General features: G+C 41.0%; 7 protein-coding genes and 1 long non-coding RNA gene across 13 annotated transcripts in view; 5 read left to right on the forward strand and 3 right to left on the reverse strand.

The window, feature by feature from the left end:
* The window catches only part of zgc:113307 (uncharacterized protein LOC553753 homolog), a 7418-nt gene extending 6665 nt beyond the window's left edge, over window positions 1–753 (forward strand). Inside the window, exon 5 of the mRNA XM_031323033.2 lies at window positions 1–753. This exon is cut by the window's left edge and continues 246 nt beyond it. The gene's annotated coding sequence lies outside the window, so the exon portion shown is untranslated.
* The window catches only part of LOC116066870, a 19969-nt gene extending 9659 nt beyond the window's left edge, over window positions 1–10310 (forward strand). The window contains exons 2-3 of the long non-coding RNA XR_004109072.2: window positions 435–442; window positions 10300–10310. This is a non-coding gene — a long non-coding RNA (uncharacterized LOC116066870). The remainder of the gene's footprint in view (window positions 1–434; window positions 443–10299) is intronic.
* A 7704-nt stretch (window positions 10311–18014) lies between these two features.
* On the forward strand, window positions 18015–27016 carry LOC116066877 (proline/arginine-rich end leucine-rich repeat protein). Of its 2 annotated transcripts, none has more exons than XM_036002445.1 (7): window positions 18015–18122; window positions 23161–23598; window positions 23693–23878; window positions 24010–24167; window positions 24300–24496; window positions 26000–26075; window positions 26243–27016. In XM_036002445.1, the coding sequence occupies exons 2-7, from the start codon at window positions 23167–23169 to the stop codon at window positions 26331–26333; spliced, it is 1140 nt and encodes a 379-aa protein (XP_035858338.1). In that variant the 5' UTR covers window positions 18015–18122; window positions 23161–23166; the 3' UTR covers window positions 26334–27016. The 2 variants fall into 2 exon arrangements, with proteins under 2 accessions (XP_035858338.1, XP_031178915.1); XM_031323055.2 differs by having other exon boundaries at window positions 18015–18113; window positions 23163–23598; window positions 26243–27013.
* Window positions 27017–30755: 3739 nt separating this feature from the next.
* il19l (interleukin 19 like) lies at window positions 30756–33773 on the forward strand. The gene is made up of 6 exons (XM_031320740.2): window positions 30756–30953; window positions 31338–31526; window positions 31720–31782; window positions 31949–32101; window positions 32191–32253; window positions 33515–33773. The coding sequence occupies exons 2-6, from the start codon at window positions 31362–31364 to the stop codon at window positions 33605–33607; spliced, it is 537 nt and encodes a 178-aa protein (XP_031176600.1). The 5' UTR covers window positions 30756–30953; window positions 31338–31361; the 3' UTR covers window positions 33608–33773.
* A 9206-nt stretch (window positions 33774–42979) lies between these two features.
* Window positions 42980–45220, forward strand: il10 (interleukin 10). The gene is made up of 5 exons (XM_031323076.2): window positions 42980–43412; window positions 43582–43641; window positions 43816–43980; window positions 44583–44645; window positions 44767–45220. The coding sequence occupies exons 1-5, from the start codon at window positions 43245–43247 to the stop codon at window positions 44875–44877; spliced, it is 567 nt and encodes a 188-aa protein (XP_031178936.1). The 5' UTR covers window positions 42980–43244; the 3' UTR covers window positions 44878–45220.
* Window positions 45221–50311: 5091 nt separating this feature from the next.
* mapkapk2a (MAPK activated protein kinase 2a) lies at window positions 50312–91132 on the reverse strand. Its single transcript, XM_031323066.2, has 10 exons — window positions 90378–91132; window positions 66312–66451; window positions 57470–57534; window positions 57087–57166; window positions 56363–56489; window positions 56161–56236; window positions 55948–56072; window positions 53005–53090; window positions 52799–52879; window positions 50312–52130 (listed from the first exon to the last, which is right to left on the reverse strand). The coding sequence occupies exons 1-10, from the start codon at window positions 90615–90617 to the stop codon at window positions 51981–51983; spliced, it is 1170 nt and encodes a 389-aa protein (XP_031178926.1). The 5' UTR covers window positions 90618–91132; the 3' UTR covers window positions 50312–51980.
* A 17454-nt stretch (window positions 91133–108586) lies between these two features.
* Window positions 108587–120436, reverse strand: dyrk3 (dual specificity tyrosine phosphorylation regulated kinase 3). 3 transcript variants are annotated; one of them, XR_004897619.1, is made up of 7 exons: window positions 119519–120436; window positions 117355–117464; window positions 112304–112509; window positions 111860–112163; window positions 111313–111729; window positions 109845–111225; window positions 108587–109630 (listed from the first exon to the last, which is right to left on the reverse strand). XR_004897619.1 is itself a non-coding variant. In XM_036002214.1 (7 exons), exons 2-7 carry the CDS (start codon window positions 119670–119672, stop codon window positions 110494–110496), a joined length of 1923 nt encoding a protein of 640 aa, XP_035858107.1. In that variant the 5' UTR covers window positions 119673–119706; window positions 119902–120436; the 3' UTR covers window positions 108587–110493. The 3 variants fall into 3 exon arrangements, 2 of the variants coding, with proteins under 2 accessions (XP_035858107.1, XP_031178959.1); XM_036002214.1 differs by having other exon boundaries at window positions 108587–111225; window positions 119519–119706; window positions 119902–120436; XM_031323099.2 differs by lacking the exon at window positions 119519–120436 and adding an exon at window positions 119120–119289 and having other exon boundaries at window positions 108587–111225.
* A 2993-nt stretch (window positions 120437–123429) lies between these two features.
* rassf5 (Ras association domain family member 5) overlaps window positions 123430–144179 on the reverse strand; it is a 31394-nt gene continuing 10644 nt past the window's right edge. For 2 of the 3 annotated variants that reach the window (XM_031323181.2, XM_031323189.2), the window contains exons 2-6: window positions 137008–137135; window positions 128390–128503; window positions 125460–125793; window positions 125247–125362; window positions 123430–125006 (exon numbers count right to left, since the gene is read on the reverse strand). In XM_031323181.2, coding sequence (XP_031179041.1) covers window positions 124863–125006; window positions 125247–125362; window positions 125460–125793; window positions 128390–128503; window positions 137008–137135 — 836 coding nt within the window. In that variant the 3' untranslated portion in view covers window positions 123430–124862. Of the gene's footprint in view, window positions 125007–125246; window positions 125363–125459; window positions 125794–128389; window positions 128504–133315; window positions 134451–137007; window positions 137136–144179 lie in introns of those variants that run through there. The other variant, XM_031323197.2, reaches the window with a different exon arrangement.

The raw sequence follows: 144179 nt of genomic DNA on the forward strand, positions 1-144179 counted from the left end.
TATATGCAACTTGCACTTGTGAAGTCAAACAACTTAGCATTATAAACCAGAGTAAAATACTTTAATTCATTATGTCTTCAATACATACCCAGGCAATGAAGGGAAGACCGATCTTCAAAAGATGCCAAAGCTTGAACTTGTACACTAAACATGTGTTATTTTATGCCAAAAGTCCTGATCAAAACATTTATCATACCACCAGTGCATTCCCATGTCTCTCTCTCTCTCTCTCTCTCTCTCTCTCTCTCTCTCTCTCTCTCTCTCTCTCTCTCTCTCGCTCTATCTCTCTCTCTCTCTCCATCTTTTCCAAGTTCTGCCTCAGCCGGGTCGTACATCTGTGTGTTATTACCAAATAGGAACTGTGACAAACCCTTACATCTCTGACTGTACAAAATAATGTGCTCTGGTTAAACGGAGTTGTATTATGGGGAAAGGGAAACATGTATGAATGGCAAAATTCAGTAGCTTTCCCATGAGAGATTCAGACTAAGTTAGCTGGACAGTGTTAAACAGCCCCACCAATGGACACACATGGACTATAAAAATGTTTTGATAAAACTATTGAAAATCTTCAAATTTTGAATGTGAATTTCCAGTTGCAGGATTAATAAAGGCATGTCTTCTTCTTCTAAAACCTCTTTTTGCAAAATATTGTTACATTAAACTTTGATTTGAAAGCTGATGTCCATGATCCTAAAACGTGAAACTTGGTTTGTACAACTAACAGAAAAAATAAAATGGACATTTAGATAATATTGTGTACTTGTCTTTTTTTTACTTTTTCTTTTTTCTTCTTTTAAAGCTGCTGCAATGCTTAACCTATCAATACCAAGACCTGTAAGCAATCTAGAGACAACACTTACACCATAAACTTAACCATATTAATAATTTACCATATTAATCATACAATTAGTAAATATTTATAACCAAAAAAAAGAACATTTTACATTAGTACCAGCCTCAATTAAGGGGAGATAATCTGCTGTATATATCTTCTTCTTTGTTTAGATTTTGTCTGTTTGTGTTTTTATAAATACAAATTAATAATGAATTCAACTTTATTGCCATACAGTAAGTACCAGTGGAATGCGTTCTAGCATCTAACCAGATAGTGCAAACAGTTAAAAAGTGCAGATATATGTCAAATATGAATGAATGGACAGAAAGCACAATAAATCAATGAGGTAGTCTAATAAGAGATGTAATCTCACATCTCTATACAGTATGTTGCTAGAATATGTACAGTATGAACATGCACAGTGTAGAAAGAAGCCATTATGTACAGCTAAATATGCTCAGAGTTAAATTCAGATCATGGAAGAAGCAAATACAGCAGGCACAGAGACCTACTACGTGGCAGCAGCAGAGTAACAGTACTGTCCTGTTGTGTTACCTTGACATTTGTCCTTTAATGGTGCATTAAAAGATTTGTGGTTGACTTCTGTTTGACTTCCATTTGTGTGTAATATTTCTGCACTTTGTTTTTCAAGCCTGCGTTTTGTCACGATGTCTCACAGTGTTTCAGTTTATTCTGTTGGAGGAAGCGTCCAACCGACTGAGGAGCTCTCATACTGTGTTGAGACACATGACACTATGGTATTAATAACAGTTGCCGATGGGAGTCAAAATTAGTAGCTTCACTAACAAAAATTATGTAACTTATTTTGTCCTGCAAACAGAATACTATTCACTTTTGTATCCAAATCTGTCGAACACACCATTCAATGCTGCACGCGTGGGAGTTTGATTGAAACCTTAGTGAGTTGATTTGAAACCTTAAAAAGATAAACAGGAGCAAGACAGCAACTGAATGAATATTACTGTATTATGTGTGCACCAGAGTGTGCTTTTATCTACAAAACACCAGTGAATTATAGAATGCCTGCACAATGCTGACACACTAATCATCTACATTTCCTCTCAATGCCACAAATCAAGAAGGAAGTGACATGGAGTCCTTGTGTTCCTGTTCACTCAACTAGTGAAGACTCTTATAATCTTCAAAAAGTCACTTTTCTCATAATGACAAAACTTCCTAATAATAATGAGGTAGAGATGCATAGATAAAAGCAATACATATAGTACATTTATGAATCAGTGTTAAAGAGTAAAAAGATATGTTTCCTTAAACTGATGTTTCCTGTAAATGCTTACTGTAAGTACAGGCACTCAACTACTACCCAATAACTACTCAAAGTACTCTATTTGTGTGTGTGTGTGTGTGTGTGTGTGTGTGTGTGTGTGTGTGTGTGTGTGTGTGTGTGTGTGTGTGTGTGTGCCATTACTAAAGCCACTATCATATTTTCCAGGTGACACTATGTCTTTTAATGCAGTGTAAAGTGTCTGATCAGACTTGTGCTATGTTTGGACCCACATTTACCAGAGTCACTAACACATAGTTCCTTTGAGTGAAGAGTATTAACCATAAAAGTCTGTGTGAGCTTGTTCCAATGACGACCAGCTGGCAGTCTACTGAAGTCATGATGGAAAGTTCACTGGTTCCATGTTGCTGCTGAGAGGCTGTAAACACAATACAAGCAGCCTATCTGCTACATCACGCTATTTTAAAAGAACAGTTTGACATTTTGGGAAACATGCTTAGTCACTGTTTTGCTGTCCACTCCTTTATAAGAGGTTGGAGCCAGTAGACAGTTAGCTTAGCTAGCTTAGGGGGAAACTGCTAGCCTGACTCTGTCCTGCCATAGATTCTCTATAACTGGAGATAGCTCATTTCACGCTGCCCCAATGGTATGAAACGGGACACACTTCCTGTCTCCTAAGTGGGCGGGGCCACTTTTGAAAGTCAAGTTAACATCATGTGCATGGATTAAAAAATATATTTTTATTTATGTTTCCTTTGGACTGAGCCAGGCTAGTTGTTTCCCCGTTTCCAGTCTTTATACTAAGATAAGCTAACCAGCTGCATGGTGGCTCTAGCTTCATACATAACGGACAGATTTGAGAGTGGTTTCCATCTTCTCATCTAACTCTCCACAAAAAGGCGAATAAGCGTATGTTGAAATATTCTTTGAATCATGTTTAACTTCTCTGTGACCCTTATGGAGGTCAGCGCTATAGAACTATTGAACCAGTTAATGCTCATCCTCAGCTGCTCTGACACTTGTCTTATTGTCACCTGTCTCTTTTATTAATGTGAGATTAGCTACTTTTCACCACAAACTCTATTTTCCTCTATATGTTTCTTTGTTTTACTGCATTCTGTAAGGCCTGTAAATCACTAGTCCTCGCACACTTAAACCAGACCTCTGCTGCATTCCTGCTTTTCAAAGACGTGAAGCACAGTGATCAAATATGAAGCTCCAATTCATCAGCAGTAACAATACTGATATTTAAAATGAAACACACATTTGAAATATGGTACACTACACAATCCGTATTAGTAAATACTCACAGTGTCTCCCAACCAATTGAGAAGACACAGCTGTAGGTTTTTAGGAATTGCCAGATGGCAGGTGTTAACACTGCAGGACAGAGGCACTGAAGAGCCAGATGGCACATGTGAGCACCTGAAAGGCACATCACAGTGGACTGAACCACTCACTGAAGGTGCTTTAGTTGAATTAAATGCAAGGCATTGAGGTGGTCATTGTCATTAATAGCAGATAGCTAATGTATTTTCTTTCCATCACTACCTTCCAGACTCACTGATTTGGTCAGCTAAGAGGATCTAAATAAAGTGGAAAAATGCTATATAGACATGGAAAAAATAACAATGAAGGAATGTTTACTGGTAGACATCAGTTTTATGGAATTCTGTGAGATCAGGTTGCAAAAAAAGTAGCTCCAATGTGTTTATTGAATTGAATCCTTCTATTCTGGTTTCTCAGATGTTATGGGCTATTTTTCATAGAATTTGGATTGATAGTAATTCATGTTAGTTTACAAGTTATTTCTAATAAAGTGTCATAGTCTGGGGGACTATATTTGCAGCCATTTATAAAAAGAAAAGAACTCACTGACTGTTGGAATCATTAAAGCTCTGGCCATTCCTCTCCTCTGAACTAAACTCTGCCTTGGAAACCATCAGTCAAAACAATCTGAAATGAAGCTCCCTGCGGTGTCATAACAGCAATACAGAGAAGCTCAGGACCCTTCACATATCACACCCCTTAGCCCACAGACTCTCCAGTAGTACAACACTATCTACACAGGTTAGATATGAACTGGTCCAACCACCAAAAACTCTTTTGAATCTAGTTCTAATTTTATCCACTGCTGTCTATGGTCTGTTTTAGCACTGTTAATATTTACAGATGATTCTGAGTTGCTTCTTAATTTGTCCACCATTTCTTTTCTGTTTGAAAGACCAAAACAGAGCTAAAAGGAGAGGCTGTCAGGGTACAATGGTGGACTTGAATGCACGACTCAGGAATCAGAGGTAAAAGGTAAGTGGTTTATTGTTCGAAGACAATGCAGGCAACAGTACAAGTCCAACAGGCAGGAAAACGTGGTCGATAACACAGGCAAAGGATCAGGATACACTGGGAAACTAGACAAGGAAACACTGGAAAGTGAGACACGCAAGGAGCTACAACAATCTGGCAAAGGGTAAGTGAACACAGGTGAGTATATATATACGGGGAATGAGAAGACAACTAGACACAGGTGAATAACATTAGGGCGGAGACAGGTAATCAAAAACGGCGGGAAACAAACAAAGGCAGGAAGACAAGTAAATGGAATGACTACAATCAGTACATTTCAAAATAAAACAGGAAGTCCATAATACACACAGAAAACACAATGAGGCAGACGTGACAGTACCCCTCCCTCTAGGGCCGAACACTGGACGGCCCAGGCTCGGCAGGATGCAGTCTGTAAAAGTCCTGAATAAGACTAGGGTCCACAATATTACTGGCTGACACCCATGATCTCTCTTCCGGGCCGTACCCCTCCCAGTCCACCAGAAACTGACGGCCGCGACCCCTCTTCCTGACCACCAACTTGCGGACGGTATAAACAGGACCCCCGTCAACAAAACGAGGAGGAGGAGGAGGAGGAGGAGGTGATGTGACCGGAACCAGAGCGCTCTCCTTGACCGGTTTAACTTTGCTCACATGGAAAGTGGGGTGAACTCTCATAGACCTGGGCAGTTTCAACTGGGCAGCCACAGGATTGATCACTTTGGACACAGGAAAAGGTCCCACGAACCGAGGAGCCAACTTCCGGCTCTCGGTGCGCAGAGGAAGATCCTTAGTGGCCAGCCACACCTTCTGGCCCACCTGTTAATGGGGCGCCGCAGACCTCCGACGATCAGCTTGCCTCTTGTAGCAGTCTCTGTTGCTCAGTAGAACCTGCCGAGCCCTCGTCCAGGTCCGCCGACAACGCCTGACTAAGGCCACTGCCGAGGGCACCCCCACCTCTCTCTCGTGAGCGGAGAACAGTGGCGGCTGATAACCGTAAGTGCACTGAAATGGTGACAAGCCGGTGGATGAGCAGGGCAGGGTGTTGTGAGCGTATTCCACCCACAGAAGCAGTTTAGACCAGGAAGCGGGACTCCTCGAAACCAGGCAACGAAGACCTGTCTCCATCTCCTGGTTAAGTCTCTCAGTCTGTCCATTGGATTGTGGATGATAACCTGAAGACAAGCTGACCGTGGCCCCGATCAATGTGCAGAAAGCCTTCCAGAACTGGGAGATGAATTGAGGACCACGGTCAGAAACCACATCGGTGGGCAGCCCATGGATCCTGAACACATGGGCGAGCAGAACCTCCGCTGTCTCTTTTGCAGAAGGTAACTTGGGCAGGGGAATAAAATGTACCATCTTGGAAAATCTATCCACCACTGAAAGTGGTGTATAAGTAGTATTACCGTCAGAAGGGGGTAATCCGGTAACAAAGAAATGTAGAAATTTGGAAATGTCTGACCATGGGCGCTTGGGAACAGGCAGAGGCTGTAAGAGACCAACAGAAGCTTGACGTGAAGTCTTGTTTTGGACACAGACTGGACACGCAGCCACATACTCTCCAACCCCTTTCTCCGTAGACAGCCACCAGAAACGTTGCTGTACCACAAAAATGGTCCATCTTGAGCCCTCTTTACCGTTTCCTCCACCTCCCAGGTAATGGCCCCAATAACATAAGACTCAGGCAGAATGTTCGCAGGTTCCTCGGGAGAGGGATCAGGATTCAAACAGACGGAAAAGGGCATCAGGCTTCACATTTTTGGACCCATGACGGTACAACAGGGTAAAGTTAAATCTATTGAAAAACAGGGCCCACCTGGCTTGGTGAGAATTCAGTCTTTTGGCAGAACGCAGGTATTCTTTTGATCTGTCCAGACGAGGAATGGCTGCTCCGCTCCTTCAAGCCAACGCCGCCACTCCTCCAAGACCACCTAACCGCTAGGAACTCTCTGTTGCGAACATCATAGTTCCTCTAAGCTCCAGACAGCTTACGGGACAGGAAAGCACAAGGATGGAGTCTCTCATCTTGCGTTGGGACAGAACGGCTCCAACCCCCACATCAGACGCATCCACCTCCACCACGAACTAGCGTTAGACTGCCGGTAGAACCAACACAGGAGCAGTGGAGAAGCTTCGTTTCAGGCGGGAGAATGACCGCTCGGCTGCTGGAGACCACTGGAATGGCGTCTTGATAGATGTGAGGTCGTGAAGAGGAGCTGCCACAGTACTGAAATTCCTGATGAATTTGCGGTAGAAATTAGCAAAGCCCAGAAACCTCTGGACTTCTTTGCGGTTAGTGGGTGTAGGCCATTCAGCAACCGCTCTCACTTTCTCTGGATCCATCTGGATCTCCCCTTCCGACGCTACGAAGCCCAGCAAGGACACAGTGGACACATGGAACTCACATTTCTCCGCCTTAACATAAAGCTTATTGTCCATGAGTCTCTGGAGCACCAGGTGAACATGTTGAACATGAGAGTCTTGGTCGGATGAGAAGATTAGGATATCGTCCAAGTAAACAAACACAAAGATATTTAACATGTCCCTGAGAATGTCATTAACTAACACGTGAAACACTGCTGGAGCGTTAGTAAGTCCAAATGGCATTACGAGATACTCGTAATGGCCTGTAGGGGTGTTGAAGGCCGTTTTCCACTCGTCCCCACTCCTTATTCTGACCAAGTGGTAGGCGTTACAAAGATCCAGCTTGGTGAAGATCTCAGCCCCCTGAAGCAGTTCAAAGGCAGTGGAAATCAGAGGCAAAGGATAACAGTTTTTTACCGTAATGTCATTGAGTCCCTGTAATCAATACAGGGCCGTAAAGACTTGTCTTTCTTCCCCACGAAGAAGAAACCGGCCCCCGCTGGAGACGAGGAAGGACGAATAATCCCTGCAGCTAACGATGCCTCCACGTACTACTCCTTCATCACTGCCATCTCGGGAGGTGACAGGGAAAACAGATGTCCCTTAGGAGGTGACGTACCAGGCAACAAGGTCTGTGAGGTGGCAACGAAGTAGCCTTAGTCTTGTTGAAAACTTCCTTTAAGTCCAGGTAACATTCAGGAACACCAGAAAGATCAGGAAAGTCGGCAGATTTACTCTCCTGCTGGACAATAGAGGTAACAATGTCACTTCCACCAACCTCAATCTGGGCCGTCTTTTCCCCAGTTGAGTATTTTGCCCGAAAACTAGTCAATGTGAGGGTTTTGTAACGTGCGCCACGGAAACCCAAGAACAACCGGGTGCACAGGGGAATTGAAAAAATGGAAAGTCAGCATTTCCGTGTGACCATCTGGAAAAGTCACCGACACAGGGGGGTACGGTGAGTAATTCGCCAGAGAAGTTTACCATTCAATCCTGCAGCTTCCAAAGGCTTGGAAAGGCAAACAGAGTCCAGCAACAGATCTTTGGCGAGATCCGCATCTATGAGACTGGTGTCCACACCATAATCCACCAGAACAGTTTGAATCCGTGAAAACGATTCGTTGACCAAAATTACTTCCACCTTGGGTCGAGAGGGGCAAACAGGAACATGAGTACGGCTCACCAGCGCCCTCTCTCCTACTGGTGAGCCTCTTCTTTTGCTGGACAGGAAGCAATGAAATGTCCCAGCTGAGCACAAGCACAGATGCAGCGGCCCTCTCTCCTGCAGCGGTGACGCTCCTCCGGCGACAGATGAGTCCGTCCCAGTTGCATCGGCTCCTCTGAAGATCCACTGGTCTGCGAAGATGTGATGCTATAGTTTGAGCGCGATGAAACTCTCTCAACGACTCAGATGTCCTCAGCTGCCCAGTAGAGGAACTGCTCCGCTGCTCTGACATCACAGGTTTAGTACGCTGGAAAACTCTTGATGACCCAAAGAAACTAGTTGATCCTTCATTACGGGTGACAGTCCATGTAAAAAAGCATCAGACAGAGCGGAAGAGTTCCAGCCGCTCTCAGCTGCTAGAATCCGGAACTCAATTGCATAGTCCGAAACCCTTCTCTTCCCTTGTTGCAATCCCACCAAGGCTCAAGCAGCCTCCCTTCCAGGAGAAACATTTTGAAAAATCTGAGTGAAATTCTGAGTGAAACATGAATATGAATCACGTACCACAGATCTTCGGCTCCATTCCGCAGCTCTCCCAGAGAGATGGGAGATAATAAAAGCCACCTTGGCTCAGTCCGTGGGGTATGCAGCTGCTTGTAGTTCAAAATGCAATTCGCATTGCGTCAGGAATGCCCAGCAATCTCCCGACTCTCCCGAAAACCTCTCAGGTCTGGCGAGGTGTGGGAACGGTGAAGAAGGGACTCTCTCCCTGACAGAATCACCTCCCGAAACTGTGGGGCTGGAGACGGCTGTGGAACAGCTCTCAGTGCTGGATATAGCAGATGAATCTCTCACTGTCAACTGCTGAACATGGGCGACAAGCTGGCTGATCTGCTCACCTACCTCACACCACCTACCTCGGAGTCGGCTGAGTCCATCTTGGCCAGATTGTACTGTCAGGGTACAATGGCGGACTCAAATGCACGACTCAGGAATCAGAGGTAAAGGGTAAGTGGTTTATTGTTCAAAGAACAATGCAGGCAACGGTACAAGTCCAACAGGCAGGAAACGTGGTCGATACACAGGCAATAATGCAGGCAACAGTACAAGTCCAACAGGCAGGAAACGTGGTCGAGACACAGGCAATAATGCAGGCAACAGTACAAGTCCAACAGGCAGGAAAACATGGTCGATAACACAGGCAAAGGATCAGGATACACTGGAAAGTGAGACATGCAAGGAGCTACAACAATCTGGCAAAGGGTAAGTGAACACAGGTGAGTATATATACACGGGGGATGGGAAGACAAGTAGACACAGGTGAATAACATTAGGGCGGAGACAGGTAATCAAAAACGGCAGGAAACAAACAAAAGCAGGAAGACAAGTAAACGGAATGACTACAATCAGTACATTTCAAAATAAAACAGGAAGTCCATAATACACACAGAAAACACAATAAGAGCGGAGGCAGACGTGACAGAGGCAATATTGGACATAAACTCACCAGGGGGCCAGAAACACGACTCAAAATTAATACTAATGTTGTTCCGTGTCTGCTGAACATGTAAACAGGCAACAGTTTGCTAACACATTTGTTATATTACAGTTTTTTCCAACTGCTTACACACGTTTTCAAAACTATGTCTCCTTTTTTCAAAACTCAGCACTACTACTCAACTATACACAATTCCCAGAACTGCACACACAAAATGCAAAATGCCTCACATCTCCTTCAAAATGAAACACTGCATTCAAAATGCCATAAACACATCTCAAAATGAAGCATTTGCATCAAATGGCAAACGCTTTTTTCATAATAGTACATTTTTGGATATACCATGTACACACTGTTCTAAATCTAAAGCTCTTGTCTTTCATAGGCTTATATCTACATTTGTCCCTGATGTCATCAGAGATGGCTCTCCTTCTTTCTCTCCTCCTCCTCCTCTTCCTCCTCCTCCTCCTCCTCCTCCCTGTTGTCGTCCCCTGTCTCTCACTCCTCCTTCTCCCCTTGCTCTCTGTCTATTGTTGGCATCCATTGTTCAAAAAAGGTAATCTGACCTTTGACCTATTTATAGGCCTATACTAAAGCAGTGATTGGTTAGTGTTCAGTTAAGCATAATGTGTTTGCACATGTGAGGAATGTGTGTGCGCCCTGGTAAATAAGTGTAGCATTTTGATTGGTTGCGTTTGGAAAAGGAAAGCAAGTCACTCCGGTTAGATTTTTGTGTCTTAGGTAGAGAATTGTGCGTCTTTTTTTTTGAAAAAAGTGTTTTATGCAATTGAAAACTGAGTGAAAGGCTGAGAAATAGCATATGGTTTTGGAGATTTGGTGTGTAGTTTTACACTTTGAGTTAGAGGTTTCAAAAATCATGTGACATGAAAAGATTTTGTGTGTAAGCAGTTGGAAAAAACTGTAACTATAATATGTCAGTGCTTGTTGTTCATAGATTGTTGCACTGTCTCCAAGTGGCCTAAACAATATCAACTAAGGGCACTTTTCAGATTATTCAGACACCACATGAATGCAGCACAAAAGTGTATCTGCCCCGTGATTTGGATCCGCTCCTAAAGGTGTGGACACACAGAGCCGATAATCGGCCGTTGGACAGTCTGGCGAGGTCAGTGACTCGAGTCTGTTCGGTGTGTTCCGTGCCGTCGTCCGTCCAAGGGGCTGTCGTCCTTCATTTTGGCCGATTTGACATGTATAATCGGCGGGGCGGGCACTGCCAGTCGGACTCAAATGACCAGTCTGATTGGTAGAGTGCTAACCCGGAAACGGGGAGCGGAATGAGCGAGACTAGAGTCTCTCAAAATCTGACGAAAATCTTTTAAACTGACCTTTGTTGATCTGAAATGAAGACAGATTCAGCAACTGTATGGCCTATTTCTCGCTTAAAATGTTTTCAGAAACACGTTGAACTATTTTAGTACAATATGAGATCGTATTCTGAACGATCCGCCATGACAGTCTGTCTTTGAATTTCCGGAGAAACAAGACCCATGTGACGCATTCGTCCAATCAGCTGCCGGTTTTTATTTTTGGGCGACAGTACAGATTAGCGGCACCTGCTGTTATGGAGACGTATTACGTCTCGTCGCTTTTGTGTGTTCCAAGGCACTTTTTTGACCAATTTGGGGAGACTGATCAGCCCGACTGCCTTTTCTGCCGACGTTTGGCCGTCGGCTCTGTGTGTCCACACCTTAAGTTTAATGGGTTCCTCCTTGGCCCATGCTTCACCTTTCCACCAAGTTTTATAAAAAATGGAGCCAGCATCCTGCTGACAGGCAGACAAAACAAAAAGACAAACAAACAAATGGGCAAACTGAAACGAACACATAACCTCCTTGGCTAAAGGTAATTAATGCAGGCTTAAAAGAATACTTCACCCTCAAAATGATTATTTGGATATCAATTTCTCACCAGTGTTGCCTTGAATTCTTGAAGAAAAACTGTGCCCCTATTCCTTCAAATCATCAAAACTTCTCCGTTTTTTGATTCTCCATTACCGTGGAGCATGGCAGTTTCTTCTTCTTCTTCTTCTTCTTCTTCTTCTTCTTCTTCTTCTTCTTCTTCTTCTTCTTCTTCTTCTTATTCTTCCCTCTCCTCATGAATTCAAGGCAATTACTTGTTGAGTAATTGATATACAAATGATAAGCATGCAAGCTTGATGATGATGCAAGCATTGGCCGGTTTGTGTGTTTTCTGTTGCTGTACAGTCATGACTGACTTCAGGTCTGGCTGGCAGGTCAAAAGAGTTCCAGTTGTTGCAGGTCACTAAATTGAGGAAACAGTGAGATGGTTTTTAGACTAGCATTGAGGATTCAAATGCAAGATACATCAATACCCTGATTGTTCCATAAAATCAGCATCTTTTAAATCTATGTTCCAAAAATAAGCCTCAAACTAAACATATTGAACAGGCTGATCTGAAAGGGGAATAATGTATGGAGAGGTTCAGACCTCCCAGCTGTGTGAAGAGGCTGCTTGTTGCTGGGCGGAGAAATCATTTCTAAATCCAACACAGACTTGTATGGTACATGTGGTTTTGGCTAGATGACTGAGGAAGCCTTTAGTTTCATTTAAAGGGCTGTTTACAAGTCTGAGACCGCCAGCCCTCTCACTTGACACCGACACATAAACACATGCACAGATGCTGATTCTGCTGTCTTGTATTGCATTTACTTCTATTTTACAAAGTCATCAACATACAGTGCAGTTAACACTTTGTTGCTTAAACACAACTTCAGTAATAGTAATGGGCACAAGCTAATGAGCCTCGGACGTACAGCGGTGAACACATAATCTTCACAAAATCTTCTGTTCAAATCTCAAGAACAGAAGATTTTGTGAAGATTATGTGAGATTTGTAATCCTCCTTAAAATCGTAAGAGTCTGCAGAGTTTGTCATATGCTGAAAAGTTTATGGCACCATTTCCTGAGGTTTTCCCACAGTCCTTGCACTGTGCACTGTGCACTGGATGATTTTTCTAAGCTGATAATGCAATATAACTCAGAGTAGAGTAAGTAGTAGTGGTTTTCCTCCTTACCCAGATAACACTTTAATTAAATCGCTGACAACACATTAAGAGGGGTGTAGGTGGTCTCGTCAGAGTGGTTAAAGGTGAGAGATGTGGAGTTCAGGGTCCAGACGGAATGTTGTGTGTCTGAACGATGCACAGTGTGTGTGAGAGGAGAGTTTGACTGCTTGTCTGTATCACAAATTCCATATTTAACTAGTACACATCACTTCCATATTTACTGGGAATCCATTGCCTGTGCAAAACTACTGTGTATTACTGTAATTAAAAAAGCACTAATTAATTTCAGATATAAAAATCTAAATAATGTGGGGAGGAAGCAATAACAACAACAACAAACAATACAAGATCCCTGAAACACATGAAAACCAGTTCTGATAAGTGTTGGGTGTTTTTTATTAAAAGGCATTGAAAACCGACATATTTCAGAATCAGAATCAGATTTATTGCCAAACTAGTTTGCACTTTGCACAATAAATTTTCCTTGTGTATAAGGTGCATACAGTAAACAATAAACACGTTAAGAAGGGACTAAAAAATAAAGTATTGCTACAGTCAAGAACATAAGTACAGAATAGATATATTACAATGGAAAAATACACTATAACAAAAACGTGCAATATAACTGTTTTAGAATGGAAAAGAAGGAATGTTACTGTAATCATAAAAAAGAAAGGAAAAGAAGGCTGTATGGTTTCTGCAGGGTGTGGAAAAATGTTAATCAGTGATGTGCAAAAGTTTACAGTATATATAAATATAATGAGTAGTGAAGCGCATCCATTTGGTATGTAAACCATCAGCAAGTGAGCTGAAGCCTGTCTCGGCTGGATAATGTTTGGTTTTAAATGCATGACAGATGAGCTTTGATTTGGAAATGTCCACTATTGAGGTGTCTTCCTTCTAGCGGACTCACTTACTAATATGCTTACTTGTTGGAAAAGTAATTTTTAGTTGATGTCATGCATGATGTAATGCTTCTCAGTATCATCAGCTGTCTTTGGGATCCACAGTCACTGATTGTGTTCAGAACATTTTCATTTCATTAATGTGACGACCCCGCACAAAAGACACGTGGTATTAAAAGTATGGTAAGTGATGTTAATCCAATACACTTTTTTGTCAAATTCAGCGAATCTCTCCTCACAGTCACCTAGCTCTTTATTTTCTGTGTGTCGAAAAACAATCTGGTGTTAATACATAGCCCTGGCTGTGTAAAATGGAAAACAAACAGAAAGGAGTGCACGAGCCACAAAACACTATTCCAGCAAATCGGCAACAGGCAGCAACAGTAAACATTTTCATAATGAGTTTATGGTCTCAATTGCTAGTTTTAAGTCTTCTGCAATACAGAATAATGGTAATTTTTTGAATTATGGTCTCGTTGATTTTAAAATCGACGATAAAGCAGGGGGTGTTTTAGGGCGTGGCTATGAGGTGATTGACAGTTCGCGGCCTGTCTTATACATAATATAACTATGGGACAAAGATATATTTAAAACCTAGCAAAGCTAAATCTTACCTCGAATTATGTAGGCTAGCTTTCAGCAGCAGTTGCATCCAGATTGCCGGTGAAAGTGTGTAAAAAAAAACGCGTAACGTAGAGTGTAAGCAGTGTTGCCAACTCTCAGCTAACGTCACAGTCAGATACTGCCCAACAGTCTATTGCTCCTCCCTCACTCCTCCCTCTCGTCTAAAATCGTCACATCCGCAACCGAGATGGCTGCACCCGTAACAGCAAACTTGACGACTCATAGCAGATATCCACAAACCAATGGATGACGTCACACATGCTCTGTCCAGTAATATTTACAGTCAATGATGTGAACGTGCCGGCTGGCCAGTAGTTATCTGTCCCTGAATCTGGGGGGCGGAGCTTCTGAAGGGGGGGTTGTATTTGTTTGGCAGTTGAGTTCAAATACCAACAAGCTTTGCGCAGCATCGTTTACTGCACCTTTAAGAAGTGAGATTTTATAATTCACAGGTATTTATTTGATAGACAAAACAAATTTTAACAATGTTATAATTATAGAAATATTTCCATATCCAGCTACCTTTCTCCCTTTGATGAAGAGTGGTATGCACAGTATCTTATTCTTAGGCAGGTTCTGGGTGGTGTAGCCAACAGTAAAAGCATGACAGTTAAACTCTGTGCACTTTATCTGTGGTAGATAAAATAAGCAGTGAAGGTGTTTGCTGTTTTCTTCTAATGAACATTTATACTCTAAATCCCTTTGTCCTATAAACACCATGCATTGTTTGAATATTAAAAGTTTATTCAGGAATAATGCAATAATATTGTAATTTGTGATTTATAAGATATAGGCTACATTTGTATTTGCATGAAACATTTGCCAGGATGAGCATTACTTTGGGTGTGGCCTGCAGAATTTAGGTATGTATACACAATGTGTACAGGATGCTGTATCATTTTGTTGCGGTAGTACAACACATTAGAAAGTTGTCTGGAAATGTTGGGGAGAATATAAGTATTTCTCTGAAAACATTTCTGGCTGAAGCTCATGCCTTTAAACCAAACAGTTTAATCATGGAAATTGCTCTGTAGATGACAGAACAGGCCGTTCTTGGAACGTTCTAAGAGTATTATACACACCAAGTCATTTTGGGCTGGAGCCTAGGCCTGCCTCGCTCTCTACATCAGTTTGGAAAACATCTGCTGCAGTATGTAATAGCAATGAGGACTGCTGTGCTGCTTAAAGATTTCCTGCAGTACAAGCAGGTTCTCTGCCCTATAAATATGTCTCTTCTTGAATCTATAGGTTGAATTCAGCTCTGAAAAACAGGGCACTAGCATCCATTCATCTCTAGTCTCGCATTGCCAGACCTTCCTCCACAGCGCTGCGGAGGAGGGTCTGGCTAATCCACACAGCATTCCGGGATGGGAGAAAAACGTGCTCTGGTTTATTGGCATTTCTTTAAACCAATCACAATCGTCTTGGGCGGTGCTAAGCGCCAAGCGGAGACCCGAGCCTCGGGAAGGAACTTGTTTTGGTGGAACATGTGTACGTTCAAAATTTGTTTAACAGAAAACTCAGATTGGACAGATAGTCTAGCTAGCTGTCTGGATTTACCCTGCAGAGCTCTGAGGAGCAGTTAACCATAGTGCTCATAAATCGACCAGAGTTTAAAATTCCAACACAAAGAAAGCGGAAGGTACGTACATCCAGCCGGTTACTCAGATTATACAGAAATGTATATGTGTTGCATTACAGTCATTTACAAATCTGAAACAAACTAAAACTTTGGCTACTGTCTCTTCTCTCTACGAGCAGCTAGGTGGAGATGTGAGAGCTGAAGGAGACAAGCTTGTCCACACTTAGGTTTTTCACTATAAATTTAAAAAGAAACATGCATGACTGACTTTACTGAGTTTATTAGCTCAGACACTAAAATTAACTTGCAGTTTATTAAGGCATAACCTGCCATCCTCTGTTGGACATCCAGTCCAATGGAGTAAATTGTCATTATCATGACATGTTCTGATGATACTGTTCTTCCATTAAAATAGTGGAACCGGTAATACTACACTGTATTGCTTCCTTTGTTTGGGATCCTGGTTCGCAGCTCATTGCGCTTGCAATAAGTGGCGTGTCCCATTTAATTGTTGGCCACCTCTGTAGAGAGAGCACTGCAGGCCTGTCACATTTTGTGTCAGTACAATGCCAGACAGTAGCTGGATACCAACAATTTGTGACAGACCACCTCATTCAGAGAATCACCGTTGCTTTAATTTCCAGTTCAATTCCATTCAAACTTTTTATATGTACTGTACTGTTCTAAATTCATTTCTGTAATGTAAAGGTTCAATATGCGGTGGTTGTATCACTCTGAATAAGAAGAAACAGCTGGAAGGAGATGGATAACTTTGTTGAGCAGCACGTTACTGTTCTTCAGATTTCATCAGCTCCACAACAATAACACTTCCCCGTTTTCTCCATCGCAGGTAGCTGAATTAACCAATCTAGCTAGCAGAACTTAGACTGAGGTAATTGTGAGGAAAACCACAGAGGTATATTCATAACTGCTAATGTAAATAATTAAACATGTAAATGTGCAAATACTGACTGTGTAAACACAAAGATGTAAATAGTTAACTGCATAAACATTGTAAATAATTTTTTTGTAAATTAACTCAAATATATGAATTAACTTGTAAACTTTACAATAGTATATTATGGAAATGATACATGAAAAATTAAACACATCATGAGACGTTGCTGTTAATGAGCAACTTTTTCCAATAATGTCATCGCTGCAGGCAGCACAAAATAAAATCTTTTACAGCAAAATAAATAGTTTATGATCAGAGGAGCTGAGTCATTCAATAGAATTCTTGCACCATCTCTCAAATGGTAGCAGAGAAGATAAGAAAGCAGCAAACCAGAAAGTGACGTATTTGTCACATATACCCATTTCTCTTTATGTCCTATTTGTTGATGTAACCTTCCTTTCCTTGTTGGGACCAGATGTTTGCTCCCAGCTGAGCTCAATAACCCAAACCTGGTGACTGAGTGAAGAGGAGACAGGAGTGCAGTGGAGAGAATTGATGAAAAGAAAAAACTAGATGAGGGAAAGTGGGAGAAGGAGGCACACATGTGTACAGTACATGTGTGTTTGAAACTGTTCCCCACATATGTTTGCCTCATTATCCTTCTGCTGCAGCTCACTCTTCAGGAATGCAGGACAGCACACATCTCCTAACCCCCAGTGGCATATAAACACACACACACACACACACACACACACACACACACACACACACACACACGCATACACGCACACACGCACACACACTAACACACATACAGTAAAGGCTCACACTTTGTTAAACACAGTGCTACACAGCCCCACTTCCTGAAAAGACCCTACACAACACCATATGCCTCAGCTGGACCTCAGTAATCAGACTGTTTGAGTTGATACTGGGAGAAAAGAAAACTGACACAGAAAAGATGACGTGGAGTCAGTAGATGGATGCTGCTAATGAAAAGCACATGACTGGGTATGAGTGCAGTCATCTCAACAATAGCAGGGTGGGTGGGAGACAGCGAGATGCAAGTACAGTTGGGCTTTCCCTAACAGAGTTTCAGTGTTCACAGCATTTTCCCAAGACTTCTGTAATAGAAACACATGCTTATGCATACACACAAATATGTGCATATACACAAATATGCAAACTAGCCCATGCACACTATCTATTTGAGAGACACACTCTCATGCTATGCTGCAACAGAACAAAAATAATAACATACTGTGACACAGTGCAGAAACATGAAAGAGCCCGCAAAGAATTAAGATTAAACCTCACTGGCCCTGAGCCGAGCAGAGGGGGAGAAAGAACCACTGTGACCTTCAGAGGGAAAAACGCAGGGAACAAACCCAACAGGCAGCTTGTCCACCCAAGGAGAGAGAGAGAGAGAGAGAGAGAGAGAGAGAGAGGGGAGGGGAGGGGTGGAGTGGGGGGGGGGGAGGGAGGAGAGGTTTGGGACAGAGAGAAACAGAGGAAGAGGGAGAGAGAGGGAGGGGAAGGAAAAGAGTGAGAGAGGCAGAGAGAAGAAAAGACACAAAACTTGTGATTTGACAAAAGAGGGCAGGTAAGAAACTTCATTTGTTGTTTCCGGGGGGGGCTGTTTTAGATGGGACATTATCAATAAGATAAGAATTCAGACAGGAGTGTGTTTGTGTGTGAAACAGAGAGAGGCAGAAAGATCAGTGTACATGTGTGTTTGTGGACTAAGGGGGGAATCCTGGCACAGGCACAGCTTAGCCATGCTGTTGTGTTTCTATAGAAACGCTGTGCCATACAAAGTGGTACTCTGTCGTCCAGGGAGCCGCCGCACACTTCAACTCTACTAGTGCTTTTCTCCACTTCTGCGCACTCACCTTCATTTCATATAAAACTGAAAAGGAATATTCGGGAAATGTGAAAGAAAATTCTCAGGCACGCAGCTTCTTTTCCAAAATCACTGCCTGTGGTGAAACAGTGTACTGTATAGGGTTGAACTTTTAAAAATCCCTCTGTGAAGAATGTAAAAGGAAAACAATTGATCTTGGTGAGCTGGCTGATGTTGAGGACAAAGAAGAAGTGATAACAGCAACATTTTTACTCTCAATTTACTTTAAAATAGCGTAATTTTATCTGTATTAGTTCATCAGTTGTTTTTGTCAGTGCACCTTCCAACACCTTCACAGCACATCTATATTGCCGTACCATAGATGTAGATCCAACCTTTGCACAGCCACTGCAGGACTGCCCCACCCACAATACTAATGCAGAGTATCTGCTGCTGATGAGGGTTTCAAAAGGAGAGCAGATACTTCTGAAACTATAATATTTCTGGTGCATGTATACCAATACATTTTAATATTAAGTCCATCTTTACAGTTTTTTTTCGATTGCTAAACGACAGTGGGAACAACTGGAGCTACATGTGCAAAACTACAGTCAGCACAGCATCAGTTCATGTGGACCAAACTCTAGTTCGTTTTTCATTGCTTGAACACAGTTTTAAAAAAAATCTACACATTGTGAATTTACAGCACTTTGTTCTAATGCTAACACACTGCTTTCAAAACTGTTAACCACACATTCAAAACAGAATGGATTTCAGTCTGGTGCATTTCAAACACTGTTGATTGCAATTTCAACTGAAATATGTGTTAGTGAACACATACTGTATATAAATTACATAGGGAAAGCTCAGAAAGACTTTTTTTGGAAATAAAGAAACACCAAATAAGAATGAATCAGTTATACACTATACTGTTTGAGAGAAACAGTAAACAGGTAAAAGAGCAAAGATACCAACATGTCCAGGTTATTTAAGTAAAACTGCGACTTACTGTTTTTCAGAAAGTAATGGATGTAGAAGCAATGGAAACACCACATTCATTTGTATTTAGCGATGATGCAGGTGCATGGCAAGAGAGGACATCTAATGTTCTTTGTTACTATATTATGCACCTTTAGTTTTTAACTGTTTTATTCATTCATTACATAAACTACTACAGGCAAAATAAAATGATCTATCTATTGAAGCAAACTGTTGATTTTCATTCCTTTAGTTTCCTAAAAAACTGGTATATTATAAAATAAAAATGTTCATGTGAAAATCTTTTCTTTAAACTTACTGTAAATTATTCAAACTGTAAAGATTAAAAGTTTGTATAATCTGTATTGGTGTTGGATGCTAGTGTTTTTACTCTCAGTGTGTTCTGAGTGACAGTGTGTGTTATCTCAATGACAGTGTTTGGCTGCACTGAGCCTGTTCTGAGACATGTGCGAAGAGTTGTGTTGTTTGGAATGAGTTTTGCAGGTGATGTGAACTGTTCAGGTGACTGTTGGTAATGCAGACTGTAGTTAGAGTTTTGCACATGTGGCTTCAGTTGTGACCACTGTCGTTTAGCAATCCAAAAAAACTGTATGTTCAAATGGACTTAACTGCCCATAATAAGTTTCAGATACATAGAAATGAGTTGTCAGAAGATTGTTATACTGGCACATACTATACACTATATGTTATTTGCATTTTTATATTTTCAGATATCTGATTTAGATCGCTGAATTCAGCTGTGCGTGACACGGCTCTTATTCAAGGCTTCATTTAGTGGTCTATCAAAACAATAGTGATATTTACACTTACATAAAGCAATGACAGTGCCTGGTCTGCCAACAAAAGAAAAAAAATCAATAGGAAAGAGCACATCATCAAGAACTTTGTGGTAACAAAGAGCTTTGTTGGACAGCTGAGAATTATGTTTTTTTTTAAATCTCCTGATACACATGGACATCTCAAGAGGACTTTCGCCTAGTACGAGTACTCATAGCATTAAAATATAAAGCGTACAAAAATAGCTGCAGTTCAAAATATCTTCAATTGTACTGTGACTGATATAAATAATATGTTGGTCATAGATGTTAAAAAGCACAATTAAAACATCTTCAATCGTGAGAAAATAAATATTTTAATGATATATTTATATTGAGTTGTGGCTAGTCTCAATGTTAGTGGACATATTTGGAATTTGCATATTTTAGATACGGAAAACTGATATGTAGACAAGGTTCAAAATGCATTGTTGACCCTGGAAACAGCAATTGAGAATACATTCCCACCAATAGGCCCATTTAGTAGTTCTTCTGGCAGCAGATGGAGATTGCCAATGTGTCATGGAATTGTGATTCTACAAGTCCTTTTCAACTTTTTTGTACAAATGCAAATGTAAAATTGTGATTTTGCATTTCCATGACAACTGGACAAACTACATCTGCGATACAGCTGTGATATAATCAAAAGCTTCCGGACACTAAGTGGACCTTGCATGTGTTACCTGGTGTCTTTAAAAGGAGGATGCACTCCTTATATATCTTATAGATATCACAATATTGTTGGGGTTTTAAAGTCAGATTAACTAGTTAATCATGGTTAGTGATGAATGAATTACAGTCATATGTAATGTGAATCTGATCAATGTATAATGATCTCTGACCCACTGTGTAGTTCTTGTACTGATCTGATTTGCTCATTGAGGTGACAAATATTAAATCAATGAGTCAGCCATCTCTGACTTTGAGTCTTTAGTTGTTTGCCAGACTACTAATCCTGACGACAGCAGCAAGTGGGGGAGGAGAGCTGGTTCTGGTTTTGAACGAGGGGCTGGGAGGTTCTGGGTGGCTGAGAGGGAAAAGAAAGGGCAGTGCCAGGGAAAGTGAAAAGTGAAAAGTTCGGTTTTGTTTTTCCAGGCAGGACAGATTATGGCTCTGAGCCTCATTCCTGCCCCTTGATTCATATGTGATGTTTATCAAATTGGCCAGAAGACTGCTCAACTGGAGCAAAGTGATTGGAAACTAAGGGTGCATTTTGGCTGAAGCATTATGTATTTTGACAGCTGTGTGGTGATTATTTACAGCAGGCTTAGCATAATGAGGTACAATGCACAGTGTTAAGAAACAAATGCACACAAACAGACATTTTGAATAATGTAAAACTTCACTCATTCCAAATCAAGAGGACATCGATCCAGTTTGAAAAGTGAATTTATCTGAAGGGTAAATACTTGAGATGCTAAGTTAGACGTGTGTATATATGTGTGTATGTGTGTGTGTGTGTGTGTGTGTGTGTGTGTGTGTGTGAGGACATGAAGTCATTACATTGTACACACACAAGACCTAAGCTGATTTAAGTTGCACACATCTGTCGGACATATTTTTAAAAAGTGATCAATTACAGTACACAAATTAATCCTGATGAAAGTTCAAACTCTTAGGTGTGGCTGGGATGAGTCTGTATACTATCAATGTGCTAAAAGATGCAAAGTAGAAACTCTTAAATTTAAACAACTAGATTTTAGACTAAAGCCATTTTAAAAAGACTAAAGCATAATAAAAACATGAATTGTTCTCTAAAAAGATGTGTCAGCTTTAAACCTAACCTATCGTGGATTTACGTCAGCTTGCAACACTTTTGTATTTGCAATAAGATACAGATTGTCTCCACTGGGATTTAGCCCAGTTTCCTTTGGCCTCTCCTGGGTCAAAGAGCCTTAACCTACCAGACCTGCAGTTTTCCCCTCCACAACACTCCCTCTGGACCAGTGCTGACAATAGAGCCTTTATCCCAAAATGTTTCCTTTCCTCTCCCTCATAAGTACTAATTTCCTGTACCAGTATCTGCCCCTCCTTCTCTTGGATTAGATCAAATTAAACAAATCACTGTCTACTTTCTTGCTCACTCTCTTTCACTTGTGTCATCAAACCACAAACCCCCATCTTAACATTTATTTTAACTGGAATAATATATCAATTTATGTCACTTTGACATTGACTATCCTGTACAATAACTAATCCATTCACAGCACTGATGCACATACTTATTAACAATATTAAACTCTGAAGGAAACTGGAAAGGTTGTATGAAAGCTAGGGTTAACCAGCCTACTCTCTTAGTGTACATATCTTAATTATTTTCAGCTCAACAACACTGAAGTCATGAATAGCAACATTTCCACTTATGTAAGCGCAGCATCAGGTATATATACATTTGTTGAGTAAAAGTCAAAGCAGCAGATTGCTTAACATATTGCTTTACAGCACTACAGTCTGTGTTTTCATGACTAAGATCCAAAAGAAACATGCTTTATGTTTGTCGAAGTACTACTTGGTCAGTTCAACTCTGAAAACTCTTTCTCTCAACACAGGTTGAACAAAAATCAATAGGGCTTGGAAATATTTTTGCCGCATGTCATAAAGCATACTCCCAAGGCCCTTTCAAAATACGAGCAATCAAAAGGCAAATACAAACAGTTGCTTGCTGAAGTTTTCAGTGTAATCAGAGATGCCTTCGTCTGGACTGAGCCTGTAAATGACTGCTAATCAAGGAAGCAGGGTTTGTACCCACTTGAGAGGGAGCACTGCCCCAGAGCTCCCACACAGAGCAAGAAATACAAAAAAAGACCAATGTACATGATGTTAAACTTTCTGTGTGGGTAGGATGAGCTGACCGTATTTGGCTAACCAGCATAACCAAAATGACAGGTTGTGTGTTGTGGGAATGCAGCTTTCTCTCTCTTAACTCTCAACCCATGTAACTGTAAATACAGTAGAGTCTACAAATCAACTACCTCTGTTTCGTGCTCTGTCATAGGACGATGAAGGCCGGCGCGGAACTCTTCTCTGCATTGGCTCTGTTCCTCCTGATGGGGGCAGTGTTTACCCAGAAACCTCGGCCAAGGAAGCCCACCAAGCGCCCAACCACCACCAGGAAGCCATCTGTCCCCCAGCCTGCTGTACCGGCACAACCAGAGCCCCAGGAGCCAACAGACTTCCCACCTCCCATCCTGGGCCCACCCTCCATGTTTCCTGACTGCCCCCGAGAGTGTTTATGCTCCCCGAGCTATCCCAATGCTCTCAACTGTGAGAACCGGAACATCCGTGTGATCCCTGTCATCCCATCTAGAGCCCACTACTTGTATCTGCAGAACAACTACATCTCAGAAGTGACAGCAGAGCCGTTCCGCAACGCCAGTGAGCTCCGCTGGGTCAACTTGGCTAACAACCGTATTCACCGAATAGACAAAAACGTCAGAAGGTTTCCTCGATTCATATTCATGATTTGAAAATCACACAAAACCATTTATACTGTAAATGTGTTTTCTGTATCTATCTCTTGTGCAGGTGTTTGAAAAGATCCCAGCACTGCTGTACCTCTATGTACAGCGTAACCACCTGAAAGAGGTACCTTCCGGTCTTCCAGCAAACCTAGAACAGCTCCGCCTCGGTAGGAATCGTATTTCTAAGATCCCTGCTGGTGCCTTCAGCAAGATGGGGAACCTGACGCTGCTCGACCTGTACCACAACCAGGTTAACTTCTATTTAAAAGTACCTTTGTGAGCATCTTACTACAATGGGCTGTTTAGGTATGAGCAGGGTCAACCATCTGTACTGCATGCATTTCTGGAGCAAACATAAGTGTCTGATGACTTCTCTCTCAGCTGAGTGACAATGACCTGGGAAAGAACACATTTAAGGACCTGAAGAGCCTCATGCAGCTCAATCTGGCTCACAACATCCTGAAAAAGATGCCTGCTGGCGTACCTAGTACCCTAATACAGCTTTTCCTGGACAGGAACCACATAGATGACATCCCAAAGCAAGTATACAGTGCACATGTTGTCAAATAGCTGATAAATACACACGCATACACACACTGCATGCATTATTAAACAAAGGTTGGATGTCAAATTTTACAGTTGTTCTTCTCATCCATTGTTCTCTTGTTCAGAGACTACTTCGAAGGCTTAACCCACCTGGCGTTTGTAAGGCTGAACTACAACCTGCTGAGTGATAAAGGTCTTCCCAAGTCTGTGTTCAACATATCCACCCTGTTGGACCTGCAACTGGCCCACAACCAGCTCGCCTCTGTTCCTTTCTTCAACAGTCACCTGGAGCACCTGCACCTCAACCACAACAGCATCGAGAGTAAGTTATCTCAGCAGCAATCTGCACCATCTTAAGGATTTGTGAGAGGTAGCAGATGTTGGGAATTTGGGGGACACAGATTCAGTAATTAGCAAGCATCAAAGGTATTTTATCAATATTAATAAAGTTATGAATATTGATATATTATTAACTTTATCAAATTGAAGAAATACTATTCAGGGATCAATAACTGAACTATGGATACAGTCTTAAAATGGGTGTTCTCTTAAAAAAGCAGATATTATTTATCTTAAATAATTAATCTCATATTTATAAAGTGAACAGTGAAGGAGTGAATCCGAGCACTGACAACCAGCTGTTATTACAACATATACACAAATAATCACTGACCATTGCTCCTTAAAGTGTAATAGAATGTATTTAATTTAAGCAGATTCATAATCAATAATTATTTAATCAATAAACTTCTATTATCCTGTTACACTATAGCAAAGGAAAAACAAGCAAGCATGTGGTGTGTGTGTGTGTGTGTGTGTGTGTGTGTGTGTGTGTGTGTGTGTGTGTGTGTGTGTGTGTGTGTGTGTGTGTCTATGTGTGTGTGTGTGTGTGTGTGTGTGTGTGTGTGTGTGTGTGTGTGTGTGTGTGTCTATGTGTGTGTGTGTGTGTGTGTGTGTGTGTGTGTGTGTGTGTGTGTGTCTGTGTGTGTGTGTGTGTCTGTGTGTGTGTGTGTGTGTGTGTGTGTGTGCGTGTGCGTGTGCGCATGCGTGCATGCGTGTAATATGTGCAGCGCAGTGTACAGCCACTTCCATGTTTTCCAGGTGACACCATGTCTTTTATACGGTACTTATGTTGTGGCGCAAATTGTTTTCCCCTCCAGTGCGCGTGGCTTTCAGAGTGTGACGCGTTGCGCTCTAACTCTACAAGCACACATTTTTACATCTGGAATTTTATTTAATGAGTCAGTTGACTTGAACTGCCTCACTTTATATGGCCTAATCTAATTTAAACCTACTCACTCACTGGAATAAACCCACAGAGAATTATCATCCGACTTTGCAGCTCTCAGAAGCTTTGTTTTCTTTTCTAACTCTAACTTTACCTGGAGCTGAGTCAGTTGATCTGTTAAAACATAATGAATTTATGATACTTATGAGCTGCTACACTGTTGTATACTCTGATTGACTTAGAATGAAGACAACTGAAATAAATGTAATTCTATAAAATCTACAACATAGTGACAAAATTTCATTCCAAAGTTATTTCAAGACGTTGAAGTAAAATGAACACCAGCACCAACATAATTTTACTTCATAAAAATGTATCTGATTCTGCTATTTTAAAAAAAATCTTCTTACTTTTTACTCTTTAGGTGTCTCTTGTTTTAAAGCACTTTGGACTCTGTTTTAAAAAGTGCTAAATAAATTGACAAGATTTAATTATTAGTATGATAAGCAAGTAAAATAATCCTATTCAATTGGCAGATTTTTCTTATTATTGCTTGTTTGAGGACTGGCCATTCATGACTGTGGGTTTTCCCGGCAGGCATCAATGGCACCCTGCTCTGCCCTTATAGCCCGGAGGCCGTCATGAACGATCTCAATCTGGTGCCCAGACTAAGGTACGTCACATTATGTCACAACTTGGCACTCATCAATACAAACTGGTACAGTGGCACCCTTTGGCAATAAGTAAATAGGAACAACAATAATGATGCCAGGAACAAATGAGTTTTAAAAAGCAGTTGTCATTGTAATGGCATGTTACGCACCTGTTCTGTTTTGTCAGGTACCTGCGTTTGGATGGAAATCATCTGAGCCCCCCGATCCCTCTGGATGTCATCATGTGCTTCAGACACCTCCACTCTATTGTCATTTAGGAGAAACGTGCCTAAAGGCCTGGGGTTATGCACACATGCACACAAACCACACACATACATTACACACACAAGTACACACAGAGTCACTTTGTGCCAACTCAATTAAAGGCAAAGCATGCTCAGTGAAAAACAAGGTATATCAACCGTACATACTGTTGAACGTGCGTTATTGAAAGACAAATAGATGAAAAAACTGTACAGCAATGATAGTTTAGTAGATTCATTGTTGCCAAATTCAAAGGAATTTAAACCTTGAACTACAAATCTACAAAAAGAGTAGATATACTGAACTTTAGGGTTAGGTTTTTGTTATATTTTATCAGTATTTGTTTTTGTTTGTAGAAATACAATGCAAAAAAACTAAAATAAGTACAACGCCTGAAAATACAGGTACATTGACAGACATGCTACAAATATGGAGGGTAGTTATGTTCACTAGCAGATGTGACCAGAGTAGAGTTGCCACCATGGACAACAAACAGACCTGCAGTGGATTTCAGAAGAACCAGTTTAAAACATAACTACCATGTAGTGGAAACTGTCCTAAATGTGCCTGTTATTTTCAAGGTACTTCATGTAAAAATGGCATTTTATTCTTTTTATTCTTAGTCTTCTGTATATTATTCTTCTGTATAAAGAAGCTTTGTACAAATAATGGAAAATAAAACTTTTTTCTTTGATCATTTGATAGTGTTTGATTTTAGAGATTTTATTACCACCTTCTCATAAGCTCCGTCAGTGGTGGAATGTAAGTTCATTTATTCAAGTACTACTTAAGTACATTTTTTAGGTACTTGTACTATATTTCCATTTCATGGAACTTTCTACTTCTACTCCACTACTTTATATGACAGCTTTAGTTACCAGTTACTTTGCAGATGTACGTTTAGTAATAGAAAATATAAAACAACTAATCAATTATGATATCATAGCTTAAGCTACCAAGCACTATATAACGTCATTTAAATTAGCCCCACCTTTACCAATTATATACATGTTATTACATCAATAATTATAACCCAGTGATGATGGAGACAATATATGAATCTGAAATGTGTGATTCTGCACATTTGTTTTACGTGTGATGCTAATAGTGTCAAGTCAAGTCAAGTCAAGTGGGTTTTATTGTCATTTCAACCATATACACCGTATATAGTGAAACGAAACAACGTTTCACCATGGATCAAGTGGTGTTACACATTTAAAATATATGAAAATGACATTCGAGACAGGCTACATTTTGTGCACACACATTATAGACTATACATAAAGTGCAATTACTACTTAAAGTAGAGCATTTAAGACAGACAAGGGACAGGACAGACAACAGACAACAGGCAGGGCATAAGTAGACTTGTAACATAGCACTGATTGTTATAAGTTAGGTTCACAGTGTGGTATGAAGGTAGAATATATAGAATTTTAGCAGCAGAAAAAAAAGTGCAGGAGCGCATTTCAGTTCAGTGTGAAAAATTGGCATCATGTTTTATTGTTCAACAATCTGACTGCTTGAGGGAAGAAGCTCTTCACCAGTTATACTGTAGTACCTTCTACCTGATGGCAGTAAGGAGAAGAGTGCATGGGACAGGTGTGTTGTGTCCTTAACAATGCTTATGGCTTTGCACAGATAGTGGGTGTTGTAGATGTCAGAAAGAGAGGGAAGAGAGGCACAAGTGATCTTTTCAGCCGTCCTCACAATCCACTGCAGGGCCTTTCGTTCTGCAGCAGTGCAGTTACCAAACCTCGCTGTGATGGTACTGCCGAGGATACTCTCAATAGTCCCTCTGTAGAAGGTACTTAAGGTCCCCGGTGTGGCCGCTGCGTCTTACCGCGCCGCCATCTTTTGTGAGTGTGTATTTTGACTTAAGTATGTAAGATTTTGAATGCAGGACTTTTACTTCTAACAGAGTATTTTTACACTGCAGTCTTGCTACTTTTACTGAAGTAAAATATTTGAATACTTCTTCCACCACTGTGCTCTGCTGATAACTCTGCAGCAGCGGACACCAACACAACTTATGTCACAGTCATTTTTGACAAAATTGGGATTGCAAAACTAAGGAAAGGCGAATTCTGTTTTAGAGTGGGATTTTTCTTACCCTGTGGAGTTTTTGACCACTATGCCTCTGCTGTATGTTTTTTACTATCTTGGCTTGTACCCCCATTGTGGTAAATGGTTCCTCCTAGGTATGTGAAATTATCAGTGTTGTCTAAGACCTTTTGTTATTTCTGTTGGTGTATTGATGTTGATGGGCGTGAATTTGGTTTTACTGCTGTTGATCACCAGTCTGTTGTCCATAGAACTGGAGTCTGTTTGTACTTTCTTGCACATGTTGTGTACAAGCCAAGATATTTAAAACCGGATCAATAAAGCACGCACAACCATCAAAAAACTTAAACTAAACTGAAAATCCAACCAATACAGCACCGAAACCAAAATTTCAGATCTACCAAAGCTTTGCACTATCAACGCTACTCTACAGTGCAGAATGTTGGAAAACAACAGGACACTTACAAACTATCCACCTTCCAAATGTCATGCTTACGTAGGATATGAAGCTCAGCGCAAATTCTTTCAGGAATACTTCTAAATAACTTCAATCACCACTATCTCTCCCTAAAACTATTCAGCTGTTAAGAGGCATTCACTTTTCAGTAAACCAACCAGAATTGGCCACGAAATTCATGATCCAAACACAGCATGACTTCCTGCTTTAAATGACTTCTCTCCTTGCTATCAGCTGTCTTTTCAGGCAGATGTGCAACACTCCTCCTCCCATTCCACCTCCGGGCATCGTCAACTACTGCAACCTGAATCCCTTTCCGGCAGACAGGTCCTTCGCTCGGTCTCCGGGTTCCCTCTCCACCATCACCAGTGTCTAGGCTCCATCGGGGGGAATATGTCTGGCTTCTCTACCCCTTTAAAATATTTTTAATGATGGAGTCTAATCCCCAAAGACTCTTTACATTTCTTATTATGCACATGTACAATAAATCTTTGTATATCTGCAACAAAGTCTCTCCTGATTGAAATATATCTATATTCCAGCCAAAGACCATCTCGAATAATAACATTCTTAAAATCATCCAACTAAAAGACACACCATCATCAATTAGACAAGAGACGCAGGTGGACCTGGATTGGCCGTGTGCTCAAAAAGGACATCAAACCAATCCCAATGGTCGCATTACACTGGAAACCAGAAGGCAAAAGAAGGAAAGGGTGGCCAAAAATGAAATAGCGCAGAACGATTCCAGTCCACCACCACCAACAGAGCTGGGGGACCATTGAGAAATTGGCCAAAGACAGAAGGTGGAGGGACTTTGTTGCTGCACTATGCACCAGCTCGCACAATGGGGATGAGTGAATGAGAGTTTTTGTTTTTACCTATAGTACTAGACAGTAAACATGAATGTAAACACAATTGATCATCACAATTTGAAAATTTAAAAAACAAATCGGCTCAGTTTCAAAGGAGGTTAATGCGTTCAAGAAAACACTCAATGTGTTTTGGTGAGAAACACTAAATGTAAACTTTTGTTTGTTCACAAGACCACTCCATGTGTTTAAAAAAGTGACCTATGATGATTTGTGTTAAATTAATATGTTCATATATGCGTAAAGTAACTTTTGAGACAGTAAAATATCTTAGACCAGTAGATGATATATTCACCAGCAGCTGAAGCAGTGCCACAGATTCAGAGACTTTTTTCATATTCATGAAGCTTTGTGATGACCTCTAGCGGTTAGAAACAAGCACTAAGCATTCCTGAGCTGGGAAGTGCCGGCAGCTATTTTTACTACGTACACTGACGGATGCACAGCAGTATTGAATCTGGAATTTTTCACTTCCTTATTTATATTGCTAGTATGTATATTATTTCCATGAACATAGGATATTCCTGTTTTGCATTGGACTTCCCATGTTCATGATTCTTTCCACTGCATTGCATTTTCAGCAGCTATTAAAAGTTAAACCGGCAGGTAAGCAGGTGAGCAGGAACGGTAGGTGATTCCGATCAGGACTAGTCTGACAGGAGTGATGTCAATGCCTGGTGAGATTGCTCCTCGAGGGGATATGTCTGTTCTAAAGGAGGTTTTAGTTCCAGTAAATAGCTGAACGTATCATAAAAACAAATTGATATTGGTGCAAAACACACCCATCTTTCATCCTAAAAGAATAGAGCAACACATTTTAAAAGATCATTAGCCCAATAATGAAATGAGTACTATATAACGAGGAACACACGGGTGAATAAATTATTCACTGCAGAGGTATGACGACACTGAGAATTTAATAAATGGCTCATTAAATAATTACATCACTGACAGCGAAGGTGTTTCTCATCCCATCAAGGAGGAGGAAATCTTTAATCATTATTTATTTTCCTTTCTTTCAATCAGGTATTGAGACATCAGTTCCTTTAATTGCAACATACTTCCTCCTCCTGTAAACCAATTTGTGTGCGTGTACATGTGGAGGTGCATGAGTGTGTGTGTGTCTGTGCAAGCTGTGCAATGCACGGTAAAAATCCCCCTAACGCCACTATAAGAGGAGACAGCATGGAGACACAGAGGCACATCACTACCAGGACTCTTCCTCTGAGTAATACACACAGGTGAGTCTAAACACAGGTGTGAGTGTGGTCTAGACCTACTCTATCTAAAAAGTGTCCTGAGATAAATTCTGTTGTGATTTGACACTATAAATAAATTGAATTGAGGTGGTGCTAGCATATGGCGTTGTGTGATAGTACCCTTAGATTAACTTAGATTTTGAAACAAGAAAAGAAAGTACGATTAGAAATGATATGCAAATGTCATGTCACTTTTGAAGGATATTATATGCTTTAAATGCTATACTGTGAAATATTAGTTTATTAACAGAAAAAAAACAGTTCTATCCATCGATTAAGTCATTTTTATAAGCAAACCCCCAAGCATTTGCTGGATCCAGCTTCTGAATGTTGTTCTCTATTTAACAAACAAAATGTTTCTGTTAGCTCTTCCACCCGACAACCACAACGATGCTGATGATGAAGATGCTGCTTGGCTGCTCTCTCTGCCTGCTCCTCCTGATAAGCTGTCTGAGTGAACATGTGGAGAGCCGAACCCTGAACTTGGACAGCTGCTCTGTCAATGTTCACACACATGAACTGCGCAAATATTACACTGACATACGATCAAATGTGGTGAGTTTATTGCACACACACTCTTCCAACCATTGTCTCAATCAAAATCAACAGCACTCAACAAATGCAGCATCCACCATAACATGCAGACACAGTCAATCACTTTACCACACAAACATCAGAAACTGTTCACAGCAACCACCTTTAAGCAGAGAGAGATTCTCACTTGTTCTCTGTGGTCTTTACGTTATAGATAGAAGGAGACAGTGAGATCGGAGTGAAACTTCTGGACAAATCACTGATGAAGCATGTTCAGGTGAGTCTTTTACCATGTAGTGCTGGAATTCTTTCTACCCTAATTTCCTGTTCAGATTCTGAATATTTCTCTGCTCTAAATGATAAAGGCTTTATAAACAGTGTATGAGTACGTAACATGAATGTGTGAGAGCTGCTGTAATCTGACCTTTATGTGTCTCTATCAGGACGGTCAAAAGTGCTGTTTCCTGCGTCTTGTGCTGCGTTTCTACGTTGAGAGAGTGTTCGGCAACTACGCCTCTTCTCAGCCACAGCAGCAACGCTGCTCCAGCGCTCTGGCCAACGCTTTTGTCAGCCTCAGAAGAGATATACATACATGTGTAAGTTAGCTGTTCAATAACTTAGTTGTTAGTTATTTAATTATAAATGCCAATAACTTGTATTAATAATTGTGCTTTGTTCTGTGCAGCATTGCCACTGTGGAGAGGGCACACAGAGAACAGTTGACTCCCTGCATGCTGAGTTTATCAAGGTATGTAGACGTTCACACAGTCGACTGATGAGGGGGCAATTTAACTTTTTCAAATGATATTTTAGTTGGTTTTCAGTAGCTTTATGGGATACAGTTGGTGTCCAATTCACACATATTCTATTTAGAATAGTTGAATATGTGTCAGATTTGACCCATTTTCTGATACAGTGCTCAGCATAAGTGAATACACCCATGCTAAAGTTGACTAAAAAGAGGAATAAAAAATAATCTTTTGGAAATTGATCTTAATGCCTTAATTAAAAGAAATTGGAAAAATCCAACCTTTAAGGACACCAATTTTCTGTGTGAATAAATAAATGTTCTTCCTTAAAATACAGGGGGCATAAGTCAGTACACCCCTATGTTAAATTCCTATAGAGGCAGGCAGATTTTTATTTGTAAAGGCCAGTTATTTCATGGATCCAGGATACTATGCATCCTGATAAAATTCCGTTGGCCTTTGGAATAAAAATAGCCCCACATCATCACATCCCCTTCACCATACCTAGAGATTGGCATGGTTTTATTTCAGTTAGCCTAATAACTGGTTTGATTTGCATTGAGAGATGATCTTATGGAAAGTAGCCCATGCCAATCTCTAGATATGGTGAAGGGTATGTGATGATGTGGGGCTATTTTAATTCCAAAGGCCAAGGGAACTTTATCAGGATGCATAGTATCCTGGATCCATGAAATAACTGGCCTTTAAAAATAAAAATCTGCCTACCTCTATGGGAATTTAACATAGGGGGGTACTTACTTATGCCCCCTGTATTTTAAGGAAGAACATTTATTTATTTACGATACATTATTCATTCACAAAGAAAATTTGTGTCCTTTTTTTATTCCTCTTTTTAGACAACTTTAGCATGGGTGTATTTACTTGAATTGGATGATAATAATTGTTTTTTTTAGTATTTTGGGCCGAGGTTAATAACAGGTCAATTTTGACCCACTAACACAGAAGATGTGTGCAGCTTTCTAACACATTACAGAGGTTAAAGGTCCTATGACATGCTGCTTTTTGGATGCTTTTATATAGGCCTTAGTGGTCCCCTAATACTGTATCTCTTTCCCGAAATTGAGCCTTGGTGCAGAATTACAGCCACTAGAGCCAGTCCCACAATGAGCTTTCCTTAGGATGTGCCATTTCCCTGACCAACTGCCATGCTTCGCTCGTTTGCAAGTTCTATACAGAAATGCCCATCATTAAATCTACTGTTCTCTCTGTTGTTTTTTTTCATTTCTTTCCATTGAGCAGTTAGAAACAAACCAGGCGGCACAGAAGGCCATGGGAGAACTGGACACTGTGCTGGAGTGGCTGGAGGAACTCGGCCAGAAAACACACACTTGATCAGTCAGAAACTCAGCAAAATCAACTCTGCAATCCCAAAGTGCCTGCAGTCTCCAAGCTAACATCAAATATGTAACTTCTGACTTGACATTACTTGTAAGCAGAAGCTAATGTACATTTCTCTATTTTGTACTTGAATTAATTTAATAATTATTTCATCCACTAACATGTGAACTGTTTTTATACAATATTTATGATATATATATATTATATATATATTGACATAAGTGTATATGTATTCATATTTATCATTAAGTATGTGTGCTTCAACTGTACTGTTAGCAGAGTAAACATTTTAACTTTAACAATGGTTTAATTTAAATTTCAATAAAAAAAATACTTTTACCTACTGACTTTGAGTGTTTCCTTTCAACACAAAGACTTGATGTCTGCTATGCTCTGTAAAATTACATAAGTATTATCAGCAAAATGTACTTACAAGTATTAAAGATCAAATTACTCATTCTGTAGAAAAAATGCCCCCTGTGACTGGTATCTTATTATACGCAACGGCAACGAGACAGCATGCTGCTGCTTGCTCACCTTGTTTTTGTTGCCCTTAACTCTGCCTCTGAGACTGCACACAAATCCTGAGGACCAAGGACCTTTGCCTATTAAGCCTACTGTAGTTGTTAGTCTCAAAACCTGTGCTTATCATAATCAAATGATAGTTGGTAGCCCATGTGGTAACATCAGTTTTCAATCCTGCAAAAAAAACGTTTCACATCAAAAACTCAGGTAAGTGTCAGGGACCTTGAAACTGTGTTCAAGCCCACCACATCTTAAAGAATAATGTAAAATTACAGGGGGAAAGTTTCACAGTTCGGCTCAACTATATAGTGTGCCCACCTAGACATTATGCTTGTACTAGTCTATATCCACAATGTTCCACTTCTGGGATTGCTCCGAAGCCGCCGGAAATTCCGCCGGATGTCACTCTTTTCGGCCGGATGTCCGTTACCTTACGCTTTCTTTGTGTTGGATTTTTAAACTCTGTTCGATTTATGAGGACTACGGTTAACTGCTCCTCAGATCTCTGCAGGGTAAATCCAGACAGCTAGCTAGACTATCTGTCCAATCTGAGTTTTCTGTTGCACAACTAAAACAACTTTTGAACGTTTTCCACCAAAACAATTTCCTTTCCAAGGCTATTTGGCAGCGGCACCGTGGCTCTGTCCGGCACTTAGCGCCTTCCATTACTATTGTGATTGGTTTAAAGATCATAAAGCTTCTAACAGCTCATTTAATAAACAGTATGGTGTGTTCAAGCTGCTGTACGTGTAATCTGACCTGTATTTGTCTCTATCAGGATGGTCAGACATGCTTTTTCCTGCCTCTTGTGCTTTATTTCTACGTTGAGACAGTGTTCAGCAACTTCGCCTCGTCTCAGCAGAGAAGAATGGGCAGCAGCCCTGGAGCCCCAAAAATTGAGTGTCACAAAAGTCCCCCAGGGTCATTGCATGGAGGGCGGTAGGTGGGGGCTGCCCTGAGGCCCCCTAACAGGTTACTCCAGCAATAATGTACATAAATGTGTACATTTGTTATTTAACAATTTAATGTGCTTTAATTCAAAACAGACGTGTTGTTTTAATAAATATGCTCTACTCTGTGCTGCACTGTCACTATGGAGAGGAGACACAGAACGATCATGGTGTATAGTTATAATAGAAAGAATATAAAGAATAACCACTCACAAACATTCTCACAGTGGACTGGAGAGGGTGCTAAGGAGTGGGGTAAGGAAACCCCAGAAGCAATTTCATTTCACTTCTGTAAAGATAATTTAGTTGATTTTAAGCTAAGATATTGACTTTTGATGTCTAATTTATGACATTTCTTGTGCAAAATGTGTGTATTTTAGGTATCACTTAATAATAGCTCAAATAACCTGCACACACAGCCACCACATCTTTCAGAATTTTATTTAGGGCTCACAGTGTCCTACAACTTATTCTACTTCTTGTAGATTATATGAATATGTAGTAAGAAAACAGTTGTCTGGAGGTCATTAATACTTTGAGAAGAAGCCGTATTTTTATCCAATAATATGCTGCCAATTTCATAATGAATTTAATAATAGTGATCAATAACATTGGATAGACAAACGATTATGGCTTTTCACATTAAGCGGTTCTGCTAACACAGTGAGAAACGTGAAAAGTTGTATTAAAAATAAATACAAACAAACACTCCACAGATCACTCAACTGGTCCAAACAACAGAACAGATCACAGAGGAGGTGGTCAGGACCAGTAATTTTAGTGCCCTTTTAGTCCAGGCAAAGTAACTCATTTTGGAGCCAAAAATAGAACTAATTGTAAAATAATTTTTTTCAGCATAGATCATTTCTATAAGGTGTCCAGAACAACATACTAAAGGTCCTAAGAAATCCTAGTTGAGGAAATATGTTTAATTCTCATCAATCCGAGATGTGTGCCAGTAAGGCCAGACAACAATACACCCCAATGGGGCTATTTTTTTCCTTTACTCCTATCAAAATTAAACTTTACACAATGAAAGTATCCATGAAAAGTAAAAAAAAATAGTATTACAAGTTTCTTTGAAAATTAATTTGAATATGCAAATGAGCTATACACTAATCGAATATAGGCTACCCAAAATATACCCGTATAGGCTTAGTTTTTTCCTTTACTCCTACCACAATAAAACTTTACACAATTAAAGGACAATTCCGGCGCAAAACGAACCTAGGGGTTATTAACTGTTGTGTACCTACTCTGTCGCTCTCTGGGACATGTTTTCATGCTAATCGAATGAGTTTGGAGCTTTAATGAAGCTACCGCGGACCACTGGTTATCTTAAAATGCTAGTATGTAGGGCATGGGGACACTCAAATTAAAACGCTATTTAATACCACTAAAAAGGCTCGAAACATCACCAAACTTTAACGTTAGCATAATTAGGGTCCCTAAATGTGAACCGAAGCATTGTCAACGTTGTAAGTGTGCAGATAGTTTATTAAAAAGATAGATTATAAAGACAGTCGCGTTCATGTTTACTAGTCTAGTCGAACGTCATGACTGGTTTTCAAGATGTCTACCGCAAGTAAACATGAGTGCAGCACAAGTGATGATAGCTCTTCATTATTGCCTTCTAGTGGCGATCAGTGAAAATACAGTGTTTTATCCACTACAGGTGAGCAGGTGTAACATAGCCAACATCGTCGTCACCATCAGCAACAGCAGCAGCATGATGGTGATTGACCACAAGGGTTATATCTCCTCTTTTCACTTCTTTATACCCACCCCGGTCTATCTTGCTTGACATCTGAGTATTGGTAGCCCATAACCAAATTAACGTAAATAAGAGTCAATGAAACTGTGATTCATCATTCAAATTGCATTTAGAAACTGTTATTTTTACTTTCACTAATTCAGCACTCAGATGTTTGAACGCCATGGGAAAATATGAGCCATCACAATGAGCAGTGCTTACATAAGTGCGGTTAACACCCTCACAGGTACATATGCGAATGGCCATACGCATGCATGTGCTTACGCACTTCCACCCTAATACAGTATGGAGAATTAGGTGTCATACTTTTGGAAGCATCACACTGGAGTATATCAATCACTGATTGAACCGGAAAAACTGCTTGCGCTACTTTAATCTTACATTACTGACAATGTCCAGGTGAAACTGAACTTTGCGTTCAGTGGGAAAGTTTCATCTCCCAAATAGATGCTTGCTCAGCAGAAGGACAGGGCTACTTAAGGTTTCAGGTTACAGCAATATTTTCATCTCATGTTGCTTGCTCAGCTCTGTGGAAATGATAAGGTTTCAGAGGAAGTTTGCATCTTTTTTTAGTATTTATTCAAGTTCACATTTGAATGATTTATATGTGCCCGCTTATTAGCACAGTTCCATTGAAAGATCTACCACAGACACACGGTTGTTCAGATCCACAGGGTGAAGTGGGTGACATGCCAACTACACGACAGCTCACATTCACCATGACGGGTGAACTGAGAGGAAGTCTCAATGACTAAAGAATTCATCTGAAATCCAGAGGGGTCTCTGTAGGTCATACATGAGACTTCAAGTATTTTCCGTTCTGCACAATCCTTAATAATGGGCCTCTGCCCTCCTACATATTAGCTGTCAAAACAACACCCATTAATGAATGTGAATGTGTGAGTGGTTGGACAAGATGCTGTCACCCTGTTGTTACCTCATATATATTTCTCATAGTATCCCTTTTCTTTGTAGGCGTATTGAGACAACTCTAAAACACTAGCACACACTCTTACTACTATTATTTATGTCCGCATTTCAACAACCACTTGACATAAACAATAACAGAAACAGACGTCTGAAGGATTCAATGCTCCACACACACACACACACACACAAACACACATCCGCAGTCAAATAGACGACAGATGTGAAAGTGAAAGAGAAATGTGGTGAATCTATTTGTAAAGACAGATAGATTTCCTCTAAAGGTGCAAGTAGACTATGCAGACAATCAATATGCACACACAAATAAAGAAAATGTGGTGCATATATAAGGTGTAAAAATGCAAAAGCATAATCAACTAAGCTGAATCAACTGGATATGATATCAGCAGTCAGGTTTCAGGTAATGTGCCGCAGTATTGCTGACTGCAGATCCTGAGCAGCAGTTAGTGACAACATCAGAAACTGACAAGACTAGAGAGAACAAAGAGACACACTGACACATCTCCAGAGCAGACATCGTTCTGCTGACACTCAGTGATCGACAAAGTGAAACATGAAAGATAAGATTTAACTGATTCAGCTTTGGCCCAATGCTGAGGAGGCAGAGTGAACAGGACATGGAGCTGACTGAAGAAAACTGTTTGATCAGAATAAGCAGTGCAAGAAATATCACTAGCTTCTTATTGTACCTCTGGTTTGAGTGAACATTAACTTGCTGATATGAAGCCTCCAAAGGTTTAACACATTTTCTAACTCACAGGATTATAAATTAGTTTCAATATTACCACATCAAAAAAGCAAACACAGAGAGAGCAAAAATAGAAAAATCGCACACCCACTTGACTCATAGTCTTTGATTCCTATGCTTTGCAAAGCTGTGGTGCCATTCAGTGAATCTCACTCATTTATTTTTCAGTTTATTCTTTTTTGTCACCTTGGTGATAATGGTAAAACAAGAAAGAAATGCAAATAGAGCTTAAGAGACATAGCTAAATTAATGTGGCTTTCTTTGGTGCTACAGACTTTTCTGAAACCAGGGAAACAACTTGTGACTGATGAATATCTCATGATACGATTGGTAATACTTCACACATTGCTACGCACGTCATGAAATATACTTTCATGACACCCCAATTCTGTTAACAGCTGTCTAAAGATCTTGATGGGTCAGGGTACTAAAGTATAATCAGTTTTTCGTTTAAAACAAAAAACGAAAGAAGGAAAAAACGGGTCGATGTTTCGTTTGAAAACATGACACATTTAACCCGAAGACAACACAGTGTTAGATGCCTTTTTACTGGCTGGTGTAAGATTAGAGTAACTAGTCAATAACTGCCATTACACATAGGCTAATATTAGATGAATGTAGATTTGATGTGATTTTAAAATTATTATTAAATAATTAAATACTTTATATAACCCTAAATAGCTAACTTTAGCCTAATCTGACAAGCTACAGGCAAACAATGTTTTCATAAAGTTCCTCGTTCTTCTGGCAGTTATTACAGCTCTCATACTTTTATTTTGACATGTTATGTTAATGTTACTTCCTGTCCAGAGCGCATTGGTTTTAGTCAACTTTTGACTTAACACGTAAGACCAAAATAACATTATAAACGAGACCTGTGTTCCATCAGATTTTCAATGATTATGCACATTATAAAAATGAGCCCGTATTCTCGCTCTTGGGTTAAAACAGAAACATGAATAACAAAAAAACAACAGTCGAAAAACGAGCAGTTTTCCAGTTCATTTTTAATTTGTATGGACATTGGAAAAATGACAAAACGGAGCTCATAGTTTTGTTTTTCCGTTTTTGGTTTGAAACAAAAACGAAACATCAACCCGTTTTTTCCTTTTTTCGTTTCTGGTTTAAAACGAAAAAAGGGTTATACTTTAGTACCCTGACCTTGATGATCGTGCATGACATTGGTTTTATCAGCAGTTGCTCTTGTCACATCTGGTAATTGGGTTTGATTATGAGTTGTGTGCAGGAAAGAAGAGCTCTGACTAACTGCTAAAATTGAGTTACTTTATGAACAAAAACTATATGACTTAATAGCGGATTCAAAATCTCTCTCACATGCACATAAACAATGCCACAACTGAAATCCCAGCAGACCTGGCAGAAGCATCTCAAATGCAATTGCAACCACACAGTCATAAAATCACACAGCTAAATGCAGACATGCATGCACGCACGCACACAAACACACACACACACACACACACACACACACACACACACACACACACACAGTTAGTGCCAAAGTCAGAGGGGTTTCCCATAAACTGAGTACTGCTGACTCAACCTAATTTCACATATGTATAGTATATACAATATGTACATATATAGCATCTTTAAATGTATGAGGTAGGCCTATATTTGCTGCTTGACATTCTTTGCATTCCATATGTTTTGGCTGCTTTAGGAATTATATATTAGCAAAACTACTTCAAAACACTTGAAATATTGGTTCAACATCCACTACGCTTTTACAACTTTTGAAATTCAGAGTTGGCAAAAGACTATTTCACATTCATGTTGACTAACATCTTTGAATGATATGTGTTACTGTAGGTAACACATGCACAGAACTATATACTATTTATAATGCCTAATTAAAAACAAATCAAACAAAGAAATAATGCTCATTATTTCATAAATTCCCCTTTTTTTAATTGTGTGTGTGTGTGTGGATATAGTATTTTTATCATGTTTTTAATATGACAGATTTAAAATAAATTATTGCCAATTTTAAATAGTTAAAACAGTCACAAAATATGTTCAAAAATATTTAATACTAAATGTATTCTTGGGGGAAGACCTTTTCTCTGCTTTTATTTGAAGGGCAAGTGTATCTTTATTAAATCTGTGGGATTTATTTGGTTTCTGGTTTCAGACTAATCTTCATGAAGTGGCGTATGTATGACACGCCAATTTGTATGCCATTATTGGCGTGTTATTAAGACACATACTCGCTTTTTAGCGTGTTTATCAACGCCGTTTGGCCTCCACGACTTACATTACCCTGCGATTGCGTGTGAATTTACGCCGTAGCGAGTAGTATGAAAGGGCAAAAATCCGCGTAGGGAGGTTGGTTGGGGTGGCGGATTGGTCAAACACAGGACTTTCACTCAGGAGACCGGGGATCGTGTCCCGCGTGTCAAGTTTCCTTCATGTCCCGCATGTCACGTTTCCTAAACTCAACCGTCGCTTTCTTCTATTACTAAAGCCAACCCTGTTTTTCTTTTCCTAAACCCAACCCATCTGCTGTATACGGTGCTCAAAATGCGTGCAGATAACACGCCACTTGGCTTAAGAAAGTGGGCGTGTATGTTTACGCGAAGTCATGATATCACGTTGCTAGTTGGTTTCTTTTTAATGCGAAGTGAAAGGGTCATTGCAATTCAAAGTTCCTAGCTAAATTAGGCCTTGTTATGGCCCGGCCACATAATCAAATTAAATGTTTTGTAAAAAGGATAATATATATAGATTATTGTCTTTAGTAATTGAATTAATCGTTTTTCCATTGTTACTTGAAAATCAAATCACACAGAAAACAAAGAGAAGAGGTTCATGTTGTCCAGCAGAGTGCAGCACAGAGGGAGCATTTTCATTTTTGAAATGGAAACACTATGGACATGCAAAACTGAAAAAAACTGTCTATAATGCTTTCTTCTGGACAACACTGGAATGCAATACACCTCTGCACTATGGCTTGCCGTGGAAGTCAGTGTAACAAGGTGTTCAGGCATTCACAGATTACATTTCTTGGCTACCCTACTCTACTCTTTGTTTTCTGTGTCGTGATTTTATTATATTGTGACATGGAAAATTCAATAAAAACAATAATTCTGTTATCAAAGACAAAAAGCTAAACAATTGCTCTTTTAACATATCTTTTTTATTTGATTATGACACTGTAAATGCATGAATGTATATTACAATGAATGTTATATATGTATTTATTTGTTTTAATTTAGGCATTTAAAATCTTCCATACTTTAGGGCCTTTTAAGAACAAACTGAAAAACATTTTTTATCAAACTTCTAATTCTTGTATTGGTGCACGGTTTATCCACATTTGTCTGTGTTGTACCAGGCATTTGTTTTTATTTATTTTACTTTTTGGAAAAGCACACTGTGTTATCTTCAGCATGACAGACACTTTATGCGGTAAATGAACTTTAACTTGAACTGACAAATCATCCTGAATTTTATTTGCACAGATTGTGAAGCCTTCACTATGCACAGATACACACTAGTAATGATTTAGCTGACAACACTTTTCAAAATACCAGTGTTGCCCAACAAACAAAGTGTAAATTGGACCAAAGAGAGACGTTAATTGTGGATAAATGGGCATTCCATACAAGACAAAAAGTACTGATGGGAAAACACCCCTTACGCTGCCACAACTAAGAGTCCCGAAACACTTCTCTATGTAGTTTCTCCTTTTATAAAGACACTATACATATTTGCCTATGAATATGTAAACCTCCCCAAAGAGAAAGAATGCCATGACCTCAATCACATAAGCAAAAAGCAAAGATGATGATGTCACGTGTCTTCAGTCTTATTACACGTCTGACATATAGAGGGAATCCACAGCGTCATCAAATACAAACCACAGCTTATCATTTCCACCTGAATGGCACTATTTCCTCTGTTCTTGTGAGTGCATGGAATAATATAATGTGATTTACATTTGATGCCATTTTAAACACTATTTTTTGCACCTATAACAATGATTTATGATTTCTGTGCTAATTTAGCAGACAAAGGCAATGTTACTGTATTGTATATGGGATTGATATTGTCATACTACACTACACTGATAATAAGAGTAACATCAAAAACACATAATAATAATAATAATAATAATAATAATAATAATAATAATAATAATAATAATAATAATAATTATTATTATTATTATTATTATTAGTAGTAGTAGTAGTAGTATTATAATTATAATAAATAGTATATATAATAATATTAAAAACATAATGATAAAAGAGAAAAATATGTCATGTCAAAATTCCAAAACGTGCTATGTCACATTTTTTTTCCTTGAGAGTTCAAGATCTTGAGATCTATCACCAGCCTATCTCATGGGAGGAGTAACCCATATGTAATGTAAGATTCTGAAAAAGAAAATTTCCCCTCATGTATGAAGCATGTTTAACCGTTTGTCTTCCAGTCAGTCTCCTCCCTATCTGTCCCAATTTTGGCTATAAATACAGACAAGAGATGAGCCAAAATATATATGCACCTTTCTCTTCTGAGCTCTTCATCAAGATACTACTAAGAAGATTTTGTCTCTCAGAAGTCAAAAACGTCTTACGTCCACTGAGCCAGCAGCATCTTTCCTCCTGAGGGCTCACTCTTCTCTTCTCTGCCTCTAGAAGATCCATCAGCGTGTCCAGCATGACTCCTCGGTCTCTCCTCCTGTCCGTCCTGGTTCTCTTGGCTTTCTTCAGCACTGCCTGCTGTTCTCCCATCACTTGCAATAACCAATGCTGTCGTTTCGTGGAGGCCTTCCCTGGCAGGCTAAAGAAGCTCAGAGAGGACTATTCACAAATCAGAGATTTCTATGTGAGTAAAAGCACAACATTACAGCACCTTGACAGTTAATGCAGCATCATTCGGATACATGTGGCCATGTAGTCCTGTCAGTCTCCAGGTGATGCTGCACTTGCTCACCTCTGTCTGTCTGCCTCTGCTGGCACTGGCACTGAGATCAAGCTTTTTCTTCTGTCTGCAGGAAGCAAACGATGACTTGGACACAGCGCTGCTAGACCAGAGCGTCGAGGACTCTTTTAAAGTAAGTTCCTCTTTTAACTCTACACGAAGTTCATTCCTAGTCATAACAAATTCACTGTGTTTAAAGTATAATCAGAAAAAGCCTAAAATTATTCGACAAGACGAACATGGTGCACGCCAGTAAAGAGTTAAACGACGTCGCATAACCAGATTGGTGCTTTCCTTCCCTCTTTAGAGCCCGTTTGCCTGCCACGCCATGAACAGCATACTGGAGTTTTATCTGAGCACGGTTCTGCCGACAGCCATGGCCGGAGTGACGGAGGAGACCAATGACTTAAAGCCTTACATGGAGTCCATACATCAGATCTTTAACGACCTCAAGACAGATGTCACCAAATGTGTGAGTAGCTGACACACGTGTTTAGTACTACAGGAGAATAGAGATGTAAATACGCACCGGGTGAGCGCTGCCGAAAGCTCCGATGTAGTGTAGTGTTTATAGCATTCAGTGCCCATTTCGCAGCAGAATGTAGGAGGAGTGAGGAACAGAATTAAAATGGACCTCCAAGTTTAAAGTAGATCTTCCAACATAAGTTTCAGGGATAGCCTATGTCTACATGCGATTAGTCTAGTCTAGCCCATGTCTGACAGCAAAACCATCGAAACCGCCTTCTGGGTTTGGACTTCATCCCAAAACCTTCCAAATATTCCTCACACTATTGAGGCAAATGGGTAACCATGACAGAAAGGGGAAGAGGGGCTCACACAGGACAGGGCATACATAATATTGCATTAGTCAGTGATTCCTCAACTGCAGCAGCGTGCATAACTGTGCATCATCCAATTCTTGCAAAAGGGGAAGAGGATGAATGGTTTGCTGCTACTCATCAAAGTTGCTTCTTCTGTGTGCTGGGTGGTGTTGGTTGAATTCAGGGCTTGACTGTCAAATGAAAGTTGGGAGCCCCTGTGGTAACATCATCTTTTTCATTGTTCCTCCTATAGAGAAATTACTTTTCCTGCAAGAAACAGTTTGACATTGAAAACCTCAACTCTACTTACACTCAGGTGAGTGTCGACATTTCATCTTTAATTGTGAAAATATGTTTTTTCAAATACAGTTTGCATGTGTTCATGCCTGTATTTCAACAGATCATTTTAATAAACAGAACCATGTGTTTGTCCACAGATGGAGAGTAAAGGTCCATATAAGGCCATGAGCGAGCTTGATCTGCTGTTTAACTACATCGAGACCTATCTGGCTTCTAAACGGCAAAGACACAGAATGGCCGCTGTTTAAAGACCTGCTGACCCTAACCATTCATCTCAGGAAAAAGAAAACACAGCCTTGACCCTTGCACTCTTTTGCAATGAATCCGTTATTTTCAGTGGTAGTGTTGCCACATGTTGTAGCCTGCTGAACTGATGTCTTAGTAATTCTGAGACTTCTGGTTTTGTCCTGAGGACAAGTTTCTGTTTTAAGACCATATTGAGTCCTACATATGAAGTTACAACTAAAACTGTCACTTATGAAGCTGTGATATTTATTATATATTTTATATCATATATAATATGTATGTTTTTTTTTAATTTATGAAGACCAATATTGAATTGTTGTAGATGAATAAATGACTTGTTGATAATGAATGACTCATTTGATTTTATTTGACAAGATGATAGAGCTGCTATTGTGCAATCTATTAAGAATGTGTAATGGGTAGAGTGCTGAAAACATAACATCCTGCAGTTCTGCTGTCTATATGTGGGGAACCACTTAGAGTGTAAACTCAACATGCTGATGCACTAACCTCAAACGTGACCCATATACATCACTTACCAGCAGCAGCCCTGTTTGTAACTTACCGTAACTGTAACTAGCCAGCCTCACCCTCATGGCATATGCACAGTTGCACAGTTGATGCACACACAAAAAACACACACACAAAAGCAATCTCACTCACACAGACATATCATAAAACAGAAGTAGCACATAGGGTGAAATAGAGCTCCCCTGCATAAAAATCTTTTGCATTTTTATTATGTCAACTTCATCACAGTTACAGAGCCAGAGGGGGTAACTGCAGGGTTTAATTCATCAGCTGTACTATAATGCATTTCTACCTGAGCAATAAAATATTAACAGTAAGGGTGCTAAAAGATGCCCCTGTAATAACATTTGAATGTACGTACGGGCATTGACTGCGAAGTGACATGAGATTCCTGACTTGACTCAGGCCCCTGAACTGAAACTACTCTATGACATTTTATGTCACTTGCTTAGTCAACATAGGATGATCTGGATAGTATCATTCCAGCGATGACAGTACCTTATGCAAAGATATCATTCATAACAATTGTCTGATAAAGCATGACCAGTTTTATTTTTACACTATTAATAGGGGTTTCCTTAAAATCATTGTAATCAGTGTTGTGTTCATTCTTTTAAAAGTTCTTAAAGTGTAGGTTCAGACTTCTGTCTCCCTAAAATCAGTGTTTACATTTTGAATTGCATGGCTGTTAACCTGCTGGTTTAGATCATGTCTGGCTGTTATGTAATGACTGGATGTGTCTGTACAGAGAGCAATGTATAAAAAGTGTAAAAATGGAGACCATCAGTTATGGGCTCTTACACACTGTAGGGACTTTGATGCAAAACTGCAGAATCACTGTTTTGAATGATCATAATTAAAGGTTAAAATTGTTTTACTTTTAATATCTATAATATAGATCTACCATGGCACACCACTTTCACCTCAACAGTTAAGATATCCCAAAACCCCACAAGAAAGTCCTGGGTTCAAACCCCACTGCCTTACATTATTAAACTTAGTTAGGCCTACTTCGAAAGACTCCAAATGCTCAGCAAATCATTATTAGGGACTATATAAAAATACTGGGATGAGGTGCTAAATCTTATAATTTAATTTATAAAAAAAAGAAAGGCCATCCACATCATTACAAATATTTTGGACGCTCCGCCGACTCAATATTCTTCCAATACCCAAAATAATAAAAGGCAAAATAGAGACAAAACAGCCAACTTTATATTTCTAACAAAGAGCTGATGAATGGTTCAACCCAAAATGAATAGAGAAACCTAATTTTGGAAAGAGAAAAAGCGGAAACAGCCTCATCTGCTCTCCCACCACGTATAATTTCCTTCCCCTTGAGCCATCTGTCATTGAGAGGGGGGAGACGCTATAACGTTTCAATGAAAGGAAATGGCAGCACATTTTTATACAGTCTCTCCTAGAAGGCATTCATAATGTTGAACTCGGTTGTTCACATGAAAAGGGACAGAAATGGTTATGTCAAGAAAGAAAAAATAGAGCTATAGAGAGAAGTTCAAACCCTGGTTCCTGTCTCACCACTGCACAGGTGACCAACCACGTCATGAAGAGGGTGTGAATGTTGGTCAGTTTTAAGAGTTACAGAAGTGTTCGTACGCAGCCTCCCCCTAGCCTGGTCCTACCAGACTCCTACTACAATTGAACGGAAGTACGTAGGAGGGCGGAGCCAGGCTAGCCTCCTCCCTCCTCCCTCTCTAATCCAACTTTGGAAAGGTGTAAGGGTGAGGTTTCCAAAGCTATTCGGTCCTCCAAGTTCATAATGGCAGCTTAACTCTCCCTCTCCTCTGAGCCTTAGTATAATGTGTATGATGTGTATGTTTATAAGATTTCTTTAAAAGAGTGAACATGAAAAAAAGTTTCTGTCTCCATAGATGTGTCTCCTTAGAGTTGGTGACCTAAAATGTTTGTTTATTCCAACAGTTGTGAGCACACTTGATTTAGAAAAGTCTATTTGGAAATAGTAAAGATACATGTGCCAATAAAAACATCCACGAGCAGAACAGGAAAACATTGCAAAAGTTGTCAAAGACATCCGTTCTTAATCATTATTTTGAATCATGAAAGCTCATGTTTGAGATTTCTGTTTACACCTGATGTACAAGATTGTTCCAAATATGCTGATGCTGCTTTTTATGCAAAGTGACACGCTTTCTATAGCACAGGACAATACCACAGTCTGTTCTTCTAAGATATCCGTACATTACACTTGAAAAAGACAAAGAAAATCAAGCAACCAGTTACCACATGTACCCTGACAGTAAAAACTGATTTCCAGCACATGTGAACGATTACAACTGTTGTTGTACATGTAAAACTGACAACGAAACCGCTTTCCATTTGATCATGTCTGATGTTCACTGCGAGCTGTGGGTGTCTTGCGGAGAGGCTTCGTGCTGTCTCACTGCTACCTTGTCTGGGGCAGGTCAATCAGCACCCTCATGTCAGAGGATGTGTGAGAATCAGGATGGCATGCCACTTCAAAGAACTCTGAGCAGTGTCTCACCACATCAGCTGAGAACTCTCGATCCTTTATATTTCCCCCACACTGTTAAAAAGGATGTACACAGTTATGGCGTACTGGCACATTTGAGTTTAAACCTAGAAAAAAATATTTTATTTGAAATCATATTTGTGAACAAATGAATATCTTATGATGGAAATCCTCTGATGACGTTAAACTGTTAAGGTGGCTTAGTGATTACTTCAGAAGCTACATAGACAGTATGTACTTCACGTATTGCGTTTCCCACCGGTCAGAAAACAAAATGGTGAAGGGTGCCATCCATCCCTTCTGAAGAGCGTTCTGGGTGGGTTGGTGCCCTGAGGTTTGTAGTGGGTGGGGTAAGGGGGTAGAACCTCCACAGGACTACTATCATGAGAAACTCCCCTGAAGCCCCATTTACCTCCTTTCTCACTTACCTGAGAGAGAGAGATGACTGTAGGTTTCGTCACACTCAAAGCTGGAAGCTGAGTGTCTATGGCTGCCTCACACCTGAAGAGAAATAAGCTTATGCATTAGCGGGAAGCTGCTCTAAACACCCCAGTGTTGGCAAATGTCTGTGTTGACTCAATGCCACCACACTGTTTTGCTACGCAAATGTGTATATTCCAGGAGTCACTCATGCTAGCAAGTATGATACAAGTTTGTCACGAGTTGAGTCTGTGCACTCCGTGTCAAAGCCACAAATCCCAAGCCGACCCGACAACCTGAGTCATAGTCGGAGACGTGATTGAGTAAAAAAAATTCTGTCAATGTTGAGGCAAAGGTCAAATATAGAGAATATTTAAATTTGATAGATTAATGATCATCTGGAATCCAAGAATCCAAAACAAACATGTAACAACTAGACAAGCTGGCTATCATAAGCAAGTGTTTGCATAAAGAATTAAAACTAGAATGTTGTACTACCTTGGTTTTAACTATTCAAATAACTTGACTGCTTTGGAGAAAAAATGTAATCAAGGAGACACTTCCATAGAAAGAGACGTTATGGTTCTTGTCAGAGCCCGTCTACGGAGAGTGTCGGTACACGGTCCGTGCTGCCTGCACGAGCCGTTCTGGGCATGCGCAAGATGTTCGCCCATGCGCAGATGATAATCCTGTTGTACGAGGATTTACGACACCGCACGATCTGTTCCACGCTTCCAGTCGTAGTTGTAGCGGTCTGCCGTTAGCCTCCACCGGAAAGCTAACGTTAGTTTAGCTAACAGCTAATTCGGCTAACCGCTAGCTGAGACAGCACGTAAAAGACCCTCAAACCTGAAAATAACCGTTAAAATATATAACAGCTGTTATGTCAGTTCTACTTTACTTGTGCTCATTTAAAATACAATCACTCAATACTTGTCTTTATTGTTATTACAGTAAAGTCTTAATTTAGCTGTAGCCTGCTTTTCCCAGTGTTTAGTTTGAGTTAACGTTCCCAGTGCAGTGTTTAGTTTGAGTTAACACTATTTTAGACTGAATCAAGCTGTCAGCAAAGCCCATCTAGTGAAAGCCGTTCCACTCCCTATTCAGCCCCATTGTACCGAATTTGGTTGCAGTTCCACCAGAGTTCCACTGGGGGTGATCGCGGTCCAGTGCAAAATGAATGGGGCTCTATGGCGCTAGACGGCTAAATTTGTCTCTTTCGCCCGATTGTCATTGAGAAACCTCAGATTTGATTGTAGTTTTTGCAAGTTCAACATGGATTATAGGTTGAAAGTTGAATGAATGAGTACTTATGCCCTTTTGATTTCTTACAGGTTGAGTCATTGTTGCCCATAACACATTAGCATTCTGCTAATTAATGCTGATTGGTCAGTGAAGGACTGATTATGAACAGAGATCCCGCTTGGTGGCATCCGAAGCGGAACCAGAATGTCAGAGTGAATATTTCGGCGTGGTCTTTAAAACATTAGCAAACCTCTTTCTAGCACGTGTATTAACAGAGAGAGCCTAACCTGTCAGCTGTGTTGTCGATGCCTCGAGAGAACAAAGGAAGTGACTCAGAGCTTGCCGTAAAGCAGCATCTCTGGCCGTACGATGTGTATGACGTCATTGACATTTTAAAAGGCTTTTTAGAACAAAAAAACGACTTTAAAAAAATCTAACACCCAGCAGTGTGTATTTTCTCAGCATCCCCTTTCGAATGCAACATTCAAATTACTAGAAAAAAAAAATGGATTTTGAGGGTATAGCTCCATAGACCACCATTCATTCTGCACTCGCCCGTGAGCACCCTATAGTGGAACCAGAGCGGAACTACAACCAGTTCAGAAGCCAGAAGTATCCAGAGAGTGGAAGTTCTTCCCTTATTAGAAATTCTCTGGTTCTCGTCCATCTTATCCATCCATTTTACACTGACAAAGTTATTTCGTATGCAGAAATGGAGATAAGAGAAGTTTGTGTTTTAGGTTTTTTTTTAATCCAAAGCTGAAGCAGACAAAAGTATGGCAGGGGGAGCATTGAACAGACTTAATGACAGGAGAAAAAAAAAAAAAAGAGACATTTCTGTGTGCTTCCACTACAAAAAAGGTGTTGAGAGGGACGAAAACAAAAACAAAACAAAAACAGGAGGAACACTGATACAAACATTCAATGAACATTTTTACAGTGAGAATTGTAGGTGCAATGTGACAGGTAATGTGATGTGATTTTACAAATTGAAGTGGACCAAACTGACAAAATTAACACAATCATTTCCCATGATCCCAAGTGAGCTGAAGTGTCCGGTTGCGTTAACAAGAACATAGAAGAGAAACCGGGAATCACACCCAGTCTACATGTGATGACAGCTTGCTGGTGGTATTGTCAAAGATTCTGCTCTGGGATGAGGAGCAGCTCTTAAAGTACTTACTACTTCCTATTAATGCTACAGGAAGTTTATGAGGAGAAGTGTTGGAGAACACTGGCATTGCACCAGATTAGTCCCACTGAGCCTCCTGACAGTTGAGCTGGTGCAACCAACAGTCTGTCTGAATTATGTATTCCATAGACACGCACAAACGCTGCCTATTGTTGCTCGACATTTCTCCAACACATTTGCAAACGAAATCAACAATAATGAAAAGGTCCTAGCAGTACTTCAAGCTGACAAACACATCTGCATAGCATTAACCTGAAATATAATCTGGCAATGGAATAAATTGGGAAGCATTACATTAGTAAAAGCCTGAACCAAATGGTAGGTAGCGGTTAAAAGTAATCTGCTCTCAGTAAGGCCTATGCTAATATGTTCATAAAATCCATGAAAAAATACAGTATCAGTTAGCTCCCACTCTCCTATGAGCTACATGTGGGAGAAAGGTTGAGCCAGTTTCTGTTCTTAAACGTGGCGTCCTTCCGTGCCCTATAAACTATGTACCTGAAAAACAAGCGTAGATTAAGGTAGGAGAGAGGGGCCTTTGTGAGGTGCTCTGTCAGAATGGCACACGGCCTTTGTGAGTGCATAGGCCTCTGTTCAACATTCACAAAGACAAACTGAATCTGACAGACACTCCCACTTAAAGTCCCAGAAATGAGTGACTATTTCCAGCTAATTCCAACAGTCAGGGACAGAGTCCTTACATTCCACTTGTCAGTTCAAAATACATGTGCTTACTTTGCATGTACGTAAAAGAAACCTTCCCTTGCTTTTATTTTTGGGATTTAGCCATTTGATTTAACATTCACAGGTTGGGGCCTAGAGCTAGAACAGGGCTGTGGGGTGAAAGAGAACTACTGCTGCTAATTCTAAGGCTTCATGTCCTATTTCAACATCCAAGCCCCTCTGAGTACACAACCTGATATTTGAGAAAGGAGAGGAAAGAGATCTCACCGATTCCCTCTTCTCTCCTTTTCTATAATTCATAATCTCTTCACTGGTGTAAAAACAGAGGTCAACATCCTCTCTGCCAGAGCAGAGTGGTGGGTTTGTTAAAATGGTAGAGTAATAAAAACAAACACTCCTACAAAACATTTGCCATGAAAAATAAAACACTGAAAAAATCCATGCAACGCGACTCACGTGTCGACAAATTATTGCTTCCTTTTTACAACCTGTGTCTGTATGTGCATGCATGCATGCAGCTTTCAGTGGGCAGCAGACTGTGGGTCCTGCATGGGGTTACTGGCTTTCTTCCTCCGTTTCGTTAGCAGTGGATTGGTCGAGTCCTCGATGGTCTTGATCTTGATTTGCTCATAGTCAACCCTCATTGTTGCCAAGGCACTGGTCATTTCCTCCTGAAAAATTACGAAACGAAGCTCATCAGGCCACTTGCTTTACCCAAACAGTCTGTGGTTTTTGTATAGTCATATCAATCTGCTTTCAAGCTAGCGAAGCAGATCATGACTCTGTCCAGTGTGACGCTACTTTTTTACATTATGAACATTTGTTTGTTTTTTTCTGAACTGATGGCATTTACTGTAACTATCTAAACTATTTGATCCGGTTTTATATCTAACATGTTATAACTTAACTTTTATTGCAAAGCACTTTGTAACTTTGCTTTAAAAAGGTGCTACATAAATAAAGTTATTATAAGCAATATCCGCTGATACTTCTTCAGGGAAATGGGTGATGACAAAAAAAAGATAAACACCACCAGCCTTGTCCTTTTAAGACTAAATAACACTAGCAAACAGTAAATGAAGTAACCAAACAGTATGGAGTAAACATTGTAGTTTATTAAGCTAATCATAGGTATTTTCTGATATTATTGAAAGGATTCTTTTATCAATCAAACATCAAACATTTAGAGTGGGTGGCAGGTAAAAAGTCTTGCAGATCAAGACATTTTTCTATTTAATGTAGCATACATTACACATACAGAGAGAGCAGTCTTTTTACATTTTTTCTTTGCAAGCATAACTTGAGCAAAACTTGATGCAAAAAGAAACAGACAACTAACCTTGACATCCTCCCACGCGTCCTTCTCCTCCTTTAGCACCCGGCTGGTGTGAAGTGGGGTCTGGGGAACCTCCATCGATTGCTTTAGGAAGACACACAGAAACACATCCAAATCTTACTTCACTGGAGGGATGTCAGCCAGAGCAATTAAGTTGAAAAGACGGTACGGAGGTGAGCTAAAAAATACACAATAGAGCATGTGCTTACATTGATCCATGGATGATTCATGAACTCTGTGATGGTCATCCTTTGCGTCGGCTCAGTCTTAAGGAGGGTCCTAATCAGTTGTTTAGCTACAAACACAATTATTTACATCATTAAAAAAGGAAGGGAAATAAAAAGGAAAAGCCATATCTAAAGGGTCTAGTAAGTGTAACACATTTAAAACCACAAAACAGTGAGTACAATTACAAGCTGACAGATTAACTAACATTCAGAAAACTCAGATAGAGGCCCTTGGCCCTGTATGAAGGGTGCCAAACAAGACCATTGTTATACACTCTTGTTGAATTTGGACTGACTGGCATATCGTGTATATATATATATATATATATATATATATATATATATATATATATATATATATATATATATATATAGATATATAGATATACAGTATACATTATTTACTCATGCAGGCAGCAGGGTTCATAGTATCCCATTTTCAAATGTAGGTTATGTGACCTGTGGAAAAGAAAAGTGTGGGAGATTTAAGAGGCTGGACTGAAGCACACTATGGTCTGGTGGAGGAAGCCAGATAGTTAATCCTTTTATGGACTGATGCAATCTAAAACGTAACTGAGTAATGCTACTGTGAGAGCATGTGCAAGAGCACACATCGACAGTAAGGATTGCGCTGGTTCTTGAGTAGTGTATTACAGCTCTTTTGTTGTTCCACACCCATTCACCCCTCTGTTAGAGGAAGATATTGGGTCAATATATGCCAAATCATCACAGTAGCTTCTCTTTTCTTTCTAAAAGCTTTGCATTACTCAGGAAATAAGACATCACTTTCAATAGTAGTGAATGTGACTGACGGTTGCAAATAGGAGATGAAACACCTGCATCAGTTTCAATTTCTTGATCAGAAGGGTAAGACCAAAAAGCTAGCTTGTTTGTCACATGTAAGTGAGATGCTTTATCAAGAGTGCCTGCAGGAGCTTGGGAAACATACGCATTGTCATGAAATGGCATTTTTGGCTTTTATGGTTTTTCTAATTTAATACAGGAACATTGCTTCTCTGTTTGTCAACCCAATAACTTCTCTTCACATATTACTTTTAAGGAGGGATACATTTCTTCATGAACAAAATAATCATTTACATAATAAGTGTCAGGAAGTCTGACCAGTTTATTATATTTAAATTAGGGCTGTCAATCGATTAAAAAATGTAATCTAATTAATTACATACTCTGTGATTAATTAATCTAAATTAATCGCATACATAATTTTTGCTGTTAAAGTATTTGAAATGTTTCAATTTAAATTAATCAATGAATAATCAGCATTAGTGACATTAAAGTTAAAAAAAACTCTTTTTATTATTATTTTCACTGTTCAAATAATGGCCACAACAGTCAACAATATGACCTAATATGCTGAGGAACTAAATTCAAAATTGCTTCAGGAATAGGGTTGGGTATCATTTGTTTTTTCCCCCGATACCGGTGCTAAAGCGGTACTTTTAAAACGGTGCCGGTGCCTTATTTCATTAGTAAATTGCTGTTGAACGACAAAAACAACCACCAGATGGGAAAAGGGCATTTCACAATAACTTTGAATGCACCACAAGGCTGTAGGTTACCAGTTTCATTGAACGCACTATCTGCGTTTTTCTGACAACAGCAGCTGCAGATTGTTACATCCCGGTATTGAATCCTCTACAGTGAAATACAGTCAAACTTTACACCGTTTAGCGTTGGCTGTCAGCATTTTAACCGTGTTTAATCCAGCTACTAGCTAGCGGTAGGCTAACGTTAGCTGCTGTCGAGTATAGTGTTAACTAGCGTCACGTGCAGCGATGTTTCTGTTGCCTTTAATGTCCGTTTCAGAGCATCCGAGAGAAGCGCAGACATATCAGTGGCACCGAAATGAGGCGCCGAAATCCGCATTGTTATTCGGTCCAGTAGATATAGGTCATTAAAGTGCCCATATTATGAAAAAAACACCTTTTCTGGGATTTGGGGTGTTATGTTGTGTCTCTGGTGCTTCCACACACATACAAACTTTGAAAAAAATCCATCCATGCTGTTTAGAGTGAGATACAGTTTCTGAATGTGTCCTGCCTTCAGTCTCTGGGTGAGCTGTTCAAAATCGGCACGGCTTGTGAGGTCACAAGCCAAAATGAGCAGGCTAACCGCAACCATTAGCTCGTAGCGTTAGCATGCTAGCACTAGCATGCTACCTCGTTCTCAATAGCAAAGCACTGCTACAACACCACACAAGTTCACCATAATCTACAAAAGAACTACTTACATGTGCGCCCTCATTTAGAAGTCTCCCAGCTAATCCTGCCTTGTAACTGACCGAAGTTGTAGAAACAGCCTTTCTTTTACTGTCTATGGAGCTAGCTAGCTGACATGAGCTACATCTGAGCTACTGGGCATGTGCGAGTGCAATCAAAGATAGTACAGAAGAAGAAGAAAAGAGGTCTCACTCTGTAGCTAAAACAGAGACCAGCTGAAAAGAGGATCTGCAGCAGTGAGAGAGAGCGGTGCAGTACAACACAAATATGGTGTTTTTTGAAAATTAAACCACGTAAACCTATTCTGGTACAACCTTAAAATACAATTATGAACCTGAAAATGAGCATAATATGGCTGCTTTAAGGCACCGGTGCTGTATTAGCACCGGATTTCGGTACCCAACCCTATTCAGGAAGAAGATTTTTATAAATAAATGTTCCAATCAATGATCCAGGCAGCGCATTCTCATCTCCCTCCTTCATTTTACAGTCCAATGGTGGCTAGAACAGCTCCGGGTCAAAGATCAATATGGAATGGATTAATCTGCGTTATTTTTTTAACGCGTTATTTTTTTCTCAGATTAATTAATCAAAATTAACGTATTATTTTGACAGCCTTAATTTAAATCCAACACCTCCAGTGCCCATATATATAAACAGAGTGTAGATATGTTTGTCGCCTGACCTTCCTCTGATACATCAGACCATTCAGGGTTGGGAAACTCATATTGGCCCATCCTGATCCTCTTCTTCATCCCAGGAGAGATGGCTAGACCATGGTTAGAATAAAAAGGAGGGTATCCACACAACCTGTTGATGGTTATTATTATGATTAGTTATAGCACCAAGTAATAATCTAAAGTAATGAAAAGTTCAGAAATGCAAAAAGCAGACTTACAGGATATACATAATGACACCCAACGACCACATGTCACATGACTTGTCATATTTCTCTGGACCCAGAACCTCTGGAGCTGCAGACCGAAAGGAATGAATAAAAAATGGGATAGAAAGGCAGATACATTATGTAATATTAACTGTTTATTAATAAGCAACAAGTGGAGTTGATTATGAGAGTACACACAGAAACAGATCCTTACCAACATAGTAGGGTGTGTAGCAGGGGGTAGCTAAAGAGTTGTGTGAAGTGGTCTCCTTGGCAAAGCCAAAATCTGTGAGTTTGAGCAGGGCATTGGGCCTCTTCGAGGAATACAGTAAATTCTCTGGCTGCAGGGAGAATTCGAGAAGCCAGCCAGAAGACAAACAAGAGGTATGGCGTTGTTACTGCAGCTATGGAAGTCTTCTTTAAAAAACCCTGATATTGCTTTAAAGGACAATTCCGGCGCAAAACGAACCTAGGGGTTATTAACTGCTGTGTACCCACTCTGTCGCTCTCTGGGACATGTTTTCATGCTAATCGCATGAGTTTGGAGCTTTAACGGGGCTACCGCGGACCGCTGGTTAGCTTACAATGCTAGTATGTAGGGCATGGGGACACTCAAATTAAATCGCTATTTAATAACACTAAAAAGGCTCGAAACATCACCATACTTTAACGTTACCATAATTAGGGTCCCTAAATGTGAACCGAAGCATTGACAACGTTGTAAGTGTACAGATAGTTAATTAAAAAGATAGATTACAAAGACAGTCGCGTTCATGTTTACTTGAGGGAGCCATCTTGAAAACCAGTCATGACTAGTCGAACCCCGTGCAACGTATGGGAGTTGCACGTGTTGCGCCGGAATTGTCCTTTAATTCCTCAGTAAAGAGCAAGGAAATTCCTTATCAAGTAGTGTGATAATACAATGTTACGATACAAACCTTGACGTCTCTGTGTGCAATGTTGATGGCATGCAGGAACTGAATGGCCTCTCCTATGCTCTTCATGATGTCAGATGCCTCTAAAGTAAAGAGACCAAAAGCTCTTTTAACAGATTAGAAGTGACTTGAATGTTGCATTATTTAGCAGACGTACTGGTCATATATCTCAACATTGTGCAGCAAATATAAAAGACCAATAGGGGTTGCCTGATGTTGTGCATCGTAAAAATGAACTTTATATATTTAGCAGGTGTCAGAATGTGCCACTTGTATTATGTCTGTGTGGATGCAGTACTTTATCTGAAACAGTGTGCCATGTAATAAAATACAGCAGTATTTTAAGAAATGATGTGATCGTTATTAAGTCAACACAAGCTTATTACCTCTCTCTGTAAAGGCCTGGTCCCCTCTGTCCTGGATTCGACTAAAAAGCTCCCCACCATCCATGCTGCAAAACAAAAAAATTATATATAGAATTACCGTGTTGCAGTTTTATGCCTCCACCAACCACTCAAGTTGCAGTCTACATCCATCTTTGTCCAGACTCATAATATATGTAGTGCAGACTTTGAAGCAATTTAATAAAAGCATTAAGGGTATTTTTTTGTCAAAACGTGGATGCCTTACACACATCTACACAATCACCACAGTTTCAAGGTGGGCACCCAAGGTAAGTGTCACCAATTCAGTATCCGACCAAATGTAAAATACAGTATATTATCACAATCTCTCCTTCTGCTCCTGAGGTATGGTGTTGAATAATGGCCAGACAATTGTTTTTGCACAACATTATGATGTCAGGGTGAAGTTGCCCTTTTGGATATAAAATGTCATCACTTAATTAATTATTGAGTTTTCTACACAAGATGATGCATTGTCAAAATGTTGTTTAAGAAACCCTACTGTATCAAACAAACTTACAAAACTTTATAGAATACTACTGAAAACAGCATGGCTCATTACTATAACACTAGGATTGTTACTCTATATTCTCCAATCCACTAAAAGATCAAGCACATTTGTAAACAGGTATTTTGTAAGGTCAGTTTTAAGACTAAGAATTACAGAAAATGTTACAAAGCTAATGGTTGTTAACGTGGATGTATGAGAATGAGTATGAGAAAATCCAACTCAACGCACTTAAGTTTCATTTAATCTTTTAGTTCAGTATGACTGTGAGAGTTTCAGGTCAACTCATCAATGCCAATTTTGTGTGTGCGTGACTACATGCGCATTACCGAACAGACCGATTCTTCAGGCATGCATGTGTTAACAGCAGCAGACTAAGAGCCATGGGACAGCCCTGCTAAACCACAGCACACTTTTAACTTCTCAAAATCAATCATTCACATTCGCATTTTGCATACTGACAAACAGACAGCAGCTCCATCCATCATATTTTTGATATCAAAATAATTGCAATGTGAGAAACCTCCAGCAGTGAGGCTAACGTTTTTTACACTGGTATGCCAATTTTCTTATGTGGTCAAAGGTAGAGATGAATTTCTCTTGACCCCACCCTGTGTTTCTGAAAATGTCTAGAAGTGAAGTGTGAATTCTCAGCACAACAGATACTTATGTACCAAGTACTAAGAGCGCACATCTTACACCATCACAGCAGGAACCCTGTAACACCCTGACAGTTTCACTCTACATTCTTTCACATCTTGTGTACTGTGTAGAGACACAAGGGGATGGTGAGATGTACTCGCTGGAGATATAACAGTTTAGAAAAAAAAAACTCAATACACATCAGCTGTTTTCCCACCAAAACAGATTTAAAAAAAAAAAAAATCACTTGTTTGAACAATGATGACTCTTAACGATGTAATAAAATGGCTTTTATACATTGAATAAAAGTTTGTTTGCTCTAATGATATGAAATGGCACGATAATAACTCACACATAGCACATAGTTTGCACCTGGTAGCTTGTGGATTCATCAGTGTCATTAGTCATTGCCAGAACTACTTTTCATATGTAATGTTAACTAAAGTTTAATAACTGGGCATATACAGTATAGCCATTTTCTCATATTGCTCTTTCACACAAGTAGCACACAACAGGAGACTGCCTACGTCAGACACGTTATTACTTACTGGAAATACTACATTCGGTTTAGGCAAGGAGTGGTGCCTGGGTAGAGCATGCAGGAGGTAGGACACGACACGCATTACACTGCAGCAGTGTTGTAGTACTCAAGACCGGTCTTGGTCTCCAGACCACTTTTTGAAGGTCTCGGTCTCGTCTCTGAATCAACCACATTTTTACTCGGTCTGGTCTCGGTCTTGGATGAATAGGACTCTGGATTTTATTTCAGGATCGGTCAAGACAACAACTGCAGGGATATCACTAAATTGTATGTGTATCGTCTGATTTATGTGTTAACATTACTGTGATTGGATGCAAAATTTCCTGCTTCAAATGCAACCAATAACTAGTATAAAATGTGTTATTGTTAACCCCCGTTCCCCACCCCCCTTAACACGCACTAGTAAATGTAGGTGACAGGAAAAGAAGCTCTGGCTGCCTGGGAGATGTCAGCCAAATTGTCGGTAATAACATTTTATTTATTATATTATTTTAAATACTTTATTAACAAAACATCTAATCCACTTATCTGCACAAGTAAGGAAGCATAAAGAAAGGTAAGTGTAAGTGACGCTAGCAAAGCTAGCTAGCTAATTGTTTTAATCTGCCTCTGTACCAAAACTCTCCACAAATCTCTTCACCCCTCACCCAAAGGGATTTAGCGAATATTAGCTATACATATTAGCTAGTTGTGTATACTGTAGGTTTCAGTTGTTTGGTCTGGTCTTGGTCTCGCCCTGCCGTGGTCTTGGTTTGATACACTCTGATCTTGGTAATGACTTGGTCTCGGTTTAGGTGGCCTTGACTACAACACTGCACCGCAGTCACATAGCCTGTTCATAATTTGGCCCTAAACAACGGAGTCATTTGCCGTCCCTTGAATTTGTCTGCCGATTTCAGTGCCGGCCCCTTCTGACAGAAGTTTCAGAATCTCTTCATCTCTCGAGTTAGATATTTTCATTGGGGTCTTCTTGTAAATCACCCTTCCTCACCCTTGGATGTTTGTGTTCTTCCGGTTTCACGTCAGCCACATGATAGAAACGTCATGAACACACCCGCTTGCCCGCTGTGAATACTTCGGACAATGACCCGCTCTATTTACACATAGGCTCAATCGGACATTACACAGACTTTGTACTAGGGAGCTGGAAGGGTCTGTTTAATGTCCAGTCCAACTATTTCAGACATTTGCGCTCTCACATACAGCTCCTCTGGGTAATGTGTAGAAAAGTTCAGTGTTGCAGTGCATGTGTGAAAGGGGCTTATGTGCTGACAGGTGAAAAACAAAAGCAGATGGCAACATTAAAAGTCCCAGAGGTAACACATGTAACACAATTCAACAGCAAAACACTATACAGCCTCCAAAATAACAACAGAGTTGAATCAACATCTCTGACCAAAACTGAATATGATAAATGTCATATTGGTAGAATTTATTGCAGGACTGTGTAATGCAGACTCCTTACAGTAGACTACTGTTAAAGGATATGGCTGGAGATGTTCAACATTTTATGTTAGTGTCAACCATTCTAATTAAAAAACAAAAGGGGTGCAGCTGTTAACCGATTTCACTATTAGCCGCGCTTTAAAACATCACGGTTAATTAATCGTAAAGGCTCCGCTACATCAAGTGTTAACTGACTGAAAGTTATGTGTAGCAGTGTGTGCAATTCCTATTAAACCTCAATGAAAACAGAAACATTTGCGTTTGTGCACACACAGCACATCAGACTCCGGGCGGGTCACCGCGGGTATTGACTGTCAGAGTGACAGTGGCTCTCCGTGTTGGGATAACTTACTGCTGCAATTTTTTAGCGTTACATCAAGTTAGCAAACAACAGGAAAACACAGAGCCAGCCCCCGACCTCAGACAGGGTTTCCCGCAGAAAATTTGTTAGTTACAGTGGTAGGGTGGGGTTTGCCGTCAGACTCACTCAGAGTAACATTAATAAAACTGGTTGTGCTTTTCAATAGGGGTGCGCCAGTCAGATACAGCTACTTTTGCCACAACATGAACATATTATAAATAATAAATAAACAAATGACATTGTGTACATGCTAATATTGAACTAACTAAAATGCAAAGGAATGTAAACAACAAAGACTTTTTAGTGCAAACTGCATAATGACACAAACCTTTAACAATAAACTTGGTGAATGCCCTGTTGTCAACATTGAACTAATGAACTAACTTAAGTGCCAAGGAATGTAACTGAATTGCCTTGCTGTTGCTGAAAGGTGCTGTAGAAGTAAAGCCTGCCTTACAACCTCAGCCTGTCAGTCAGTCATCAGGGCTTAGAAACCACTGTTGCGCCTGTTTGTCTCAGAGGAAGTGTAACGTCAACAGCAACCGCTTTCACCTCTCCATTAATATCATATTGCAGCAAACGCTGCCTGCGTGAAGTTTTGAAAAACTGTAACCACACTTGAAACCACTTTATCGGCATTGTCGTGACTCACTGTGACTTCAACAAAACTGCAGAGCCAACAGTTTGTCTGCACGCGCGTGTGTGTCTGTGTCGGAGCTCCACTCTCTGTCAAAATGCAGAGAGGACAGATAAGCTTGCACTTACGCGCTCAGACGCTTTTTGGAACCAAAATTTGGCACCGAAAGATACAATTCTTTCGATTTTGACGCCGTAGTTAAGGCGGCAGGCTGGTGTTGCTAAGGCGGCCGCCTTAGCTGCAAAGTGCTGCGGGAAACCCTGCCTCAGGACAGCTGCAACGTGGAATTCAATTCCAGTTGACAACACTGGGCACAGTTGTCCCCAATGCTCCGCTGAGGCCATGTGCAAAATTTGAAGTACATCGCCGGGGTATCCCGCCAGTACCCCGATGTGCTGGGAGGGGCGGAGGCCCGTTCATCGCTGCTTGCAGCTTTAATTATTTGTTAAAGTGCCCATATTATGAAAAAATCACTTTTTCTGGGATTTGGGGTGTTATGTTGTGTCTCTGGTGCTTCCACACACATACAAACTTTGAAAAAAATCCATCCATGCTGTTTAGAGTGAGATACGGTTTCTGAACGTGTCCTGCCTTCAGTCTCTGGGTGAGCTGTTCAAAATCGGCACGGCTTGTGACGTCACAAGCCGAAACGAGCAGGCTAACCGCAACCATTAGCTCGTAGCGTTAGCATGCTAACGCTATGGCTAACGCTAGCATGCTAACGCTAGCATGCTACCTCGTTCTCAATAGCAAAGCACTGCTACAACACACACAAGTTCACCATAATCTACAAAAGAACTACTTACATGTGCGCCCTCATTTAGAAGTCTCCCAGCTAATCCTGCCTTGTAACTGACCGAAGTTGTAGAAACAGCCTTTCTTTTACTGTCTATGGAGCTAGCTAGCTGACATGATCTACATCTGAGCTACTGGGCATGTGCAGTGCAATCAAAGATAGTACAGAAGAAGAAGAAGAAGAAAAGAGGTCTCACTCTGTAGCTAAAACAGAGACCAGCTGAAAAGAGGATCTGCAGCAGTGAGAGAGAGCACTGCAGTACAACACAAATATGGTGTTTTTTGAAAATTAAACCATGTAAACCTATTCTGGTACAACCTTAAAATACAATTATGAACCTGAAAATGAGCATAATATGGCTGCTTTAATGTTGTTGTTAAGTGTTTGTTAGCTTGTTAACGTTTCCAGTTAGCTAACGTTAGCCTGTTTAATGTTAACGTTACAGGAGACAGCTAACATTAACGAGTCAGAAGCCGAAGTTTGCATTTACAGTGAGCGAGCTGACGATAGCATTACATTTGAGTCGTAAACTCCGCAACAGCTCAAACATGTCTCTGACGTTAACACTAAACATTACTTCCTCCTCTTCATCCCCTGTGGGACATAAGGCTGCAAAGAGATCTCTCCATCGCATTTACTCCTTGGCAACATGCAGCGCATCTCCCCATGGCAGTCTTAAATTACAAAGCAAGCACTTTATTTCAATGGCTACTTTTTAGGTTTATTGTTTTCTTAAAATTATTTAAATGTGTTGACAAAGTACATTTTGTGATGACCTGATTATATCTGTCTTATAATATGTCAGCAAGCAATGCATCATCAAAGCTGTGTTGTAGATGTTGATGAAAGCCTTTTTACCCTTGCATAGTTAACCATATGCAGTGCACCCATCCATATGATGCACATTGCACACATAATTTGGGTGGTATGAATGTAAGATGATTGCAGAAGTGACACTGATCTGTGTTTGTTTATTATTTTTAAAGAAACGGCAGAGCAGATTCCGAAAACAAATCCAGCGTGGCAGGGTTTACATTTTTATGAATTAAATTGAGGCAGCAAAAGCAGTATCGGCTCCAAATATCGGCTCAAGAAAATCGGCAGCCCGTATTGGTCATCGGCTAAGGCTGACGAAAAAAAGAAATCGGTATCGCCACTAAAAACAAAATCCATATCGGTCGATCCCTAATCATTTTCAAAACATTCAAAACGGTTAGGATTTTATTTCTGTTTCAAAATGCAGCAATAAATAACATTAAAATATAGAGTGTTCATGTAATTTCTTACATTAGCAGTGAAATTAATTGCATAATCATTGTGAAACCGTGATTATTTTTCAGACTATAATCGTACCAACAAAATCTATAATCAGTGCATCCCTTAAAAACAACTACGAGTTACTACGTCTCTCAATACTTTGAATTCCAGTGCCTGTCTGTGGCTCTCAGCCCCAAGCCTATTGAAGACATGCATCTTTAAAAACATGTCACAAAAATATAGTCCTTTAAAAAAAAAAAGCCTGAGTAATTTCCTAAAACAGCTGGGCAATGTAGTTTTTAGCAAACATAGCTCACACTAGAGTAAATAGTGTATTTGTTGGGGACTATTTCCTGCTGCAAATTTGGTGTGCTGTTGAGTATTTAAGTCTTCAAGGATGGTGCATATGGGATTAACAATGAAATAAAATGCCCATATTTATCTTAATGAAGGACATCACTGAATTTCTTAAATAATCAAAGTGACTTGACATAGTGACATGGTGACCCTTTACACAACATGAGAGATTACTTAAACAGCAAAATATATGTCATCATACTGGCTAGATTTCTGCATTGTCAGAAGTCAAACAAACTTCTCTTGTGTGTGATATTCAAGGAAATGTTTTAGTTTCATCAGAAGAACTACTTTTCTTTATTGGCATTTTCTCAAGGAAATTAGTCATCAGCTGCAGCATTTTTTCATGTGAGTGTGTAGGCAGACAGGTCCACGACCTCGTGCCGTGGAGTAACCACAGACCTAATGAGTGCACGTGTGACAAGTTGATGGGGTTTGGTGGTTTAAAGTGCTGCGGAAATACAAAGGCAAGGAAAAGATTCTAGGCTCGTTTAGAAGAAATGGGTCATTTTCAACTAAGGTCGTACACTACACATTTACAATAATTTACCTGGCTGAACTGTGCTTAGAAGAACTGAGAAGGCAAGATGCTTTTCACTAAGGCTGAGCAATTTTATCGATTCTGCGATATAAATCGATATTTCTTTTCCCAAGAAAGTATTGATTTTTAAGCCGCGAGTATCAATACATAAGTCCCATTCAAATCCCCCGTGTTTACCCCCCGTTCGCGTTGCAGGAAGAGCGATTTGGTCAGCCAGCCGCTAGTGTCGCTGTAGAGCAAGTTACCCGTACTTTACATTACATGTCATTTAGCTGACGTTTTTATCCAAAGCGACTTACAATTGCTATATATGTCAGAGGTCACACACCTCTGGAGCAACTATGGGTTAAGTGTCTTGCTCAGGGACACATTGGTTGATGTATCGCAGCGGGAATTGAACCCAGATCTCCCACACCAAAGACATGTGTCGAATCCACTGCGCCATCACCACCCATACTAACTTTACACAGACGCCGACGTCTACGGGCGCTGACACACAGAGCCGATTATCAGCCGTCGGACCATCTGGCGAGGTCAGTGACTCGAGTCTGTTCAGTGTGTTCCGTGCCGTCGTCCGTCCGAGGAGCCGTCGGCCTTCATTTTGGCTGATTTGACATGCTCAGTCGGAGACAGGGCAGTCGGGACTCAGCCGGAAATGGGGAGCGGATGAGCCTCTCAAAATCTGACGAAAATCTTTTAAACTAACCTTTGTCGATCTGAAATGAAGACAGATTCAGCAACTGCATGGCCTATTTCTCTCTTAAAATGTTTTCAGAAACACGTTTCGGTGAACTATTTTAGTACAATATGAGATCGTATTCTGAACAAACCGCCATGACCGTCTGGCTGTGAATTTCCGGAGAAAAAAGAACCACGTGACGCATTCGTCCAATCAGCTGCCGGTTCTCATTTTCTGGGAAACAATCAGACTGTTAATGGAAACAATACAGAGCAGCGCCGCCTGCTGCTATGGAGACGTATTACGTGTTTTGCGCACGCGCAGAGCGTACGCTCAAGTCGGCGTTTCTTCGGTGTGTTCTGAGGAGAAGCCATGGTACTATGTTTACTTACCTGGTGGCTAGACTGGCTACCTCATATGTTCAGTGTCAAGCTAAAAAAAAGCTGTCAAAGAAACTGTTGAGAACAGGCCACTTGCTGCACTTTCTAACTCTCCATTGTTAATTGCAATACTGTACTTTATTTACTTTTCAAAGGCTTGTAAGCTTTCAATAAATGGAACTAATTTTCGCAACACATCTTTGATTCATTTTTTCCAGCATTTGCAAGCTGTAGACTCTCTGTCCAGTCAGACATATATTGTGTAATTGATGTTTTTAGTTTTCAGTTCAATTAATTAAATCCAAGTAAATGGAACACTCACAAGATGTCACCAAAATCACTGTCCCCTTTAAATCTTTCAGAAAATGATGTAAGTGTATCGAATTATATCGAATCGTATCGAATCGTATCGCTGGCTGAATATCGTGATATATATCGTATCATGAGCTGAATATCGTGTATCGTATCGTGAGATTAGTGTATCGCTACAGCCCTACTTTTCACTGCACTTTTGCTCAGGGGAATTGACACATTGAACTGACCAACCCAAACATCTGATAAAAATGTGCTTAAAAGTTTTTTGACAGGAGGATAATGAGCTGCATTCATTTATTATAACATTTTATTCACCATTACATAAGGTGTATTTTAGTGTGTGTCACTGTGAACGTGCTCTCACCACTCCATGACAATAAGCAGACACTTCCTGCCCTGATAGAGGTTCTCATAGACATCAATGATGCACACAATGTTGGCACAAGGTGACGCCCTCCAGTGAAGCTCCACCTCCCTACGGGCCTTGGCACAATCCTGCAGCATCTGGACAGAAGGACAGAGACAAGGAGGGTGAGGCTGACTCACATCAAATATAAACATAATAGTTCCAATTATAAAATATACAAGTTACCACTACTGTTTAATTGCCCATTTCCTTCACATAATGATTACTGGGCAATGTGAAAGAACTGGACCCCAGGTAATCTGTCTCATGGTTAGATTAATAACACACTAATGCACTTAACAGAAGTGCAGTGCTGCCATCAGCTGGCAGAATGTTGAAAATATGTTTGTAGAGTTTTTCCAATTTGGTCTTTTGTGAATGTAGCACCCTCTTTGTGTGTCACTAGGTCAATACACCATTCAACAAAAGAACCTGCAATTTAAATGATATTTATCTAATCCATTGCTGCTTAATTATTAATCACTAACAGTAAAATGTTACTCTTACTCGACACCAGGAAGTCAAACTAGAGGGCCAGTTGCAGAGAAATATTTCTGAAACACGCAATTCAGCATGCTGCTCAAGGACACTCCGGAACCCTGGCCTCGTGGTACCTGGCATGACTCAGGCCTTATGGCCAGGTGTAATTAAATTCAGTATTGCACTGCTCACAATTTTTTGTGGGTATATTGGTAAAATAAAGCAGTCGGTAAGTATGAGTTTTTAAAATTGGGTTTAATAAACAGAAGAACTTACTTTGGACAGGGTCATGTATTATGACCTTACCTTGTAAATAACAGCAAATGCCACAGTGATCATTACAGGAAACTAGCTGTCTCCTTTACAGTAATAAAACAGTTAAATATACGCCTGGACTTCTGAACTACGAGCTTCAGCCTGTCTCAAAGAGTAAATATAAGATAACCATCTTGTCAAACAGGAGACCATATTGATTACACAGCTACACCTTAAAAACAGACTGTAATGAGAATTTATTTGAATTTAGAAACAAACATGAAGGTATAGGTAGAGCTGTAACAACTTGTCTCAGTAATAATTGCGATTAACTATATAATTGTCTCTTTCAGTCCAACTTAAAAATATTTATTTATTACTTTTTCAAACAAATTCAAGTTTTGAATGAATTCCAGGATACATCTTTTGGTTATATCACCGTTATGTGACCACGGCCTATAAAGTAAATCAAGCCTCTTTATTATCATAAAAAAGTATTTTTTTCTTAAATGAACATAAAATCAGCGGATTTGTCGGGCAGATTTTGTGCCAGAAACACAAGGGTTCAATATCTCTGGCTTGACTCACTACAGCCCAGGATGTTTAGAGTTGACATGGCAACAAGTGACAGGTGCCTCTAGCTAGCACAGCTCAACGGTCCGACCAATAATCACTTATATAAATACAATTTGGCATATCTAAACAAAATCAACAATTACCATCAACAGTCATACACCCTAGGACCTGAGCAAATGTTAGCAATTAATTGCGGTTAAACAAAGAAACTGATTACTTCAAAAAATTGCTATTAGACAATTAAATAACTGTTACAGGCGTATAGGCCTAATGCATATTCATTTTGTATGCAATTTTCTACGACTGCCATCATCCTTTTTTGGTGTTATTTACTTGGAAAGCAGAGGCCACACTTTAGTTTTCCTTTGCTAAAGAAGATATCAAAAACACAAATAATTCAGTATTTAAGGTATGAAGAAATTGACTCATAGTAGATTTGTACAACTGTTCAGTAGTACAGCCTCTCATAGTATATGTTGTGAAGTACAAGTGACAATTTAATGTTAATTAAGCGCTAGCGTTTGCTCAGATTTATTTATGCCGTACGATATACAATAACACAAGTGAAACCGTAAAATATCCTCGTCAGTCAATGGGAAGAATTCAGCCTTGTAGCTTTGACAATGAGTCATCATCGGTCTATGGTGTGCTGTATTACATTCCAACTCTACCCACGGTCACAACACAACACTGGGCATCGTTCCAGCAGGCAATGAGAGCTGGGAGAGCCAGAGTATTCAAAGTATGCTGTCTGGCCTGGCACACAAAAGTATGTTAACATGCACATAAGAAACCAGATTACTCGGAAAAAACAGGTTACATTGGCCAGACAACGCGTTTACATGCACTGTGGTAACCTGGTTACTGTAAAGCTGCAGATCAGTTATAGACTTCTCCCCTACCTTCTTATTTTTGGAAGCATTACTTCTTTAATATAACTTTTAGTGATAAAACATGCTTTCTGATTTTTAAGGCACAGTGAGAGGACATGAGCGAGCCTGCAACTGCAGCAAGCGTTGTCTGGGTGGAGTTTTCGACCAATTCATCGGCATTGCCCTGACTGCCTATTACCTGAACAAGCTACCGAGGCGACGTCGTCAGCAGAAGTAAAACTATATTTGCCACTATGGTTAAACTTTGCAAATAATCCGCAGTTCACATGCGTGCCAAACCGTAGGGGCTGTCTTGCACGATTTGGAGAAAAAGTCATATTGCGATTTACAATGCTGCAATTACAGTTGCGATATGATGGTATCATGAGTTTACTTGATCATCAAGGAAAATGCAGAAAATGAGCTACTAACATTTTTAAATGTGTATTTTTTAACTTGAACATTTAAAATTAAACAAAGTAATACATAAACTAAAATGTGCAATACTTTTTAAAATAACAATTTAGTTTAAAAATTAAATACAAATTCTTATTAAATTAATACATTTTGTATGCCCTTATAAACGATCACATTCAAGATGGGTGTAATATAATAACTAGTGATTAAGTTACAAAATATATTTAGTACAACCTCAGTCTGCATGCTCTGAACCCCTTTACACTTCTGATAGTCACGTGACCATACGCGACACATGTGCTACTGCCTACACAGACTGACAGGTTACTGGTCATCTTTTGTGGACGTTGTTGCGAGGGGTGCGCTTAATACATCCATGGGGTAGCGTAACACAGAAGCGTAAATCAGGCACAGTGTTTCCTTTAGGATTTTTTTTTTAGCAGTGGGGGCAGATCTGTTGGAACCCACCCCCCCAGTCCCGCGTCCCGCCGCCAAATGTTTTACATATTAAACGGAACTGACACTTCGCTGCAACACAAACAAATATATTTATTCACCTCTATTCACACACGAGGCATATTTTCATTTTGTTTTGATTGAACTGTATTTTTGAGGAACTGTAGGTCTACAAAATGAATTTTACAAGAAATTCTTCATAGGGAAACAAAAACCCAAAGTAGGCTATAGTATGAAACCATTCATAATGAAAATAATTGCATATTTGCCTCAGTGGCAAAGTTGGCAGCCTTGCTGTGTGCATTTGATTTTTCTTGGCTTTTGAAAAAATAACTCCAAGGCTCGGTTATAGGGGAATTCAGAAAGAGGTGGCCCATTGATGCTGAGTAGCATACATGCTGCTAGATGGTCCCCCTGTGGCCTGTTCCTTAACACTAGAACGGCCAGAATGGTCATTTTGACCGTTTTGAAATTTATTTGTGTAATAACTTTGCTAAATAAAAAAATACAATCCTGCTGGTACCTGATTTTTCCTAAAAGAGTCTGTATTTTCATTTAAAATTGTTTTTATATACATACACAAAAGGCAAAGAAAATACAGTCACTTTTACCTATTTCGGCCATACACGGTCATATTGACCGCTCAGATTTTCGCGGCTTTGTTTTTAATCTTTTGTGTGGTTGAAGATGCATCTTGGTTGCTTAGTAATAATCATAGTCTCTGTCAGAGAAACATAACTAGCGGTCTCAAGTAACAAGTGTGGGCATCACCGATGGGCCGAAGGCAAAGCCAGAGTCGGTAACGTAGGCTACTATGGAGTGGATGGACTCTGTTCTGAATCAGAAGAAAAGCACTGGGCGCTCACTCTGTGAAAGGCGCGGTAGACGTAGATGGCCAGTAGCTGTCTACGTGTTCATATAACTTTATCCATGCTTCAACAGGCTGGAATCATTGCGCACATCCTCTCCAAGGAGTGCACCAGCTGTAAAATGTCCCGAAGGAAGTTCATGCAGCTACTGCCAGAGTAGCTGAGAGCGGAGTTTCTCTAACCGTGGCGGACCGCCACTTGCCAATCAACAGAGGAAACACTGAGGCATTAGTGAGAACGGCAGGCGAGTAAGTGACATCAATGCCTGAGTGGTGAAGCAAGGTGAGCGGTGTCGGACTTTAGCGTAGGGGCTGTGTGAGAGAAAAGCGAGAGGAAAAAGAGACAGCAAATACGATGCATTTATTATATACATTGCACATGAAAACTTTTTGGTACTAGAATGATAAAATCAATTGCTTTTTCAGTCCACTAGGTGGTGCAGAGACATTTATCTTTTTGGATAAAACAGATGTTGACAAATTTTCCTTTGGGGACATAATTTGGCATTGGAAAAAAAATTTAATACATTGCAATATATAGCAGAGTATCGCAATATGTTTAAAATCGCAATATTGTATAGTGACACAAGTATGGTGATAAAATTGTATCGTTGGGGCCCCTGGTGATTCCCTTCCCTATTGTGGGGTGAGTGACTGACCAATAAAAAGTGACCGTCTTTGTTACCAAGAAGAGTTGGGATGGCGTAGTGGTGTACTATTCTCTGCTTTATCTCAACAGTCAACACACAGCACAGTTCAACCACCCTTTGGGACAGAACAAACAAGGGTGGGTCTTATTTTCTGCGTCACAGCAGAGTGAAAAAACACCCAAAAAGACAAATGACCCTTTGGATACAAAGGCAATTGACAAAATTGATGCACTGTGATACTTTTACCCTCTATAATGTATTGACATAAGTACCAAAAATGTTGTGTACATTTTAAACAGTAAAAATAGATAATTTACAAAGATTTTGACAATGAAACTGAGCCACAAAATCATGTGGTAAATGTGATAATCCATTTATCCGACAATATTATTTTACTACTGGGAGGTATATCTTCTTCCGCTACAGATATGAATGATATAAATGGATTTATAAAAGTTTAAATTGCAGGAATGAACAGCAGCATTTTCTGCACAATAATATATAAAAAATATTCTCAAATAGTCACACTGCGCTGCAGCGCAAACAGCTTGATGACGTATCTGGTATCTCTCCAGTTAACTGTTGGTGTGGCCACAGCATCTGTGCCATAACAATGTATCTAATAGGGCTGCACAATTAATCGCAATTGTATCGAAATCACAATATGGACTAGTGCAATATCCAAATTGTAGGAGGGCGCAATATTTTCAATGTTAATAATTTTCAATGAAAATGAGAATGATACAAAAACCATCATTCCCTCCAATATCGGGAATCATATTGCAATATCAGTCAAAATCATCGCAATTAGATATTTTCCTCATATCGTGCAGCCCTACTATCTAATATGTAATAATATAACAATGTATGTATGTAAATCTTAAGCACTGTATGACATTGTTTTCCCTAGTTTTATCATTGATGTGCAACTTGATAATGTCACAGAAATTGAACTGTGCAGGGCCCAAAATGGTTTGATTGCCAAAACTGACAGAAAAACGATTGTGCTGCCTTGTGGCTTCTCAAAGCCGTCTAATTATATAATATGCATACATTAGGCGCAAAACTGGCCCCTTAAATTAGTTTTGTTGCAAAAACAGTCCAATTCACAAAGATCAGCCATAATAGCTACATGCAGTTAAAATGAAATTATTAGCGTCTTTAGAGAGTTGGTGGTTATCAGGCTCATTTATAAATAGTGTCCTCCATTTCAAATCATGCCATCTTCGTCTGAAAGATGTGTTTGAAAACACCAACAGCACTGACAGCATAGACATGATGTCATCCATTGGTTTGTGGACTGCTGTTTTGAAGCCAGCAGTTTGCATTTTGGCCGTGACCGTATTTGGACAAGAGGGTGGAGCTAGGGAGGATGACGCAACTAAGAGTGTGTTGTGAACGCTAAAGAGGAAAAGTCGCAGATTTTCAACCAGCTGACGCGAGTCATCCAGCACAGTTTTACCGGCGGGTGAACGGGGACCTCTGGGTACTGGCACTGTTCATCTGCATGTACGCAGTAGGATTCTGGACATAAAAAACTGATGCATCCAAAAAATGTTCAAAAACTCCTCAAAGTGCTGTTTTTATTGTAAAATCCTTTCTCTGTTCAAAGTTCTGTTATCTCCCCTACCTTATAGCTTACCATCACAGGCTCAGCATTTGCTAAGCACTACTAGCCCAAAGATATTGCCTGCCTGACTGCATCTGGAATCACAACTGAGTCAACAGCACCACATCGGGTCCATGTGGGGGCAAGTGGCCAGATAAACTCTCTTAAACATCTGTGTGTGTGGAAGGATGAGTAACACTTGTCAAATGTCTTATTGCACATTGGGTTTCTTTGACTCGTGATTTTAAGGCTACACACAAACACATTTACAATAAGAATCGTCGGATTCAAATTTGCCAAATTGTTGCTAGCTAATAGCCTTTAGGTCTTTGCATCAACTGCAATGCTGTCTCAATTGACATCACTAACTAATAAATAATAGTAAGTAATGTACAAATGTTTAGTTTTATAGATTTATTTTATAGGTTTATAGACGTTTACTCCTTGACCCTTTGCTTCATGTCATTCCCACTCTCTCTTCCCTTTCATGTCTTCATCTGTCCTGTGAAAATAAAGGCCTAAAAATGCCCCAAAAAAAATAATCTTTTTAAAAAAAAAAAAGTTTAGTTTGCTCAGTTATGCACAAGGAAGTTTTGAGATTTTTCAGAATTGTTACCCTGGTGTAACTGTCATTGCCCTGATGAGGAACTAAAAGATAAGATATATGCATGCACTGGAAACAAGAATCATGCGACAAAACTAGTATTACCACATCTAACTATAGCAGACTTCCCTCCGGCAACAAAGACTTCACACCGTCTTCTTAACACATGCGCAATCGTATATGCGCACGAGAACACACCCCCATGATTTCTGCTGGGGCTTGTGTGACTGCATAGACCTACATCTGCTGTTGGAAACTGTGAAGCTTTTGGAGAAAGAGGGAGATGGGGGGGCAGATGGGTACACAATACACTTCCTCTAGCAATTACAAAAGCTCCCGAGCCCGAGGCATGACTGTGGGAGGTGGGAGGGGAGTAAGCTGGAGGGGCACCAATCCTCCACCTGCCACTCATGAGCCAAGAAAAGTCCAGGGTCGATATGGTGATGGGGCAGTGAAATTCTGTGGAGGAAAGATTATTGAGGGGTGACAGGTCAAGCTTGGCTCAATCAGAAAAGCCGCTTAACCTGACAAAAGTGTTTAACAATAACATAAGAGAAGGTGTCTCTTTGTGTATGTGATTTGTTCATTGTGCACTCAGTGAAGAGCAAACATGTTTGTGTGTTAGTAGGACATGATCTGATTAAAGACATCTGCTAGGCCACAAGACCAACAGATACCCGTGTGTATGTGTGTGTACACTGGTATTAATCATGTATTGTGTGTTTTTTGTGTACATTCGCTATTGCAGTGATGCGTTGCTTCTTCACCGCTGTAAGAAAAAAAGCCAGTGTTTCCCACACATGCGCCGCACTATCAACACCAGCCGCCGCACATTGCATTTCGTTATTATTTTTTTAAACGCTATTTATAAACACGTTCTTCTGCATTTCCTTTCCCTGCTCTCCTCCATCTCTCGGTCACTTGTGTCTCGCTCACATACACAGACACACAGCTCCTCCCACCGTAGAGTGTTTGGTGCTTTCAGGCAGCGCGGCAATGGTTATGTCCTTATGTCAAAGAAGTTATGTTTAGTGTTAAGGTGAGGGTTAGTTGCCTGTAAGGCAGCGTTGGAGGCTTAAAACACCATCGAGCCCACCGTGCGCACAGCGTCTGTCTCCGTAAAGGAGAGAAGACGGCTGGCAAAATTCACAAGTTTCACACAAAAGATTGGTATCTATCTCGTGAACACCTTTACACAATCACACATTCACAATCACCAACCCGACTCGTAGCAAAAAAGCGATTGTGCCTGCTTTAGAAAGTTAACTAGTCGCAAGTTTGCGGTGAAATGCAGTTGGGTTGTCGAGGTCAAAACACTATATGTAGCAACTGTGAATCAAACAAACGTATTATAAATAATGCTATGTCATTTTTTACTCTCACACTGAATGTTTGCTGCTTCAATCTAGATGAGTATTGAAAAGTATTTTCCGCGACTGAAAAAGGCACGTGTTGAGGATGAGAACCAGCCTGAACCGGAGGTATCAGTCTGAAACAAAGCTGAACAGTCCGACCAGTGTAATTAGTTATGTTATTAATTTGTTTACAATATTTTCAGGCTTCAACCAGTGAAAGACAGGGTCAGGGAGAGAAAGAGATAGATTTGTTGGGCATTGATGTAGGAGAGGAGGACAGCATCCAACAGCATGTCCTCCTCAGTTTATGGTACTTGATTGTTACGAAAATAAGTTGTATCGTATGAACTGAGCAGTGATGCTAAATAAATAAACTACAGACTAAAGGCATTTGGCATGTTTGACACCCTATACCTCTATCTGTCCCTTTGAGGTGGCTTCACTAACTCCTCCCTTCTGACACCTTATGCATCGTGTTGTAAAATTCCCCACTGATCCTGATGCAACAGATGATACTTGGCTTTACTGCATAATACAAACAGACAGGTGTGTTATCCGATTTCAAATGACAGGAGGTTCACACTGAGCAGGTGATTTGGCCCGATCATAAGTCTTGTGTGACTTGGGCAAATAAACAGTGCAATACAAACCAGTTGCCAGGCAACCAGTGAAGACTTCAGGAAGTTATTGGTCTCAGCCCCAACATTATGGCACATAAACCCCCATAAAACTACAAATTGATTAAACATGTTTGAGATGTTGATTCTGTTACCTTTTCACGGGCTACCCGTTTCCTTCTGCATCCAGTCTTTAAGCTAAGCTGACTAGCTGGCTCAGCTTAACATTTACCATACAGATGTGAGAGCAGGGTTTTCCCTGTCACACGGCTCAGGCCCAGCGCCTAAGTGTTTTTTTTGGAGGGGTTAGCAGCCACGGAGCTAGCAACAACTTTTAGCACAAGCTCACTAACTTAAGGTGGGCTGACTTTTAAGGTGGACCAGCTATTCTGATTTCAGTAACAAGGTGCCCCTCCAAGTTTTGCTTTAGTGATCTCTCCCTCGTTGCAACCAGACTTATTTTTACAGTCTGTGGCTGCAACCGATAACTACTAAGCTTAATGCAAAATAATGGTGCGATGACCTCACTAATATGCAAATGAACACATGACGTCACATGCAGCTAAGCACTTTAAATAGCTGGGGAAAACCCTGGAGAGTGATACTGATCGTCTCATGTAAATCTTGGTAAGAAAACAAGCTTATTTCCCTATTCCTTTAATGTTAAAATGTGTCCCATTGTCTTTTCCACCCTGTTAGAATCTAGAGACACCACTGTTAAAACAAACTAAATCAATTAGGTGATCAACATGCAGTGTTTCCTCTATGTTGATATTACCCGCGGCCCGCCACGGTAAAATTTCTGCCGCCACGGTATCAGAAATAGAGCAGACACACAACAGGGTTTCCGCTATGTACACCGCTCCTTCTGCTGTTGATGATACGTCATAAAGTCATAATTACACGACTCTGCAGAGCCGTCTGCTGTACTGAACTCAAGCGAACGGTCATCCGTTCTCTCTCCCCTTTAGGGTGAGCAACTGGAACAGTGACAGGACGTCATCACTCGCGAAAGTCATGGCAACCAAATAAACAACAGGGCGAGTACACTTGTCACTCAATCTTAGGCAAAGTGACAAACTGCGACGAAAGCTACGACATGAAATCCGCGCTCACGCGGGTCCCGTGAAATATGACAGCTATAGTTGAAAAATAGCAGTGTGGACACTGAATTTGATGAATTTTAGTTTATCGGCCCCCAAATGAGACAAGACGCTAACGTTAGCGAACGCTGCGGTCCCTCTACAGGAGACTGTGTGTATTCCTCCGACACGCTGTATTAACGTTACTGTTTTAAAACCGTTTTCCAGGTTAGTGGGGGTGCATACCGCTCAAAACCAACATGAAAAACGTAGCTAGTAATGTTCACTCGCCGTTTTGTTTTGTTGTTAAACTGTGTGTAAAATGAGCGGTGACGTTAAATCACCCTACGGTACCGTCTATTTGCTGGATGGTTTCAAGGTAACGGTCGGTAGCTAACATTAGCAGATAAGCCCGTACTTTTTGATTATCAAAATTCTAGAGGAAACACTGACTGAAATTAATCAATGACAATTTAACCCTTATTTACTTCGGTTTACTTTGTTGAGAATTGCTCTCTAAACCCTATCTCTTGTAAAGTAAGTAAGTAAAGTTTACTTCTAGAGCACATTTAAACACAGTTTAAGCTGACCAAATTACTGTACAAAAAAGCACTAAGGTGCTGTATTAACCCTTGTTTTGTCCTCCGGCACAAGGGTTAAATTTAAGCTGCAAGCAGCAATGAAGGGGCCATCGCCCCTCCCAGCTTGTCGGGGATACTCGCGGGATGCCGGCTGCCTGTAACAGTTCCTCTGTCCACTATGTGGTGCTAGAGAACAGACACTAATTATATGTTGCTGTATATCATGTGTAGACCACACCATGAAAATTGTATGTAAATCAGATGATGTTTGCCACATAAGGCTGACTTCCTGTTGCCATCAGGTGGCGCTATGACCATGACTGAATGGGCATGTAGATGTCTCCAGGCCGGGACTTTTATCCAGCATGTAAAGTTTCAGGCAGATTGGACAATGTAAAGTCAAGCTACAACAGCTTCCTGTTTCATGGCGAAATATGAAAATTCAACGCCACGCCCACACAGTTGGACATCACAGTAAAAGCTTCGAAATTTAGCTTTGGCAAGGTCTTTAGATTGTGCTGACCAATTTTAAAGTCAATCATCTTAAATCTGTAGGAGGAGTTTGTTAAAGTACAACACCTGCCGATGGTTAAAAATGCATGTTCAATTAAAAATGGCAGACTTCCGGTTGGGTTTAGGGTATGGCTCCAATAGGCGTTTTGTAAGTCTTGCCATGATACCTATGCCTACCAAATTTCATACATCTAGGTGACACACACTGCCGAGGCTGTATGGAAAGGGGGCGCTCTTGAGCATTACAGGACTCATAAAATATAACAATTTTCACCGGTTCGGATGCGTGTGCACGTCTAAGGCGCTGACACACCAAACCGACAACCAGGGACTAGTGGCGACGACGACCGACTGTGGTGACTTTGACTAGCTATGGCGCCTCACGTCGGCCCTTGTCTTGGCCAACAATTAGCACTGGAACACACCGCAGGAACTACAGCCGACGGCCAAGTACCACGTACATTCTGCGCCTGCGTGAGAGGAAATAACTCCATACCAGCAGGCGGTGGTAATCTATCCGTCATTCAACAAGGAAAACCGGATAACGTTGCTATGATACCCACAACAAACAGCATTTGCTCAACAGCAGAACCATAAAGGACGCTTAAGCAGAGGATTAATAATAATAAAAGGGCCTTCGCCAACTGACGTTGTCGGTGCTCGGGCCCTAATAATCAATTTATTAAAATTTTGATTGATAAAAGTAAAACTAGAGCTGGGCAATATATCAATATTATATCGATATCGTGATATGAGACTAGATATCGTCTTTGATTTTGAATATCGTAATACCGTAAATGGCTTAAGTGTTGTCTTTTCCTGGTTTTAGAGGCTGCATTACAGTAAAGTGATGTCATTTTCTGAACCTACCAGACTGTTGTAGCTCTTCTATTATTTTTACCTTTACCCACTTTTTTTTGACATTATATCCACATTACTGATGATTATTTATCTTAAATGTCATTGTGAAGATATTTTGTTAAAGCACCAATTGTCAACCCTATAATATCGCCACAATGTCGACATCGAGGTATTAGGACAAGAATATCGCGATATCTGATTTGATCCATATTGCCCACCCCTAAGTAAAACATCAACATTCTGCTGGTTATAGCTTCTGAAAAGTGAGGACTTGCTTGCTCTTCTATGCACCAAAACCAAATTTGGATTCAAATTAGTGTTTTTACATCTTTTGGCTAATATTCATACAAGAGCAACAGAGAACATGTGTAGCACATTGAATGAATGAACTCTGGAAAAGAGAAAAACATTTCACTTCCCTTTACCGTTAACACCATTCAGCACTATTCAGCCACTTTACTTCCTTTTTAGGACATGAGATCAGTCACAAAAAGAATACAAAAAAAAAATGAATGTATGTGAAGTGACATCATTGACACACTGGTACATGACTTTACTGACAACGTGCTACTGATCATAAGACCGAAGCAGAACAAAATATACACAAAGAAAAGTTGGTGGAGAATGAGTCCAGCATCCATAACAATATGAAAAGAAAGTTAAGTCTCTTGAGAGCCCACTAAGGAAGTATCCACAACCATTCATAAATAAGTGCTGTTTCAGTATGACAGAGTGCTGCATCAGCTGGGAAATTACTCTGTATCACAGATACAATTGGTTAACGAGTTCTGAGTCCATCTATCACAACTACAATACCACATCCTTTCAAATACACTTCCCCCAACAGAAAATGAGGCAACAGAGAAAGACAAGGTCAATGCGTGGGGGTTGCCGGATACTGCAGTCAATCTCTGACGATATAAATCCTTTAAATCATATTATGTCAAAGGAGCTTACAACACCAAGATACATGTTTACCAAAGGAGCTTTTACTTCAGCTTAATCTGTTTGGGACAAATGTCAAACAAATATTTTCACAAACAAATCTGATGGGAGAAATAAGATCTTATGGCATTAAGTGATCTGTCATAGCTTTGCCATAACGTCAAACAATGCAGATCCTTCACTGATCACCGACTTATAGCCAGTCGAGTATGTACTACCGATAAGCGCTCTACTGGACAAGGGAAAAAAGACATGGCTTTTAAGTTATAGTCAATAAACAGGCTTGTTTGGCTTAGCCTCTTAGTCTGTAGGGTTGTAACTACTTACCACATAAATAGTCCGCTCCCCCTAAAAATAAAATACACATTCCTCTATAATTCACACACACAAAAACACAACACCACGCACGCACAATTTCCTTAATAGTGAAACGTAAGGACAGCATTTGTAAGATATAAACTGCCACTATTATTGCCAATATTGTCAATTTTTATACCTTGGCAAGCTGAAAAAAATATCACCCCCACCAGCTTTTACATCTGATGGCACAACACATGAAATGAGTTAAGGGCATTATATAATAAAATACTGATTTAAGAACATTTTCTCACTGAACATCTGAGTGTAATTACGAGAACAGCGTTGATGACCAGTAAAGTCAAAAAGACCACATTACTGAGGCAAAATATAATTTTCCACAACAGGGAAAAAATTATTATAAATTAATTAAGCAGTATCAGTGGTATAGTGAAATAATGAGTAGGTACTCTTCCAATTAGCAACAAAAGACATCTTAGAGATGCCACTCTTATTAGTGTACAGTTAGAGAAATAACAAAAAAGGCCACCAGAGAACCTCTTCCTTCCTCTCTCCCTCCCTCCCTTTCCTTCCTTTTTCTCACCATCTCATGATTGAAGCATGGGCCTGGCTCTTCCTCTCTGTGTTAATCTTTAATTAAACATGCTGATAGTGTCCACGTTAGATTCAGAAGGATTTATGATGTGTGGACGGTGGGTGTCAATAGAAAGACAAAGTCGGGATTTTTCTGTTCTACAGTAGTCCAAGAGGAAATTTTAGAAATCCAAACCCTATAAAACAAGAACAAGCTTCCATTTGACCAGGCCAATGTTACCAGTTCCTATTTTCTTAGCCAACCCTTGACAGGTGTTTTTACCTCACCACAGTGACTTCCACACCTCTCCAAATTTCAGGAAGAGCAACTTCAACGACTCACAAAATGTAGCAAAAACCTTTAGTCATTGTGTTAAGGATTCCATCACCTTAACGACACACATTTGACTGCTTTAACCCAGCAGTTGGTCCTTTTATTTAAAAGAAAATATGTTGCTTTTAAAGCTAGCTTACGGTTATTTTCTTACAAGCAAAGTAGTAGGGGTGTACGATTCAGAAAATCTCACGATTTGATTCCGATTTTTATGCTCACAATTCGATTCAATATCGATTTTCGATTCAAAAACGATTCTCGATTCAAAACACGATTCACAGTATGTAAACGTAGTTACTTTTCCCATGTGATTGCAGTAAACATACAATTTAAAAGAAAAGAAACAACAAATGAAATGTAGTTTGATATTACTTTATATGTCTTCATACAAAAATAAAAACTGTTGCAACTAAAAACTGCAAAAGTGCCAAGCTTTGGCCAGCTTTCAAATACATTTAATTCAAGTATAAAACTGTTAAATAAAAAGAGCTTTCACATTTAGCTTTAAAGTGCTGTACTCAGATCAAACAAAAAATACTGCGAAATGTGGTTTAAGGAGTACTTCAGCTACCCGAGGCCTGTACTACAAATCAAGATCAACATGCCCTGGATTTATTTCAGTTACCCGGCTTCACCAACCCTAACAACCGCGGTCCCGCATAAGCTGTGTCACGACGGTGGTTAACAACTAGTTCAATCATCCCAGGGTTTCCCAATCCAGCGGCGTGCGCACATAAGAGGCGGTGTTTGCACAGCACGACCAATCGCAAACATCTACCAGAGCCGCATATTGTATAAAAGTAGAGCAAATTGTAATTATACATAAATATGAAGAACACAGACAAGGTTTTGCAGGCAAAACGCAATACAGTCGCTGCTTCCTAAAACAAGAGGAAAGCTGGCAAAAAAATAGCCGACACTGTAAATGCGTAAATCACAAAGCTTATCAATATCTTCCCCATCAGTCAGGCACTAGATCTGACCATAATTACGCTTGTGCTTTCCATAAACGTCGTTGCTTTAGCCTATTATTTCAGTTGCAACCCTGGCAGTGGAAGCGATCGTGAGAACAAATAAAATATATAAAAAAACATAATTCAAACCGATGTGCGCATTGGCAACACACGGCTCAAGATGCCGATAGCCTATATGTAATTCCCTCCCATTAAAATCTATATATTTCATAAAAATACCCATCAGGGAATGTTAACGGGGTTGTCGGTCTCTAAATGTTTTAACTTTCATGAGCGCATACCTCTCTCCCCCCCTCTCTCTCTCTCTCTCCCTCCCTCTCAGCGCACCGAGCTCCACCTGATCTTCAAAGAACGGTGACGCCGTTATCTATCGAGTATTGATTGGTCAGTAGGCGGTGCTTTTACACAGTTGATCTCTAATCTCCAACTTAACCTGCTCCCGACCAGGTTAGGTGTTCAGCATAAGTTACCACGGCGATTGAACCCAGTAACAAGTGATCCACCGTCGTGGTACAGAAAACCCTGGGTTGAACCTGAAGCTACCTCGTTAACGCCAAATCTTGCTTCGTAGTACAGGCCTCAGGTTGACTGTTGAAATGTGAACTTGACTGGGCACATTGAACTTCTTAAAATTAGGGCCTGTCTTTTTAGAACTGTGGCAACTACAGTCCATTCAACAGAACTTTTGTGATGTGTCAGAATCACATAATGGATACACATTTAGGTGTATAGTGTGTGCGTGTGTGCGTGCGTGCGTGCGTGCGTGCGTGCGTGCGTGCGTGCGTGCGTGCGTGCGTAACCAGTTCATAGTCCACCACTGGCTGAAATCTGTACATTCTTTTGCAGAAACAGAAGCTGGTCTACGTGTTTTGGAGTGAGCATGCTCCGCTGTGCAGTTACGATGTCTCCGGCAGTTGAGAACACTCTCTCTGACGCAACGGTGGGAGTTTAGAGCATTGAAAGAGAGTGCGTTGGTTGACTGGTACTTTAGGTTGTTGTTCATTCACATCTTTATTGTTAGTCTCCGGGTGATGCTGTACCATGTGAGTTCTCAAGTTAGTGGCGTTTCCAAAATACTTAACTTTCGCTTTGCAAAGCCTGCATATAGCATGATTCCTATCAAGTTCCGTCTTCCCCTCGAGGTTATAAAAGCCGAAATGTGTCCAAACTCTCGCCTTCAATGAGGACGGAGCAGGTTGAATAATTCTTTCTGTGAGGTTTGCCATTGTTTGCGTCAACTGAACTACTTCCGCTGCACTCGTTCTTCTTCTGATTATGACAAGATTGCCCAGGCGTCAGTGTGAATTCGACGCAGCGGAATCTATGGGAATAGTGAGGTAATGACATTTCAGGACAATAGTGTAAAAAAATAAATAAATAAATAAATAAATAAGAATCGATTTTTGGAATTCTAGGAATCGATTTTGAATCGGTAGAGCTTGAATCTTGATTCAAATTTGAATCAATTTTTTTGCACACCCCTACAAAGTAGCATTTAAAAGGCTATTCTTTTTAAACGGAGTCCAGCGCAGTGCTTACTCCACATAAAACGCTACATTACATCACTCCCAGCTAACTTCAAAGAGTACAATGAGAGCAAAACAGCATCTCTGATCTGTATTAACCAGATATTCTCAGGTCTAGCTCAGCTAAAAACACAAAACCAGCATATGCAACCTTTTCGTTTATACATGAGACCCCTGGTTTCTTGTGTGCATATAAATGTAGTCACTGTAAGGCGATACCTGCAGATGCCTTACACCCTTTGAGAGTGTGCCTCTGCCAGGACGCAGACCAATCAACACAGAAGGGCACATAGCTTTGTCTCTGACAAAAGCAATAAAGTCAAAAGGCATTGATTCTCTGCGACAGGTTATAATATGCATAATACAAGGATCTGCATTTCTCTGTGAGTATCTGTGGGAGAGAGACTGTGGCTGAGTTACAAATTATTCAGCTGCACTATCAGCACAAAACTTAGTTCAAGAGACAGGTAAGTTTTACGAGGCGATGTCACCTTGGGCCAGGCTGGCAGGTTCCTGGTCCTGCCATCTACTGCAAACCTAATGAATACAGTAGATAAGATGGGGCTGACTCAGCTGACGTCAGTGAGGGGACCAACAAGGACATTATGTCATTAAGTGGAGGCATCAATCTTTTTTTACAGTCTACAGTTTTGTTACAGCTGTCTTACACCAACATGAGAAGATGTCAATGAAGCTATAGCGTATTACATGTCACCATTGAAGTGCAACAAGTTTTAAGAGCTATAAGAGTAATTGGAGGGTGTTCAAGGAATAATAGTATTTTACAATCACATCACTAGTGGCCTTTAGAGTGAGTGAGTGAGTTTGTGTGAAAACCGCGATAAAAATGTTGACGATAACAATTACCGCGCCGGCGCACTGCGTAGCCTATAACGTGCGTTTCTTGAAGTTGGAATCATGGCGGAAGGAGGAGATGACAGCGCTTAGGACATTTATCAGCCTTCTAAAAAGGACTAAGTCTGAAGCGTGGGCTTCAACGTTAAAAGGTTTTGCAATATAATCAATACTGTTAGACTTTTTGAAACTATTTCAGCTTGTGTAGGCCTATCCGTGCTTTCTGAACATATTGAACACACTTTAAAAAAACGCCGCGATAATACCGAAAACCGTGATAATTTTTACTATAACCGTGAGCTTAAATTTTCATACTGTTACATCCCTAGGGGGGGTGTGTGTGTGTGTGTGTGTGTGTGTGTGTGTGTGTGTGTGTGTGTTTTACATATAAAGTTATCTGACATATAGAGACTATTTCCAGTTTTGACATGATTAAGGAAGGTCACTGATGCCATCTGTCCAGAAGAACACTGAAATATTTACTCCACATTCTTATGCATTTTTTCCCCCCAATATCCTCCTGTAGCTATGAGACATCATGACATTTTCCCACATTGAGTCACCTTTTTCTACTCTGTGAGGCAGTAGCGATGGCTGGCAACAAAACATGATGGTAAGCAGTCTCGCTAGTCAACTAGAGCTCAAAGCAATTCTGGCATTTACAAAAATGAGAGAATGCAGATCAAGTATTAAAACCACTCAAAAATACAAGTTAAACTAGAAAAAGCATTTCCTGCAGAAAATGCGTGGGAATGCTGAATAGCTGAATTGCTAAAGCTAAACTGGTTGAATAGTTTAAATCAGTAAGAAGAAGTTGAAGTAGTGAGAATAGTTGAAAAAGTGGAAATCGTTTTAATACGTATGAATTTCATTAAAAAGTTAAGAGCTTATGCTAAACTGAACTGTTGGCTTCAAAAGTTGAATAATGACAAAAGACGTAGAACATTGTGAGGTCTGAGTATATTTTCTAACTGATAATCACTCACAAATGCAGAAATATGAAACAAATAGTACGAAAAATCTTAAAGCTCAAATGCACTACACTGCTAAAAAAAAAAATCAGGAAAATTGTTAGAGTTGGAAGCTAAACTGCATTACCCAAGTGAAGAGCTAAAATACATTGTTAGAAAAGCTGGAAGCTGAACTGTAATACTGTCAAAGATGAAAGTTGAAATGAATTACCTAAAACGGCTGAAAGAAGAAATACTTTGTATTATTATCAGACACTGCATAGAACGAAAAAGCATCAATCTAGCTGATATGAGATGTGAAATATATTAGGTAAAAAGAATGGGGCTGAACAAAAGGAAAAAGAGTACAGAGAGAAGGAGAGAAGGAGAGAAGAGAGGAGAGGAGAGGAAAAAGAGAGCCAAAATAAAACATGAATAGCTGAATTGTTAAAGCTAAACTGGTTGAATAGCTTAAATCCGTAAGAATAAGTTGAAGTAGTGAGAATAGTTGAAAACGTGAAATGACATCTTGATCAGGGACACATTGGCTGATGTACCCCAGTGGGATTCGAACCAGGATCTCCCACACAAAAGGCTTGTGCCCTATCCACTACACTATCATCTGTAGAGATCATGGATGTTCCTTTAGCACTTATAAAGCCTGTCTTTGATCATTAATCACCACACCTGCTAATGAGTGCGAAACAGTGTGAGAGAACCGTAGGTTCTTTATTTAGAACTGTAGGTGAAAGTATGGAGGGGCTGAAAATTTTGGGAGCGGAAGAAAATTTGAAGGATTTGAAGCATGATCTCATTGACTTCAATGTTAGAAAAAAGTGTTAAAAAGCTTAATATTTAAAAAAGTATAAATAGTAGGAAAAAAGTTGAAGTCCCGTAATTAGCTGAAAGAGCTGAACATTTTAAAAGTTGAATGGTTTTAATAGCTCAACGTATGCAGAAGTTACGGAGAGCCAAAAAACGTACGGAAGAGGGAATAAAAACAAGAAACAGAAACAGGCAAACAGACACAGACAGACAGACCGAGACAGACAGAAACAAACAGAGAGACATGGACAGACAAGGAGAGACAGAGACAGGGAGAAACAGAAACAGACAGAGACAGACAGACAGAGAGAAACGGAAACAGAGACAGAGAGACAGAGACAGACAGAGAAAGACAGAGAGAGAGAGAGAGAGAGAGAGAGACAGACAGACAAAGAGAGAGAGAGACAGAGAGAGACAGACCGACAGAGAGAGACAGACAGACCGAGAGAAATAAACAGACAGAGAGACAGAGAGAGACAGACAGGGAGAAACAGAAACAGACAGAGAGAAACAGAGAGAGAGAAACAGAGACAGACAGAGAGACCAGTGAAAACACCCTTTGAAGTCTGTGATGAGATCTCTTTGATCTTTAATCAGGTTAACGACCGTGTCACCTGCTGAAACTGTCAGCTGGCCACACTGGAGCTATTCAAAGACACAGAGCACGCTCTCAAATAAAGCCTCAGACTGCTAAAACGATAAGGGCTATCGGTGAAATTATGTAATCGTGACCACCACAAGGCCTTTGTGAACGTATTCATGTAAAATTTATGTTGATAAACTTAAAAATGTGGGCATATCAGCGATTTAAAAAAGTGGTTCGCTCTGCGTTTCGCTGGGAAATGTGGAGGACATTTAATATGGCAGTGGATGGAGGGAGATGTGGAACTCTTGTCATTTGGAAGCTCGTCGAGCCAAAAGTATAAGGCATATCGCAAAACTGAGCACATTGGCTGAAACTAGACAAATACCTACGTTTTGATGTATAAATTGTGTATGACAAGTAGATATTGTGGGCGTGAGAGCAATTTATAGAGGGGGGACAAAGATATTTTTTCTAAGGTGCTGCACTCTAGCGATGACATCATCCACTCTGGCAGACGCCACACACACTCACTAGAAACGCAGAAAAATCCTGAAATGATCACTAAACTTAAACAGCTTTTTCACAAAAACTGTAAAAGATATCAAACTGAAAAGATATAGCCTAATACCTGAAGTTTTTGTGAACATTTTAAAGTTTGTTTGGCGTCTCTAGGTGAAAGTATGGAGGGGCTGAAAATTTTGGGAGCGGAAGAAGATTTGAAGGATTTGAAGCATGCTCTCATTGACTTCAATGTTAAAAGAACAGTCATAAAAAGCTTAATATTTTAAAAAGTATTAATAGTAGAAAAAAAGTTGAAGTCCCATCATTAGCTGAAAGTGCTGAACATTTTAAAAGTTGAATGGTTTTAATAGCTGAATGTATGCAGAAGTTACAGAGAGCCAAAAAACGTACGGAAGAGGGAATAAGAAAAAGAAAGAACAGGATAAAGTGGGAATGCTGCTGAACAGCATTCCCACTAATTAATGCAACTTCCTCTTCTTACAAGTATCCCTGAATCCCTGAACTCAGTGCCTTTGTGATCTGTATCACAGTTTACCAAGCAGCGACCCGATTGAGGAAATCATGCCATTGAAACTCTGTACATGCGTTTTAATTCAATTTTGGGATTTAATAATTGTAAATATTAAGAGTGTACTGTAATAATTAAAAATATTTTTCTACCATAAAATAATTACATCACCCAATGTTTCATTTTAAGGAATAGGCTACATTTAATAAAAGTTCTTACATAATATTAATTTATCCAAACAAAAAAAAAATCTGCAATTTCAAATGGAGTGAAAATGCCTAATACAACAATGTAAGCAATATTCTACTACAGACATATTCAACCTGCATTTGCATTTCATGTGAGTCAGCTGTGACTCTGGTTGTCACTGTTAGCAGACACTGTCGAGTCTGCAGTGTAGTTTGATATTTGATAAACTAGACAACTACATTGAAATGCATTGACTATTAATTTGATAAAAGTTAAATTGAGCCTCCTTATGGCCATATGCATACTCTCTCGCTTGATCGCCCAAGTGCACACTATGAATCCTTTTTTCTCTCTCTCCTCTTTTCAGCGAGTCAGTAAAATTACATTTAAATTTTGGTATTCTTCAATTATCACCATAGCCAGGTAGCGTCAAATCCACACCCAATCTAGGTTGAGAGGAGGGTCATGGCCTGCGTTGACCCATTCAGAATGGCTCCTGACTCGGGTTTGATCATGTGATGTGGTCACTCTGAACGATGAATTAGTCACGTCACTTTAAAATACATTCATAATTTACAGTAGGTAAGCAGCAAGAGATACCACTATCATTTTTTTGTAGTGATGGCTCACTGGCTTACTTGATATAGACTAATGTAATGTTGACTTTCTATGTTTAATACCAATTATACATGGCTTACCAATATAAAAAACATCACAACATCAAACAGGTTTGCATTTGAGCGTGTGTGTTCATGTTTAATAGACACGCTCGAGTGCAACAAGTGGTGACACGGTTATTTAGGCTGGATTTCAGTTTGAACCACCACACAGGATGTTCCCAGGTTGTGATTCACTTGGGGAAGATTTAGTGCAGTGCCTATTTTAACAAACTTTATACTATGATCCCTTCTATAATAATATAGAAATAACTAAACTGGCTTACAGCAATAAGTGGCTTCACTGGGTCGTGTTTCGGTCACCAGTGTGTGGATAGCTGTTATGACGTTTGTCCTTTATCAATCATTGACCGATACAGAAAGTTTCTAGTTGCAATTCCTGACACTGTAATGTCACTTTACAACCCGCTCTAAGCTTTTTCTAATTTACAGGACACATTCAAGTATCTAAATTTAAATCAGTAGTACTGAGGGCTGAAACTAACAACCAATATTTCCTTATCAGTGTTATCTTATCACACTAAGTGGCGGATGATACGCAAAACAATTACAATTGAGCAGGTTGCGAAACAGTGTCAACATCACATAGCCTGTCCAGCTACATGCTCTGGACTCCACTGTTCACAACATTTTGACGCATGTGATAAGGGGCAGCACATCTAGGGTTGGGAAAACCTGGTTCTATAGGAACCGATTTCAAAATGCCAAGAACCAGGTACCCGTAAAAAAACAGTTGTTGTCAGTGCAGCCGCTGCCTCTCACTCGCACAAACTCGCTACACACACATTAACGATCCTCATTCTCAACCCAGTGGTATGTTTTTTCCAAGACGCAGTAAATATTCTTTTGCATTTTAACTAGAGTTGGGTATTGTTTCGTTTTTTTCCGTTACCGGTACTAAAACAATACTTTTAAAAACGGCGCTGGTGCCCAACGGTGCCCTAACCAAAAAACCACAGTCTGTGACATTAAATAGCGGCTTGTTTATTGCTAAGGCCAAATAAGGTCAAATTTAAATGATTTATTTAAAATGTTGTAACAATAACTTATAACAACTTCTTTCACCAGTCAATTGCTGTTATACAAAAAGAAGAAACACTAGATGGCAGAAAGGTATTTTACAATAACTTTGAATGCACCATAAGCTTACGAGTTGCACTTGAACGCACCTTAAGTCCCGTCGCTGTTGTTTCTTTAACAACTCCCGACAGTGGCCATGGTGCAGCTAGGCTACTCTGTGTCTTTAGATGCAGACTGTTGTATGTCCAGGTGCTGGAATCCTTTCCGGTAAAATTTAGCCACACGTTGGACCGTTTAGCTGTCAGCATTTTAACCGTGTTAAGCCAGCTACTAGCTAGATCTGGTAGATCTGGTCGTTTAGGAATCAGTGCCATATTGGCACCAGGGTTTCGGTACCCAACCCTAGTTTTAACTCGTACGTTGTTTATATTGACTGCCATTTCATGAATAAAGTAAACAAGAGTTTTGTTTAGCTGATAGCTATGTATCAACTCATTTGGCAATGACTTCAATGTAACCGACGTCCATTAATAGTTGCGCACTATAGCTTTAAAGGTGCACTATGAGTTCCTGCATGATGTCACTTCTGTTGACGTTCCAAGTAAATACCAAACAAAACAGAGAAAGCTCGCCCCTCCCTAATCTAATCTGAATCCGAATCATTAAAATCCAAACACGTCACAGCTGAGATGGGGGCATTTCTGTCATAAATGAATACATTGGTGCATATAAAATAATCAAGTATATTTGTCTAAACTTCAAATATGACAAACCCCTTTATCCTATTTCAGGTGTTTAAATCACCTGCTAATAGCTGATCAGCAAACATCTGGTTGATTTTTTTGGTAAAGTAATCATGGCCAGTGATCAAAGAAACTAAAAAGGTGTGTGTAGTAGACCCATACTATCATGACACTCACAGGGCAATACATTATCACAAAAACTCTTTATCTGCAAATAATTATTTACTCCGTTAATCAGTCTATAAAATGTCAGAAAATGCCAATCACATTTTCCAAGAGCTGCAGGTGATGTCTTCAGTTTGCTCGTTTTGTGCGACCAACAACCCAAAATGTATTCAGACTAGGAAAACTGACAAATATTCACATTAAAGAACCCTTAAACAGTGACTTTTGGGGGGCATTTTCATCTATTAAACTGTTAATGATTACTTCTCAGTCCATCCACTTATCGATTAGTCAAATGAGATTTCCAGGTCTTTTTATTTTACTAATATTGTGTGATCCTCAAAAGGAGTGTAGCCTGAGTTGAGATAGTTTGGACTAAACCCACAGTTGGCCACAAAACTTCAAGTAGAAGTACTCTACTTGAAAATAGGGTATCCTGATCTCATGGCTATGCATCAGGTCTACACTGACTCAACATTCTTGCTTTCGGAACAGTTTCTTTCCTAAATATAACCTACCTTCAGCGCATACTTGTCTCCAGTCTTCTTCTGGAAGATTTCAAGCACCTTGCCATTGATGCCCAGCCCCAGCACCTGGCTGGTTACCTTGTAGTCATCTGTAATGGCATTCTTCTTGATCTGTAAGGAGGGTCTTGCGTGGAAGGGAAGGAACTGGCCCGTAGTATTCTGCTGCCCGCCCGGGTTCTGCTGCCCCGCCGGGTTGGGAAACAGTGGCTGGTTATGTGTGTTGGACAGCATGCTTGGTTTGGGCTGAGAGACGAACAACAGCCACCTCTCAACAACACTTATGTCTTTTTCCTTTAAATGAAGACCGAGTCGTCTTCCTGGGTTAGCTGGCCTCTGACGAACTATTCACGGGGAAGCAGCCAGGCCCGAGAAATAACCGGCAGTAGTTCTGACGTTACAGGTTAGCAAAGCTAAATTAGCTAGCTGTTAGCATGCTAGTCTAATCCTATTCTTGAGCTGTGATTCTCGGCTAACAACTCAGCTATCGGTTAGCTTATCCATCTCCGGTGGTGTCCGCCGTCCACCGGTACCTCAAAGAGTACTTCGGGAACTTTTCTAAAACATCGCATAAATCGACTACAGTACTGGGTTTCTAAATAAGTAACGCAAAAGCTGGCGAGTGGAGTTTAAAAAAACGACAATAACACTCAACAAAAGACAAACAACACGGGTAAAAACTCCGACACCTAGCTAGCACGCCAAACACACTTCACTCTCAGACAGACACCCAGCCGGAGCAGGTTTTACTACTGACGTCATGGCCGGGTTTTTTTCGGCGCTTAAAGGAGAAGTACGACAGAGGAAGCAACTTTTATATAACGGATAGGAACCATGAATGAAGCACAAACTTTAAAGGACACAGGACAGAGGTAGCCTAGTTATATATATATATATATATATATATATATATATTCTTTGTTTCAAATCCCTTTCCACACTGTCACAAATAAAATCTCTTGTATATTTATTTGTTGGCCTAAAAGTATTCTAAAATGCCACCCAAATTGGAAAACAACAAAGACGTGAAATGAGTAGCTTAGGCCCTGACCTTTAGTAAATGTGTTAATTCAATCATGCCACTTTAACACCAATTGTTGCCTCTGATGGAAAGCCTTAATGGCTTTAACATTGTCCTATTTAACAAACTCTAAGCACTGTCATCAATCTGTATTCAAGCCAGCATTGAAATGAAATCTGAAATGAATTAAATCTGTTGGCAAATGTGAATACTCTAAATATCTACAAAAACAAAAGATAAGCAATATTGCATTGTTATTTGACAATGGTAGTGTCTTTTTTCATTTAGCAGTTAACTTTGTTAAAGGGTTAATGGGAAACAACATTTAGCTTAATTGTTTGGACACAAAACCAACCGATTGAATTATCTAGCATAAAATTGATCCACTGACAGTGAAAAAATACCCTCACTCCAAGAACATCCAATTACCTTATTTTCTATCTGTTTATCTTTAGATTAGCTTTTGTAGGAGGGCTATCAGAGCTAAATTATACAAAGTAGGCTATCATTTTAACCATAGAATCATCCCGTGTCGCAGTAATCACAGTTATTTTATACTGTTTTACTTGTACATTTCTTATTTCATATCAATCCCCCCAATCTAATGATCTGTGTTGTTTACTCTGGTTTCAGTTTCTACGCTTTCTCTGCTTCTAAGTGTATTTCTTTGACTCTTTGGCTATGGTCCATCTGGAACTTAAATGCAGCACTTCGTGGAACCACTAGATGGCAGACCAATCAAAGGTTTTATTAGAACCACAAATCTTGCCTTGAATGATAGCAGAGCTAAACTTATTATTTGCAATGAAAGTGTTTTCAAACCTGCATGAAGCAGATGAATAGTGTTTGCCACACATGATGCGATGCCCTTGGCTAACCTCTGTTTATCTGTATATGGTTGTCCTTAATCACATTGGCTTTCTGAAAGGACAATCAGCTACATTATTATTACAAATGACACCATTAAGAGAACAAGAAAATGTTAACTGAATTCACAGAACAAAGATGTGTCATGACATTGTCTCGGGCCATCCTGTGCTTCCACACTATAGTCCTGTGTAATGCAATGTATAAATAGGATGGAGGGGCCATGACATACTAACTCCCATTCCACCTGGGAACACACTTCACTCTACTCCCACTTCTTCTTGACTGCCAGATCTTGTTAAATTTAATGTTGAAAAGTTTTTAAAATGCCATCAAACAAAAAGGAATATTGCTCAAATAAGTTTAATATGTGAATCTAACATTTATGTTCACCTCTGTAGATTATTATTAGAACACTTTTAATACATAGTGCAGTAGCTCAGTCAGTAGGGAGTTGGGAACCAGAGGGTTGCTGGTTCAAGTCCCCATACAGACCAAAGTATGGGGGTGGACTGGTAGCTGGAGAGGTGCCAGTTCACCTCCTGGGCACTGCCAAGGTTCTCTTGAGCAAGGCACCAAACCCCCAACTGCTCGGTGCGCCTTTCCATGGGCAGCTCCCTCACTCTGACATCTCTCCATTAGTGCATGTATAGGTACTGAGCATGTGTGTGTAATTCAGGCCTCTGTGTAATATGTGTAATAACAACAGAGTGAAAACATTGTAATTTCCCCTTGCGGGATTTATAAAGTATACATTAAATTAATTGGAAATCCAAACCACTGTCAAAGAGACAGGCACCAGCGATTGCCTGCGACTTCACCCAAATTAAGTATTATAATATTTGTCTTATCTGTTAATGAGACCCGGGACATTGATGTAGCAATGACAGTTATTTCCTGCCAAATAAAGAGAGGCTAATGTATATATATGTAAGTGAAATCTAATCTTGCTATTATTTTAATTTTGAAGAAGTACTCTAGCAAATTAGTACTGCACTTCCACAAAGTTCCCATAGGCAGCAAAGGGGAAGATATTCTGACTTTTAGTGTCTGTATGTAGTCAAACTCCAAAAACACTGGATCCTAAAATTGACACAATGCAACCCGTCTATAAACCCGAACCGAGACTCAGACTTTAGAAAGCTACAACTGTTTTTATCAGATGACTTCCCATGACAAATAAACTGTTTGATGTGTTAAATCACTGGAGTGCTCCTTTCATAACATTTTACTTCAAAAATGTTATGTATGATTGCTGAATGGACTGTCAACAAGTGTTTCCCATTTAGATCAAAAACTGCACTTAAGCTACAACTTGCTGAATTTTAGGGTCTGAGAGACAACAAAAAAAAAACTATTCCTAAAATACTGCATGTTGCTTGGCGGCTAGAAAGACAAATAATTTGGTCTGTACAAAGATGTCTTTGATACGGTTTGTCTATAACACTGCAGAGCTTGCTTCTTCTATGTAAATAATATCCATTATGTACACCAAATCTGCACATAACTTGATCTGATAACTATCTGTAAATTTGAAATATCTTCAACAAACATATTGTTACACCTGTAATCCAACAAGTAATCCCCAATTTTTCAACTAATGATTTAAGGGTACCTGCATTCTTAAGGATAATAAATTATTTAAGTATGTATTTGATGAAATAATGTACTATAAGGATATTGTATAAGATTCCCAGTGTTGGGCAAGTTACTTCCAAAATGTAATACATTATAGATTACTAGTTACTGTCATTTGAGAGTAATTAGTTATATTACAATATTACTGTCTCTGAATTGTAATGCGTTACACTACTTTTGCATTACTTTTGAGTTACTTTCACCAAAATAACAGGGGAAGTTTGATTTGGCAGCTAGCTTGTGAATTTCACCACCGGATCAATAAAGTCTCCTCTTTATCCACTTTAATACATCATAGATTATTCATATTTTGTATAATTAATATAAATATGCAAAGTAACTAAAGCTATACAAAATAGATAAGTAAAACGTATAATAGGCAAGTAGGAGAAAATGAAAATACTCAATTAAAAGTACGGCATTGTTGTAAAATGTTTGTTTATAGCACTTCAATAAGAAATTCATGTTGTTTAGGTTAAAACACTCTAAAGGAAATGTTCAATTATAGTGTGATTAAAACTCACTATTAACATTATTTACAGTACTTGATTTACAGCTGATTTGTGAAAAGGTAGCCTACACAACCTTATTTAACAGTAATTTAGTTTTACTGCGAACCGTCACAGGAAGTGCTTTTATTTTGAAGTAAGCTACACGGAAGTTGTCTGTTGTGTAGCCTACTCTTGCTAGCTTACTGAGATGCAACATGTCCGTCAAGCTCAAATTGTTCACTTTCTTGTTTGTAAAACTGCAACATATTGAACAGTAAATGGTCACAGTAAAAGACAAGCGTTTTTGGTCGTCTTTCGAAGCCATTCCACTACAGGCATAGTTACTCTCCACGGCTGATAAAAATGCAATGATATTTACGTGTAGCAAGCCTCAACATTAATTCCCGACATGTTTATATCTGTCAACCGCTGACGTACCGTCACCTGTTGGGACATATGCTGTCCGTACCGTCTCTGGTTCTGACCACGGGAACAGAAACAGGACAGCTCACTTCAACGCAGCGTAATAACTCCTGAAAATAATATCCATCTCGCAAATGTATCATCTCAACCATCGAATACAGCGACAGGAAAATAATACGGCTTTTTTCTTTTCCTGTGAAGAAATGTGTCGCGGTGTTGGTGAATTCTTAAAGAAACCAATGCACCACTAAATGTTGCGTTAAAATGCGTTGTAACTCGCGTTACTGAGATTGTAACGAGTATAATATTACCGAAATTTAATTAGTAATGCGTTATATTACTGCGTTACAGCAAAAAGGAATACATTACTGTAATTGCGTTACTTTTGTAACGCGTTACTCCCAACACTGAAGATTCCTAACTTCCCAACCTATAGTAAAGTGATACTGTCCTTTTGCGTACTCTCCACTTGGATACACTTCATTGTTATCATTCTCAGTTATGTAAGAGAAGCACATCACATGTCCTCATACACACAGAGTACACCTTTTAAAACACCTATGCACAAGTACACACACGTACACATAATATTCACCTAGACACACACACACACAAACACACACACAGGCTATGTAAGAGAGGGGTCTGAAATTAGAAACTGTTGCCTGAGCTTTGACAGCTTTGTGCTGATGAATTAACACAAGCTACAGAGTTACAGTTACTTTGCATAGCTGCAGGTTCACTTATAGCTGTTCCCCAGACACTAAGGACGATCTGTTCATTACAGTGTCCTCCCTGGGGAAAGCGTCATGGCTCCAACCATTTTTCTCTGTTTTCATTGTCAAAGAGACCACAATGCTCACATCACCCTGTACATAAAATATTTCTGTCCATAACTGATGGGTTATGCATTAATGTCCCAAAGTTTGCCTTGGTGTACAAGGATCAGGAATGCAAGGTCCGTGCCCGGCACTGTAGAATCTGACGTGCTGGCATTTGCCTTTTTTCCACTGCTTCCCAGAATGCTCCCTTGACACACTCTCCTGTTTCACAGCACTTCTTTTAACTTCCTGACAGGAAGGAAATTTCAGGGGCAAGAGGTGCATCTCCCTTCGTCTTTCCCTCTCCTCCCTCTGTTCTTCATTAGTGTGCGAAAGTCAGAGCAAGTTTGGATCAGTTATTTCAGGCTGGCCAGAACCCGTCTTTGTCAGAATAATCCTCCATCACCCCCTGGAGCTGAAACCCTAGCCGGCTCTTGATATAGATCCATGGTCAGCACTGGCTCCGATATAGGATTCTAGCACCTGAACACTCGCAAGCCTCCCAACATGGGACCTGTTGAACCTGCTCACCCCTCTGATGCACGCAGACACACACACACACACACACACACACACACACACACCCAATGTATGATCATCGCCTTGTGTGATCTATCACTCACTCTTTTCTCTTTGTGTCTCCATCTCTCTGTAATTGCTATGTAGAGCACTAAGAACCCACATTTACACATGATCTCATTTTAACCCTGTTTTATCTGCATCTTTCAACCACTGCAAACCATTTGTTTACACATGGCCTGTCTTAACTGAGCCTTAAGGGACTTCAGGAACTAGAACTAGAAACTAGAAACTTTGTCCATCAGTCAGTGTGTGTGTCTGTCAGCCTGTTTACTTGTTGGTCTATTTATGTCAGGATTCGTTCCCGGCCTGGTTCACCTCAGTGAAGCATGATTAAACCCCTCTGAGGATAGGAGAGGTGGTTTCCCAGTTCTGGTTGCGATGGAGACGGATGTACAGTTCTTCAGGGACTTCAGCTCTTAAGGGCAGAGGCTGACTAAGACTCATCTTCTTCTATCCTCCCTCTCTCATTTTCACACACATACACAAGGTCGTAAAAAATTCCACTGACGAGTCACGGACGTTATCAGCTTCAAGGCAAACCAGTCTTGTGATGGACCAATACAGAGTGTCCAAAGTCACTTCCAATCTCAGCTGTGCAACACAGGCCTCTGGAGGTGGAAGTGGACCACGGCCTGCAGAGGTGTGTGTGTGTGTGTGTGTGTGTGTGTGTGTGTATGTGAGAGTCTATTGATTATAATTTATTAATATAGCTCATATATATTTAAGTATAACTTCAATAATAATGTTTCATTCACATTATGCTCATGGAACACTTTTGCCTGCTAGTGCATTTCACTTAAAAGCCTTGAAGACCAAGAACAAACATTCATTCATCTTTTCTCTCTCTGTCTCTCTCTCTCTCTCTCTCTCACACACACACACACACACACACACACACACACACACACACACACACACACACACACATAAATACCTGTACATGTGAAACCAAACATGAAAAGGCACACGTTGTGCACAGGTTGCCTTTAACAGAAGAGCTGCACAATGCAATAGAAATCTGCACATGCATCCCACACAAAGGAAACCATGTATGGCTTGTCATCCATGAAATGGACGGCCTCCTCTATAGCCCTGCAGGGAGCATGTGACCCCCACTGGAATCCCCTTTTCATCTATGAACAGAGCCTGAACAACATATGTCCCTGCAGAGGAATGAGGGCTCTCAGGGATTGCGTGTGCTGGCCTTTTCAAACTGACCCCAGGCCTGCTGTGGAGCTGAGGAGACAGAGGAAAGGTTTTGGGTTACCGAAAGAGAATCAAAGAGAAGGGAATGTGCAAGTGATGCAAAATCAAAGAAAGATTTGAAAATGAAGTAAAAAAAAATTGAGTAAAAAGACTAGAAACATGAGAAGTGACCCCGCTACAAGTTCATTATTTGTTTCTTTTCAAGGTTAGTGGGACAACAATGTATTAGCACGTTTTAGTCACATGGACATTCCTGTTCCGCCTCTTGCCCCCAAATAAACAAGAGACCGTTTAATGAAATGGACGATTATTTAGCCTACTTCTGTTGCCAGCTCAACTGCCCTACTCAGCTATAAAGAATGCCCTAATTTCATCTCCACTTTGTCTGTCTGTGTGTTTCAATGGGAACACAGCTCTCCCCCTACTCCACTAGTCAAGTCCATGCTATGGAGCTAATGCTAGAACTTGGCTCTCAGTCCGTCATGGCTGTCTGTTCCCTCTCCTCTCTGTCCCATCCTTCATTGCTGATCAATTTCCTTAATGTCACTTTCTTGCTGAGACTACTTTTATGACTACAGCCAGCAGTCGGTTAGCTTGGCTTTAGTCTGGATCAGCGGAAGTATATATACAGAACCTCAGATAACTCACAGATAAGCTCTGTGTGTTTGTTGCCATTGTCAAAATCCCTTCGCTACAGGAAACGACCTTTGAGCTAGCAAGCTACACGCAAAAAAATGGCAAGTTTTTAAGAAAATTGGAATTGTGCAATAATGAAGGCCTGCTTAATTTTTGATTGTAAATATTTACAAAGAATATGTTTACTGCATTTACTATCTTACAAAGTACTGGGGTGTTTTGGGACTGATTGGTGGGGATTGCTATGAACACACGGCAATACACTGGTCCAGCTAATTTAAATAGCTCACGTTACTATATAGTGTGAACAGTTAACTTAATTTAATGTATTCTGTGGCGTTTTCTTCTGTGGTGTGCAAATGTTCCACCGAGACTATTTTGCAGAGGCACCATCGCTGTATCCGGAACAGCGCCGCCCAAAACGATTGTGATTGGTTTGAAAGAACAACCCAGATAGTTTTTTTTTCTCTCCGATCCAGGATAGGTAACACTTTACTTGAATGGGGTGTGCATAAGACTGACATGACACTGTCATAACCATGGCATGACACTGACACATATCATGAACATGAACAAGTCTTTATGAATGTTATGACTACGTGTCATTCGGTACATTATGACACTTTTAATGCAAAGTTAGCGTCGTTTGAGATGTTTGTGTTATGACAACTTGACATGAAGCAAGACAATATTACCTGCCATAAATATGTCATAGCAGGCCTAATTATCAAAGTTAAAGAAACTATTTAACTTATGTGTTAACATTACATTAAACTGTCAAAAGTGGTTGGTTTTTGCATTGGCTGTCATGACACCATTATAATTGTGTCATGGATATTTTACTTGACCTCAAGTTAAGTGAAACAATTTGGACTTCTCATAAAGATGTCATGAAGTTTGATTACACTGTCAAATGCTTTTATAATAATATAATACAATATTTAAATTTAATTCACTCTTCCTATATTTTTCCAGCTTCAGTTTTCCATCTTTTTCTCTCTGTCTGCCTGTCCCCCCCTATTGCGAGGCCTGTGTAATCCAATAATCCATCTTAATCCAAACTGAGATTACGTGAGGTGAAAGAGCCACTTTGCGCATGAGATTATCCTCCAATTTAAATCACTACCATAGTTTATGTTTGTGTATATTGTATGTGTGCACACTAAGTGTGCACGTATTAATATATCTGCATGAGTGTGTATGTATTGTGGGGATGTATAGTGTGATGGTCCTTCTTTAATGATCAGCTGTTCCTGCATCCTCCTCCTCGGTTCTTCATCTTTTCCCTCTGTTCTGAAGTCAGTCAAGTGCTCTTTAATCCTGTCAGTCTGAGCCCCATCACGTTTCACCCCCTACACTCAGCCCTGTCCTTGCATGTCTGCTCGCCCCGATTCCCCACAGACTCAATACTCCTCAGTTTACCGTCCCTGTGTCACCTTTAACAGCCTGACATACCTGTAACATTGCCCCTAACAGCACACTCAGTTTGCTTCTACTAGCCTCCCATGATTAAAAACAGACAGCTCAGATACAGCCCTTTAAGACAAATCAGTTTAATCATCATCCTCTCTTGTCTCGTCAATCATCACAAAGCTGAGAGAAATCCGCTGTGAATTACTATCGGACTGGGGGTCATGTGTTCCTAGAGTCCCGTGAAGTTGCAATGCTCCCCTCTGCACTATTTTTAAACTGCCCAGCTGGCACTACCACCCTGTTACTCCTCCCAAGCACACGCCCACATAGATATGTGTGCATGTGCAAGACTGGTATGATGGTCCTCTGCCTCTACTATGCCCTTGTACGGTTGTATGACCCATAGACCAGCATGCCCTACTGGTGTAGATGTCCATTCCTGGAGCTCACTCCTCAAACATGTATTCCCCTCAGCCAATATCATGTCCTGTCACGCCTCATGCCAACTAGCTGTCCTACTCCTGACATACAGACATATGAGCCACGTGGATGTGCACCACACACACACCTGTTTATCTATAAGATGTGAACTTGTGCCTTTTTCACATAAGCAACATAAAGACATAATTATGTACCCTCTGTCTATAATGTCAGTACAGTAGGCCTATATGCAAAATACCGTACTGCCTGCCTCACATTTCCAGTGTACATTTTACTAACTGACTGGATTTATAACATTAAGCCCTGAACTCTTGAACTTGGGAATTAATGCACTCAGAGGATGGACTACCCCTATTCAATTAGGTAGGCCTCACACTTTGTTTTGTTTTGTATTTGTCTGTCTTATGTGTGTTTGTGTCTAAGTCTTCACTCTGACCTTGACTGTGTGAACCATGCAACCATAAGCAAATGTTCACCCTTCTGATATGTTTACACAGGTTTCCAGGCATCTGTGGGGCAACAATGGGTGTTAAAGCAAAAGTCTGTCATTTTGGGTAATTATTCGCTTTCTGACGGAAAGTTATGGGCCAGTGATACTCCATCAGAACTGCTTGTCAGATAAGCAGCGGGAACTCCATTAATTTACTGTGCCTGGCGAGGAATAGTTGGACACATAACACCCCCTTCAAAATGTTTTCTGTACGCATTAAACAAACAATATATAACATAGGTGAGCTTCAAAAGGTGCTGGTAGGCAGATTTTGTTACCGTTGGTCAGAGAGGGTCTAGCTGTTTCACAGTTTTTCAGTCTGTGTGCTAAGCTAATCATGTGCTGGCTGTAGCCTTGTATTGAATGGACAAATATGAGAGTGGTATTAATCATCTCATCTAATGGTATGTTCACACCAAATGCGAAGCAAGTTTTTTTGTGCAGCGCGATAGCATTTAAAGTCAATGAAAACATGCCGAAAAGATGGAAATTCACCCAGGGTGACGCAAATTTTGCATTTTTGCATAACTCTTTGTCGTGAAAGCCTATCAACGTTGAGATTCTCCTGACGTCCGAAATGGAGGACAAAATTATTGTTGCTGTCACCGGGATTAGTGCACCTCTGACTGATGCGCTGAACCCAGACTCGACTGTTTTTTGTTTAAGGCGGAAAGAAATGCATGGTTGATGCTTTTATATTTCAACACTTGCACTAACATTAGAATGGAGACCTAATTTAGCAAATGACACAACCCAAAACTAGCAGTCAGTACAGAAAATAAGCCCAGCAAAAATGTTAGATATGTTGGACCACCACATTTAACTATATATCTTTAAACACTACAGTTACGGCTGAAAATTACAATAGAAATAAACAAGTTTGCCAATTTTACATGTCCAGATTTAAATCAATGGCCATTTGTCAAGTGATTTTTGTGGTAGTGTGACGTCACAGTGATTTGGTCTATACATGGAGCCCCTCCTCCCATTCAGCACAAACCGAGTCAACCTTATGTGAATAACAGTGCATGCCCACTATACGCAACACAATTTGCACTCTATTCATTTTATGTGAAGCGACTGATTTGCTGCACAAAGCATGCTGACATACCTGGCGATGCAAACCAAGCAACAGGCGGAGCAGGGCGGATGCGAGTTTATACGAATTGGCAGTGTATATTGGGCATGCATCATAATGCGAGATGAAAACTTGCTTCGCTTGGTGTGAACACAGCATAGAAAATAAATAAGGGTATTTCTCAAATGTTGAAACTACTCCTTTAACACTGGAGGCCTGTAAGTAAAAACAGACCCAAAAAAAAAAGCCATTGTACGTCTGGGTTTGTGATGTTATTCTTTTAGCACTTCCAAAGTGTTTCTGTCTGTTCTGAATAATTCTGTAATGTTTTACAAAGCAGCCAGTTTTCCTTTCAACAGCATACTCCAGGTCTTAATATATCCACCAGTGAAACATAACATTAACGCAGTGCAGAAAGACTGAATTATTGATGCCCAGCTGATGGGCTGTGCTCAAACATTTCCTCAGTCCCCCTCAGAGTATATGTGGGGGCGTGAGTGCCAGACAGAAAGACAGACGGGCAGAAAAAGGAAAAGAAGAATCCACCGTGCAAAGTGTGATTTGTCTGCCAAAGGAAGCCTTTTTCTCCTCTCCTCTCCTTTCCTCAGCAGGTCAACGTATTTCCTGTCAGTAGCAGACGGGAACTGGCTCTCCACACTGCCATGGAAAAAGCTCTTAGGACAACAATTCACCGAGCAGCTGCTACAAAGGAGAGGGAGGGATGGATGAGAGAAAGAGGACATCGGAGAGAATAAGGCCAATGGGGCTGACCCTCCCCCCCCCAACACACACACACACACAAATAAAAATATACATATCCACTGTGTACACTACTGGTGCCTGGTTCTGTTCTGCAAACATTACCATATAACATGCTGTTTAATGCCTTCCGGGAACATTTCAATGAAGCTTTTGTCCCTTATGACAAAGTAATGCAGTGTTTCATCTTCAAACTAGATTTACTGTAATCGGCATTAAATTGACATACCAAGTACCCACTGCTGGAGAAGTACTGTCTCTTATAAGAACATTCAAAGTAAAGATGGCCTGACTGGAGCACACTAAATTGTTGTTCTTATTGACCAACAGTAGCACAAAATGGCAATTTCACAGAATTCTTTGCTCTTACTGAGTACATTGAATTTTGTACAGTGCAGTTCCAGTAAAAGTACACAACAAGATAAAGCATGTGATAAAAAAACTGATGAGTCTGTTTACTCACACAGACACAGCACATGAGCTTGTGTCATGCACATACACACATTCAAACACAAATCTGGAGGGACAGGCAAGTACCAGACATTTGCATGTTGTATTTGCTTTGCCTTTTTGCTTTACAAATGCAATTCCCTTGGTTTACAAATCCCCTGAAAGTAGCTCAGTTAATGTGAAGTAACATATTGCCCTGAGCCCTGAAGAAGGAGAGATAAAGTAAAGGTAGCTTAGCAACAATGGCCAAGGTTCACAATAGCACATGACTGTCTCCCAAACTCCAAACATTTACCAGGTTGTCCTGTCTTCTCTGTGAAACCTGAAACTAACCATAAATATACAATTTACCCAGCAACAAAAAGGTTGTGACAACAGCGTCCAGACTGTCCCAAGTCTCTTAGAATCACTTGCAGCATTGCAGTGGCAAAGCTACTGTCACATCACAGTGATGTTTAAAGTGGACAGCCTCACCCTGCCCATCAGAACATACTGTAACTTTGGCAGTGTGGGAGTGGACTTGTGTGTGTGTGTGCGTGTGTGTGTGTGTGTGTGTGTGTGTGTGTGTGTGTGTGTGTGTGTGTGCGTGTGTGTGCGTGCGTGTGTGTGTGTGTGAGGAAGAGAGCGGAAGAATAACATGTAGAATCATCATCAATCATAACAGAAAACAACGTGTTTAAGGACAGTAGTTGGGCGCTGCTAGGTGAATAGCTTCCAGTGGTAATATTGCACTGTGGTTTGTTCTTGATATGGTTCAGAAATTAATACAATTGTCAAATGGCTGAATGGTTTTGTACAGTATAGTAGGGCATTTATACAGTATGTGCAAAAATGCAGTTATAGTCATGGGTAATTATAATGCAATCAATCACAACAATACATGTTTTATGATAAATATAGGCTATTGATCTACTTCTTCCTTTTATACAGTGGAAGAAGAGCAGAGTGTGGAAAATAACCTCCACAGAGATTTTGAGTAGGTGGGTTTTACAGATATTGATAGCTTTGATGTGCCCTTGGAGCTTCTTCCCAGAGTGTTGCTATGCAGAGGTGCTACCTTGAGGCTATAAGAGAACTAGAAAGACACAACCATGAAAACATATGCAAACTTATGCACAGATAAACACATGCACATATAGAGAAACAGACAGACAGTCAGATTCATCTCTGTAGACAGGGGATGATTCATCTTCTATTTCAGGCCCAACTGTGGCCCTGCCGGGTCATGTAAACAAGACAGGAAACTGAAAACCTAAATATGGGGGCTGCATAGGCAGGCTGTGAATATGGTTACTGTAGGAACAGAAAGGCAGATCAGGTTTCAACCAGTAAAGGTCCCAACAAAATGCCTTTTGCAAAGAAAATCCCGGAGCATGCACAACTGCACAGCTCTTCTACCCTGCAGTCCGTGTGGAATGTAGATTGCTGGGTTGGGTGGGCAAATGTTCCTGGAGCACAACCCCACCTCTCCCAACGATCTGCATCTGTTCAGCCTGTGTAGACATGTGCTCAGCTCTGCATTTCTGTGTGTGTGACTAGTGTGCGCTCAGCTGTGAGTGTGTCATTGTGTGTATATGAGTAAGGAACAGTAGGCTGGAGTCTGCTTTTGTGCATGTGGGGACATGTGTTGTCTCTCTTTCTGTGTGTGTTGGTGCAACAGGGGGGGGACTAATGTGACATTCTCCTGCTGCTTCCATTGCCCGGTTTGTACCTCAGCTGTCCCAGTGGACCAAAGCCAGACGACACACACATAGCTCTGGATTGTGTCTGCACTCTGTGACCCAGTGTTTATAGTGTGTGTGTGTGTGTGTGTGTGTGCGATGAGAGAGTATTATATTGTCCGTTCCAATATCAAGCAAAAAAAGGCTTGCGTAAATGGAGAAGTAAAGGCTCTGACACACCAACCCGTCGGCCAACCGTCTGCAGAAAAGGCAGTCAGACTGATCAGTCGGCTCCCCGAGGTCAAAAAAGTGCCTCTGAACACACCGAAGGGACGCCAACTTGAGCATACGTTCTGCGCGTGCGCGAGACGTAATATGTCTCCATAACAGCAGGCAGCCCTAATCTGTATTGTCGCCCAAAAAATGAAAACCGGAAATGACGGAACATCTCTCTAGACCTAGTAAACACAGAGCACGCTGTCGTCAGTCATTGTTTTCATCAGAGAGTGTTGATAGTAGTCAAGAAGGATCGTTGTTGTCATTACTCGCTGAAAGGAAGAAAATACGATGGCTAGTAATAAGAAAATACTGGCGTTGTCAGCTCCGGTTTTCTCGTGCACTGATTCGCTAGTCAAGGGCTAGCACTCCACCAATCAGATTGGTCATTGAGTCCGACTGCCCACTGGCCGATTCTACAAGTCAAATCGGCCAAAATGGACGCCGACGGCTCCTCTGACTGACGACGGCACGGAACACACCGAACAGACTCGAGTCACTGACCTCGCCAGACTGTCCAACGGCCGATAATCAGGTTGGTGTGTCAGCGCCTTAAAGCACAGAGGACCCTGCATTGGAGCGCTGTGAAATGGTGAGTCACTATTCTGGTTGAAGCTTAGGTCCAGACAAAACGAGTTCCTCTGGTGGATCACGACAGAGCTCAGTGACATCAAACAAACCACGTTAAGAATATTCTATAACAGGCAAATATGTGAACAAACAAAACATATAAGCACTGCCAGCAAATCATCCTTTTTCCAGGCACTCTGTCACATCCCTAAATACAGGTTGAGTATGTCTGCTGTAGGAAGAACAAAGAAAAGTACAAAGTTCAAGTTTGCATATTTCTGACACTTTAAAGCCTTTATAGTAGAAATTAAATACACATATTTAAAGCAATGTAAGTATCAATCATGCAGATTTATGTCCTCAAACTGCCAGATTATAGCTTTTTTGTTTGTTTTTGGTTCCATCGCCCAGAAAACTGTTAGAGGCTCTTAAAATGAAAAAAAGGATCAATGAATTTCAAAGTTGTGTTTGATTACAATCTGTTCAATTCTAAATTTTGGCAACTTTGGTTGTAGTTATGCTTCCAATTAAAGCAAAAATACCAAAACTCACAGCCAGTAATTTAGGTAAACCGGTAAAAACATTAAATTAAAGGGTTGGTTCGCCTAAATTACCAAAGACATATTTTATCAGTTACGTTGCTTGATTCTATTCACTAATGGGATGGATGCAGAAATCTCAGAGACATATTTCCAAAAAAACTGGATGGATAAAACCAACACTATCTGCATAGCAACAAGTATATGGGGGAAATGAAAATGGAGCATTTGGCACACGATTCCACTCAAACAAAGTGTCTTTATGACAGCTGACTGCAGGAACAATATATAACTGATCACATCTATCACAGGTATCTACATAACAACATCAACAAGAACACAAAGGAAATGGAGAGTTGTTGTACACTTTAAGCCAAACATAAAGGAACAAGCAGGTGAAGATTTCTCAACCTTCATGGTAATCAGAGAATTGTCACCACTCTGCCACACCTCGTCCACGCTCACCACCAGAATCCTGCTGCGGCTCAATATGGTCTGAAGGCTTAGACTTGTTCTCGTATGTAGGAGCGAGGAGAGGATACAGCATCGAATGTGTGTGGGGAATAGAAGTCAGTGTGCCAAGGGGATGTAGGGACGTATGAGCTTTAGACCATATGGTCGGAGGTGACTGGATTGGTGTCTAATGGGATTGATCTAATCTGCTTTTACATTAATAGAAAGAGGAGAGAGAAAGACAGACAGACAGAGAGAATAATTTAGAAAACAACTTTTGAAAGAAAGTCATGCATATAAACTGAAAAGGAAAATCTTGAATTATGACCATTAAGCTCACCAAAACAGGAGAATCTCTGCCACCATTGATACATTGTCTACTTGTTTGTCTCTTCAATTAAACACTGACACCTGACTGTTGATGGAAAGAGTGAGCCACGCCCAGGCTGGTGAGAACTAATGATACCTACGTCATTTTTACCACAAAGCATCAATCATGTTTTCAAGACCAGGAAAACACGAAACACCTGGGTTAAATTCCCCTACACATACCCAACCACCCACTCACCAAACGCCAACTCGCTCGTGTCTTCTTCAGCAGGCGATGTTGCTCAACCGGTTCCTCTCCCTCTTCATGTTGCGTGTATAGCGACGTTTTTCTTCCCTCGGGGCACCAGCCTGCGAGTGTAAACACCCATGAATCACTAGCGTTAGAGGAGATGATCAGTCTACCGTCATTATCACCGGATAGTCATCATCAATCTTCTCCCACTCTTCGCTTCCCAGGAGTATTTCTGGTGGTGCTCCCACAGATATACAGTACATCTGTTCTGTTACCCATAGATGGGACACAGGACAGATTAGGTGGTATGATGGGCAGCATCAAAGCAGCAAAGACACTGGACTGATTTGACTGCAAGGAGCCCCTCCTTAATGTAGAGGTGGACTTAAATAGTTGTTTTAGGCTCTACTCAGTGCAAATTGCCACCTAACTTGGTCCATAAGACCCTAGTTGAAGAGAACTGCACAGGGAGTCAATATGTGCCAGAATTGTCACAATAGATGTCCAGCTCTCTTTATATTTCTTAAAATGTCAATGCTAGGAATCTCAGCTCACTTCTTGACTGGAAGAGACATCATTACACACCCAACACACCCGTTTCACACGTCACAGCAGGGAAGATGCAGCTGCAGCTATGAACCAACAATAATATTGCCAGTGTTTGCTCCTTAGTCACTGTAAATAATCTGTACCTGCCATTAATTTTATGAGCTGCAGCTGTGTCTACCCTGCTGTGACACCTGCCATCTGATGCAAATTGAAGTATTATTTGCTGTCAGTAAAAGGCAAATGCGGCCTTTGACTTAGCACATCTAGATATACCATGACTGGGAATCTTCACACGTTATGTTACTTGTATGTATGTGACGTTAAGTTTATTCTGTGTTCTTCAGGACTTTCATGGTGTGCATAATAACACATTTGTGTCATAGTCTCGCTTTGCCAGACCTTCCTTCACAGCACTGCGGACAAGGGTCTGGCGAGTCCACACAGCATTCCGGGATGGTTTATTGGCAGTTTCTTTAAACCAATCACAATCGTCTTGGGCGGTGCTAGGCAAAGGGGAAAACCGTGGCGCCGCTACAAAATAGCCTTGGGAAGGAACTTGTTTTGGTGGAACATGAGTACGTTCAAAAGTTGTTTTATTTACCCTGCAGAGATCTGAGAAAAGGTTAACCATAGTCCTCATAAATCGACTGGAGTTTAAAACGCCAACACAAAGGAAGCCCAAGGCAACGGCTATCCTGCCTAAATGAGTGAAATCCGACAGAATTTCTGTCGGCAACAGAGCAATACCGGAAGTGGAACGTTGAGGATACAGACTAGTGTCAGTATAACCTGCTGCCTCTAAGTTGTGTCACAGGCCACTGACTCATCAGTGATTTCTGAAACTGTAACCTAATCACAGACTGAAATTCAACTCACTTTATAGTGATTCCCCGTACCGACTGAACCAGGGGCTGTCTGGAGATGCACTTTTGTTTCATGACACAGGCCCCAGGTGTCACATAGCAACAACAACACTGTAACCACTGGTTACAAGAGCTTGAGGTTCGATGACAAATGAGGAATGCCTCCTCTCACTATCTCTGCAAAAATCCCCAGAAAACAAAACAGAGCTTTCCTCAGAACTGAGAGATTTATCAGATTAAAACAAAAAATCATGGGCAAATCTTATTTGGCGCTCTGTGGACAGCACATACTAATTAGGATTTGGCCGATCTTGACATAAAAAGGGTATGTTTGCTTCACCTGATAAAATCCACCTTTGCTTTAATAGTGTAATTTAGGCAGTTTCAAAACAGAAATCACCCCAGAGCAGCACATTTCAGTTAATCATTTTTATTTTCTTTAGAAAAAGAAACTATTATAACTTCATTTGGTTACTGTACAGTTTCTCTTCTCATAGTCACTCAGTCTGATAACAGGTTGTGATTTCATGCTGGAACACCAAACACCCTCCTACTAACGCACACCACTAGGTACAACATGACAGTATAATGCTTTCTCTTTTTACGCTTTTGTGTTTTACATCCTCTGATATTCTGGACTGAATAGCGAATAGAAATCACTTCTATAAAAAAAAAAAAAAAAAACAGTAGAAAATCCTGACAGATTCACTTGGGAAACGAGGGGCGAGAGAATTAACTCTTTGAGCGATGTGGTCCATACAACGTGCACCTGACGTGTGTGTCTGTGTGTTTTGGACAGCACCGTAATTCACTATAAATGTGTGAGTTTAAGAGGTTCCCTGGCCTACATGAGACAAGAGTGAGAGAAAACAAGAGAGAAAGAGATGGTGGGGGGGAGGAGAGAGAATCTAGGTCAGATTGTGGAGCATGCAGACCCCCTTCCCAGACACACTCGTATATGCATTCTCTCGCTCTCAGTGGACTGAACTGCATGCATGTTCATCCATAGTTGGGACAGGGGACTGTAAGTGGAACACAGTTAATATAAGCTTAAGGGATGTATCAAGTTATGTCTCCCTGAGAAACACTTCTTTCTTCAGTACCATAAAAACCCGCCTTTGTCACTGGCCCGTCCTGTCAACTCTTCTACACCTCCCCGTGAAATAAAAAAAAAAACATCTTGGCTCATATTAAACATACCGGTGTTCATTTTATCCCATGATCTATCTCACCTTGCACTATTGTTCCATTAGAATTAATGCACCACTGCCAACAACCACAGCAGCCAATTATGGGGCATGGACAGGTGACATTCATACAAATTTAACTTTCCACAGCCAACTTTCTATCTCTCTCTCTCTCATATATATATCAGTTTTTGTGTGTCAGCCTCACACGGCAGGCTCAGTTTGTGAAGTACTGAGTGTGATGGTGACACCTTTGTGACAGTTCGAGCTACTGTCCTCCCCCCCCCATTATTTTCACTCAAAAGGGGGAGTTGGGAAGCAAAGGGGACTGTAAATAGGTTGGCTAACGCCCTCTCTCCCACAGTAGCACCACGAAGCCAAAGCACACACACATACTAACGTCACATACTGAGCTGACATGCAAGCACCAGGTATCAGGAAAGGTAAAAAAAAAAAAAGACAAAGAAGTGAAGACCTGTTGCTACATTTTTTTTTTCATAATTCTTCACTACATAATGCCAATCGCACATGATGCAGGATTCTTTTTTTCTATTAAATTATGTTGGCTGAACAAATCTTTGCTTGCTGCTAACTCTAACGTGATAAGAGTAATCTCTGTAGCCCTTTTCAAGTTTCACTCATACAATAAACACTTCCCAAGAAAGGGTGGCGCTCTTTGAGTGTTTGGAAAGAGTGTGAAGTGAGGCAAGTGACAGTGCAGGTGTGCTTGAGTCTGTTTTGCTTAATCACACCACTCACTTGAGGTTAAAAACATTTACTCATTTACGAAGCTGTCCACTCACACGAGGACGTTTTTATTAAGCGTTTTCTAAATCAAACCTCATCAATGGCTGTATACAGAAACTCCACAGCCGCTCAAGGAAATCCGCTGTATAAAAACATTTTTTTTTTTTTTTTGTGTTGAGTGTTTCTTTTATTGTCTCTCTCTCACACTCTGTTCAGCTAATATTAAAAACCAGGAACTGGGGTGTCGACACCTCTCAGTAGGAAAACAAATAAAAGAACAACCAAACGAGTTTTAAAACCTAGTCTCCACTTTCTCCTGTACTCTGACTCCTCCTGAGGAGTGCAGAGGAGGAAGAAGTGGAAGAGAGGAGATACAGGACTCTCTCTCTAAGAGACAAGTTTAGGTAGGACCGTGCGAAGAGGTATGCCCTCCCCTGAATCTCCTATCATGTTGCTCCTCAGTTTGTTGTTGGCAGCTGTGGTGCCTAAGCCAGGCCCCCCTTTTGCCAGGATAGAAGGGAAGGAGGTGCTGTGATGCTCAGAGAGCCGTTTCACCGTGGCCCCTTGGCTCTTCTCGGTCCCCGGTAAGGGCTTAGGTAGGCGCCGATACAGCCAAGGGTGTCTGAGGGCCTGGCTAGGGGTGAGACGAGACGAGGGGTCCCAGTCCAAACACTTCTTTATGAAGTCAGTAAAGGTGGGGTCCTCGCAGCCCTTGAGCGCAGCACTCCACTCCTTGCTACCTGGCGGACCTCTCATCTTTCCGCGGCGGGAGCGAGAACCTGTCAGCACAGTGGCACCAGTGGGCAGGGTGTTGGCTCCGCAGTAGCGAGGGTGGCCCTTAGAGTTGATGAAGTTCTTTGCTCTTTTGGCCTGCTCCAGGACCTTCTGCGGAGGCATGCCCAGCAGCTCCATGACACAGGCCAGCTGGTCACCCTCGTCCTCACCGGGGAACAGGGGGTAGCCAGTCAGCAGCTCAGCCAGTATGCAGCCGAAGCTCCACATATCGATAGGAAGGCCGTAACGTGAACCAAGGATCACCTCTGGAGCTCGATAGAAACGAGACTGGATGTAGGTGTACACCCGCTGGTGTTCAAAACAGCTGGAGCCAAAGTCAATCACCTGACAGAGACGAGAGAGGAAAAAATCAATGTAGTAAACCTGTTATAGGACTTCGCGGGCCACCCACGAATGTGCCAGGTGTCTTACCTTGATGCCGCTGCGACCCTGCTGTTTGAGCAGGATGTTCTCCGGCTTGAGGTCACAGTGGATGATTCTGTGCCTGCTCAGGGCCTCCAGGCACTGCAAAATGGAGTGGGCAAACTTCCTGACCAGTGGCAGACTGAAGCCCTGGAACTTGTTGCGCTTGATAAGCTCATACAAGTTCATGCTCAGCAGCTCAAACGTCATGCAGATGTGGTTGCGGAAGGTGAAGTTTTCAAGCATGTGCACAACATTCATTGTGCCATTACGATCCTGCTTGCGCAGGTGCTCCAGGATGCGGATCTCCTCCTGTGCCTGCCGGTGAAAACGCTTCTCGTTGCGCACCATTTTCAGAGCCAGGTGCTGCTGCAGTTTGTGGTCGTATACCTTAGCCACCTGGCCAAAGCTACCTTTACCGATGATCTGAAGAGGGCGAGAGAGAGGGAGATAAAGAGTTAGCTATACATCAGAGAGAGACAAGATTGTTAGCTTTACAAGAACTCAACTGTGATTGTGAAAGCCTACACTTCACCATATACAGTATGTGTCTGACCTTGAGGAACTCGTAGCGGTAAGCCACGTGATCATGGGCGACATTAATGTATCCACCCTGCTCATCATCGTAGCCACAGTTATTGTTGCCTCCAGCGACGGCAGCCCTCTTCTTGGCATTGGGTCCCACAAAGTAGATGTCTGGGTAGGAGTGGATCTCCGTCTGCTCTAGGCTGGTCAGTTGAGATCGGTACAGTCTCAGAGCTTGGTCAGGAGTGAGAGGGCCACACAGCTTCCCACTGTTGCCTCCATTCCCAACTCCGTGAGGGCCAGAGGATTCACTGGAGCCCTTACTGGATTCAGTGCTGCGGCAAACAAGCATGACAGAAAAGTGGTGTTGAGCAGTGGTGTTCCTCCAACTTGCAAATGTGTTTTTGGCCACTTAACATGCTTTGAAATATGTTTTAAAGTTATTTTGATGTATTCATGTGTGCATCTTTCTCACCTGTCTACACTGTGCTCCTTGGAGAGGCTGGAGACCGGGGCAGGTTTACTGGGCGTCTGACCTGTGGTCCCACTGTTGTGAGTGGTTGCTGTGGTTATGGCGTTGACCTTTCGGTTGTTGGTGGAGTCTTCATACAGATACTTGACCTTCAGATGGCTACCTCGCACAGTTACCTGATCCCTCATTACAGCCTTGTTACTGACAACCTATTAGAAGGAAAATAGAGAGACAATCAGACAATGGACAAAAAGAAAGCTTCTGGAAAATCTATTTGGTAAACACTCCACTGTAGCTTTTTCAGTCTATGAACAGGGTGTACACGTTGTACTCCATTGTTTGGAAGACATGTAGTTTATTGCGTTGCATGAATGTATTCAATAGAGTGAAGAGAGGACCTCTCTCTTTTGTGTCCATCTACTGACTAGTGACACATTGTGCACAACAGGGGCTAACTGTAGCCTGCAAGGCCCTCAACTGAGAGGCAACTGAACATGGTCATGCACAAAATATATCTTTGTTGCCTGAATCATGTCAATATTTCAGATATAATAATATTTCAGATATATAATAACATAAAGATAGAGTTAATGAGTCTTTCAGGCTCGTTTTGCAAGCAAAGAAGAGTGATGAGTATGTGCTAGTTAGCAGATCTAGCTCAGGTTTTGTTTGATACAGGCCTTAATATCAACAGCCAACTTCAGAGTCTCCAGCAGTGAGCCATTAGCAGAAATCAGCAGGTGAACCAGCACAACTGGATTTAGATCCAGTCTGGCAGGAAATTCAAAAGAGTAACAGGCCCACCCCCACCCATAACTTATGCAAAATGACCCACATGCCCACCTATTTGTTTGTTTGCTAGCTGTTAACAATTAGGTAAAAGGTATAAGCAATATATGGCTCAGCAATGCAATAATCTTTTAATGTGTAAAGTCCCTCTTTTTAACTTCTTGAAAGGATTTGAATATTTTGATTGGTGGTCAATATGACTGCAATGTGAACAAAACAGCAATTAAGTTCCAATTGAATTGCATCTAGACTAAACCACTGTACATTTTTTAATGTCATTTTGAACATATTTGTCTTTGAAGGGTTAGAAGAGTTTCAGGAAAGCTCTAGCTCTCGCCTGCCAGTAAAACAACTTTGTTTAAGCAACCCCAGGAATGCATTCCTTCTCGCTCTCTGTCTCTCCCTCTCTTCTCTCTCTTACCAGCGGAAAGAACCCTCCACAAGATTATGGAGCTCAAGGGAAATGACAGTCATTAAAGTTAGATTACACTCTTAAACTGTAGAAGCAGTGTGGCTGTTAATACACACTGACATAAACTCATCGTGGCCTTCCTACATACAGACACAGGAGAGCCATATTTACTGGGTCTGTCTAGCTGTCTCTCTTTCACATGAAACCCTTCTTATTTTAATGGCAGTGAGGGACTTCGGACCGAATGTTTTCTTTAGCCCATTAGATTGCTATGCTGCCCTGCGGAGCTTCTGGCTTCGGCTTGTACACACAGCTGAGCAGATCAATGGCTGAAACCATGTCAGCTGATAAAGACAACACAACAAGGACAAGTACATTAAAAGTAGCCTAGGCGTTGACATGTTCCACTAAAAGAGGACTCAGCTCGGAGTGTGTTTGGGTTGTATGTTTGAGTCCTAAAATAGAGGTGGAATGCAGGATGGGTTTCCATACATGTAACCATATAGTCTTAACTTATTAAAAACAGCCCTGCTGCTGACCTAGGGTCCCATGCAGCTGTTGTCCCAAAGCTGTACTACAAACACAGTGAACGTCATTGATTGAGCCGCTTCACCCAGACACAACTGTTGGCCTTAAAAATCAAAGCTTTCTACATGTGGAGCATCATCAACTGTGATGGATTATTGATTGACAGGACAGAGGGTGCGATTACAAAAAAAAAAAAAAAACATTTAAAAAAAAGTTGATCAGTGATGGAAATCAAAGCCACTGTGAGAGCGTGCATCTTCCTCAGCACCAAGAAATATGAGGGTGAAGAGTCCTCTGTGAGCAAATCTGCATGGTGCAACAGATGGAGAAGAGCTAATCTCTTTGCTGTCAGAGAAATGCCTAAGTATGCTTTTCCTCTTCTCTCAAGCACATATTCACAGAGCTGCACAACTCAACACATCAGCAAATCATGGTCAACTGATGTCTTATTAATGTTGTATTACGACCCAGAGCTAAGTGCTACTACAATGTATTTGTATTAGTTGGTCATTTTCTCTAAAAGAACAGGGATGACATCAGTTTATAACTTTAATAGAGCACAAGGCCAATCTGAGCACTGTAAAACACACTGAACTGGGTCAAGCCACTGTCACATTCAACAGAGGATATTACCTCTGAGCGTGACAGAAAATACAAAGGACGAAATACAAGGCTAGAGTAGAAAACTAGGCCTAAGTGCAAGCAACACTGATAGGCGGATTACACGAGATAGAAGAGGAGCAGGAGGGGTTGAGAATGTTGATGATTTTGTTTGTGGGTCACATTTTCAAGCCCAATAAATCTTTTTACAATATATTAAATCAGCCTTTTTTTCCTGTGCTAGTGTAGAGTATTATTGATTGATGTGTATTTTCTGCCAAAGGGGCTTTTCAGAGAGGCAAACCAGGGGTCCAAAATGTACTTTTTGGTCTATCCGTCAATGTCGGGTAAACTGAAAAAATGTTTCAGCCAAAATATGTTTCAACCGGCCATAAAACTGCATACGATCCGATCATGTTAAAAACACTCCAGCTCATTGTATTGCTGTCATTAAAAGGCCAATCTCTCCCCACCCCCTTATCTGTGGCACGCCACTTCATGGTAAATCTTCTTTTAACTGTACTTGCACCGTGCTCTTCATTTTTTTCTTTTAATGCTAGGATAATCTACTCCGACAATGTGCCGTCACATACTTGCAGACTCTCTTTGCAGTTGGCACAAAACTCTTCTCTGTGGTACCCGACCAGTACCACTAGTGTTTGAGCCAGGTAGTGAGCTAGACAAAGTAAGTTCAACTCGCTATGGTGGACAGCAAGGCTCAATCAATTATTAATAATCATACGTTGCATGCAGCCACCAGTGTGCAGAGTTGAAGCAAAACAAAACGTGGTCAATCAAACGTGTTGTAGTGATGAGTTTGTAGTGAAGCAGGCCTATTTCAGCAACCCGCCAAAGGTTACGGACCTCATTTATTCACCAAAGTAAAAATGTATCTGCATTTGGTGAGTGGCAGGTGCTAATTTTGGACCCTGAGGCAAACATAGCTGAAAGGTTCCCCTCTAGGACATTTTTTACTTTTTTCTACTTTCTACTTTCGATACCCATCATGTGAATGGGAGCATCTCGGCACGCTGAACTGTAGGGCTGAACGATTTTTGAAAATAATCTAATTGCGATTTTTTTCCCAAATATTGCGATTCGATTATTTTTTTATGCTCTTTTTCTTCTGTATTATTCAACAAAGACAAACAATAAATCATTTTATAGTATGAACAACACAATTACACACTAGACAGTTAAAAAGGTAAACATATAGTATATATACACACACACACACACACACACACACACACACCAGTGTATTTTTCACAGAGAGGAGCTGCCTCCAGCCCCTCCCCCTCGTGAAGTTGCGTGCTGCCGTGTGCACTTGTTCAGAGAGGCTATCGTTGCGTTAGCTAGTTGCTGGTGTTCTTGCCGTGGGATTAACTGTACTAATAAAACTGTTGAAACACCGCGGCCACGCTGCTGTGAAAGCTCCCCGAACGTCATTTATCAGAGTCTGGTTGTTACCCCTCTCAGTGGCAGCTCCTCCACTCCATATCTTTATAACGGAGCTAACCGCTAACCGGAGCTAACCGCTAATCAGAGCTAGTTGCCAACCGAGCCTTCAGTTCTGCGTGTCTGTATCCATTAACTGCACGTATGGACTCGAACCAGAATAAAACCCTTCATTTTATTAAAATGGCTGTAAAAGTTTTAAACTACAACTCAGAGTTGTTTGAATGACAGAAATCAGCTCAAGGTACAGTGTAGCGCTAGCATGCTAAGTTGATGCTTTCTCTGCGGAGTGCAGACTGATTTGCTCTCGCGAGTCATGTGACCAAATCGCAGCCTTTGCGATTAGGAAATCGCGTTTTAACATATCGCGATATTATCGCAAATGCAATTAATCATTCAGCCCTACTGAACTGCCAACTCTGTCAAATACGCCACGCTCTGCTTCACCACGCCACAGACTGTGTATAGGTTGTAGCTGCTGCGCTAGTGGGCTAATCACACGTCGCATTAAATCAAAGAACACTTGCGGCGATTGGCTATAAGCAAAACCATACAAATAGTATTTTTTGTGTAGACCTGGGTACCAAAAGGATCAAATGCAGGTATTGTTTGACTGGAGAAGTTTTGATACTACTTGGTACTGGGTTATATCGGTCGATACCTTAAAGATATCGAGTACCGATACGCAGCCGTAAACCCCACTATAATGCATGACTACACTGCTTTTTGAGATTAGTTCTTCTGTCAAATGTCCAAGCAGATGCAGTCATGTATCAAGCAAATGGAGACAATACAGTATGTCAAAATACTGTGCTTTGGTAAATTTGCATCCTGTGAACTGTGAAATGCACTGTTTTGCACATTCAAAATATAAAAGTTCACAAGGCTGGTAATTGCTGTTGGATCTCTGCATTTACTTTGGCAGCAGACACAAAATGGCTACTTCACTTCAGCTGATCTGACTTGGTCAGCCAACACACTTGTATCCTCTCAGGCAGTAAATCAATAGTACTTAAATGATCATGTTATAATCATTGAAGGGTATACGATCTTGACTGAATTGCACCGGTTGGAGATAAGAGATAAACCTGCAAATCTGGACTGAAGGAAGGGTTAGGTTTAGGAAAGGAGGGGTGCAAATGCATTGGTTTGGAACATGGATGAGTGGGGAAAACCTCTCTCAGGAACAGGACGTCTAGAGACAGAGTGTGCTCCAGAACAGCAAATAGGGCTTTGTGCATATGGGTGTGTTTGTGCATGTACTTACTGTGTGTTTGGGCATAGGGGGCAGCCCAGACGGACTGTTTGTATCCGCTTCGTCTTTAAGGATGTGGTCTGTCCTCATGTATGAGTCGTAAAGACCATCACCATGGCGTGCTGAATGAATAGAGTGGAACAAATGAATCAGTGTGATAACGTGGAATCATCAAATCTGCAAGACAGACACACTCCGGGATAATGGCTGAGGATGACGTTCCGAGGCAACGTCTACAAAACGCAAATCTAATCCCCACAGAGGCAGACAATCCTTTGTTTGTTCAAACCAGGCAAAGTCCAATTGATTATTTCGTCAATCAACCTACCAGTTCCAATGACTACCTTGAGACTAAAACAAATGATTTGGTATGGCCCAACATATCCTGAGGGCTAACCTCAGCAGGACAGCCGCACAACACTGGTCTCTGTAGATCAGTGGAGATGCACATTGTCTGCCAAAACATCCTAACCCACATTTACTGTGAAAAGGCCATTATTAGCAGATACATCCATTGCATCTATTGTGTCCAATACATTGTATCCAATGCCAAAGCTCCAACCTGACCAGCTTAGATAGGGCTTAGGGTCCCAGATCGCTAGCGCTGCAAGTGGTATTATTGGCCTAATGGGGGTAACAGATGCCTCTGTGACGACAGCATCTTTCCGTCTGCCCATCTGTCCATTCAGATCGAGTCAGTAGTGCGCACACCAGGTGTGCTCAGAAATAGAGCCCACATGGAAGGATGCGGGTGCTGTGTGTGTGTTCAACTCTGTGGCATCAAGCCAAACACCTAATGTGAGATGACACAGCCAGAGTAGATGTATGAGGGGCGCATTTGGGACTGTAGGAGGAAGCCAGTTACTCAAATGACAAACCTCCATCAGCCGGCTGTTCATCTCAACAGTCCACAAGTTGCCACTGCAAAAGAAGTATTATTCTCTGCTGGCCTGAAATAAATGCTGAGCAGCATGTTAGCATGAGCCATTTAGAGAGCTATTGTGTTGTGTTAGCTCATTAGCAAAAGTCCAAAACGGTGGCAGGTTTGGTGGTGTTCGCTCTGACTAGCCCTTGAGAGTGTCGTAACCATGTGCAGGTGCGTCAGAGTCCATGTCCCTTGCGTTAGCTTGTCAACAGACAAGCTCCAGGACAGATTAGACCTGCTGCCTGGATACAGATGCATTAGACCTGCACAGCGGGCAGCAAACAGAGGCAGTAGGACTCCACACAATATTAGGCAAGCACAGGCCTCATTAGCCCTCTGCAAACTCCTAATTACTCAGTGGGGACTCAGCACTTCCTGTAAACTAAGCATCTGACTTTGTTGCCCAAGCAAACTTTATCAGGAAAAAAAATAATCAAATAGTGCCCATGGTATTTTCTGGTATACCAATTAAAAAATGGCTACAGCCCCAAACACAAAAGGAAAACAAAGATAAGGTCAGTGCCCAACGGATGTGCATTGCTGGGATAAAGACTGATGTCGCGATGTCCCTCCCCTCTCGCTAACCCCGCAATGGGGCTTAGCGCTGCCAAGGACCAGTAGTTGTCATTGGTCTAAAGAAATACAAACCAGACAGAGCGTTTTCCCCTATCCCAGAAAAGATAGGTGGTGTAGCCAAACATATCTCCACAGCACTGAGCTAGTTCAGGCAATGTGATACTTCTAAAACAATAACGATGGCAGTCATGGACACAAATTACAAAACAGTTAAAAAAAAGTAGCCGACATAAATATCAAGGCTTATCAAACGTTAATAAGACAATACACGCTTACGAACAAGACGTAAAAACAACGTAGAGCTTCCTGGTTTGGCTTTCAAAACATGCACAGACAGAAGTCTCGTCGTGATCGATATGGAGTTGCAAAGCAAAAGAAAACATGTTTACAACCCGCGTCTTGTGAAATGCCGACGACAGCGACATATGTCCGTGAATGAGACAGAATGACACAACGTGACATTTAAACCCCGGGAGCTAAGGAAAAAATGTCATCAAAGCCATTTTAGGCACATATATTTCTGTAACCTTAAATGCCAACAAGAAACTAACGCCACGCTGGCAGCTAGAGTGTGTTTTACTTTAATCTGCATTAAACAAAATCAATGTCAAATGACAACATTTAGGAAACAAATGTAAGTTACTGACAAAGACTGCAACACGTTGTTGTGGTTACCTGTTGCTATTGGGCCCTCTGGTTTTCTGCTTATTATCATCATGATTGCAATTAATATGTGATGCCAGCATCCGAAGTGACGAAAAAATATCCCGAATAAAAAAAGTGGAAAACAAAGATTCAAACTAGAGTCACGTAGCAAACTTAACAGCATTAACGTTAATGACTTTGCCGTGGATCAGTAACGTTTGTGTTTAATAAATCCAAGAGCCCTTGAGTTGTGCTTCCGAAGTTAACGTTTACTCAAGTTATTTTTCCTTGGGGATAGCTAACTTTCGTCTTGACTTTAACTGTAATTTATCCTTTTATTAAATTAAAACCACAGAGTTGTGTATTCAGCGTGCTGCTCGCGCCCTGGCTAACATTAGCCTTGGCTGCAGTTTGAAAAACCTGAGCAGGCGGTGGGGGTCGTTTCCCTTGCTTGCTAGCCAGCTAGCTCGCACAGCCACAAAAACACTCGCCCGCCCGACAGCCGCTCCCTCTGTTAAAAATAGTTTGAGTCCAAATGTTACAGCTTGGTGGTCTGACCCGTGTGCCCCTCGCCTTTCTCTGTCGGTACAGTGAGTCGATCCAGAGCACCATTCCCGTGCTTATTCCCGGTTAGCTGACTTTGTAGTTAGCAAGCTGCAATGCTACCACTCGGTGAACCCCCACGATATTGTCCTCCTTCTGGACAGCTTGGGGCCGCTTCGCTCGTCTTCGGGGATGGCTAGCCAAAATAGGCTAGCTCGCTAGCGGTAGCCCCATGTGAGCTGCAGAAATAACCGGAGCATCGCCTTCGCAGAAAAGCTTCACCTGTACTCTGTGCAATAAAAGCGGCACTGTTTAATCCGTCTTCTCTGCGGTAGGAGAATCTTATTCGACGCAGCTGTGTGTGTGTTGTTGCTAAGGGCGTCTTCAGTGAGCCCGGAGTCAGCAGGCAAACAGAGGGAGGGAGCAGGGCGGTGCTTAGCGAGCATCCAGACATCGAGCAGAAGGGCGCCCCGCAGCGTCCACCTGGAGCTCTGCATAGGAGCCAATGTGAGTGTGCTCAAGCAATACACTAAAATGTGCGCTATCAACAGCCAGTAGTGTAAACGGTTAAGGTGAATACCAGATTTTCTGGCTGTTGAATCATTCAAGTCAAATCATTAAAGGGTCAAAACAGTATCATTTATATGTTGAGCAAGCATTTAAAAAAAAATGGTTATTTGCCATTTGTTAATAAATTCTCTACAAAGTGATTACACTACAGTAGCATACCATTTGTATACATCAAAATGTATGTGTCGTGCCAATTATTTTACAGATGCATGTTTGAGAAGGGGAAAAGTAGAGTTGAAACAATTACTGTAGGCTGACTAAAATGGCAAAAAAATCACTGGTTCTGACTTGTTGGAAGTAGGCAATTCTTGGCCATCAGCTTGGCCTTTTCCTTGGGCATCTTTTACTTTTTTCATTTTTTATAGACCAAACAACATATTGATAAATAATGAACAGATACATTGATAATGAAACTAACCACTAGCTAGTTGCAGACCAAGAGCTAAGAAGACCTTTCCTCAGGCGAACACAGTGCTGTTGGTCATTTACTTTGCATAACCTGTCAGGAAAGCTGAACCGTGGACTGAAACTGGAGAGGGTATGATCTACAGGGCTAGATATAATTAGGGGCAGGGCAGAGGACAGACGAAGTGAGACCGGGCAGGCATGAGAAGGGGAGCAGGCTAAATTCAGACAGTGATACATGCTGGGCAGAGGGTGATGCTAATCGTAGCTCTTTCTCAGAGGTGAGAAGATGGGTCTGTCTATATTTGCTGCCATAAATAAGCATACTGACACAGTTTTAGGTGGCCCTCTGGGCAGCATCCAGCCCTTAAGGCCAGCTTGGCTGTGTTGATTATTCTTAGCTGGTGGTGTATAGAGAAAGTAGAGTGACAATGGCTATAAATTGATCTGCTTATTGCACTTTCCTCTCAACAGGGTGTAAGTGTGTGGATGAAGAGGCACTCTAATCACAGCCAGTGAATTTACAACCACAGCAAGCGATGGGACCAGGTGCAAAGCTACCTATATGTCCTTGTGGGGGTTGTGGGTTCTGGCTGTATTTGGTAGCCTGTAGCAGACACCGACACCTGTAGGTTTATTGGTCCGACACCTCATTTTCAATGCCCTTTGAAAATAGAGCAGGGAAAGTATTGTGTAAAATTCTGAGGGTCGCTGCAAAACCTTAATGTTTTATCATGTCAAGCATATCGGAACATATAAAATAAAATCGCATGTGCATCTCTGCAAATACACACACAGCCTACGTTCTGCATGTTAAAATGGCACTTGCAGTTTAGATGAGGTACTGCCACCTGCTGGTGATTTGAAAGCAATACAAGCTGGCGCTTGAAGAAAACGTGAGATGAAAAGCTCAGCACTTTCTACTTGGGGCATGTCTGGACAGCACATTCTGCTCAAATCATTGAACAAATAAATGGTCCATTTAGTGTCTCTCTTAAGAAATATGAAAAAATAAATAAATAAATCTAACCCGCAGGCACTAAAATTCTGAATTTGCTGTCCACAATATGACAATGACGTGCACATAATAGCAGTATCGTAGCAAATTATTGACTCCTTTGCAACAATTGTCAGTACATTGATTGGTTGGAATCAGTGTCAAGCTCAAGGACACTTTTGCTGGACAGACCAACATGAAGAAGTGAAACTAGTGTAAGTTCTCTGTCTTTTTTTGTAACCCAATCCTGTAACTAAGAAAAATGCCTTTTCAATCAAGGTAAGTGAGAGGATTCTCTTTGGGATTTCTGTTCAGTCTGTCTCTGTGATGGTTCATGACTTTCTAATATTTTATGTGGTGTGATAAAGGTCTACATAATGTGCTTTTAGGGTTGAAGACCCATACACAGAGAACCATTTTGGGCCTTGTCACATAGAGACAGACTGAACATACAGACAAACTTAAAATGCAGAAGAGTAATGTTTTATACTGCTGAATGGCCTTCAGTGAAACCATGTCAAGAGGATATGAGAACATTTCAATAAAGGGATGACCTTTTTATTTCATTGTGATACTCTGTACAGTTCTACTGCTATAATTATACACACCTTTTCAAATTAAACAAAATAAATTGCAAAAAAAAAGCATTAAGTCTCAACATCCTTGACATTATTTCATATGGATGAGGTGGACCATGAAATAAATAATACGCACCACACTCACCACACACACACACACACACGCACCCACACAGAGGGGTTTTGTTGGAAAGACAAATGTGTTAAGGGTAGGGGAAAGAAAGAAAAATGACACCACCCAAGAAACACAGATTTTTGCACACATGCAAAAGCACCCACACATACACTCAGGCACCTGTGTGCTGAAACACACCTTACATAGATCCACAGGGGCACAAGAAACAAAAGGCACTGCCAGCAGGAACAGCTTGGGCTTTGGGTGGTGGCGTTAAAAAAAAGAACAGGTTTGGGTTTACTGAGAAGCATGTGCTTATGGACGACGAGCCTCATTTATCTCAGGGTGTGTGGGAAATGTTTACAGTAAATGCTTTGGTTAAATGCATTCATTTTATGATGCATGCATGCCAAATGTCTTTTCCAAAACAACCTAATTTGCAGTTATAATGTGTTATATTACATGTGCACTCAATGAATGTTTTAATAGTTGAAAAGTGAGGGAGCGCTGATGACACATACACACATTTATTATAAAACACAATTCACATTGTGAGCACACACACACACACACACACACACACACACACACACACACACACACACACACACACACACACACACACACACACACACACACACACACACACACACACACACACACACACACAAGTAGGAATGATACCAAAATAATGTCAATATTCATTAATAATAACAAAGTTTAACCTTGTCACTTTTTTTCCAGTGTCTACATAATACATATGCATTGCAAACACGTCATTGGTACATCATAGCCATTATCATTAATTTTATATATTTTTTGTTTCTTTTTTTGGGTGGAAGATGGGGAGTTGAAAAAGAGAAAGACAAGAAAAGAGAAGCAGAAATGCATGCCCAGCCCTAGAGTTGTGGGCTATTCAGTGACCTGCATCCAAATGTGCAAAAACAGAAGCTGGTTTAATTTTTTACATACACCACCTTTAATTAGATAAACTTCCTAATGTCTCTCATCCATTTAGAATCTTCTGTCCCTCTAAGCTTTGGTGGGAAAAAAAACTCTGACATTCAAATGCAACCCATATAATAACAGTGTAAAATCACTTTTACAATAAAGTGTAACATCTTGAAAAGTATGTGGATTCCCTTGCTCAGCAGGTCAAGCAAGGTTGGATCAGGATTTAGGGAGGAAAAATGAAATCACAGTTATCTCAGAAGAGTTTAGGTTTGTGGATCGGTAACTGGGTTGGTTTGAAGACCTTTCTGTCAGCGAAGCTCCTGACAGCAGCTTTTCACATGGCATTAAAGTAGGAAAATAAAATGATAGCAACAAATAAAAAACGCTAAGATTTTAGACAAAGTGGGCTAAAAATGGGGTGTTGTAGGGTGGAATTTGGTTCCTTTTCCTCCTTTGCTCATTGCATGGTCCCTGAGAAAAAACAGAGAATGGTGAGATCCATTCTCTGATAATTTTCTTATCTTTCCTTTCTTCTTGTTCTAGCATCCAAAGCAAAACAGCCCTGACCCCAAACAACTCTCTCACAAATCCACAAAATAATACATCTGGTGATAACCCTATACATCAATTCCAAGAAAAATAAAATAAAAACAACACTCAGTATGATTGTCCTTCCATCAAAAAGTAATCATGCCTTCTGTGTAACTTCTAACTCTATGTGCAGGGGGATGAGCTGAGAGAGACTCATGCATAAGTAACACTTGCAGTAGCAGTAGCAGCAGCAGCAGCAGTAGTAGCAGAAGAAGAGGGTATCTTTAAAAACACTAACGATTCATATCAGTCCCAAATGAGATCTCAAGTCGGAGTTTCAGATCTTGTGTTGCTCTGATCCTTCTGTGTGTGTCCTTGGCAATGAAAACACTGCTTATCCAACTAGCTATCAGACGACACACCCCTGTAGCCTTTCATGTCGCTTTCAACCCCTGATTCTCTCCTCGGGAAGTAGATGTGTGGATGGTGGGGGGGGCTTGTATGCGTCCTGAGAAAGGGTATGCATCTATGTGTGAATGTACTGTATGTTTGGGTGTATGTGTGGAGGGCGGAGATTCAGCTCTGGCTCCAGTCTCTGAATAGATCACGGGTCTTGAGGGGTCAGCGTTTAGAGGATCAGTCTCTCCCTAGGTTGAGGTCGTAAGGTAACAGGTGAAGGGGTCAGGGGTCATGTTGTTGTAGGGCCTGTTGTAGTTTCTGTCGGTACACAGTGTATTTTTGCTCCACTGCCCGTACGCGCTCCGCCTCCTCTTTCCCCAGGATTACCAGGAAGTTTTGTAGCTCAGGGACAGAGAATGCATGCCACTGTCAGAGAATGAGAGAAACAGATTATAATACCACTGCAGAAAGTTAGTTTTTGCTACTAGCCATCTATGAATATCTATCAAAAAGGAATATTGCCTCAGCAGCCTGTATAATTCCCCTTTCATGCCAAATAAAGCATGTAAAAATTGTGAGAAAAAATTGATACCACACAAAGTGTGTGTGTGTGTGTGTGTGTGTGTGTGTGTGTGTGTGTGTGTGTGTGTATGTGTGTTTTCTTACCTCCACCTCTCCAGTCTCATTTTCCTTAAGGACAAAGCTGAGCTGCTCTGGGTCAGGCCCTGCTATCAACCTCAGAAGAAGAGGACGCTCACACAGAGGAAGCTTCTGGAACAGATCTGGAGGGGAAAAAAGGACCAAAGAAAAACATCATTATTGCTGTCTATTACACACATTTTCTGCAAATTAGCAAGTAACCAGGTGTCTTTTCCTCACCCTGTCCATCGCGGTGCGTCTGTCTGTACAATGCAAACTTGCGGGGATTGTCCAACACCATGAACTTCTTCAGCAAACCTTGGATGACCTCTCTGGTAGTGGTCAGAGAGCTAATGTGGATCTGCTTGACACAGTCGCACGGTAGGTAGAAGGATGTTCTCTTTTGGCTCTGTCCAAAGTCCGTCCCTTCCTGGCACTCTGACAGTGCTTGAGTGCGGCCAGCCGTCTGCCTGGACGCTCCCTCTGAGTCCGCCGCCTCCACAGCGGGGACTGTGACTGGTCGACTGAGCCTCAGGTGGACCTTAATGAAGCCTGTGTAGGATCCGTCTGAAGCCTAGAACACAGAGAGAAACAAGGAGATAGTTAGAGAGTGAAGGCACATTTCAGTGTGGGTATGCACACTATTAGCTGGGAAGAAGTACTGTATGTGGTTCTTTAAAGTTTAACATTTTGTGAAATACAGTTATTCGCTTTCTTGCTGAGTTAGATGAAAAGGTTGATACCACTCTTATGCCCGTATGGTAAATATAAAGCTACTGCCAGCAACCGGTTAGCTAAGCTTAGCTTAGCATAAAGACTGAAAAAACAGGGTAAAATAAAGCTAGCCTGGCTCTGTCTAAAGGTAACAAATTAAACAAATCAGATTCAATGTGTTAATTAGTGAGCTTTAGAGGCGCTGGTATAGGAAGATTTTGTTACCTTCAGACAGAGTCCGACTAGCTGTCTCCACCTGTTCCAGTTTTTATGCTAAGCTAAGCTAAGCTAACCAGCATGAGACAGAGTGGTATCAATCTTCTCATCTAACACTCGGCAAGAAAGAGTATAAGCACATTTCCTGAAATGTCAAACTATTCCTTTAAAGTCAACATGGAACCCACCCCTGTCACCTTTGCCGATTTCCAAGTTAATACATATGACACATATGATCTATATATATATATATATATATATATATATATACATATATATATATATATATATATATATATATATATATATATATATATATATATATTTATCAATAAAAAACAACATTTTAGTTTCTTCTAACGTATATCATTTATTTTTTTTGTGATGAAACCATGCATCTTTAATGGTCACTTCGCTGCACATCATTTAGTGAGGGGGGGAGGGGGGGTCTAATCAATACCACACTCCTCTTATCTGTTTCACACTGATAAACTACTTTTGTTCTTTCTTTTATACTAGTACAGTGCCAGTTGAAAATGAGGTTCCTGTTTGGAACGGGCCGATTGCTTGGCCTGTGGCATTGCTGCTTGTAGAATTCTTCAAAACCAAATTGTACCCCAAAATGACTTACAGAAGGACCCCAAACCACTTAATATGCAACTCCACTGTATAGCCTACTACTGACTTACAGTGTAGGCTACTTCTACGTCAGAGGAAGACATTGTGCTACTATATTTACCTGACAGAGAATGTGGCAGATTCAGAATGTAATCACAAAATACCACAATGAAATTGAGGAGTAATCAGACAGTAGCCTCATGGACTCATGGCAGTGTGCTACCCACCCGGCCCGTTATGAGAGCTAATCAGCACTTATCTGGGTTAATCAACCACCAGAACCAGACTGTTTGTGTGTGTGTGTGTGTGTGTGTGTGTGTGTGTGTGTGTGTGTGTGTGTGTGTGTGTGTGTGTGTGCAGAGAGAGAAAGAGTACAGAGAGAGAGAGAGAGAGAGAGAGAGAGAGACCTGCAGTGCCCTACTATGCCCTGCTATGCCCGGCCAACTTGCTACACCCTGCGATGCCTTGCAGTGCCCTACTACACCAGTTCCATTATCTTTATTGTGACTATAATTGCCACTGTTCATCTTACCCCCAACCGGCACTGTCAGACCCACGCCTACCAAAAGCCTGGGTCTGTCCGAGGTTTCTCCCTAAAAGGAAGTTTTCCTCACCACTCAAGGTTTCTGTCTAAAAGGGAGTTTTTCCTCGCCACTCAAAATGCTTGCTCTTGGGGGGAATTACTCACAGCAACTTAATACTATATAGTGTCTGGCTTATATCCAGCAATCATGTACAGTAGCTGTAAAGGCCCTGACACACCAACCCGATAATCGGCCGTCGGACAGTCTGGCGAGGTCAGTGACTCGAGTCTGTTCGGTGTGTTCAGTGCCGTCGTCCGTTGGAGGGGCTGTCGGCCTTCATTTGGGCCGATTTGACATGTTGAATCGGAAGGCGGGCAGTCGGACTCAATGGCCAATCTGATTGGTGGAGCGCCTACCCGGAAATGATGAGCGTGATGAGCCTGACTAACGCCTCTCAAAATCTGACGAAAATCTTTTAAACTGACCTTTTGTCGATCTGAAATGAAGACAGATTCAGCAACTGCATGGCCTATTTCTCGCTTAAAATGTTTTCAGAAACACGTTTCGGTGAACTATCTTCGTAAAATATGAGATCGTGTTCCGAACGAAGACGCCATTATGCCCGGTTGTAAAATCTGGGAGCAGCCAGACCCACGTGACGCGTTTGTCCAATCAGCTGCTGGTTTTAATTTTTTGGGCGACAAGACAGATTAGCGCTGCCTGCTGTTATGGAGACGTATTACGAACGTACGCTCAAGTCGGCGTCGCTTCGGTGTGTTCAAAGGCACTTTTTGGACCTTGGGGAGCCGACTGCCTTTTCTGCCAACAGTCGGCCATCGGGTTGGTGTGTCAGGGGCTTAATGCGTTGTGTGTGACATGCAGGTTACCTTCCCGCCAAACACACATACATACATACATACATACATACAGATACGTCTCGCTTTATTAGATAGATCATCTTTTTTAACATCCTGTATCAGCTCAATGTTCTGTTTCTATTTAAGCGAGCAAGTTCTAAAACAAAATCTAGTTTCATTGTTAGTTTGACATTATACAGTACAGTACATTCACCAGCTACAACACGTGTTCAAAACTCACCAGTTTCATGCCAGTTTCAGAGACTTGAGCGTTATACTCTTCTATCCTTGTCCGCACCTCTTCTTCTGACAGGTCCTTTGTTCCTCTTCCATCTTCCTCCTTTGCTTCCTTCTGCTGTAAGGCAGAGAGAGAAGTATTCAAACATCTGGTAGTATTTTTATTTCATTTTAACCAGAAGATGGTGCTGCTTCCTCCACAAGTCCTGTAAAAAAAACTTAAGCTTTGCTTAAGTTTATGAAAAGATATCTGTATATACCAGAATCAAAAGAAACCCTTACACCCTGCAAACCTTTAAAAAAAAGTGAACTGACTTACTGGCAGCAATATCAGGTGTCATAGTTGGTTGAAAGCAAGACTAAACATAATCTAGGCTGGTTCCTGCACTACTTGTGACAACACCTCCTCCTATCCTCCATCTTTATCAACCTCAGGAGGAAAAGCTGCTTCTCTGACTGAAGCTGATGGGGGATTTTTATAGACACTACACTGTCTCTTCCTCCTCAGCGTGGTTACACAACTCCACAGCTCTACACGGAGACAGGAAATGTTGTGAATGGAGCCAATCACGCATTTAGTATTACAGCACGAGAATATTGACAGCGCTGCCTCCCTTTAACTCTTACTCATTTCCCTCTGTGACTAGGAATGAGAAAAAGAGAGAGTGAGGGAAGAAGCGATGAAAAGACGGACAACAGGGGGTGGGGGGGGCGAAAAGGGGGATGCAGTGAAAGAAGCGAGTAAGGATTGATGAAAGAGTGGCTGCTGAACCAGCCTTAGCAACACAGAGTTTGACTGGGTTATTTATAGTACAGTGGGTTGCATCCTCTCTATCTTACAATAGCATTTCTTTCCTCCTCTTGTTCGTTTGCATTTTCTGGGGCAGAGAGAGGGAGAGACAGTGTGTGTTTGTGAGAGAGAGAAAATGCAGGGCAGAAATCATTTCTGTAGGGGAGTCCTCGGGTTGTGTGATGAAGTCACAGTTTCATTCAACACTGGTGCAGTGTGCAAGTGTGTCTCTGTGTTTGCACACATAGACTGATGCACCTTGTGGTAATAAACTACACGCACACAAACACAACACAACACAACACAACACAAAGTGGTGATGGTCAGCAAAAAGAGGTGGTAACATTATAACATTCAAAATGCCAAGGCTGATGTTTAGAGCTAGATGCCAGGACAGAACTGTGTGTGTGTGTCCATTTGTGGATTGGACGGATTGAAACAGCGAGAACAGGGGGACTTTTGATTTGGCAAACCACATTGTACGTTCTTTTTGTTGCTGCTTTTATCTCTTGCACACTCACCATCAGCAACTCCTCTAGTCTGTGCAATGATGGTCCTTCTATCATGGTAAATGTCCATGTTGAAGTGAAACAGCAGTGAAAGCAGCTGATGCTATTATGTTCAAAGCATGTCACAAATGAAACGATTGAAATCTCCTTATTAGGACACAAGCACATTTCAATATTAAGAGCCCTGGTTGTATCTCCTGAGACTCGTGAATATACTGTATAATAAAAATCCATACATTTAATAAAACTCTGGTGCATAAACATTAAGTGTGTATGGCAAAATCTGGGGTTAAGAAAATAATCTGAGGGGTATGGAGGAGTTGACTCCAAAATTCCTCCTAGTCTAAGGCAACAAAATAAAAAGAACCTTGCAGGAATTCCTGCGTTTGTATGCAAGTTTCTAAATGTATCAGAGGCGGTGGCCTGCCCTCCCTTTCTGCATACCAGTGAGAGTGGTCAGGGGACAATAGAGCAGGACAATGGAGCAGTTTCCGCCCCCGAGTTCTAAAAAGTCCTGGGACATTGCCCTGCTTGGACCAGGTCACGAGGGAGCCAATGACCAGCAAGACACAGAAACAGAGAGAGAGATGTGACACTGAATAGACTTGCACAGTCTGCACTGCGTTATCAGGAAAACGCCTACATTTTGAGGGACTACTGTAGCACCTCGGTCAACTTGATGAAAAATATGACACGAAAAATTATTTATATTCCCAACTACTCTAACTCGTTAGTACATACATTCTTAATCTTCACTCAGCATACACGGTGCTAAGCATGGAGCGTCCGGGCAAACAATGTACCTGATGACACAAGTGAACAAATACATATGTTCTCTTTTCTGAAAGAATATGACAACTAAAGGTCAATTTTACCCAGACAACATTAGCTTCTGGCAATAAGTGTTCCTTCAGAATGATTCGTCACTGTCTGATAACAACAATATTACAGGTGACAGGTCCAAGCCAGTTAATCCAGTTTAATGCTGTGATTCAGACAGATGTGAAGCAGCTTAAGTGTGTAACATATCCAGGACTGTTACATAAGGGTCACACACACATATGTACACATGCCATGCAGATACATACCCACACCCCTCAGGGTGACATGAGTAAGTGTTTGATGTTCTTACTCTGATGAGATCAGACAAGAGAGGTCATATGACTGCTTGAAATGTTGCTGCAACATAGTCAGTATTAAAGCATGTGCCAAACCTGGTTGTCTGTCTAACCTGACCACCCTTTTGTTAGCTTCAACTTACTCTTGACTTTGCGTGTGTGTGTGTGTGTGTGTGTGTGTGTGTGTGTGTGTGTGTGTGTGTGTGTGTGTGTGTGTGTGTGTGTGTGTGTGTGTGTGTTGACATCATGAGGTAACACTCAGGTAACACTAGACTCTAGGATCAATTACAACTGGCCAAGATTAAGGACATGGCAAGCGCTATCAGAACTAAACTAACAATACAAAAAATGTGGACAGAATTCAACGACAACTCACAAACATGCACAAGCACACACATGCGCACGCGCACACTTTTAATGGGTCAATTGTCGAGGAGAACACACACGGCGATTCTATTTCACAGCTCAGAGACCGCTGTGTGCCAGCACCCAGCAGTACACACACACTTACACATACAAGTATGTGCTCTCACACACAAGTAAAGGTTCTGTGTTCAGCAGCAGTATTTCGATGTTTGCTAAACTAACTACTTTTTATAGTGTTGTAATATAAAGCTATGCATTATGTTTTAAAGTGTATAGTATATGTTTTGTACTTACAGTCTTTATCTGTGACACAACTAACTACTCCCTCAAAAACTGCAACAGAGTAACATAAAAAATTTGTATCTAAAATATTTCTGTCTAAAATATAGTGGAGTGGGGGCGACCTCTAGCTCACCCAGTAGAGCATGCAATAATAAATAGAAATACTCATTAGGTACCAGTACTTTAAAACTGTACTTAATACAGTACAGTTTTATAATAACTACTGTATTAAGTCCACCTCTACACACTTAGTTTCCTACCAACGTTGCTAGATGTGTGCAGTGTATGAAATACTGCAGGGGTTTATATACTGTAAATATAAGCACGGCACTTCACGCACGCACACACGCACATTAAAGCTAGCTGGCTGGCTAATCTGAAGCAAAAGGCTCAGCTCTGGAATTAATTCATAAAGAAAAGAGGACATGAACTCCCCTTCCACTGTTTTGATGAATGTAAGTATCTCCCTGTGTGTCTGTGTACATGAATGCACACATACATGGAAGATGACTTAACACAGTGACACATTTTAACATCTTTATACACAAAATGTGTAATCATTTCTCTATTCACAGGATGCCACACAGATCGTTGCATTATCTCCTTTTCATATTCAAACACAGTAACAAAACACACTTTTACTGCATGGCTACTTGTAATGCTCTACAAGAGGATGCAATTCAAGAACAATTCCCTCCTCTGTCCTATAGCCGTGCTGCTATACTATATGTCAAACCATTTTTCTTTGGCTGCATAGTGCAGAAGAAATACGGCACCATCAGCAGGTAGCTTCTGTGCCGGCAGCCCAGACAAGCTAACCCCAATACCCTTCTGTCTCAGCATGGCAGCAACCCTAAGTCCACACGCTGACAACACAGCTGGTCAATTATTCAGAGATTATACCTTCTCCAAGTCAGACACCAAAGGCACTGCCAGGACAAGGACAGCAAGAAAAGGGCTGAGCATGTTTTACATAAATGCAAATGTCTGTGTAGTTTCAAGATTTTTTTAACTCCAGGCTTTTTGTGCAACTCTTTCTTTTCCTATAGAAAATCATTCAATCACCTTCTGTTCATCTTGGGACAAGCCCCAACAACAAACAAGCAGCACCTAACACCCTGCAGTGTGAATAATACTGTATATACCAGAGTTACAGTATCTGCCAACTATGCATGAAGTAATAGAATGTACAGTAGACCAAAACCAAATCTCAGAAGTGTGTGCCAACAAGAACCATAAGTTGCTATGGTAACTAGGATAATGGTTTGCCACAGTGAAGTAGTTGCCCCACACACACACACACACGCACACACACACACACACACACACACACACACGCACGCACGCACACACGCATTCTAGAGCTAAAGTATCAGCTGTGTTTCTACGGAAACCTCTCCCACGCAAAGTAGAGAAGAAGCCTTTATGGAATCTGTAGGTTAACATCAACATTAACTCTCTGCTGAAACACAGCAAACACATTAACTCTGTGACCCACGTTCTCACTCTCCAAACACTGTTTTCAGACTGTGATGCTAAATCTATGCTAGCCACTCACATGAAAAATGAGCTGCCAAAAAGGCATCAAGGTTGATGAACAAGGCCAACCTATCAGATCAATGCAACACACCAGATGTATGACAGTAACCCTTCCTACACTCTCACACACCTAGAGGCCTACATGAGAATGCACAAACACCACCACTTCCTCTCCATACTTCTGCTTTCTAAATAGCATGTTTTTGATATAAATGGCAGTTTGGTTCCCAGTCCTACTAAAACGCCCACCATTTGACCCATCTGAGTACTCCATTACAGTTTTTACAGTTTCATCTATCAGAGTGAGTGTTACTCTGATTCTGTACCTTAGCTGCATGCTTGGGCTGGCGGAAGAACGATGTCTTGGCTGTGAAGAAAGTGAAGTCTTCGCTCTCTTCATCCAGGCTGCAATACCCGCTGCTCATGCTGTTACTGCTTGTCATGGAGGGGGTCAGCACTGTATTGACAGTCATGAAGAGGTCCAGAGACGGCCTCCGGCACCGGCGCAGCACCAGAGCAGCACGTTGACAGCTTGAGGAAGTGCTGGTTTATCGAAAACGCAGGGCTGATGTGACTCAGCCACAATCAGAGTCCACACGCTACTAACTGCCCTATACTCATCCAGAAAAGTCAGCGTTCCTCTGATGATGCATCCAGAAGAGTTTAAGTCCCGCCTGTGAGGGCGAGACAGGTGAACTCGGCTCAGATTCAATGCTTTGCGTGCCACCAGAGAGGGGACCAGGAAATCCGAGAGCGAGCACAGACGTGTCACTTCCTCCTGACGTGTGTGTGTGTGTGTGTGTGTGTGTGTGTGTGCTGACGCCGGTGTCACAACCACACCATGCAGTATATGCACCTGGCCATTTGCAGCTCAGCATACACATGTACACACTCATACACAGTATGTAACCATCACACACATACACACACACACACACATATAGGCACGCGCTGGTGTCATGGAGTCACTTTACAGGTTGGTTTCAAGTTAACCCTGCTCACCTGAGAGCCCCTGTTATACCCGCAAACCAACGCTCATAAAGGCATGCATGCAATACCACATCCTGCTTTCCTGTGTCTGTGCCTCAGGACCCACTGCGAAAAAATAAAGAACGGTTCAATTCAAGTCCGGCATTTATGTATGTGAGCATCGATCCGTCCCTGGAGTCCAGAGTAAACAGCAGCAGAAGATCTCTTGGCTTCAGCAACAAGACGTTCACAGACCCTGTAGTACCTCCTCTCTCTCCTCTTCTCGCTGTTGCTTTGGCAATGCTACCAGAGAGATGGATGCCTCCCACTCAGCCTCTCTCGCTTTCTTAGTCTCTGCTTTCCCTACCTCTTCTTAATCTCTCTTTTTCTGTCTGTCTTTGCTCCCTCACTCTCTTGCAGCCTTGCTCAACCATCTGTGGTTGAGTGTGTTATCAGCCTGCAAGCACCCTCCCCCTTCTCTCTCCACCCTCTCTCTCTCTCTCTCTTCCTGCAAGCAACTGCACTCTGCAGAGCATGGCCACTTCCTCTTACAAAGAGAGAGAGAGAGAGAGAGAGAGAGAGAGAGAGAGAGAGAGAGAGAGAGAGAGAGAGAGAGAGAGAGAGAGAGAGAGAGAGAGAGAAAGGCATGGGCAAGTAGAAAGAGAAACACTGATGAGTGAGAGATATAAAGCCTCACAGCTCCTGTTTTACATACGTAAGAGCAGCAGTGATGAGGCCACAGAGAGGCTGGGGAAGATGGCTGCTTTACTAGTGACATTCTGCAGCAGGATGCAACGGTTTATTAGAAGCCATGACAACCATTGTAAACATGTGGCTTTTATGTTAGAACATGCCATAATTAGGGCTATTGTTTTGACGCCCAAACCAATCAGGGAGACAAATACAGTCCAGCAATAAAAACATAACCTCCACAGCTGCTTAACTACCAGTGCTGGTTTGTTGGTGGAGGGAAGGGCTCACAGTGCTTAAGGTGAGAATAAGAAAATAATGAATGATTGCCATCAGGATGGAGATTACGGTGACCTCTAACCTAACACTGACCCTGCAATCTGCCCTCTGACTCTAGCAGTGACCCCCCCGTCACAAAGCAACTAATGCCCCTGCCACTGCTGAGATTGATGCCGCATGTGTGCATCTGTCCGCACATGCTGTTTTTGTGTGTGTGTAGTATGATTTTAAAATCTACTCAGGCATGATTATAGGTAAACCTATATGGTACTGGAGGGCTGCAGCATACAGGGTCAGTGTGTCACCCTTTCATTGGGTGTCTTTCAGGTTTGAGTCAGCCGAAGACTGATTACCTGCGGCTCTGCTCCTCGCTTCCATCAATGTAATCACTAAGGGAGAAGGCAGCGTGCAGGGGGTGAGACACACACACACACACACACACACACACACACACACAACAATCTGCTGGCTCCAAGTGTGCTGCATGTATGTGACTGCAGCAGTGTATGTGGTTTTAGTGGGTAAAAGGGGATCAATTTCTGCTGATGCACAGACAATAAGAGACTGCAAAGACACAGGGGAAATAAAACACACACACACACACACACACACACACACACACACACACACACACACACACACACACAGCTGCAGCTATAAAACAGAGCAAAAGGGGAGAAAGAAGACTGCAGGAAATTAACTGTCATATCTCCTCTTGTCTGTAGTATTCGTGTACTCTATGAACCAAACAAGAGTGTGGAGAGGGACAGGCCTTGGACACAGAGTTCACATACCTCCAAGACAGACATCATCAACGCTCACTTAATTCTGACTTTTAGCTTATTACCTTTAACTACACGGTCATAATTTTGTTGCACTAGATGTGAAATATTGAAAGAAATAAGCGTGTTTTGGGATGTAGTTTCAGCCTTTTCTGCTGGTAAAAGACATTTGGTACAATGTACTTAATGTATCCCCCTCATGCTCGCTCTAATTCTCTCTATTCCCATCAACGTGTTATGGGGTAGAATGATTGTATTCGTTCATTCTCACCTGGCACACTACTAAGGGGGCTAATTTTGCGTTATCTGCCCCCTAGACATAGAGTAGCTGCAAACATTCTGCTGCAGGCCTGTGGGGTTATCCAGATATCTCTCGTGCATGTTATGTGTGGGAGTGTGTGTTTGGACCACATTGCGTGGGTGACTGACGCTGGGATGCCAAGAGCAGCATGTAGGCTCTCGCTCTCTCAGGTTCCTGTACACACACACACACGCATGTGATTACACAAAGAGTGAGTGAAGCACTATTTTGAGGATACATGTTACATAATTGTATGCTGTGGCTCACAGCATACAATGGAAGTTGAAATGATAGATTTTGAGTTTAACATTTGAAAAAGTGGATGTCTAAATATATTCCACTAGCATACATAGCATCTGAGAATAGGTTGGGCTAACACAGCAATGCCAAAATGGAGGTCCCTGCAGAGAACAGTGATTAACCTAACTAGTTTGCAATCAAATAAGAGAAGCTGAGGAAGTGAGGACATCAGAGTCCAGACCACTGATTGATTGAATAAATCAAACCTACTACAGGATAGGAGAGATGAAAAGAGACTCCAAGAGGAGGATGAGCGAGGCCATAAGAGCAACAGAGCAGGTGAAGGAGAGAGGGAGGCACATCAGATGCTTATGTGACGGAGGACATTCTGTCCTGGGAACATTCTGTCACCAAAAAAAGCAAATGAGTGCATATATAAATTCATAAGTAGGCAACTGAGGAGGAGGAGGGAAAGCATGTTGTGAAAGAGGAGGATGGTTATGTAAGAGTGTAGGCTTAGAAAGCTGCTGCAGAATGAACCCAGTCATCACCCAAATGTGACTCATGTAAACCTCTGCACCATACACACACACACACACACACACACACACACACACACAAAGAGTTCAACATACTACATTTTAGATAAATGTTTGCTCGTCGGCTGTGGCCCTAAAAATGCCACAAATAGTTCTCTGCACCCTTTAAAAAAAAATTCTACTGGCTACATTTTGTTTTTTGTATTTGAAATGCTCACCTTGTACTGAGGGGCTGCGGACGAGGAGAGTCTTCTGGGAGATTGAGTTTCTTCGGGCTCTCTGTCCTTCCGGTTGCAGTCCAGCTGGACCTGCCTCTCACACTCCAGGTGACAGGTGTAGCTACAGTCTGATGAAAACATAAAAACACACACTAATCAGACACAAGAGCACATACAGTAGAACCAATCGCTGAGAAGCAGTGACTAAATCACCATCAAACATTGATTGGTTACACTTTACTTGAAGGTATTTACATAAGAGTGACATGACACTGTCATGAACACATGACACTGTCATGACACATGAACCCTAACCGTAACTCTAACCCTAACCCTAACTTGTCATGACAAAAACCGAATGACACTTCATGACAGAAGCGTTACGTCATAAACGTTTATGACTAGTTTATAATGTTTAAGACACGTTCATGACAGTGTCATGTCACTCTTATGTAGATACCTTTAAGTAAAGTGTAACCCATTGATCTAACCCTGTGAACTATACTCATCTGTGGTCTGTCACGTCAGAGTATGATGCTGATCATACACACCTGTAAGTGTGTGAGTTTCAGATGAAGACTGAATCAAACAGGTACAGTCATTCAAACGCTCCATTTACAGAGAATTTGCTCCATCTAGTGGCTAATGCCAGACAGACACCACAAGGTACCAGACTGCAGTGAGAGTATTTATGCCCAGCAATAACCTATTGAAATCTCACATCTTAACCTACTAATTACACCTTAAAAGATCCACTACCATACATCCCATTAAACCATCAGATGGCAGGAAACACTGTCTTCTGGCGCAGATGCATTACACAATTTATAATGAACATAATGCACAAGGTCCAGCAAAGAACATAAGGGAAAGAAATACATGCTTCAATATAGAGATACTATATTGACTCCTTTTACACATTCAAAGCCAACCAACTGTACCAGTATAGCAGCCCTTCTATGGTCAACTGCAATTTTACTGCTCAGCAAGAACAGAATAGATTTAGGAACTTCCCCCAAAACTTCCCAAAATAGTCCACTGTTCTTTAATTTTTAGTTGGTCCCACATATGACAGCCTCGGCTTGTTTATGTCTCGCAGACTTTATTGTGGCCAGAGGCTTTTCCACTGGGACACATAGCCTCACATCTAACTGCTCCTCTGTTGTGGAGATAATCAATGCTAAAGAAAAGAGAGATTATAAAACCGCATGACCAGAGATCAGATCCTTTTTTGTTGTTTTACAGCAGGAAAGCTCCATTTCTTTTTTTAAGATTATTTTTTGGCATTTTAGACCTTTATTTGAAAGGACATCTTAGATATGAAAGGGGGGAGAGAGAGGGGAAATGACAGTAAAGGGCTGCAGGTCGGAACCGAACTCGCGGTCACTGCGGCGAGGACTGAGTCTCTGTATATGGGCACACGCTCTACCAGGTGAGCTACCCAGGCGCCCAGCAGGAAAGCTTCTTAAACCTACATTGTGTAATTTTTTTAGTTGATTCTTAGCAAAAAAAACCTTTGTTCTTTCACAAATATGTGCTCATTCATGTGTAATTACTTCCAAGTATTCTCGTAAGCGTAGAATCTGCCATTCAGAATCATTCAGAATACATACGGGCGAGTCGCTCGAATGACGGCCGGCATGTTGCGCCTCCATCTTTAAAATACATTAGCCAAAGAGGGACATACCTCCGCCTTTCGCCCTTTTACACTCAGTGGCACCGTGCACTGTGACGAATGCCAGGGGGAGATTACTCGCCAGGGAAGCGAAAAAGAGAATTAAAACGACAACGCGACAGGCAAAGCAACAAGACCAAAGTTAATATTGGAGTGGCTAGAACAGCTGCGTGTAAACGATGGAGATACTAAGAGCTAATTTCGGGTTCGGCCACTGTAGGAGTTAAAACGCGATCGGAATGGGAGGGGCTAGAAAGTAATATTCAGTTGGTTGTCATATACAATTTGACCCCTAGATGGGAGAAATTCTTACACAATGTAGCTTTAAATAAAACACTGTACGGAAGGCTACACAGTAGGGCTGTGCAATTAATTGAAATTTAATCGTGATTATGAATTCGGCTCCCAATGATCACAAAAACAGAATAATCGAGAAAAACAATTATTTAGCTCATTACGTTTTGCAAGTAAACTCTTATTTTCTTTTGTGTTCTGAATGAAAAAATAAAGCTTCAATAGGAAAAGTATTAAGGCAAAGTTCACAGTTGTATGTGTTTTTTTTACTGTTGATTTAACTTTTTCCACTGTTTTTTTAAGTTCAATAATTGCAACATCTTTCCAGAAGTCAACGAGTAATCGTGTTAAATTATCGTGATTTCAATATTGACCGAAATAGTTGTGATTATATTTTTTCCCATAATCGAGCAGCCCTACTACGCAGGCAGATAGATACAGATACAGAACTAATAAAACTAATGCTTCAATATTTGCTTTAAAACAACACATTGTTTTCTAATAAAGCTCTTTGTTGCTGCAGTCAGTGCTGAATGAGCGAGCCGAGCTCAGCCTGGTTGTTTTTCTGTCTACTGATATCAGTGGCTCTTTCTGTAACCCACTGTGTCTCTCACACTCAGCATCATCACCGTAACCATAGCAACACGCTTCTTGATGACCAGTGTAGAAAGAGAAGAGCTCTACTTACATAAGGTCATCGATAGAACGCTGAGTGTAGAGGGTTTTTCGCTGTAAACCTCAGATTAATTACCAATTACGTTAATGCCTAGAATTGAAGGTATTTGAAAATATTTATATATTTTGCAATATATTTGAAATAGTAGGCATGATTATTGAAGCAGGGACCAAGGAGGAGAGAGCAAAGGGAGACAGGACATAGTTTACTGACAGCAGGGATATGTCTAGTAAAGAGGAAAGTTCAGGGAGAGGATCCTTTTCTCTTGACAATTTAGAGGTCATTAAGTGCATTAAGAGAGGGAGATAGATGTAAATATGTGTGTGTGACAGAGACAGGTTGGCAGAGAGACAGAGAGTAACAGGGACGGGCTGCAATGCCTCGCTGACAGGAGGGATGTGTTGAGGAAAGAGTAGAGTTTAGATAAGCGATGCTCTGCTCATGACAGTTTAGAGGTCATTGCAAGTGAGAAAGAAGGGAAACACGCAGGGGAAAGGAAGAGAGAAACTCCTTTCCTGTACTGCTTTCCTTCATTTACTCCATCCACCCTCACTCTGTATTACTGACTGTGCCTCTACTTAAATTCAACCATACTTAAAATAAATATCGATACCACTCTCGTATCTGTACATGAAGCTGCCACCAGCCGGCTAACTTAGCTTAGCACAAAAACTGAAATCAGGGGGAAAGAGCTAGCCTGGCTTTATCCAAAGATAACAAAACTACAATGCCCATAAAACAACTAACAACAAATCAGTATAGAGGTGCTGGTAGGTTGATTTTGTTACCTTTGGACAGACCCAGGCCAGAGTGATAGAAAAAGACTCTATGGCTCTGACCCAGGCTAGCTGCTTCCAGTCTTAGTGCGAAGCTAAGCTAGCAGCTAGCAGCTTAGCTTCTTATTTGCCGTAGCCTTACAGACACTGGAGTGGTATTTTATAACTCTCAACAAGAAGCGAATTAGCATATTAATATGACTTTTCCTTAAAAGATGCAATGTTGATTTTTTTGTAAACAAAGTGGTTTACATTCAGTGCATTCAGTTATTATGTATTTTTTTGTATTGTGTGCACGCATGTGTGTCCTCATTCGCACACATGATAAAAAGAAAAACGGCACCTGCTTTTTAAAACTGCTAATGGTAAACATAAATAAATTAAAAAAACTCCACTTGGTACCTTTAAATGTCCTCTGTTGTCATTCTCCAGACAGAAATCAGTGTTTATGTTGGGTGGTGGTTATTTAAAGAAGACCCTGCCCTTGGTCTTTATCCCGATATTTGATTTAGAAGACTGGAATTACTGCTGGGCGAAGTGCGAGGAAAATGGAAGAAATGCTTAAAGATTGTTCCCTGTTCCACTACACCTACAGTAAGATACACCACTGTCAGCAAGTCATGGTTCACCTAGGATCCAGATTATTCCCACACTGCTAAGACATACTGTATCTGTCACACACACACACACACACACACACACACACACACACACACACACACACACACACACACAATGTTTTTACACTCAAGGAAATCAGCATTTCAGCATTTTGGACTGTGCTGCCTGATTCTAAACTGACCTATGTACACATAAATAAAAAACAAAAAAAAAAATTGGTAGTGATGATTTTGTGACAAGGGTAGTGTATATTTTTGCTGACATCCTTGTGAAAATGTGTAAGACACTTTGTTTTTGACCTAAACAATGCCCAGAGTTTGGACTGAAGTTAAATGAAGTTAGAGGATTAGGTTTAATTTAGAATAGGTGTTACAGTAAAGGTACGAGGTTCTAGACTAAATGAGAAACTCAAGTGTGTCGTTGTTTTTGTATGTATGCATACCAGGTGTGTGGGTGTGAAAAGGCCTAGTTTACCTCCTTGAGATGCTGTACCATGCATACTGTATGTGAGTGCTAATGAGCTGGTTGAGAAACTGCAGCAGCGATCCAGTGACAGAGAAGGACTCTGAAGGTTATGTAGGCGTGCTGACACAGGCATAATCAGAGAGAATCGTGATGAAGAAGAATGAAGATAAAGCAAGAAAGAGAGGAGTCAGCAAAAAGGAGCATTTTTCTTGTGTGACTTTTTTTTTTATGTGGCAGTCGTTTTCAAAACTCCCCGCTGGATTCCATGTTAGGACTCGCAGGGGTTTCCCTTTTTGCTATTTTGTGGAAAGTACATGGTTACTCAGACTATCAAATGAGGAAGTTGCTTTAATTTAAAGACAGCGACAATGATTCCACTCTGCTGGATTTTGGAAGAAGTTGTGTTCAAGTTCACTTACGGGATTGCCACAACAGGTTTTGTTAGAAAAAGGTGCCGTCAATGGATTCTGCACATGCACAGACACATCCTACTTCCATCTTTATCACTCCAAATTAGGCTGGAAACTACCTTTTACTTTCTATATTTGCTTTGAGTATTACAGTGTCCGTACTGAACCATGTACTCTGCTCCCTTTGATTAGAAAGTGCTTCAGTCACATATAAAACTTCAACTCTTTCAAAAGTATTTCTGATTTTAAAGGCCTTTTAAGATATTTTGGCTGGTAAACTGCAGAACTATTTACTTTAATTGCTTTATTATCATCAGGTTTATCTCTACATATTTCATCATCATTGTTCTGAATGATGTTTTGTAACATCTACATGTTGCAGCTGTCTTTGTGAAGACGCTCCTCCAGTAAAAGATACTTCATCTCAGATAGGCATTTCCTGGTTAAATAGAGCTATTACAAAATGTAGACACTTTGATCACAGTGAACACACATGAACGTGTACTTGCACCTGCATGCGGGGACAGGACACCAAAAGATGACTGTAATGAAATTAAGCCATAAACACTCATCAGATTCTATTAGTCCTGCACAGAGCCGTGGAGTCTAGAGCCTGCGTTGTGTGTGTGTGTGTGTGTGTGTGTGTGTGTGTGTCGCCATGGTAGACTGGCCTCCTCCGCCGCAGGAGATGCATGTTCAGACTCCCTCTTTGTCTCTCATGCCATCATTCCAGTCTGACTGTTTTTAAAATGACACTGTCTCCAGACAGAGCTGGACGATGATGCAGATAGATGGAGATGGAGAAAAAAAAAGAGAGGTAGGAAACTCCATCAGTGCAGCGGAAAGAGATGAGGGAGCTTAGATGTACAGCATGTCAAGATCTATATGTGGTGGCTGTGTTAACTTCCACTGCTGCGCTTGGGTCGATAACTGCGAATGGAGACGGGAAAGGAGGAGCTTTGACTGCAACGTGTAAAATGACAATTCTGCTCTAAAAAGAAGACATTAAGATTGTCCTGGTGGAGGCTGCTGAGTGAAAGATTTCCATGGTCATGTTTTTCTTTTCCGTCTCCTAAAATCTCGGTCCACTCCCATCATTCTTTCTCGTTCCTGCATCATCTCTTCTAACTCCTAAAAAGAAGATAGGGGATGTGGGCGGTTGTTTTTTGTGGGACACAGTGGGTGTGGGAGAGACAGGGGAGGGTGAAGACACAGATTAGCAGCGTTTCTCAGGTCACGAAGGATGTCTGTACGGCACCAGATAGAGATATTGGGAGGGACATATTGTATTAGCTCTTTGTCTGCATGAGGAGGGAGGGGCTAAACAGGGGTAAGTTAGCTATAACGCAGGGGCGAGGATATTAACACGGTCCCTAATGAACCTAAAGGGAGCTCTGCAGGTCTTACGAAGGAATTAAGAGCAGCTTTGGGGGGCTTTAGCCAGTCTGATCCCATCGTAGCTCATTTGGAGCAGTTATCCATGATCTCTCACTGTGTGGTTCACACACAAACACCATGCTACTGAACTAATACTACTGTTCATCATTATAAAATAAAATATCAAGCTTTTGTTCTCTCACTGTCTCACTATAACGCACTCGAGCTCAATGAGCTTCCAGGATGCACACTCCATATGCTGACCCACCAGACATGAGCAAACAAATCTCTCCTAACCTAAATAAAATCTGCCCTAGTTCCTCTTGACATCTGGGTGTATTTGTGCACAAACAATAATTTCATATTTGATACGGACATTCTTTATCTCCATCATGGCAGCTTCTCTATCTTCCGACCTCTCTTAATTTCCCCATCTGTCAAGCTAAAGATGCTCCCCGACTTAACCAAACAAACAAGAGAAGAACCAGGCTTTCTTTCTTTTTGTTTCCTAAAGGCTTACAAGCTGCAAATGGATGCAGCCGGTATCTTTGCTTTTTGAGAATTTTTCCGTGGCGGAAGATCACATCATTACTGAGCTTGTGTGTTTGAGAGATTTCATTTTATAATTTAAGTTAAATGCTCTTCTGATGGCTGAAATAATTTTGCTTATGAAAACTTTTTAGGATCAATAAGATAATAAAGAATGTACGATAAAAACATTTTGCTTTGTTTCGGCTTAAGAGAACATTCTGAAAACATTTCACCCAAGAACAGCAATATGGGTCTTGTAACTACATGACATATAGCAGACTTCTGATATTGATATAAACATATAATAATATAGCAAATGTAGGCAAAATGACCTGTAAAGTACAGAG

Source organism: Sander lucioperca, chromosome 6 (assembly GCF_008315115.2).
Source record: "Sander lucioperca isolate FBNREF2018 chromosome 6, SLUC_FBN_1.2, whole genome shotgun sequence".
Lineage (NCBI taxonomy): Eukaryota > Metazoa > Chordata > Actinopteri > Perciformes > Percidae > Sander > Sander lucioperca.

Coding starts and splice junctions, on each gene's coding strand:
- mapkapk2a (XM_031323066.2), bottom strand. CDS start 90,617: ATGCTGTCCAACACACATAACCAGCCACTGTTTCCCAACCCGGCGGGG. Junction 57,167..57,469: donor CCAGGCCTTTACAGAGAGAG/GTAATAAGCTTG, acceptor TCTTTACTTTAG/AGGCATCTGACATCATGAAG. Junction 52,880..53,004: donor TGAATCATCCATGGATCAAT/GTAAGCACATGC, acceptor GTCTTCCTAAAG/CAATCGATGGAGGTTCCCCA.
- dyrk3 (XM_036002214.1), bottom strand. CDS start 119,672: ATGCTGTTAAGTTTGCTACGTGACTCTAGTTTGAATCTTTGTTTTCCA. Junction 112,510..117,354: donor CCCCTATGCCCAAACACACA/GTAAGTACATGC, acceptor TCCTTCTAATAG/GTTGTCAGTAACAAGGCTGT. Junction 112,164..112,303: donor AAGGAGCACAGTGTAGACAG/GTGAGAAAGATG, acceptor TGTTTGCCGCAG/CACTGAATCCAGTAAGGGCT.
- LOC116066877 (XM_036002445.1), top strand. CDS start 23,167: ATGAAGGCCGGCGCGGAACTCTTCTCTGCATTGGCTCTGTTCCTCCTG. Junction 24,497..25,999: donor CAACCACAACAGCATCGAGA/GTAAGTTATCTC, acceptor TTTTCCCGGCAG/GCATCAATGGCACCCTGCTC. Junction 26,076..26,242: donor AATCTGGTGCCCAGACTAAG/GTACGTCACATT, acceptor CTGTTTTGTCAG/GTACCTGCGTTTGGATGGAA.
- il10 (XM_031323076.2), top strand. CDS start 43,245: ATGACTCCTCGGTCTCTCCTCCTGTCCGTCCTGGTTCTCTTGGCTTTC. Junction 43,981..44,582: donor AGACAGATGTCACCAAATGT/GTGAGTAGCTGA, acceptor TTCCTCCTATAG/AGAAATTACTTTTCCTGCAA. Junction 44,646..44,766: donor TCAACTCTACTTACACTCAG/GTGAGTGTCGAC, acceptor GTTTGTCCACAG/ATGGAGAGTAAAGGTCCATA.
- il19l (XM_031320740.2), top strand. CDS start 31,362: ATGCTGATGATGAAGATGCTGCTTGGCTGCTCTCTCTGCCTGCTCCTC. Junction 31,783..31,948: donor CACTGATGAAGCATGTTCAG/GTGAGTCTTTTA, acceptor TGTCTCTATCAG/GACGGTCAAAAGTGCTGTTT. Junction 32,102..32,190: donor GAAGAGATATACATACATGT/GTAAGTTAGCTG, acceptor TGTTCTGTGCAG/CATTGCCACTGTGGAGAGGG.